This window comes from Phyllobates terribilis, unplaced genomic scaffold, assembly GCF_046119375.1.
Source record: "Phyllobates terribilis strain yellow unplaced genomic scaffold, ASM4611937v1 Scaffold_8__6_contigs__length_399053987, whole genome shotgun sequence".
Lineage (NCBI taxonomy): Eukaryota > Metazoa > Chordata > Amphibia > Anura > Dendrobatidae > Phyllobates > Phyllobates terribilis.
The window spans coordinates 175,702,035-175,810,864 of record NW_027362768.1 but is presented as its reverse complement, the minus strand read 5'-3'; the positions used below and the strand labels follow the sequence as shown (position 1 = coordinate 175,810,864).

At 45.8% G+C, this 108,830-nt stretch overlaps 2 protein-coding genes across 2 annotated transcripts; one reads left to right on the top strand and one right to left on the bottom strand.

Moving 5' to 3' along the window:
• Positions 1-20,441: 20,441 nt before the first annotated feature.
• On the bottom strand, positions 20,442-67,178 carry EFCAB7 (EF-hand calcium binding domain 7). Its single transcript, XM_073643812.1, has 14 exons — positions 67,029-67,178; positions 64,029-64,192; positions 59,257-59,468; positions 58,852-58,938; positions 57,863-58,040; positions 51,863-51,978; positions 40,633-40,771; positions 39,300-39,409; positions 38,684-38,841; positions 33,325-33,458; positions 27,674-27,822; positions 27,259-27,468; positions 25,819-25,926; positions 20,442-21,762 (listed from the first exon to the last, which is right to left on the bottom strand). Exons 2-14 carry the CDS (start codon positions 64,189-64,191, stop codon positions 21,688-21,690), a joined length of 1,839 nt encoding a protein of 612 aa, XP_073499913.1. The 5' UTR covers position 64,192; positions 67,029-67,178; the 3' UTR covers positions 20,442-21,687.
• A 107-nt stretch (positions 67,179-67,285) lies between these two features.
• On the top strand, positions 67,286-88,075 carry ITGB3BP (integrin subunit beta 3 binding protein). Its single transcript, XM_073643815.1, has 8 exons — positions 67,286-67,383; positions 72,429-72,471; positions 75,287-75,419; positions 77,174-77,246; positions 80,580-80,658; positions 81,981-82,074; positions 85,971-86,016; positions 86,734-88,075. Exons 1-7 carry the CDS (start codon positions 67,379-67,381, stop codon positions 86,012-86,014), a joined length of 471 nt encoding a protein of 156 aa, XP_073499916.1. The 5' UTR covers positions 67,286-67,378; the 3' UTR covers positions 86,015-86,016; positions 86,734-88,075.
• Positions 88,076-108,830: the final 20,755 nt, after the last annotated feature.

Here is a 108,830-nt window from a genome sequence, read left to right as displayed (position 1 = left end):
GGCTTTGAGGAGAGATATGCTGCAGGATAGGCGGTACACAAGGACTGAGAGGAGAGATATACTACAGGATGAAGCTGTATGCAGGGGTCTAAGAAGGGAGATATACTGCAGGATGGGGTTGTGTACAGGGGGCTGAGAGTAGAGATATGCTGCAGGATGGGGCATTGTAAAGGAGCATGAGAGCTGTACTACAGGTTAGAGCTTTAACCAGGGGCCTGAAAGGAAAGATATACTGCAGGATGGGGTTGTATACAGGGGGCTGAGGGAAGATATATACTGCAGGATAGGCTGTATACAGGGGGCTGATAGGACAGATACACTGCAGGATGAGGCTGTATACAGGGGGCTGAGGAAAGTTGTACTGCAGGATGAGGCATGATAAAGGTGACTGAGAGGAGAAATCTACTGCAGGATGGGGCTGTATACAGGGGGCTGAGAGGAGAGATATACTGCAAGATGGGACTGTATACAGGGGACTGAGAGGAAAGATATATTGCAGGATAGGCTGTATACAGGGGGCTGAGAGGAGAGATATACTGCAGAATGGGGCTGTATACAGGGGGCTGAGAGCAGAGATATACTTGAAGGATGGGCATTATAAAGGAGCCTGGGAGGAGAGATATACTGCAGGATGGGGCTGTATACAGGGGGCTGAAAGGAGAGATATACTGCCGGATGGGGCTGTATATAGGGGGCCAAGAGGATAGATACACTGCAGGATGAGCTGTATATAGGTGTCTGAGAGGAGAGATATACTCCAGGATGGGGCTGTATACAGGGAGCTGAGGGGAGAGATACCGCAGGATGGGGCTGTATGCAGGGGGCTGAGAGGAGAGATATACTACAGGATGGTGCATTATAAAGGAGACTGAAAGGAGTAATATACTGCAGGATGGGACTGTATACAGAGGGCTGAGAGGAGAGATATTTAGTTTAGGATAGGCTGTATACAGGGGGCTGAGGGGAGAGATATACTGCAGGATGGGGCTGTACACAGGGGGCTGAGTGCAGAGATATACTGCAGGATGGGCATTATAAAGGAGCCTGAGAGGAGAGATATACTGCAGTATGGGGATGTATACAGGGGGCTGAGTGGAGAGATATACTACAGAATGGTGCATTATAAAGGAGACTGAGAGGAGTAATATACTACAGGATGGGACTGTATACAGGGGGCTGAGGTGAGAGATATACTGCAGGATGGAGATGTATACAGGTGGCTGAGGGGAGAGTTATACTGCAGGATGGGCCTGTATACAGAGGGCTGAGAGGAGAGATATTCTACAGGATGGGGCTGTATACAGGGGGCTGAGAGGAGTGATATACTGCAGGATGGGACTGTATACAGGGTGCTGAGATGAGACATATACCACAGGATGGGGTTTTATATAGAGGGACTGTGAGGAGAGACGTACTGCAGGATGGTGCTGTATACAGGAGACTGAGAGGAGACATAAACTGCAGGATGGGGTTGTTTATAGAGGCACTGAGAAGAGAGATGTACTGCAGGATTGTCAGTATACAGTTGGCTAAGAGGAGTGACATAGTGCTGGATAGGGCTTTATACAAAGAGCTGAGAGGACAGATATACTGCAAGATAGGGCTTTATAGAGTAGCCTGAGAGGAGAGATGTACTGCAGGATAGCCTATATACAGGGGTCTGAGGAGATATACAGCAGGATGGGGCTGTATACAGGGGTTGAGATTAGAGATAAACTGCATGATGGGGCAGTATATAGGGCACTGAGAGATATACTGCAGGATAGGGCTTTATACAGTAGCCTGAGAGGAGAGATGTACTACAGGATAGCCTATATACAGGGGGTTGAGAGGAGAGATATACTGCAGGATGGGATTGTATATAGAGGGGCAGAGAGAAGAGATGTACTGCAGGAGGCACTATGCAAAGAGCTGTGAGGAGAGAAATACTTCAGGATGGGATGTATACAGGGTGCTGAGGGGACAGAAATACTGCAGTATGGGCTATAGACAGTGGACTCAGAGGATACATAAACTGTAGGATGGGGTTGTATATAGAGGTGCTGAGAAGATAGGTATACAGCAGGATTGGCAGTATACAGGGGGATCAGAGGAGTGATATATTGCAGGATGATGCTTTATAAAGGGAGCTGAGAGGACAAGTATGCTGAAGGATGGTTTATATACAGGGCCTGAGGAGATATACTTCAAAATGGTCTGTATACAGGGGTCTGAGAAGATATACTGCAGAATGGGGATATATGCAGGAGTTAAGAGGATAAATATACCGCAGGATGGGGCTGTATGCCGGCGGCTGAGAGGAGTGACATACTGCAGGATGGGGCTGTATATGGGGGCTGAGTGGAGACAGATATACAGTAGTATACAGTAGGATGGGGTTGAATATAGAGGAGCTGAGTAGAGAGATATATTGCTGAATAGTGCTGTATACAGAGGGCTAAGAGGAGAGATAAACTGCAGGATGGGGTTGTTTATAGAGGCGCTGAGAAGAGAGATGTACTGCAGGATCAGCAGTATACAAGGAGCTAAGAGGAGTGATATATTGCAGGATGGGACTTTATACGAAGAGTTGAGAGGACAGATATACTGCAAGATTATATGTATACAGAGGCCTGAGGAGATATATTGCAGGATGGACTCTATACATGGGTCTGAGGAGATATACTGCAGGATAGGCTATATACAGGGGACTAAGAGGATTGATATATTGCAGGATGGGGCTGATAAAAACAATATACTGCAACATGTGGCCGTATACAGGTGGCTGAGAGAAGAGCTATACTGCAAGATGGGGTTGTATATAGAGGAGACATATACTACAGGATGGGCTGTAAATACTGGGGACATTCAGGTATGAGAAGCTATATGCACAGAGGGGCAGAAAGAGTTAAAATAACCACAAAGGTACAAGAAATAATATTATGTTGGTCTTAGTCTGTTTATTAAAAATAAGCATGAATTTATTGTGAATTAGGAAAAATAATGCAGTTGTGGAAATAACCCTATAACACATCTATTAATAATTACATTCTAGTTGTAATTTCAGTCACATTTTCCCAGTGTATAACATCCAGCCCCTCGTCCCCAGTGTATAGCATCCAGCCCCTCGTCTCCAGTGTATAACATCCAGCCCCTCGTCTCCAGTGTATAACATCCAGCCCCTCGTCCCCGGTGTATAACATCCAGCCCCTCGTCCCCGGTGTATAGCATCCAGCCCCTCGTCCCCGGTGTATAACATCCAGCCCCTCGTCCCCGGTGTATAGCATCCAGACCCTCGTCCCCAGTGTATAACATCCAGCCCCTCGTCTCCAGTGTATAACATCCAGCCCCTCGTCTCCAGTGTATAGCATCCAACCCCTCGTCCCCAGTGTATAACATCCAGCCCCTCGTCTCCAGTGTATAACATCCAGCCCCTCGTCCCCAGTGTATAACATCCAGCCCCTCGTCTCCAATGTATAACATCCAGCCCCTCGTCTCCAGTGTATAACATCCAGCCCCTCGTCTCCAGTGTATAGCATCCAGCCCCTCGTCTCCAGTATATAACATCCATCCCCTCGTCTCCAGTGTATAACATCCAGCCCCTCGTCTCCAGTGTATAACATCCAGCCCCTCGTCTCCAGTGTATAACATCCAGCCCCTCGTCTCCAGTGTATAACATCCAGCCCCTCATCCCCAGTGTATAACATCCAGCCCCTCGTCTCCAGTGTATAACATCCAGCCCCTCGTCTCCAGTGTATAGCATCCAGCCCCTCGTCTCCAGTGTATAGCATCCAGCCCCTCGTCTCCAGTGTATAGCATCCAGCCCCTCGTCCCCAGTGTATAACATCCAGCCCCTCGTCTCCAGTGTATAGCATCCAGCCCCTCGTCTCCAGTGTATAACATCCAGCCCCTCGTCTCCAGTGTATAACATCCAGCCCCTCGTCTCCAGTGTATAACATCCAGCCCCTCATCCCCAGTGTATAACATCCAGCTCCTCGCCCCCAGTGTATAACATCCAGCCCCTCATCCCCAGTGTATAGCATCCATCCCCTCGTCTCCAGTGTAAAACATCCATCCCCTCGTCCCCAGTGTATAACATCCAGCCCCTCGTCTCCAGTGTATAGCATCCAGCCCCTCGTCTCCAGTGTATAACATCCATCCCCTCGTCTCCAGTGTATAACATCCAGCCCCTCGTCTCCAGTGTATAACATCCAGCCCCTCGTCTCCAGTGTATAACATCCAGCCCCTCATCCCCAGTGTATAACATCCAGCCCCTCGTCTCCAGTGTATAACATCCAGCCCCTCGTCTCCAGTGTATAACATCCAGCCCCTCGTCTCCAGTGTATAGCATCCAGCCCCTCGTCCCCAGTGTATAACATCCAGCCCCTCGTCTCCAGTGTATAGCATCCAGCCCCTCGTCTCCAGTGTATAACATCCAGCCCCTCGTCTCCAGTGTATAACATCCAGCCCCTCATCCCCAGTGTATAACATCCAGCTCCTCGCCCCCAGTGTATTACATCCAGCCCCTCATCCCCAGTGTATAGCATCCATCCCCTCGTCTCCAGTGTATAACATCCATCCCCTCGTCCCCAGTGTATAACATCCAGCCCCTCGTCTCCAGTGTATAGCATCCATCCCCTCGTCTCCAGTGTATAACATCCATCCCCTCATCCCCAGTGTATAGCATCCATCCCCTCGTCTCCAGTGTATAGCATCCATCCCCTCGTCTCCAGTGTATAACATCCATCCCCTCGTCTCCAGTGTATAACATCCATCCCCTCGTCTCCAGTGTATAACATCCAGCCCCTCGTCTCCAGTGTATAGCATCCAGCCCCTCGTCTCCAGTGTATAGCATCCAGCCCCTCGTCTCCAGTGTATAGCATCCAGCCCCTCGTCTCCAGTGTATAACATCCATCCCCTCGTCTCCAGTGTATAACATCCAGCCCCTCGTCTCCAGTGTATAGCATCCAGCCCCTCGTCTCCAGTGTATAGCATCCAGCCCCTCGTCTCCAGTGTATAGCATCCAGCCCCTCGTCTCCAGTGTATAGCATCCAGCCCCTCGTCTCCAGTGTATAGCATCCAGCCCCTCGTCCCCAGTGTATAGCATCCAGCCCCTCGTCTCCAGTGTATAACATCCAGCCCCTCGTCTCCAGTGTATAGCATCCAGCCCCTCGTCTCCAGTGTATAACATCCAGCCCCTCGTCTCCAGTGTATAACATCCAGCCCCTGTTCTCCAGTGTATAACATCCAGCCCCTGTTCTCCAGTGTATAACATCCAGCCCCTCGTCTCCAGTGTATAACATCCAGCCCCTCGTCTCCAGTGTATAACATCCAGCCCCTCGTCTCCAGTGTATAACATCCAGCCCCTCGTCTCCAGTGTATAACATCCAGCCCCTCGTCTCCAGTGTATAACATCCAGCCCCTCGTCTCCAGTGTATAACATCCAGCCCCTCGTCTCCAGTGTATAACATGCAGCCCCTCGTCTCCAGTGTATAACATCCAGCCCCTCATCTCCAGTGTATAACATCCAGCCCCTCGTCTCCAGTGTATAACATCCAGCCCCTCGTCTCCAGTGTATAACATCCAGCCCCTCATCTCCAGTGTATAACATGCAGCCCCTCGTCCCCAGAGTATAACATCCAGCCCCTCGTCTCCAGTGTATAACATCCGGCCCCTCGTCTCCAGTGTATAACATCCGGCCCCTCGTCTCCAGTGTATAACATCCGGCCCCTCGTCTCCAGTGTATAACATCCGGCCCCTCGTCTCCAGTGTATAACATGCAGCCCCTCGTCCCCAGAGTATAACATCCAGCCCCTCGTCTCCAGTGTATAACATCCAGCCCCTCGTCCCCAGTGTATAGCATCCAGCCCCTCGTCTCCAGTGTATAACATCCAGCCCCTCGTCCCCAGTGTATAACATCCAGCCCCTCGTCTCCAGTGTATAACATCCGGCCCCTCGTCCCCAGTGTATAACATCCTGCCCCTCGTCTCCAGTGTATAACATCCAGCCCCTCATCCCCAGTGTATAGCATCCAGCCCCTCGTCTACAGTGTATAGCATCCATCCCCTCATCCCCAGTGTATAACATCCAGCCCCTCGTCTCCAGTGTATAACATCCAGCCCCTCGTCTCCAGTGTATAACATCCAGCCCCTCGTCTCCAGTGTATAACATCCATCCCCTCATCCCCAGTGTATAACATCCATCCCCTCGTCCCCAGTGTATAACATCCGGCCCCTCGTGTCCAGTGTATAACATCCGGCCCCTCGTCCCCAGTGTATAACATCCAGCCCCTCGTGTCCAGTGTATAACATCCAGCCCCTCGTCCCCAGTGTATAACATCCAGCCCCTCGTCCCCAGTGTATAACATCCAGCCCCTCGTCTCCAGTGTATAACATCCATCCCCTCGTCCCCAGTGTATAGCATCCAGCCCCTCGTCTCCAGTGTATAACATCCAGCCCCTCGTCCCCAGTGTATAACATCCAGCCCCTCGTCCCCAGTGTATAACATCCAGCCCCTCGTCTCCAGTGTATAACATCCAGCCCCTCGTCCCCAGTGTATAACATCCAGCCCCTCGTCTCCAGTGTATAACATCCAGCCCCTCGTCCCCAGTGTATAACATCCAGCCCCTCGTCTCCAGTGTATAACATCCAGCCCCTCGTCTCCAGTGTATAACATCCAGCCCCTCGTCCCCAGTGTATAACATCCAGCCCCTCGTCTCCAGTGTATAACATCCATCCCCTCGTCCCCAGTGTATAGCATCCAGTCCCTCGTCTCCAGTGTATAACATCCAGCCCCTCGTCCCCAGTGTATAACATCCAGCCCCTCGTCCCCAGTGTATAACATCCAGCCCCTCGTCTCCAGTGTATAACATCCAGCCCCTCGTCCCCAGTGTATAACATCCAGCCCCTCGTCCCCAGTGTATAGCATCCAGCCCCTCGTCCCCAGTGTATAACATCCAGCCCCTCGTCTCCAGTGTATAACATCCAGCCCCTCATCCCCAGTGTATAGCATCCAGCCCCTCGTCTCCAGTGTATAACATCCAGCCCCTCGTCCCCAGTGTATAACATCCAGCCCCTCGTCTCCAGTGTATAACATCCATCCCCTCGTCCCCAGTGTATAGCATCCATCCCCTCATCCCCAGTGTATAACATCCAGCCCCTCGTGTCCAGTGTATAACATCCGGCCCCTCGTGTCCAGTGTATAACATCCGGCCCCTCGTCTCCAGTGTATAACATCCAGCCCCTCGTCTCCAGTGTATAACATCCAGCCCCTCGTCTCCAGTGTATAACATCCATCCCCTCGTCCCCAGTGTATAGCATCCATCCCCTCGTCTCCAGTGTATAGCATCCATCCCCTCGTCTCCAGTGTATAACATCCGGCCCCTCGTCTCCAGTGTATAACATCCAGCCCCTCGTCTCCAGTGTATAACATCCAGCCCCTCGTCTCCAGTGTATAGCATCCATCCCCTCATCCCCAGTGTATAGCATCCATCCCCTCGTCTCCAGTGTATAGCATCCATCCCCTCGTCTCCAGTGTATAGCATCCATCCCCTCGTCTCCAGTGTATAGCATTCATCCCCTCGTCACCAGTGTATAACATCCGGCCCCTCGTCTCCAGTGTATAACATCCGGCCCCTCGTCTCCAGTGTATAACATCCAGCCCCTCGTCTCCAGTGTATAACATCCAGCCCCTCGTCCCCAGTGTATAACATCCAGCCCCTCGTCTCCAGTGTATAACATCCAGCCCCTCGTCTCCAGTGTATAACATCCAGCCCCTCGTCTCCAGTGTATAACATCCATCCCCTCATCCCCAGTGTATAACATCCATCCCCTCGTCCCCAGTGTATAACATCCAGCCCCTCGTGTCCAGTGTATAACATCCGGCCCCTCGTCCCCAGTGTATAACATCCAGCCCCTCGTGTCCAGTGTATAACATCCAGCCCCTCGTCCCCAGTGTATAACATCCAGCCCCTCGTCCCCAGTGTATAACATCCAGCCCCTCGTCCCCAGTGTATAACATCCAGCCCCTCGTCCCCAGTGTATAACATCCAGCCCCTCGTCTCCAGTGTATAACATCCAGCCCCTCGTCCCCAGTGTATAACATCCAGCCCCTCGTCTCCAGTGTATAACATCCAGCCCCTCGTCCCCAGTGTATAACATCCAGCCCCTCGTCTCCAGTGTATAACATCCAGCCCCTCGTCTCCAGTGTATAACATCCAGCCCCTCGTCCCCAGTGTATAACATCCAGCCCCTCGTCTCCAGTGTATAACATCCATCCCCTCGTCCCCAGTGTATAGCATCCAGTCCCTCGTCTCCAGTGTATAACATCCAGCCCCTCGTCCCCAGTGTATAACATCCAGCCCCTCGTCCCCAGTGTATAACATCCAGCCCCTCGTCTCCAGTGTATAACATCCAGCCCCTCGTCCCCAGTGTATAGCATCCAGCCCCTCGTCCCCAGTGTATAACATCCAGCCCCTCGTCTCCAGTGTATAACATCCAGCCCCTCATCCCCAGTGTATAGCATCCAGCCCCTCGTCTCCAGTGTATAACATCCAGCCCCTCGTCCCCAGTGTATAACATCCAGCCCCTCGTCTCCAGTGTATAACATCCATCCCCTCGTCCCCAGTGTATAGCATCCATCCCCTCATCCCCAGTGTATAACATCCAGCCCCTCGTGTCCAGTGTATAACATCCGGCCCCTCGTGTCCAGTGTATAACATCCGGCCCCTCGTCTCCAGTGTATAACATCCAGCCCCTCGTCTCCAGTGTATAACATCCAGCCCCTCGTCTCCAGTGTATAACATCCAGCCCCTCGTCCCCAGTGTATAGCATCCATCCCCTCGTCTCCAGTGTATAGCATCCATCCCCTCGTCTCCAGTGTATAACATCCGGCCCCTCGTCTCCAGTGTATAACATCCAGCCCCTCGTCTCCAGTGTATAACATCCAGCCCCTCGTCTCCAGTGTATAGCATCCATCCCCTCATCCCCAGTGTATAGCATCCATCCCCTCGTCTCCAGTGTATAGCATCCATCCCCTCGTCTCCAGTGTATAGCATCCATCCCCTCGTCTCCAGTGTATAGCATTCATCCCCTCGTCACCAGTGTATAACATCCGGCCCCTCGTCTCCAGTGTATAACATCCGGCCCCTCGTCTCCAGTGTATAACATCCAGCCCCTCGTCTCCAGTGTATAACATCCAGCCCCTCGTCTCCAGTGTATAACATCCATCCCCTCGTCTCCAGTGTATAACATCCGGCCCCTCGTCTCCAGTGTATAACATCCAGCCCCTCGTCTCCAGTGTATAACATCCAGCCCCTCGTCTCCAGTGTATAACATCCAGCCCCTCGTCTCCAGTGTATAACATCCAGCCCCTCGTCTCCAGTGTATAGCATCCGGCCCCTCGTCTCCAGTGTATAGCATCCAGCCCCTCGTCCCCAGTGTATAACATCCAGCCCCTCGTCTCCAGTGTATAACATCCAGCCCCTCGTCTCCAGTGTATAACATCCGGCCCCTCGTCTCCAGTGTATAACATCCATCCCCTCGTCTCCAGTGTATAACATCCAGCCCCTCGTCTCCAGTGTATAGCATCCATCCCCTCGTCTCCAGTGTATAACATCCGGCCCCTCGTCTCCAGTGTATAACATCCAGCCCCTCGTCTCCAGTGTATAACATCCAGCCCCTCGTCTCCAGTGTATAGCATCCATCCCCTCGTCTCCAGTGTATAACATCCATCCCCTCGTCCCCAGTGTATAACATCCAGCCCCTCGTCTCCAGTGTATAACATCCAGCCCCTCGTCTCCAGTGTATAACATCCAGCCCCTCGTCTCCAGTGTATAACATCCGGCCCCTCGTCTCCAGTGTATAGCATCCAGCCCCTCGTCCCCAGTGTATAACATCCAGCCCCTCGTCTCCAGTGTATAACATCCAGCCCCTCGTCTCCAGTGTATAACATCCGGCCCCTCGTCTCCAGTGTATAACATCCATCCCCTCATCCCCAGTGTATAACATCCAGCCCCTCGTCTCCAGTGTATAGCATCCAGCCCCTCGTCTCCAGTGTATAACATCCAGCCCCTCGTCTCCAGTGTATAACATCCAGCCCCTCGTATCCAGTGTATAACATCCAGCCCCTCGTCTCCAGTGTATAACATCCAGCCCCTCGTCTCCAGTGTATAACATCCAGCCCCTCGTCTCCAGTATATAACATCCAGCCCCTCGTCTCCAGTGTATAGCATCCAGCCCCTCGTCCCCAGTGTATAACATCCAGCCCCTCGTCTCCAGTGTATAACATCCAGCCCCTCGTCTCCAGTGTATAGCATCCAGACCCTCGTCTCCAGTGTATAACATCCGGCCCCTCGTCTCCAGTGTATAACATCCAGCCCCTCGTCTCCAGTGTATAACATCCAGCCCCTCGTCTCCAGTGTATAGCATCCAGCCCCTCGTCTCCAGTGTATAACATCCAGCCCCTCGTCTCCAGTGTATAGCATCCATCCCCTCGTCCCCAGTGTATAACATGCAGCCCCTCGTCTCCAGTGTATAACATCCATCCCCTCGTCTCCAGTGTATAGCATCCAGCCCCTCGTCTCCAGTGTATAACATCCAGCCCCTCGTCTCCAGTGTATAACATCCGGCCCCTCGTCTCCAGTGTATAACATCCATCCCCTCGTCTCCAGTGTATAACATCCAGCCCCTCGTCTCCAGTGTATAGCATCCATCCCCTCGTCTCCAGTGTATAACATCCGGCCCCTCGTCTCCAGTGTATAACATCCAGCCCCTCGTCTCCAGTGTATAACATCCAGCCCCTCGTCTCCAGTGTATAGCATCCATCCCCTCGTCTCCAGTGTATAACATCCATCCCCTCGTCCCCAGTGTATAACATCCAGCCCCTCGTCTCCAGTGTATAACATCCAGCCCCTCGTCTCCAGTGTATAACATCCAGCCCCTCGTCTCCAGTGTATAACATCCGGCCCCTCGTCTCCAGTGTATAGCATCCAGCCCCTCGTCCCCAGTGTATAACATCCAGCCCCTCGTCTCCAGTGTATAACATCCAGCCCCTCGTCTCCAGTGTATAACATCCGGCCCCTCGTCTCCAGTGTATAACATCCATCCCCTCATCCCCAGTGTATAACATCCAGCCCCTCGTCTCCAGTGTATAGCATCCATCCCCTCGTCTCCAGTGTATAACATCCAGCCCCTCGTCTCCAGTGTATAACATCCAGCCCCTCGTCTCCAGTGTATAGCATCCATCCCCTCATCCCCAGTGTATAACATCCAGCCCCTCGTCTCCAGTGTATAACATCCATCCCCTCGTCTCCAGTGTATAACATCCAGCCCCTCGTCTCCAGTGTATAACATCCAGCCCCTCGTCTCCAGTGTATAACATCCAGCCCCTCGTCTCCAGTGTATAGCATCCATCCCCTCATCCCCAGTGTATAACATCCAGCCCCTCGTCTCCAGTGTATAACATCCAGCCCCTCGTCTCCAGTGTATAACATCCAGCCCCTCGTCTCCAGTGTATAACATCCAGCCCCTCGTATCCAGTGTATAACATCCAGCCCCTCGTCTCCAGTGTATAACATCCAGCCCCTCGTCTCCAGTGTATAACATCCAGCCCCTCGTCTCCAGTATATAACATCCAGCCCCTCGTCTCCAGTGTATAGCATCCAGCCCCTCGTCCCCAGTGTATAACATCCAGCCCCTCGTCTCCAGTGTATAACATCCAGCCCCTCGTCTCCAGTGTATAGCATCCAGACCCTCGTCTCCAGTGTATAACATCCGGCCCCTCGTCTCCAGTGTATAACATCCAGCCCCTCGTCTCCAGTGTATAACATCCAGCCCCTCGTCTCCAGTGTATAGCATCCAGCCCCTCGTCTCCAGTGTATAACATCCAGCCCCTCGTCTCCAGTGTATAGCATCCATCCCCTCGTCCCCAGTGTATAACATGCAGCCCCTCGTCTCCAGTGTATAACATCCATCCCCTCGTCTCCAGTGTATAGCATCCAGCCCCTCGTCTCCAGTGTATAACATCCAGCCCCTCGTCTCCAGTGTATAACATCCAGCCCCTCATCCCCAGTGTATAACATCCAGCCCCTCGTCTCCAGTGTATAACATCCAGCCCCTCGTCTCCAGTGTATAGCATCCAGCCCCTCGTCTCCAGTGTATAACATCCAGCCCCTCGTCTCCAGTGTATAACATCCAGCCCCTCATCCCCAGTGTATAACATCCAGCCCCTCGTCTCCAGTGTATAACATCCAGCCCCTCGTCCCCAGTGTATAACATCCAGCCCCTCGTCTCCAGTGTATAACATCCAGCCCCTCGTCCCCAGTGTATAACATCCAGCCCCTCGTCTCCAGTGTATAACATCCATCCCCTCGTCTCCAGTGTATAACATCCAACCCCTCGTCCCCAGTGTATAGCATCCATCCCCTCGTCTCCAGTGTATAGCATCCATCCCCTCGTCTCCAGTGTATAACATCCGGCCCCTCGTCTCCAGTGTATAACATCCAGCCCCTCGTCTCCAGTGTATAACATCCAGCCCCTCGTCTCCAGTGTATAGCATCCATCCCCTCGTCTCCAGTGTATAGCATCCATCCCGTCGTCTCCAGTGTATAGCATTCATCCCCTCGTCACCAGTGTATAACATCCGGCCCCTCGTCTCCAGTGTATAACATCCGGCCCCTCGTCTCCAGTGTATAACATCCAGCCCCTCGTTTCCAGTGTATAACATCCAGCCCCTCGTCTCCAGTGTATAACATCCATCCCCTCGTCTCCAATGTATAACATCCGGCCCCTCGTCTCCAGTGTATAACATCCAGCCCCTCGTCTCCAGTGTATAACATCCAGCCCCTCGTCTCCAGTGTATAGCATCCGGCCCCTCGTCTCCAGTGTATAACATCCAGCCCCTCGTCTCCAGTGTATAACATCCAGCCCCTCGTCTCCAGTGTATAGCATCCGGCCCCTCGTCTCCAGTGTATAACATCCAGCCCCTCGTCTCCAGTGTATAGCATCCAGCCCCTCGTCTCCAGTGTATAGCATCCAGCCCCTCGTCCCCAGTGTATAACATCCGGCCCTTCGTCCCCAGTGTATAACATCCAGCCCCTCGTCTCCAGTGTATAACATCCGGCCCCTCGTCTCCAGTGTATAACATCCGGCCCCTCGTCTCCAGTGTATAACATCCATCCCCTCGTCTCCAGTGTATAGCATCCATCCCCTCGTCCCCAGTGTATAACATCCAGCCCCTCGTCTCCAGTGTATAACATCCAGCCCCTCGTCTCCAGTGTATAACATCCGGCCCCTCGTCTCCAGTGTATAACATCCGGCCCCTCGTCTCCAGTGTATAACATCCGGCCCCTCGTCTCCAGTGTATAACATCCAGCCCCTCGTCTCCAGTGTATAACATCCAGCCCCTCGTCTCCAGTGTATAGCATCCATCCCCTCATCCCCAGTGTATAACATCCAGCCCCTCGTCTCCAGTGTATAACATCCAGCCCCTCGTCTCCAGTGTATAACATCCAGCCCCTCGTCTCCAGTGTATAACATCCATCCCCTCGTCTCCAGTGTATAGCATCCATCCCCTCATCCCCAGTGTATAACATCCGGCCCCTCGTCTCCAGTGTATAACATCCGGCCCCTCGTCTCCAGTGTATAACATCCAGCCCCTCGTCTCCAGTGTATAACATCCAGCCCCTCGTCTCCAGTGTATAGCATCCATCCCCTCATCCCCAGTGTATAACATCCAGCCCCTCGTCTCCAGTGTATAACATCCAGCCCCTCGTCTCCAGTGTATAACATCCAGCCCCTCGTCTCCAGTGTATAACATCCAGCCCCTCGTATCCAGTGTATAACATCCAGCCCCTCGTCTCCAGTGTATAACATCCAGCCCCTCGTCTCCAGTGTATAACATCCAGCCCCTCGTCTCCAGTATATAACATCCAGCCCCTCGTCTCCAGTGTATAGCATCCAGCCCCTCGTCCCCAGTGTATAACATCCAGCCCCTCGTCTCCAGTGTATAACATCCAGCCCCTCGTCTCCAGTGTATAACATCCAGCCCCTCGTCTCCAGTGTATAACATCCAGCCCCTCGTCTCCAGTGTATAACATCCAGCCCCTCGTCTCCAGTGTATAGCATCCAGCCCCTCGTCCCCAGTGTATAACATCCAGCCCCTCGTCTCCAGTGTATAACATCCAGCCCCTCGTCTCCAGTGTATAACATCCAGCCCCTCGTCTCCAGAGTATAACATCCAGCCCCTCGTCTCCAGTGTATAACATCCAGCCCCTCGTCTCCAGTGTATAGCATCCAGACCCTCGTCTCCAGTGTATAACATCCGGCCCCTCGTCTCCAGTGTATAACATCCAGCCCCTCGTCTCCAGTGTATAACATCCAGCCCCTCGTCTCCAGTGTATAACATCCAGCCCCATCACCCCCAGTGTATAACATCCAGCCCCTCGTCCCCAGTGTATAACATCCAGCCCCTCGTCTCCAGTGTATAACATCCAGCCCCTCGTCTCCAGTGTATAACATCCAGCCCCTCGTCTCCAGTGTATAACATCCAGCCCCTCGTCTCCAGTGTATAACATCCAGCCCCTCGTCTCCAGTGTATAACATCCAGCCCCTCGTCTCCAGTGTATAGCATCCAGACCCTCGTCTCCAGTGTATAACATCCGGCCCCTCGTCTCCAGTGTATAACATCCAGCCCCTCGTCTCCAGTGTATAACATCCAGCCCCTCGTCTCCAGTGTATAGCATCCAGCCCCTCGTCTCCAGTGTATAACATCCAGCCCCTCGTCTCCAGTGTATAGCATCCAGCCCCTCGTCCCCAGTGTATAACATGCAGCCCCTCGTCTCCAGTGTATAGCATCCAGCCCCTCGTCTCCAGTGTATAACATCCAGCCCCTCGTCTCCAGTGTATAACATCCAGCCCCTCGTCTCCAGTGTATAGCATCCAGCCCCTCGTCTCCAGTGTATAACATCCAGCCCCTCGTCTCCAGTGTATAACATCCAGCCCCTCATCCCCAGTGTATAACATCCAGCCCCTCGTCCCCAGTGTATAGCATCCAGCCCCTCGTCCCCAGTGTATAACATCCAGCCCCTCGTCCCCAGTGTATAGCATCCAGCCCCTCGTCTCCAGTGTATAGCATCCAGCCCCTCGTCTCCAGTGTATAGCATCCAGCCCCTTGCCCCCAGTGTATAACATCCAGCTCCTCGCCCCCAATGTATAGCATCCAGCCCCTCGTCTCCAGTGTATAACATCCAGCCCCTCGTCTCCAGTGTATAACATCCAGCCCCTCGTCTCCAGTGTATAACATCCATCCCCTCATCCCCAGTGTATAACATCCAGCCCCTCGTCCCCAGTGTATAACATCCAGCCCCTCGTCTCCAGTGTATAACATCCAGCCCCATCACCCCCAGTGTATAACATCCAGCCCCTCGTCTCCAGTGTATAACATCCAGCCCCTCGTCTCCAGTGTATAACATCCAGCCCCTCGTCTCCAGTGTATAGCATCCAGCCCCTCGTCTCCAGTGTATAACATCCAGCCCCTCGTCTCCAGTGTATAACATCCAGCCCCTCATCCCCAGTGTATAACATCCAGCCCCTCATCCCCAGTGTATAACATCCAGCCCCTCGTCCCCAGTGTATAGCATCCAGCCCCTCGTCCCCAGTGTATAACATCCAGCCCCTCGTCCCCAGTGTATAGCATCCAGCCCCTCGTCTCCAGTGTATAGCATCCAGCCCCTCGTCTCCAGTGTATAGCATCCAGCCCCTTGCCCCCAGTGTATAACATCCAGCTCCTCGCCCCCAATGTATAGCATCCAGCCCCTCGTCTCCAGTGTATAACATCCAGCCCCTCGTCTCCAGTGTATAATATCCAGCCCCTCGTCTCCAGTGTATAACATCCAGCCCCTCGTCTCCAGTGTATAACATCCAGCCCCTCGTCTCCAGTGTATAACATCCAGCCCCTCGCTCCCCAGTGTATAACATCCAGCCCCTCGCTCCCCAGTGTATAACATCCAGCCCCTCGTCTCCAGTGTATAACATCCAGCCCCTCGTCCCCGGTGTATAGCATCCAGCCCCTCGTCTCCAGTGTATAACATCCGGCCCCTCATCCCCAGTGTATAACATCCAGCCCCTCGTCCCCGGTGTATAGCATCCAGCCCCTCGTCTCCAGTGTATAGCATCCGGCCCCTCGTCTCCAGTGTATAACATCCAGCCCCTCGTCTCCAGTGTATAACATCCAGCCCCTCGTCCCCGGTGTATAGCATCCAGCCCCTCATCTCCAGTGTATAACATCCAGCCCCTCATCCCCAGTGTATAACATCCAGCCCCTCGTCTCCAGTGTATAACATCCAGCCCCTCGTCTCCAGTGTATAACATCCAGCCCCTCGTCTCCAGTGTATAACATCCAGCCCCTCGTCTCCAGTGTATAACATCCAGCCCCTCGTCTCCAGTGTATAACATCCAGCCCCTCGTCTCCAGTGTATAACATCCAGCCCCTCGTCTCCAGTGTATAGCATCCAGCCCCTCGTCTCCAGTGTATAACATCCGGCCCCTCATCCCCAGTGTATAACATCCAGCCCCTCGTCCCCGGTGTATAGCATCCAGCCCCTCGTCTCCAGTGTATAGCATCCGGCCCCTCGTCTCCAGTGTATAACATCCAGCCCCTCGTCTCCAGTGTATAACATCCAGCCCCTCGTCTCCAGTGTATAACATCCAGCCCCTCGTCTCCAGTGTATAACATCCAGCCCCTCGTCTCCAGTGTATAACATCCAGCCCCTCGTCTCCAGTGTATAACATCCAGCCCCTCGTCTCCAGTGTATAACATCCAGCCCCTCGTCTCCAGTGTATAACATCCAGCCCCTCGTCTCCAGTGTATAACATCCAGCCCCTCGTCTCCAGTGTATAACATCCAGCCCCTCGTCTCCAGTGTATAACATCCAGCCCCTCGTCTCCAGTGTATAACATCCAGCCCCTCGTCTCCAGTGTATAACCTCCGGCTCCCGCCGTGCTATCTTCCTTTACTAACATGTGACAGAGCGGCCGGTGGTGCAGAGCTCACTGACACCAGCTCGGTCCGGGGTAACAAGTCCGTCCATGACATTTCTTCCTCCTGAATCTTCCCCCATCACCTGTGAGTGATATTACTGAGAAGTAGAAGGAACTGCAGGAACTCGGCCACTAAGTGGAGACCTCGTAACATTACAGAGCGGAGGGCTGAATGCTGAGGACAGAAAAGTCCCCACCGCTATGCTGACCCCATAACTGCAGAGTCCAGACCTCCTCTGGTATCAGCACAAACACTGCGCCCCCCGCCGGGAGCTTCATGGCCGAGCAGCTGCATGCAGCCGTACATCACCAAGCACAATGCTGAGTGTCGGATGGAGTGGTGTAAAGCCGCCACCTCTGGAGTCTGGAGGAGACGTGTTCTGTGCAGTGACGGATCGCACTTCTCTATCTGCGTCTGATGGAGGAGTCTGGTGATTCCAGTAGGACGTTACCCCCTGACTGCATTGTGCCCCCTGTACAGATGGTGGAGGAGGATAATGCTATGGGCTGTTTTCAGGCGGCGGCCGCGGACCCTCAGCTCCAGTGATGGGAAATCTTAATCCTCAACACAAGACATTGTGGATAATTGTAGCTTCAGCTTTGTGGGAACAGCTTGGGGTCCGCCCTTATCTGTCCCCCATGACTGCGCCCAGTGCACAAGGTACATACAGACATGGAGGAGAACATGAGGGGCCGCACAGAGCCCGGACCTCCGCCCCATCCTATCATGGAGGTTGTGAGCCCGGACCCCTCAACATCAGGGTCTGACCTCCCGGAGTACGGTCACTGCACGGTGTAGGAGCCATAAACAGCTGATCAGAGCGGAGCCCGGTCCCAACCGATCTGATATTGATGACCTAGTGTAACCCTTTATAGACATCTATAATTTACCCCTCTTTCTCACTCCTCAGATGCCGGCACACATGGGGCCATATATATGAATGCAGCGGTCACTTTCCCAGAACACCTGCATTATGCGGCCCGATGCTACATTTATGATGCTCGCCACCAAATATTCCGTAGGTGTGATGGTTGATACTTTCACAAATAATTGAAATGTGCTGTGTGATACAATATGTCTGATTTATAGAGGCCTCCATGGGCTGTAGAAACGCGTGAGCCTGGTCCGGGCCGATCCTCCCGCACAGCTGACATTTATCGGAGAGGATTCAGTTACACACGGAGAGCAGAGGTCACCGCCGGCAAAAATAGCAGCGGCCCTGCCGGCGGTGACCTTATAGAAGGTTACACAAATAATATGGGTTTAACCAAAAGTTCTCCACCTGTGAATCCCAATGAGCGAGCCCCAAATTACAGCAGGGATCAGAGGCACGGGACCACCTCGTTACAACTGCAGGGACATATAGAAGCCCGGACAGGTCCCCAGACTCAAAATTGTGGATTTGTCCATAATTCATCCCATCCGCACCTGGATTTCCGCTCTTATCTCAGACTGATGGACTCCTTCTGCCGGTGTGATGTGACTCCTGAGTGGGTATATGTCCAAGTGCTCCCTCTGGTGGACAAGGCACGGACTTACAGGGAGGGGGGTATTTCCTCCGTCAGGTTGCATCAGGCATCTGAAGAATGGGTCAGGAAGACCCTAAAAAGTTTCTCAAACTTATTCCCTTAATGTTTGGCCTCAGGTTTTCTGCTCATCTAAACATGTCCTATAGGAGCCCAACTTTTACTGCTTTATTAACCCCTTAAAGACCAAGCAGTTTTTTTATTTTTACACTTTTGTTTTTCCTTCCGCTTCTTCCAAGAGCCATAACTTTTTATTTTTTTTGTCCCCATAGTTGTATGACAGCTTGTTTTTTAGCAGAATAAACAAAAAAATATATACTTATCAGTTCTCCCAAGGTTAGATATGTCTCCTGGATGCAGACAATTGGAAAGGGATGCACGGATGATAAATCCCAGCTCCCAGAACCTATCTCCTACCTGTTGTCTCTGTACTCCAGTTTGTGAGTTTTGTGTCCACTCGTACTTCATAGCAAGTATCTTGCTCTGCTTGTCCCGTTTCCCTGCCCCCATATCTACCTTCTGTATTCGAACTACCTTCTTGCGCTTTCCTGACCCTGTCTGTTCCATGTGAACAGAGCCCTGTCCCACATGGCCGCTCCTGCGGCTCTGCTCTGCTTCCCGTCTGTACCTGCAGCTCCGCTTTGCTTCCCGTCTGCACCTGCGGCTCCACTTCCTGTCCGCACCTGCGGCTTTGCTCTGCTTCCTGTTCACCCCTGCGGCTCTGCTCGGCCCTGCTTCCCGCCCGCACCTGCGGCTCTGCTCTGCTTTCCGTCCGTACCTGCAGCTCCGCCTTGCTTCCCGTCTGCACCTGCGGCTCTGCTTCCTGTCCGCACCTGCGGCTTTGCTCTGCTTCCTGTTCACCCCTGCGGCTCTGCTCGGCCCTGCTTCCCGTCCGCGGCTCTGCTCTGCTTTCCGTCCGTGCCTGCGGCTCTGCTCCTGTATTCCAGTCTGTACTGGTCCCTATCCAGCCTGTCTACCCGCCGGTCTGTATACCTGCCGTACCCGCCAGTACCTGCCCGCCTGATTATCAGCCGTACCCACTAGTACCTGCCTGCCTATTTACACACCAGCTGAACCTACCCGTTCCTGCATACCCCGGTGTTGTGTGAACAGCTGTGTGCCCTGGAGTAGCACCTGGGTCACCTCCCTCGTTCCTCCTCGGACCATGGAGTCGATTAAGCCCGCCGTGCGTCCGTGGTCGGATCTGCTGAGGCCCCTAGTCATGCCCCTCCAGGTACTCCTCGGTTCGTGGGACCACTAACCACGCTCACACCAAACAGCCCGGGCGTGAGCGTAACAATTTAGAAGCTTGTAAAAAATGTTTGCATTTTTTTTTAGGAGGAATGGTGATGCAATTTTGCTGTTTTTTTTTCTTTTCTCATTACGGCTTTTTTCAGTCGTGTTAATTTGTAATTTTGATAGAATGGATTTTACAGACGCAGTGATATCAAGTACGTTTATTTTATTTTTTGTCCTTTCTTCATTTTTAACAGGGGAAAGCGATCCCTTTAAAATAGTATGAGGCTCTGGGAGTGTGTCATCAGAAACTCATCGCTTTTTTTTTTTTTATATTAAAAATAATTTAAGAATTTTTGGACATTTTTTGTTTTTTTACCTTTTCTCGACTATATTAACTCCCCCCTGAAATCTTGCAATCTTTATGGCTAAAGCTCACCTTCTCCCCCTTCCTGCACAGATCACAGAATGTGCTCATTATGTTCTCCCGTAGAAGTCGATGACTGTTGCTTCCTATGGTCTGTGCGTCGGCTGTAAAGCAAGTCTAGGATTGCTGTAAACTGACGCTCAGGCAAGATGGCCGATCCCAGTATCATGGGCAAAAAATATAATAAAAAAATATATATAAAATAATCAGAAAATCAAAACAGTAAAAAAAGAAAATTTGCATTAGTATATAATTTTAATAAAATAGATAATATCTGTATCATGTACAAATGGTCTGAATTGACACCTGAGGCTTGTCTTGACTTTATTGTATTTCCCCGATGTAAGATCTGACCAGATGTGAGCAAGACGTGATGGCGAGAGATAAAACATGTTCCCCCAGGTGTATATATGTATATGAGGGGACTTCTTACTCTCCCTGGACATACGAGGATCTGGAGCTTTCAATTTCAGCACCCGACCTGGCAGCAGCTTTCTCTTCTCTCCCTGTTAAAAACGCAAATGTTTGGCTGACAGTGATCTGATATGTATGACCAGATTTAAGGGGTTCTCTCAGAATGTAATAAAGTTGCCCCCTTCACATAATTCAAACAGAAACTCATGCTAGTCACTTGTCATGTTCGGCTGCAGTCTGAAGAAACACAGCTCCCGAGACCTGTGTCTCAACTGACAGAGGAGTTGCATCGTAAGCACAAGTGCCTCCATGAGCCGAGGACAAAGGGCTGTGACAGGACAGGAAACCAATCTTCTCGGCTGACTGCACACAAAGGAGATTAGTGGAGAAGATTTATTTCTCCTCCTGTCACAGCAGTTCCCCTCGGCTTTTCGGTATGTGTGCTTACGATACAGCTCCTCTGTCAGTTGAGACGCACGTATCAGAAGCAGTGTTTCTTCAGACTGCAGCCTGCCCTAACAAATGACTGCCGTTTAAATTATGTGATGGGGGGCCATTTTAATACATTTTTGGAGAAGCCCTTTAAGTAAGAGCTGAGATGTATGGCAGATAGAGTATATATCTTCTGCCATGGGGAAACTCTTTGAGCTTTTTAACATGCAAAGCATTTTAGTTCTCCGTGCTGCTTGTGACATGCTGCGTGCCGCTGTGCAGCCTTTCCTGTGCCTCTGTAGCTTCCTTCTCTCAATTTGGAATGAAAGGGGTTATTCCGGTACTGATCACCAGAAAGGGGGAACTTTTGACCCCCAGACATCTCCACTGTGGACACGGTTATAATTTGGTTAGGGTTCCTCTTTAATGTAAGTTCTGGTCACTTTTCCTCTTGTTCGACACCCGGCGGTACATTTATAAGTGGCGGTTTTGAGTCTGACATAATAAATGCGTGATAACATAAATATTAGAAAAACTTGGCACTTTCTTATTGATTGAAAATCTTTGGCACTAGAAATATTATTTGTAATATCTTCTGATAAAAGCGGACTGGTGACCTCGGCCTGCGGTTCGGCTTCACGACAGGACGTTGTGCACACAGTTATATAGCCACTCCTGCTTCTCGTTCGCAGCCATGACATGCTGAGATACCTGCGGACAGAAAGGCGGCACGTTAGTACACCCGGATCCCCATAGGCCCGTGTGATGTCATAGTGATGTCACAGGAGAGCAGCAACATGCATTTCTAAATTAAAGGGGGTTGTCCATCATTGGGGACAATTTTTTATTAATTTTCATACTTAAATCCATGTATTTGGGGCTAAAAATAATTTTTTCATTTGGGTTTCATTAAGAATCTTGCACCGCTTGCCTTCTATAGCCTCCGTGTTGCAGAAGGAGTTCACAGAGAATTAATCAGTGAGCTCGTTCTGATAGTCTGTATGTCTTTTTATCTGCCTTTTTCTGAGCTCCTCTCAGCTGATTAATAACCACAGACCACATCAAAGTTCAATTTGCAGAGAAACGACGAGTCTGTAAAAGTTGGTGCAAAAGTTTTAATAAAGCCCAATTGCAAAAATGATTTTTAATTCCAAACACACGCATTTAAGAAAAAAAAATTATACACTGCTCAAAAAAACAAAGGGAACACTGAAATACCACATCCTAGATCTGAATGAATGAAATCTTCTCATTGAATACTTTTTTCTGTATAAAGTTGAATGTGCTGACAACAAAATCACACAAAAATCATCAATGGAAATCACATTTATTAATCAATGGAGGCCTGGATTTGGAGTCACCCCCAAAATTAAAGTGGAGAAACACACTACAGGCTGATCCAACTTTGATGTAATGTCCTTAAAACAAGGCAAAATGAGGCTCGGTATTGTGTGTGGCCTCCACGTGCCTGTATGACCTCCCTACAACGCCTGGGCATGCTCCTGATGAGGCTGAGTATTGTGTGTGGCCTCCACGTGCCTGTATGACCTCCCTACAACGCCTGGACATGCTCCTGATGAGGCTGAGTATTGTGTGTGGCCTCCACGTGCCTGTATGACCTCCCTACAACGCCTGGGCATGCTCCTGATGAGGCTGAGTATTGTGTGTGGCCTCCACGTGCCTGTATGACCTCCCTACAACGCCTGGGCATGCTCCTGATGAGGCCGAGTATTGTGTGTGGCCTCCACGTGCCTGTATGACCTCCCTACAACGCCTGGGCATGCTCCTGATGAGGCTGAGTATTATGTGTGGCCTCCACGTGCCTGTATGACCTCCCTACAACGCCTGGGCATGCTCCTGATGAGGTTGCGGATGGTCTCCTGCGGGATCTCCTCCCAGACCTCGACTAAAGCATCCGCCAACTCCTGGACAGTCTGTGGTGCAACGTGAAGTTGGTGGATGGAGCGAGACATGATGTCCCAGATGTGGTCAATCGGATTCAGGTCTGGGGAACGGGCGGGCCAGTCCATAGCTTCAATGCCTTCATCTTGCAGGAACTGCTGACACACTCCAGCCACATGAGGTCTGGCATTGTCCTGCATTAGGAGGAACCCAGGGCCAACCGCACCAGCATATGGTCTCACAAGGGGTCTGAGGATCTCATCTCGGTACCTAATGGCAGTCAGGCTACCTCTGGCGAGCACATGGAGGGCTGTGCGGCCCTCCAAAGAAATGCCACCCCACACCATTACTGACCCACGGCCAAACCGGTCATGCTGAAGGATGCTGCAGGCAGCAGATCGCTCTCCACGGCGTCTCCAGACTCTGTCACGTCTGTCACATGTGCTCAGTGTGAACCTGCTTTCATCTGTGAAGAGCACAGGGCGCCAGTGGCGACTTTGCCAATCCTGGTGTTCTGTGGCAAATGCCAAGCATCCTGCACGGTGTTGGGCAGTGAGCACAACCACCATCTGTGGACGTCAGGTCCTCATACCACCCTCATGGAGTCGGTTTCTAACCGTTTGTGCAGACACATGCACATTTGTGGCCTGCTGGAGGTCATTTTGCAGGGCTCTGGCAGTGCTCCTCCTGTTCCTCCTTGCACAAAGGCGGAGGTAGCGGTCCTGCTGCTGGGTTGTTGCCCTCCTACAGCCCCCTCCACGTCTCCTGGTGTACTGGCCTGTCTCATGGTAGCGCCTCCAGCCTCTGGACACTACGCTGACAGACACAGCAAACCTTCTTGCCACAGCTCGCATTGATGTGCCATCCTGGATGAGCTGCACTACCTGAACAACTTCTGTGGGTTGTACAGTCCGTCTCATGCTACCACGAGTGTGAAAGCACAACCAACATTCAAAAGTGACCAAAACATCAGCCAGAAAGCATTGGTACTGAGATGTGGTCTGTGGTCCTCACCTGCAGAACCACTCCTTTATTGAGGGTGTCTTGATAATTGCCAGTAATTTCCATCTATTGTCTATTCCATTTGCACAACAGCATGTGAATTTGATTGTCAATCAGTGTTGCTTCCTAAGTGGACAGTTTGATTTCACAGAAGTTTCATTTACTTGGAGTTATATTCTGTTGTTTAAGTGTTCCCTTTATTTTTTTGAGCAGTGTAATTACTGAGCACCTGCACAATTTTTTGTGTGGACACTAATTTGCAGAGCTGTGTTTGTAAAGTGATGTAAAACAAGTCCCATAAAAACGTTATATGCGGTTAAATGACGGCACCAGGTTTTTCCCAATATATACTGGGTCTGTCACCTTTTACCCCTCAGTAATGACAATTCTACAACCCCTTGATACCAGCACAGCTGCCTGCGTACCTACGAAAAAAACATTTATAATGGTCCCGTGCTATATGTGATGGAGAATCAATGGGCATCTCTGTGTTTGCAATCACCGCCTCTCCAGTAGGGGACGTCATCCACGTCAATCGGCGGCCATTGCATACACAGAGAGCACGGTCCAGATGCCTATCGAAAAGGCAGAGGGGCTCATATCCAGGGGATGCAGGAGTGCTATTAAAGAGGGTTAAAATGTGCTTTCTAGGTTTCTGATGCCTATGTGCTCTGCAGTGGTACAGACGCTCCCCCTGTCCAGCAGCCTACGGCCCGGCTGTTTACACTGCAGCTTATGTATGCAGAATGCCCATAGACTGCAGTATGGAGGAGTGAGGAGTGTACAATACACGGTCACTCTATACAGCTGCATTCTACATGACGCTGCCTTGTCATGGTGGAAATTGCCAAGCAAGGTTTATATTATATGAAAACAATTTTTCTGTAATTTTGTAAATGCAATCGCATTGCAATAATATGTGCAGCAGTTGCAAAAGCATCTCTATGCCTCGGGAGCAAAGGGACGATGGAGAAAAAACCTGTTCTGTATTCAAGATTTTGCAAAGAAATGTGATTCTCTGCAAAATTAAAATGTCTACAAATTTTTCTGTATAAATTTCTTGTGGATTTTCAGAGATTTAAGCCTGTTGTTCTAATCGTAGAGTGAACTCCTGAGCCGAGGTTTCTGCACCACGAATCTACAGCGGATTTCACTACAACACACAAGGAAACCCCAGCATCCATAGGTAGCAAAAAAAGTAAAAATATGCATTCTGTGTATTTCTAACCCCTATGATGTAGAGGGGAAAGCCGCAGCACGTGACGTGCAGATTCTGCTGCGGAATTCATGCAGGTATGTTGCAATTTTGCAACCTCCTCCATCTTTGACGGGTTTTTTTGTAATGTGCTGTTCACTCGTGTGTCCGACACATGATCAGGACAGATTTCCATCCTCTAAACAAACACAATGAAGGTTCCTATTAGGCGACAGCAAGCAGAGATCTTGGCAACCGCAAAGAACTGATGCAGAAAGTATATTGGAAAACTGTAAAAAATTGTCGTTATTGCAGCTGAGCAAAAAGATTTGCTCTGTCCTGCAGCAGAGTGGAGGATGTTCCTCTGTAGCAGCGTTCACTTCTGCGCTGACAATCCTCTGCCCGATGCCTAGTAAGCACAGGAGGCGCCCTGAGCGCCGGGCAGAGGATAGCTGGCGCAGAAGTGAACGCTGCCACGGACGATCAGTGCAGAACAAATCTTTTGAAACTTGAATACTCCTATACAACAAACCTGCACAAAAGACTAAGAGCACAAACCAGCTCTGTGCAATGCACAATTCAGCAGGTCCTGCCCTTAGTAAGCAGGGACTGCCCGTGCATGCACGCAGAGTCGGCGCCAGCATTGTACAAGGACTGTCGCTCCTCACCGTGGTTGACTTTCCTGGCACTTCTACAGCAAACACGCTCATTCCTCGGCTGCTGATACCGTTCTTGCTCTGATCGTTATTTACCTGCACCACAATCTTCTTATCGGACTGGGAACAGAAAAGCAGAGTCACCGTGTGTAAGACGGATCTGAGGACTATGTACATGCACCATTCATAGTAATAACCCCAACAGTATCACCTGGACGTTATATATTTTTACCCTTTGACCCCTCAGGACCCCATTTCTCCATTTCAGAAATAGTAACTTTTCTATTCTTGCATCACAGATCTTGTTTTTTGCAAGTTATGGTCACGTACAGTATATCCCAGGGTATGTGCGCCTTAATTATTTGCAGCAGAAATTTCTGCATCTCTTTGCGTAAAATAAGTGCATTTTGTACATGCCTTTTTTATTGCAGATTTTACCCCAATCATTAGACGGGGTGAAATCTGCAGCAAAAACGCTGTAAGAATTGACATCCTGCAGATATAAATCTGCAAGGAAAAAATAAGCTACGTGTGCAGGAGGCATCACCAATCGCATTCACTTTGCTTGTACTAGGAAATCCCTCAGATTCTGAGACAAATCTGTGCAGAAAAAAATGCAACAAAACTGCAATCTGTGCACAGACCCTTGGCCTATGTACATACGTTGCTTTTTTACTGCTTTTTTTTGCAGCCAAAACCTGATCTCTTGGCTGTAAAGAATCTGCTTACAAAAAGCGGGTTTTTGCTGCGTTTTTTCGGCGCAGATTACGTGTTGTCTACGGTACATGTTTAATAAAGTCCGTTTTATTCACCATAAACGCAACAAAAACACTTAATTGTGTTTTTTCGCAGTGTGTTTGCACTTTCTCATTGCTTTCTAGGGTGAAAAAAAACGCTGGAAAATAGCCCAAAGGATCGACATGCTGCAGATTTAAAAAAAAGCATCAGTTTTCCAATTGAGTCACGAAAAAATAAGATTGTGAATACCCTTTCAATCCGATTTGGGGGAACCGTGGGACAAATAAAAGTCTTCTGTTTGCTTTTTTTTTAATATTACTCATCTCTGACTTTCAAAATGTTTATACGGTATATATCAAATATGTGGGCGTTATGTTAGCAAATGGGTGGCTTTTATAATAAAATATATTTTATGTAAAATAAAAAAATGTGTTTGATGTAATTTTTTATTTTTAATACTAAATAATAATTTTCATTTCTTTATGTTACTTTTTATTACAATATACTGCAGTTTTGCCAGACTTTTGAGCTTGGGCAGAGAAATAGGCGAGGCACTGGTTACGGAGTGCCAACTTTAGGCTGTTACTATATAGAATGAAAGTGATGACGTGTCGCTAGGATATTCTGTGCCTTTCTGATCAGTGGAGGTCGACGTGACCCCGGGGATGAATCAGTGGCGGCCGTTTCTATGGTGACCACTCGGCTGTTACGCACCTTATTCTCGATGACAGAAGTGATGCGCGTGTCGTTCTTGTAGGTGTAGACCACGACGTGTTCACATCCGTCCATCTGCTTTGCATCGCCTTTAAGAAGGACAGATCTGCAGAGCACCTTCTGCAGCAGGCGGCTGCCGGACTCCAGACTGGCGGCTTTCAGCTTGGGCTTAGTCTTCTCAGCATAGACATCAATGAGGAAAGGGCAGGCCTGCGGAATAAATAACACCGCCATATACATAGCACATATCATAGCAAAGCAGCCAGCTTCCCCGGGACAACGAGGCTCACACCCAGAGTCTGCTGCACTTATCCAATAGACTTCTCTACCAGGCTCAGAGGAGAGATCGCTGCGTGCACTGCATTGCGGATTATAGGATGTCGGATTATAGGACTGGTCACGTGCAAATAATTACCTCTGTCATTTCCAGTGCTTTGTTATAGCCCATGGACTGAAGCGTCACCCACAAGTCACTGGGGTCTCCTTCTCTGTCATTGGCCTCCATCAGATTGAGATCCAAGAAGCCTTTTCTTGTTAACTCATTCTTCTTGGTTTCAAAGTTCTCTGTTAATAATACAAACATAGAAGTGACACACATACTCCAGAGCTGCACTCACTATTCTGCTGGTGCAGTCACGGTGTACAGGAGAATAGTGAGTGCAGCTCTGGAGTACAATACAGGATGTAACTCAGGATCAGTAATGTAATGTATGTACACAGTGACTGCACCAGCAGAATAGTGAGTGCAGCTCTGGAGTATAATACAGGATGTAACTCAGGATCAATAATGTAATGTATGTACACAGTGACTGCACCAGCAGAATAGTGAGTGCAGCTCTGGAGTATAATACAGGATGTAACTCAGGATCAGTAATGTAATGTATGTACACAGTGACTGCACCAGCAGAATAGTGAGTGCAGCTCTGGAGTATAATACAGGATGTAACTCAGGATCAGTAATGTAATGTATGTACACAGTGACTGCACCAGCAGAATAGTGAGTACAGCTCTGGAGTATAATACAGGAGGTAACTCAGGATCAGTAATATAATGTATGTACACAGTGACTGCACCAGCAGAATAGTGAGTGCAGCTATGGAGTATAATACAGGATGTAACTCAGGATCAGTACAGAATAAGTAATGTAATGTATGTACACAGTGACTGCACCAGCAGAATAGAGAATGCAGCTCTGCAGGGTAATACAGGATGTAACTCAGGATCAGTACAGGATAAGTAATGTAATGTATGTACACAGTGACTGCACCAGCAGAATAGTGAGTGCAGCTCTGGAGTATAATACAGGATGTAACTCAGGATCAGTACAGAATAAGTAATGTAATGTATGTACAAAGTGACTGCACCAGCAGAATAGTGAGTGCAGCTCTGGAGTATAATACAGGATGTAACTAAGGATCAGTAATGTAATATATGTACACAGTGACTGCACCAGCAGAATAGTGAGTGCAGCTCTGGAGTATAATACAGGATGTAACTCAGGGTCAGTACAGGGTCAGTTATGTAATGTATGTACACAGTGACTGCACCAGCAGAATAGTGAGTGCAGCTCTGGAGTATAATACAGGATGTAACTCAGGGTCAGTACAGAATAAGTAATGTAATGTATGTACACAGTGACTGCACCAGCAGAATAGCGAGTGCAGCTCTGGAGCATAATACAGGATGTAACTAAGGATCAGTAATGTAATATATGTACACAGTGACTGCACGAGCAGAATAGTGAGTGCAGCTCTGAAGTATAATACAGGATATAACTCAGGATCACTACAGGATCAGTAATGTAATGTATGTACACAGTGATTGCACCAGCAGAATAGTGAGTGCAGCTCTGGAGTATAATACAGGATGTAACTCAGGATCAGTAATGTAATGTATGTACACAGTGACTGCACCAGCAGAATAGTGAGTGCAGCTCTGGAGTATAATACAGGATGTAACTAAGGATCAGTAATGTAATGTATGTACACAGTGACTGCAACAGCAGAATAGTGAGTGCAGCTCTGGAGTATAATACAGGATGTAACTAAGGATCAGTAATGTAATGTATGTACACAGTGACTGCACCAGCAGAATAGTGAGTGCAGCTGTGGAGTATAATACAGGATGTAACTCAGGATCAGTACAGGATCAGTAATGTAATGTATGTACACAGTGACTGCACCAGCAGAATAGTGAGTGCAGCTCTGGAGTATAATACAGGATGTAACTCAGGATCAGTACAGGATCAGTAATGTAATGTATGTACACAGTGACTGCACCAGCAGAATAGTGAGTGCAGCTCTGGAGTATAATACACGATGTAACTCAGGATCAGTACAGGATAAGTAATGTAATGTATGTACACGGTGACTGCACCAGCAGAATGGTGAGTGCAGCTCTGGAGTATAATACACGATGTAACTCAGGATCAGTACAGGATCAGTAATGTAATGTATGTACACAGTGACTGCACCAGCAGAATAGTGAGTGCAGCTCTGGAGTATAATACACGATGTAACTCAGGATCAGTACAGGATCAGTAATGTAATGTATGTACACAGTGACTGCACCAGCAGAATACTGAGTGCAGCTCTGGAGTATAATACAGGATGTAACTCAGGATCAGTAATGTAATGTATGTACACAGTGATTGCACCAGCAGAATAGTGAGTGCAGCTCTGGAGTATAATACAGGATGTAACTCAGGATCAGTAATATAATGTATGTACACGGTGACTGCACCAGCAGAATAGTGAGTGCAGCTCTGGAGTATAATACAGGATGTAACTCAGGATCAGTAATGTAATGTATGTACACAGTGACTGCACCAGCAGAATAGTGAGTGCAGCTGTGGAGTATAATACAGGATGTAACTCAGGATCAGTACAGGATCAGTAATGTAATGTATGTACACAGTGACTGCACCAGCAGAATAGTGAGTGCAGCTGTGGAGTATAATACAGGATGTAACTCAGGATCAGTACAGGATCAGTAATATAATGTATGTACACAGTGACTACACCGGCAGAATAGTGAGTGCAGCTCTGGGGTATAATATAGGAGATAACTCAGGATCAGTAATGTAATGTATGTACACAGTGACTGCACCAGCAGAATAGTGAGTGCAGCTCTGGAGTATAATACAGGATGTAACTCAGGATCAGTAATGTAATGTATGTACACAGTGACTACACCAGCAGAATAGAGAATGCAGCTCTGCAGGGTAATACAGGATGTAACTCAGGATCAGTACAGGATAAGTAATGTAATGTATGTACACAGTGACTGCACCAGCAGAATAGTGAGTGCAGCTCTGGAGTATAATACAGGATGTAACTAAGGATCAGTAATGTAATGTATGTACACAGTGACTGCACCAGCAGAATAGTGAGTGCAGCTCTGGAGTATAATACAGGATGTAACTCAGGGTCAGTACAGAATAAGTAATGTAATGTATGTACACAGTGACTGCACCAGCAGAATAGCGAGTGCAGCTCTGGAGCATAATACAGGATGTAACTAAGGATCAGTAATGTAATGTATGTACACAGTGACTGCACCAGCAGAATAGTGAGTGCAGCTCTGGAGTATAATACAGGATGTAACTCAGGGTCAGTACAGAATAAGTAATGTAATGTATGTACACAGTGACTGCACCAGCAGAATAGCGAGTGCAGCTCTGGAGCATAATACAGGATGTAACTAAGGATCAGTAATGTAATATATGTACACAGTGACTGCACGAGCAGAATAGTGAGTGCAGCTCTGGAGTATAATATAGGATATAACTCAGGATCACTACAGGATCAGTAATGTAATGTATGTACACAGTGACTGCAACAGCAGAATAGTGAGTGCAGCTCTGGAGTATAATACAGGATGTAACTAAGGATCAGTAATGTAATGTATGTACACAGTGACTGCACCAGCAGAATAGTGAGTGCAGCTGTGGAGTATAATACAGGATGTAACTCAGGATCAGTACAGGATCAGTAATGTAATGTATGTACACAGTGACTGCACCAGCAGAATAGTGAGTGCAGCTCTGGAGTATAATACAGGATGTAACTAAGGATCAGTAATGTAATGTATGTACACAGTGACTGCACCAGCAGAATAGTGAGTGCAGCTCTGGAGTATAATACACGATGTAACTCAGGATCAGTACAGGATCAGTAATGTAATGTATGTACACAGTGACTGCACCAGCAGAATAGTGAGTGCAGCTCTGGAGTATAATACAGGATGTAACTCAGGATCAGTACAGGATCAGTAATGTAATGTATGTACACGGTGACTGCACCAGCAGAATGGTGAGTGCAGCTCTGGAGTATAATACACGATGTAACTCAGGATCAGTACAGGATCAGTAATGTAATGTATGTACACAGTGATTGCACCAGCAGAATAGTGAGTGCAGCTCTGGAGTATAATACAGGATGTAACTCAGGATCAGTAATGTAATGTATGTACACGGTGACTGCACCAGCAGAATAGTGAGTGCAGCTCTGGAGTATAATACAGGATGTAACTCAGGATCAGTAATGTAATGTATGTACACAGTGACTGCACCAGCAGAATAGTGAGTGCAGCTGTGGAGTATAATACAGGATGTAACTCAGGATCAGTACAGGATCAGTAATGTAATGTATGTACACAGTGACTGCACCAGCAGAATAGTGAGTGCAGCTCTGGAGTATAATACATGATGTAACTCAGGATCAGTACAGGATAAGTAATGTAATGTATGTACACGGTGACTGCACCAGCAGAATGGTGAGTGCAGCTCTGGAGTATGACACAGGATCAGTAATGAAATGTACACAGTGACTGCACCAGCAGAATAGTGAGTGCAGCTCTGGAGTATAATATGGGATGTAACTGAGGATCAGTGCAGGATCAGTAATGTAATGTATGCACACAGTGACTGCACCAGCAGAATAGTGAGTGCAGCTCTGGAGTATAATATAGGATGTAACTCAGGATCAGTAATGTAATGTAATGTATGTACACAGTGACTGCACCAGCAGAATAGTGAGTGCAGCTCTGGAGTATAATACAGGATGTAACTCAGGATCAGAGCAGGATTAGTAATGTAATGTATATACACAGTTACTGAACCAGCAGAATAGTGAGTGCAGCTCTGGAGTATAATACAGGATGTAACTCAGGATCAGTAATGTAATGTATATACACAGTGACTGCACCAGCAGAATAGTGAGTGCAGCTCTGGGGTATAATACAGGATGTAACTCAGGATCAGTACAGGATCAGTAATATAATGTATGTACACAGTGACTACACCGGCAGAATAGTGAGTGCAGCTCTGGGGTATAATATAGGAGATAACTCAGGATCAGTAATGTATGTACACAGTGACTGCACCAGCAGAATAGTGAGTGCAGCTCTGGAGTATAATACAGGATCAGTAATGTAATGTTGTGTCTTTTTTTGTATTTATGAAGTGATTCAACCTTTTGTAGAAATTAATGATATTTTCCCTTTTCGTTGAATGCACTATATAAAGCCCGTTGTGAGTGGTGCGGCGCCCCCCTCTGGTGTCCTGCACATCTCCACTGTGGCGCTTTCCCCTCCTTTTATCTGCATGTTCCCGATGAACGGCAGAATTAATAACAAGTAAATGATGTTAGGTTTTTCCTCGTCCAGGGAAGGAGCCGGCTGTTAGCGGGTGATATTAAGGTCATATGATAATAAATGTTACCCGCGCGTGGCCTTTTACGCCAGAGGCTTTTTTTTTTTTTTTACCATCTTGCTGAAAGGTTAAAAGAAAAGTAATTCAGTTCTAATGCATTCTTAATAGAAACCATAAAAATGCAAATGTTTTGCTGAGAATTAGTGGACTTTTTACAGCCGGTAATATGGCCGGTGTTATCGGCCCGGGATGGTGCGACACATTGAAATCTCCTCCAAATTATCTCCCAATAACACACTTTTTCCTGTTAAACAACTGCATTAAGCGACTTCATTAATATAAAAGGAGAGGAGTGCTGACGAGATGTGTGGACGAGGCGCACAAAATGCAAAAAAAAATAAACCAGCGCGCACCTTTACAAACCTCCCAGGCGTCGTCGTCGCACTTCTCGCCGCTGCTCCGCAACTCGAAGAAGTTGTATTCCTCCAAACTCAGGAAGCCGCTGCCGTCCAAATCGATGATGTCGAACACGTCCGACAGCGCGGATCTGAAATGTGGAAGACGAGAGGCCGTTATTACACACCGGAGCGCACAACGCTGGAAAAGGGCGACTTCCAGAAATTTCTGCTTCCGCTGAAGCCGACAGGGCAGCGGCTTCTCTTCCGCTCTGTTCTATTGATGGAGAGTCACTGCTGACATCATGCTGATGGACAGCCGGCTCCCTGCTGTCTAACTGCGGGAAGCCAGTGGTCAATCAGCATGACGTCGGCAGTCCCGTCCCGTTGACCGAGCAGCCAGAAGAAGAAGAGCTGCTCTGTTGACGTGGAACAGCTGCTCAGGTAAAACGGCAGGTAGTGAGCAACTACCTGGCTGTTACTTTTTTTTCCACTATGGGCCTAAAAACTGCTGGACAGCGCCTTTTAAATGCCATTGTGAACACTGACAGCAGCATTTAAAGGGGTATTCCTGTCTCCAAGATCCTATCCCAATATGTAGTAGGTGTAATAATAATAATATTATCAAATACCTCCAATTAGAAATGTAGTATAGTTCTTCTGATTCACTATGTCACTTACCCCATGTGCAGGTCATTGCAGTAGCTTAGGCATCTATGGTTATGACCACTCATATAGTGACAGTTAGTTGTTAGTGATTGCAACCATAGATACCCAAGCTACTGCAATGCCCTGCACATGGGGTAAGTGACATAGTGAATCAGAAGAACTATACAACATTTCTAATTGGAGGTATTTGCTAATATTATTATTGTACCTAATACATTTTGGGATAGGATCTTAGAGATGCTGCTGTTAGTATTGACAATGGCATTTAAAGGGGTTGTCCAGTACTTAGTTTTTAGGCACATAGAAAAAAAAAGCCAGGTAGTAGTTCACTACCTGCCCATTCTACCCGGCGCCGGCTCAAAACGATCACTGACTGCTCCTGACGGCGATGCAACTGCTCCACGTCAACAGAGCAGCTCTTCTTCTTCCGCTCTGCTCTGTTGATGAGGCAAGACTGCCGATATCATGCTGATTGACAGCTGGCTTCCCGCAGTTAGGCAGCAGGGAGCCGGCTGTCAATCAGTATGACGTCGGCAGTCAGCCCGCATCAACAGAGCAGAGCGGAAGAGAAGCCAATGCCCTGTCGACGTGACGTCAGCGGACGGGAATACTCCTTTAAGTGGAGCAATGAGGAGAACCTATGGGCCTAAATCCCGGCCGAATTATACCGAAATATTGCAGTACATAGTACAAGCCGTCAAACGATCGGAGGTTCAAGTCTCCTAAGAGGATCCAAAAAAATAAAAGTTAAAAAGGAAGATAAAAATGTAAAAAAAAAAACTAATAAAAATAAATAAAATGTAAAAGGAATCTCTTGTCTCTTAATTAAAAAAAAGAAATATAAAAAATAAAATAAAAAATAATTGATATCACCACACCCGTAAAAGTCAATTGATTAACCATTAAGGGGAAAAAAACTCTATAAAAACCCCCCACAAATGCCCAATTTTGATGTTTATCGATCGCCGCACCTCCCTAAGGAGCAAATTCAAACGTGGCACGTATGGTCTCAAGAAAAACGACAGCAGAAAAACGAGCTCAAAAAGTTGCGGGTCTCAGAAAAAGTTTTTGTGGCCGTAATCGCGCCGACCGGCAGAATCACGGTGCAGGAGTGTTTTTGCTGCATAATAAACGTTAAAAAAATTAAAACCAAAAAACAACGGGGCTTTGTTTTTTCTTTCTTGGGGGGCTTTTTTTTTAAGTTTATCAGTACACAGTGTCGTAACGTAGAAAGTAAAGAAATAAGTCCACTTACGGCGATGTTGAGAGAAAACTGTTATGACTCTTTGGAAGAAGGGGAGGAAAAAAAAAGAAAAAGGAAAAATCTACCCTGGTCGTTGTAGCATCTGAGGGGATCAGTGATCTGTGACCCCGGCCGTCAGCACACACCGTGTCCATGTTCATGTCCCGCACTTAGCATCAACAGAGCGTTGGGGTCAGCCGTGTGGGGCATTGCTGCACAAGATTAAGGCTCTGTTCACACAGGCGCAGTGGCTTTTATTTACAATGAAGTATAATATACAGTGATGGATGCAGTGGTGCACCGCTAATAATGGCAGACCATGCGGCTGCTCTGGGGACCGAGAGTTGGGGGGGAAACATAGTGCCAAAAGGGGTCTTGATTTCAACTGTATCAGCGTTCTCAGGGTGGAGATACAGTAGGACACAATGGTGCCGCCATCGCTCCCCTGCTCTTCCACCATTCAGTCTGAGCGTCTGAGTCTCAGTACAGCAGGTTGTCATGTCACGGCACAGACCGGGGCAGAGCATCAGGGGCACAGACCAGGGCAGAGCATAGGGGGCACAGACCGGGGCAGAGCATCAGGGGCACAGACCAGGGCAAAGCATAGGGGGCACAGACCGGGGCAGAGCATCGGGGGAACAGACTGGGGCAGAGCATCGGGGGCACAGACCGGGGCAGAGCATCGGGGGCACAGACCTGGGCAGAGCATCGGGGGCCCAGACAGGGGAAGAGCATCGGGGGCACAGACCGGGGCAGAGCATCGGGGGCACAGACCGGGGCAGAGCATCGGGGGCACAGACCGGGGCAGAGCATCGGGGGCCCAGACCCGGGAAGAGCATCGAGGGCGCAGAATGGGGCAGAGCATCGAGGGCGCAGACCAGGGAAGAGCATCGAGGGCGCAGACCGGGGAAGAGCATCGAGGGCGCAGACCGGGGAAGAGCATCGAGGGCGCAGACCGGGGAAGAGCATCGAGGGCGCAGACCGGGGCAGAGCATCAAGGGCACAGACCGGGGCAGAGCATCAAGGGCAGAGCTTCAGGGGGCACAGACCGGGGCAGAGCATCGAGGGCACAGACCGGAGCAGAGCATCAAGGGCCCAGACCGGGGCAGAGCATCGGAGCCACAGAACAGAGCAGAGCATCAGCGGCACAGACCGGGGCAGAGTATCGAGGGCAGAGCTTCAGGGGGCACAGACCGGAGCAGAGTGGGGAACTGTGCAGGCATCATACTAAGTTGGGGGGCACCGTGTGGAAATTCCCTGTGGGAGCTTCATACTTTATGAGGTGTAAGAAAGATGTATGATAGTGGGTGAAAACACTAAGGGGCGTCAGTGAAGGTGCTAGTTCTGTGGCACTACATGTCCCTCTCCCAGTTTTTAAAAGTTGGGAGATTAACCCCTCTGTGACTGCGACTCTGTCCCATGACCCCAAATAGCTAAACCAAATATTTTTTAACAATTTTGTTTATGTAGAGGTGGAGGGGAAAGGGGGTCAACTTAAGACTTCTGCTATGGGGCCCCATGATTTCTATATCCAGATGTCTACACAATATTCCAATGGAGTTATATATATAGTACAGACCAAAAGTTTGGACACACTTTCTCATTTAAAGATTTTTCTATATTTTCATGACTATGAAAACTGTACATTCACACTGAAGGCATCAAAACTATGAATTAACACATGTGGAATTATATACTTACCAAAAAAGTGTGAAACAACTGAAAATATGTCTTATATTCTAGGTTCTTCAAAGTAGCCACCTTTTGCTTTGATGACTGCTTTGCACACTCTTGGCATTCTCTTGATGAGCTTCAAGAGGTAGTCACCGGAAATGGTTTTCACTTCACAGGTGTGCCCTGTCAGGTTTAGTAAGTGGGATTTCTTGCCTTATAAATGGGGTTGGGACCATCAGTTGTGTTGTGCATTTCTGGTGGATACACAGCTAATAGTCCTACTGAATAGACTGTTAGAATTTGTATTATGGCAAGAAAAAAGCAGCTAAGTAAAGAAAAAAGAGTGGCCATCATTACTTTAAGAAATGAAGGTCAGTCAGTCTGAAAAATTGGGCAAACTTTGAAAGTGTCCCCAAGTGCAGTTGTAAAAACCATCAAGCGCTACAAAGAAACTGGCTCACATGAGGACCACCCCAGGAAAGGAAGACCAAGAGTCACCTCTGCTTCTGAGGATAAGTTTATCCGAGTCACCAGCCTCAGAAATCGCAGGTTAACAGCAGCTCAGATTAGAGACCAGGTCAATGCCACACAGAGTTCTAGCAGCAGACACATCTCTACAACAACTGTTAAGAGGAGACTTTGTGCACCAGGCCTTCATGGTAAAATAGCTGCTAGGAAACCACTGCTAAGGACAGGCAACAAGCAGAAGAGACTTGTTTGGGCTAAAGAACACAAGGAATGGACATTAGACCAGTGGAAATCTGTGCTTTGGTCTGATGAGTCCAAATTTGAGATCTTTGGTTCCAACCACCGTGTCTTTGTGCGACGCAGAAAAGGTGAACGGATGGACTCTACATGCCTGGTTCCCACCGTGAAGCATGGAGGAGGAGGTGTGATGGTGTGGGGGTGCTTTACTGGTGACACTGTTGGGGATTTATTCAAAATTGAAGGCATACTGAACCAGCATGGCTACCACAGCATCTTGCAGCGGCATGCTATTCCATCCGGTTTGCGTTTAGTTGGACCATCATTAATTTTTCAACAGGACAATGACCCCAAACACACCTCCAGGCTGTGTAAGGGCTAAGGAGGAGAGTGATGGGGTGCTCCGCCAGATGACCTGGCCTCCACAGTCACCAGACCTGAACCCAATCGAGATGGTTTGGGGTGAGCTGGACCGCAGAGTGAAGGCAAAAGGGCCAACAAGTGCTAAGCATCTCTGGGAACTCCTTCAAGATTGTTGGAAGATCATTTCCGGTGACTACCTCTTGAAGCTCATCAAGAGAATGCCAAGAGTGTGCAAAGCAGTCATCAAAGCAAAAGGTGGCTACTTTGAAGAACCTAGAATATAAGACATATTTTCAGTTGTTTCACACTTTTTTGTTAAGTATATAATTCCACATGTGGTAATTCATAGTTTTGATGCCTTCAGTGTGAATGTACAATTTTCATAGTCAAGAAAATACAGAAAAATCTTTAAATGAGAAGGTGTGTCCAAACTTTTGGTCTGTACTGTATATATATATATATATATATATGTGTATGTATGTATGTATGTGTGTCACAAAGTCAGCTGTACTGCAAGCATAAATACCGCACTGCCATCACTCCTGATACACGACCGCCATCGTGTTCTGAGCCGGCATTTATTTTCTTAGTTGCACGCGGCTGACATCACTAGCGACGTTCTCTCTCCTCCACCGTCATAAGGCAAAAAAAGCCAAGGAGGGAAGGACAAACTCCTGACCCGATGGATCACTTCACAAGGATTCGTCCAGCCTCCGGACTCACCTGAACTCGGGGGTCAGCTGTAAATCCTCGCTGCCGTCCCTGTGCACCAGCCGCGCCTCCTTGGTGACCGGCTTCTTATTCTTCCTCAGTCGGCAGCCTGTGCTGAATGGTAGGAGGGTGTAGGAGCCAGGGCCGAGTTCTCCTTTCCAGACGTAGGACTGTGGATGTGACATTAATTGTGAATCTATAGATCATGGGATCACACGGACATAGGGCACACATCATTAGGATATGGATCCGCTTGCTGTTTGATGGAGATTCCACTAATCGGTAGAATAAAGGGGCTGTGGCGCTCTGGGGTGTTTTGGGATTTTACTAAACAGGGCTCCATCCGGACCATGTCCAGTGTTACAGCACAATTCACATGAATGGGGATGTGCTGCAGTTTCAGGCTCAGCCCCTTTATTCTAGTCCTAGACCCCAGGGCCCGGCCCCGATCAGTTATTGTCCTCCATCATGCCAGTAAAGTGTTTTTTTCTATAAGAACCAGCACAGAAGCCCACACGATACCCAGTATACAGCGTGACCAGGGGATATGTCAGGTACGTGTCAGGAGACCTCCCGAAGTTTACCGCCAACCAAAGGCTCCGAATAAGAGTGACATTAATAGCCGGACCTCTTTGTGGCGCAGTTCTGTGAAGGATACGAGCTGGGGGTCTCCTCGTCCATCGCTTTCCTTCAGGATAAACAAAGCCGTGTCCACAGTCATCCAGGGGGAAGACTTCCCTACAGAAGAGGAAAAGTTTTTGTTATCGGTATCATTTTGGGGCAAATGTGATTTTTTTTTTATGGTCTTTTATTCTATTTGTGAGATGTGAATGAAAAAAACAACGATTTTCAACATTGTTTATTTTTATATTATTGGTTACGGAGTTCATTGTACAGGTTATATAGTGAGACTAGTGTATGACTCCGATCATTACGGACAAGCTGATACCAATTATGAAACTTTTTTTTTTCTTCATTTTTTATATAATAAAAATTTAAAATAAGGGAATTATTTTTTTATTTTATTATATTTGTTGTTCATTTTTTAAACTTTTTTTTATATAATAAAACTATTTAGATAAGGGAATTTTTTTAAATTCTTTTATTATATTTTATTTTTTTACATAACAAAAAAACAATTTAAATAAGAAAAATGTTTTTTTTTTAATTCTTTTATTATCTTTTATTATTTTTTTTATTTAATAAAATAATAGGTATAGGGGAAATTTGTTTGCTTTTGGGGGTAGGGGAGGATTTTTATTCTTTTCTTACCTTTTTAAACATTTTTAAAACTTATTTTTATTGGTCCCATTTTGAGATTTCAATAGATAGGAGCCTGATTGCTCATATTATACACTGCAATACTTCTGTACTGGTTGAGTCAGTCGTTGTAAATCTGACCGATGGTGTATTCAGCTCTGTCTCACACCGGGTCTAATAGGCATTCAGCTACAGGGGGACATTTTTAGGCCCCCAGCTGCTCAAGAAAACTGTCGGCAATTCATCGCTATTTACAGTGATATTTAAGGGGTTAAATGGAAGAAGAGAAGGGATAAGCGTTACACTGCTGCCGCTGATCTTTCAAGTGCACTGACAGCACCTGCGAGATCAGCGTGATGAAAATGTAAGTCGGGGGGGGGGGCGAAAACTGATACCTGAGCATTATGTATATTCATCATGGGTCGTTCAGAGTTATACTGGAAAATACTTTTAGATACATAATAAAGCTCCTTATCACTTAGAGAAAATACAGATGTATGGCAAAATGAGTGTTTTATATGAGCAAGGTAGCAGAGATAGGGAGTGGTGACCGGGTTATATTCTGTTTTTCCACTCAAACATCTCTATACACTTTGCAAAACTTTTCTAAAACTTTTGTCATATTGTCTGCTCAGTTCCCCAGATGAACACTAGAGGGCAGCACATCCACATATTCCCACAGTGGGCACAATGGCACGTACCTTCAGCTCTGCTCAGATTGAGCGGCTTGATCGTCAGATAAACTGTGGATTTTAGGGTCAGCTGCAGCCGGTAGTGATGGCTCGTTATACTGTTCTCTTCCAGGAAGAAGCATCCTCTGGACCGAGCGCACGACCAGTCCTAATAATGACGAGCACAAACGGTTAATGACACAAGAAAAGATCTAAGGAGTGAATGATAAAGTACAAAAAAAAGGCCTCCCCAACCCGCGCCTCATTGGCTGCAGAACAACTGCAGAAGGTCAAGGCATGATGGGAGTTGTAGTTTTGCAGTGGGGGGGGGGCAGATTTCAAAATAGGGAGCCGATTTTTCAGTTTTAGGATAAAAAGTTCTACAACTGTGTAATGCACTTTATTATTTCCATTTCTCTGCATTTTTGAGATCTCTGCTTGCTGTCAATGAATGTGGAGGATCTTGTTTATGCCAAAAGGCTAAAAACAAACATAGGCTTAATCATTCTCGCAGCTGAGGGTTTGCTACAATTGTATCCAGTCTAGACAATCCTATGTGATTGGACCCCAGACAGAAGATCAGCTGCACTGATGGGTCCTGCTGTGTCTGACGCGTTCAGTCTCTGAATGTAAACAGGAATGAGCCCATTCACTGACAGCAAGCAGCGTTACTCCAATGCCGAGGTATCCAAACACAACTATTAAAAAGTTGTTAAACTTTTTATTTTTTTTTGATACGTCATGGGGACCTCTGAAACTAAGAATAAAGGGGCCCCAACAGTGATCTTCCCTGCAGAGCTGCGCTCCCATCCGCCCACAGTGCAGGGAGCCGCAGCACAGCCCCATCCAGGGTCCCAAATGTCAGACCCACTGATCGTAAAGTGATGGCACATCCTGGTGGTCACTTTTTAGCCCTTTCCGACAATGGACATAATAGTACGTCCTACGTCAGGTGTGGATGTACGGAGATCAGGAACCGATCCCACTCAATACACAGTGAGCGTCCCCTCTAACCTGCCGCCTGCCTCTATCGGCAGCGACCGGAGCTGCTCTGTCTCTGACAGAGGCCACTGAATAGTTGTGATCGCTGCCCCATGCCTCCAGGGGGGATTGTTAGGGTCGGAAAGAGTTTTTGGAGGTGAACAGAAATAATGTATTATCTAATGGAAACGCTCCTTCTTCTGGGAGCATCTAATTTCTTGAAGTAGTTTTCGAAATTTAACAAGAAATAAAAATAATAATAATAATAGAAAAAAATGTGTATATATATATATATATATATATATATATATATATATATATATACAGTACAGACCAAAAGTTTAGACACACCTTCTCATTTAAAGATTTTTCTGTATTTTCATGACTATGACAATTGTACATTCACACTGAAGGCATCAAAACTATGAATTAACACATGTGGAATTATATACTTAACAAAAAAGTGTGAAACAACTGAAAATACATCTTATATTCTAGGTTCTTCAAAGTAGCCACCTTTTGCTTTGATGACTGCTTTGCACACTCTTGGCATTCTCTTGATGAGCTTCAAGAGGTAGTCACCGGAAATGGTTTTCACTTCACAGGTGTGCCCTGTCAGGTTTAATAAGTGGGATTTCTTGCCTTATAAATGGGGTTGGGACCATCAGTTGTGTTGTGCAGAAGTCTGGTGGATACACAGCTGATAGTCCTACTGAATAGACTGTTAGCTCCTTTTTTCTTGCCATAATACAAATGCTAAGTAAAGAAAAACGAGTGGCCATCATTACTTTAAGAAATTAAGGTCAGTCAGTCCGAAAAATTGGGAAAACTTTGAAAGTGTCCCCAAGTGCAGTTGCAAAAACCATCAAGCGCTACAAAGAAACTGGCTCACATGAGGACCGCCCCAGGAAAGGAAGACCAAGAGTCACCTCTGCTTCTGAGGATAAGTTTATCCGAGTCACCAGCCTCAGAAATCGCAGGTTAACAGCAGCTCAGATTAGAGACCAGGTCAATGGCACACAGAGTTCTAGCAGCAGACACATCTCTACAACAACTGTTAAGAGGAGACTTTGTGCAGCAGGCCTTCATGGTAAAATAGCTGCTAGGAAACCACTGCTAAGGACAGGCAACAAGCAGAAGAGACTTGTTTGGGCTAAAGAACACAAGGAATGGACATTAGACCAGTGGAAATCTGTGCTTTGGTCTGATGAGTCCAAATTTGAGATCTTTGCTTCCAACCACCGTGTCTTTGTGCGACGCAGAAAAGGTGAACGGATGGACTCTACATGCCTGGTTCCCACCGTGAAGCATGGAGGAGGAGGTGTGATGGTGTGGGGGGGCTTTACTGGTGACACTGTTGGGGATTTATTCAAAATTGAAGGCATACTGAACCAGCATGGCTACCACAGCATCTTGCAGCAGCATGCTATTCCATCGGGTTTGCGTTTAGTTGGACCATCATTTATTTTTCAACAGGACAATGACCCCAAACATACCTCCAGGCTGTGTAAGGGCTATTTGACCAAGAAGGAGAGTGATGGGGTGCTACGCCAGATGACCTGGCCTCCACAGTCACCAGACCTGAACCCAATCGAGATGGTTTGGGGTGAGCTGGACCGCAGAGTGAAGGCAAAAGGGCCAACAAGTGCTAAGCATCTCTGGGAACTCCTTCAAGATTGTTGGACGACCATTTCCGGTGACTACCTCTTGAAGCTCATCAAGAGAATGCCAAGAGTGTGCAAAGCAGTCATCAAAGCAAAAGGTGGCTACTTTGAAGAACCTAGAATATAAGACATATTTTCAGTTGTTTCACACTTTTTTGTTAAGTATATAATTCCACATGTGTTAATTCATAGTTTTGATGCCTTCAGTGTGAATGTACAATTTTCATAGTCATGAAAATACAGAAAAATCTTTAAATGAGAAGGTGTGTCCAAACTTTTGGTCTGTACTGTATATATATAAATATATATATATATATATATATATATATATATATATACAGGTGCTTCTTACTAAATTAGAATATCATCAAAAAGTTAATTTATTTCAGTTCTTCAATACAAAAAGTGAAACTCCTATATTATATAGAGTCATTACAGAGTGATCTATTTCATGTGTTTATTTCTGTTAATGTTGATGATTATGGCTTACAGCCAATGAAAACACAAAAGTCATTATCTCAGTAAATTAGAATACTTTATAACAACAGCTTGAAAAATGTTTTTAAAATCCGAAATGTTATCCTACTGAAATGTCTGTTGAGTGTCTGCCCTCAATACTTGGTCGGGCTCCTTTTGCATCAATTACTGCATCAATGCGGCAATGTGGCATGGAGGCGATCAGCCTGTGGCCCTGCTGAGGGGTTATGGAGCCCAGGTTTCTTTGATAGCAGCCTTCAGCTCATCTGCATTGTTGGGTCTGGTGTCCCTCATCTTCCTCTTGACAATACCCCATAGATTCTCTATAATAGATTCTCTATGGGGTTAAGGTCAGGCGAGTTTGCTGCCAATCAAGCACAGTGATACTGTTGTGTGTAAACCAGATATTGGTACTTTTGGCAGTGTGGACAGGGGCCAAGTCCTGCTGGAGAATGACATTTCCCTCTCCAAAAAGCTTGTCGGCAGAGGGAAGCATGAAGTGCTGTAAAATGTCCTGGTAGACGGCTGTGCTGACTTTGGTCTTGATAAAACACAGTGGACCTCCACCAGCAGATGACATGGCCCCCAAACCATCACTGATTGTGGAAACTTCACACTAGACCTCCAGCAGCTTGGATTGTGGCCTCTCCACTCTTCCTCCAGACTCTGGGACCTTGTGGAGTGTGTCAATGACTCCCTTCTGGACATCTGTCTAGTCAGCAGTCTTCCCCATGATTGTGGAGCCTACTGAAACAGACTAAGGGACCTTTTTAAACTCTTAGGAAGCCTTTGCAGGTGTTTTTTGTTAATTATTCTAATTTACTGAGATAATGACTTTTGTGTTTTCATTGGCTGTAAGCCATAATCATCAACATTAACAGAAATAAACACGTGAAATAGATCACTCTGATTGTAATGACTCTATATAATACATGATTTTCAATTTTTGTACTGAAGAACTGAAATATATTAACTTTTTGATGATATTCTAATGTTGTGAGACACACCTGTGTGTGTGTGTGTGTGTATATATATATATATATATATATATATATATATACACACACACACACATGGATGGAAAAATGAAAAAGTTACAGTTTGTAGAAAGAGGAGACGCAATCCAATTTTTTTTCTGAAATTTTAAGCCCCTTCCTGTTCAGGCGCTTTTCTGTTTTTGCGCTTTTATTTATTTTGTTATCTTTCCGTACAGCCGTACGAGGGCTTGGACGAATTGTGCTTTTGAATGAAACCATCCATTTTATCTTGTGATCTACTGGAAAGTGGGAAAAAAAAATTCAAGTGCAGCAAAATTGTGAGGGAAAACAAACAAGCGCAATTCCGCAATTGTTGTTTTTACGCCATTGATTTTGCGCCGAGGATTCTCCAGGACAGTTTAATTTCGGCGATACCAAACAGTTTTTTTTCTTTTCAATTTATGAAGGGGAGAAAAAAATAAAAGCGCAGAGAGGAAAACTGTCCGAGGCGGAAAAGGGGATAAAAATGGAAATATTTCTATAAACATAAGGCCTTACTGATTCCAATGGCCACTGTGAGGCTTTTCTCAAAGATTCCAAGTGGCTACAGAGGAGATAATTGCAAATTGTGAATACGGGGGGCTGCTAGAGACCCCTCTGATGAGCTGTTCATTCGTGGAGGTGTCTTATATTGGGCAGTATATTTTATCCTCGTGTACTCGGTGAATAAATGGCGCATTATTACGTCTGTAATGGCAGAAATAAGACGTTTAGCGGGCGCTCCTTCCTTTCGGTGAGTGGCGTCTACCTGGACTCATCGCTCAGCCGGCCAGGAAATAGCCGCCCATTGAAACGTAATGTAAGTGTCAGGCCGGATACGATTTACAGGTGGTCGGGGGAGAAAACAGCACCAGGAGTTGTTATTGGAAATGAGAACACGCCCCGGGAGAGCCGTGACTGCCGCATTTTCGGCCTGCGTCCTACAATCATTTTATGTGCGCTGGACGCCTCCCTGGGGGCCCGTAAAGTGCGGCCGGGGCAATTTTCCCTTTATGGCTTCTAGATTTTTCTTTTTTTGCAGGAAAAATAAAAAAAATAAAATAAAATAGAGACTCTAGTAAAGTCTGAAAGAAGTAAAGGAGCGCTGATCAATAATAACGCTCTGCAAATATTGACTCTGGGAAGGGAGTTTGATGTGTCCCCCACAGGAGAGGCCGAGCCCATGATTTATCAATGTGACGAAAAGTGGCCTCCTAAATGAAAATCAATGAAGGTTTAGAGGCAGGGTGCCTCGCACCTCTACGTGGCCTCTCTGAACGTGTCAATTAACCCTTTCACTTGTGCCAAGGGAGCTGCCTGCACCGCCCACTTATTTCACAGGTGCACACAAGGAGGGTGCGCTGCCATCTCTGCTCCGGTCTCGTACTGCCTGTGGCATGGTGACATCTCAGGGATTGGGTCTTAAAAGGCTCCATACACTTTTACAAAGAATTTTTTATTATTGTTCAATTGATTCCTATATTACTAGCAGAGATACACAGAGCTCCCATACAGTCTATATCACTGGGAGAAATAAACAGACCTCACATCCAGCCTATATTACTGAGACAGACTCACAGACCTCACATCCAGCCTATATTACTGGGAGAGACACACAGACCTCACATCCAGCCTATATTACTGGGAGAGACTCACAGACCTCACATCCAGCCTATATTACTGGGAGAGACACACAGACCTGACATCCAGCCTATATTACTGGGAGAGAGACATAGACCTCACATACAGCTTATATTACTGGGAGAGAGACATAGACCTCAAATCCAGCCTATATTACTGGGAGAGACACACAGACCTCACATCCAGCCTATATTACTGGGAGAGACACACAGACCTCACATCCAGCCTATATTACTGGAAGAGACAAACAGACCTCACATCCAGCCTATATTACTGGGGGAGACACACAAACCTCACACCCAGCCTATATTACCGGGAGAGACACACAGACCTCACATCCAACCTATATTACTGGGGGAGACACACAGACCTCACACCCAGCCTATATTACTGGCAGAGATACACAGAGCTCACATCCAGCCTATATTACTGGGAGAGACACACAGAGCTCACATCCAGCCTATATTACTGGGAAAGACACACAGACCTCACATCCAGCCTATATTACTGACAAAGATACACAGAGCTCACATCCAGCCTATATTACTGGGAGAAATACATAGACCTCACATCCAGCCTATATTAATGGGAGAGACACACAGCGCTCACATCCAGCCTATATTACTGGGAGAGACACACAGACCTCACATCCAGCCAATATTGCTGGGAGAGACACACATAGCTCACATCCAGCCTATATTGCTGGGAGAGACACACAGACCTCACATCCAGCCTATATTACTGGGAGAGACACACAGACCTCACATCCAGCCTATATTACTGGCAGAGATACACAGAGCTTACATCCAGCCTATATTACTGGGAGAGACACACAGACCTCACACGCAGCCTATATTACTGTGAGAAAAACACAGCGCTCCCATCCAGCCTATATTACTGCAAGAGACACATAGACATCACATCCAGCCTATATTACTGGGGGATACACACAAACCTCACACCCAGTCTATATTACTGGGGGAGACACACAGACCTCACACCCAGCCTATATTACTGGGAGAGACACACAGAGCTCACATTCAGCCTATATTACTGGGAGAGACACACAGAGCTCACATTCAGCCAATATTACTGGGGTAGACACACAAACCTCACATCCAGCCTATATTACTGGGGGAGACACACAAACCTCACATCCAGCCTATATTACTGGCAGAGATACACAGAGCTCACATCCAGTCTATATTACTGGGAGAGACACACAGAGCTCACATCCAGCCTATATTACTGGGAGAGACACACAGACCTCACATCCGGCCTATATTACTGGGAGAGACACACAGAGCTCACATCCAGTCTATATTACTGGGAAAGAAACACAGAGCTCACATCCAGCCTATATTACTGGGAGAGATACACAGACCTGACATCCAACCTATATTACTGGGAGAGATACACAGACCTCACATCCAGCCTATATTACTGGGAGAGAAAAAAAGACCTCACATCTAGCCTATATTACTGGGAGAGATACACAGACCTCACATCCAGCCTATATTACTGGGAGAGATACACAGACCTCACATCCAGCCTATATTACTGGGAGAGATGCACAGACCTCACATCCAGCCTATATTACTGGGAGAAATACACAGACCTCACATCCAGCCTATATTACTGGGAGAGAGACACAGAGCTCACATCTAGCCTATATTACTGGGAGAAATACACAGACCTCACATCCAGCCTATATTACTTGGAGAGACACACAGACCTCACATCCAGCCTATATTACCGGGAGAGACACACAGACCTCACATCCAGCCTATATTACTGGAAGAGACACACAGAGCGCACATCCAGCCTATATTACTGGGAGAGGCACACAGCTCACATCCAGCCTATATTACTTGGTGAGACACACAGAGCTCACATCCAGCCTATATTACTGGGGGGAGACACACAAACCTCTCACCCAGCCTATATTACTGGGAGAGATACACAAACCTCACATCCAGTCTATATTACTGGGAGTGGCACAGACCTCACATCCAGCTTATATTACTGGGAGAAATACACAGACCTCACATCCAGCCTATATTACTGGGAGAGACACACAGACCTCACATCCAGCCTATATTACCGGGAGAGGCACGCAGATTTCACATCCAGCCTATATTACTGGGAGAGACACACAGACCTCACATCCAGCCAATATTACTGGGAGAGACACACAGAGAGCACATCCAGCCTATATTACTTGGAGAGACACACAGAGCTCACATCCAGCCTATATTACTGGGGGAGACACACATACCTCACACCCAGCCTATATTACTCGGAGAGATACACAGACCTCACATCCAGTCTATATTACTGGGAGTGGCACAGACCTCACATCCAGCCTATATTACTGGGAGAGACACACAGACCTCACATCTAGCCTATATTACTGGGAGAGGCACACAGACCTCACATCCAGTCTATATTACTGGGAGAAATACACAGAGCTCACATCCAGTCTATATTACTGGGGAGAGACACACAGACCTCACATCCAGCCTATATTACTAGGAGAGGCACACAGACCTTACATCAATCCTATATAACTAGGAGAGGCACACAGACCTCACATCCAGCCTATATTACTGGGAGAGGCATACAGATCTTACATCAATCCTATATAACTAGGAGAGGCACACAGACCTCACATCCAGTCAGTGTCTGTAATACTGAGCAGCATGTGAAATAAGTTGCGGATGGATTTTTGTAGCAGACTTCACACTTGGTAATACATGGGGTAAATATGCAGCAAAATCTGAATAATAATATCTAACACATGCTGATTCCAGGTGAAATCCTAAAGGGATTTAAAGCCATGTTCAGATGTGAAGCTGTAGAATTGCAGTGCAAGATCTGCATCAAATGAAGGGACGCTATATGTGGATTGGGGGGGTAAAAAAAAGCATCCTGAGAAAATCTTCAACATGTCTATTATGTTTTAAATGTCATAAATTTGCAAAATGGAGTTTACCCCTTCAATATAACATCCTTTGTAAACCCGCAGCATAACCCGTACGCACCACGCAGAATTGAGGATTTGCAGCTATGGCTGTGTCAAAATATCCTGCCATGTGCGGACTTACCCCTAGGGGACCATGATTTAAAGAGACCCCCAAACCCTCAGCCATCTAGACCCAGCTATCAGCTGTACTGTGACCATATAAACAGGCTTCTAGTAATGCACACATTGGCCCCGGGGCTCGATATGGCGGTATTACACTCCATGTTTTAAAGATTAGCTTGTTGTGGGATTTAAAGGAAAGGCAGCAACCGGGAAGTCATGTCATACACAATAATTACATCCCTCGTTATTGCCCCCTGTTAATCCTCTGATCTTACAGCAAGCTACCGTGATAATGTGTGATACAGTGGGTACGGAAAGTATTCAGACCCCTTTACATTTTTCACTCTTTGTTTCATTGCAGCCATTTGGTAAATTCTAAAAATTTCATTTTTTTTCTCATTAAAGTACACTCTGCACCCCATCTTGACTGAAAAAAACAGAAATGTAGAAATTTTAGCAAATTTATTAAAAAAGAAAAACTGAAATATCACATGGTCATAAGTATTCAGACCCTTTGCTCAGACACTCATATTTAAGTCACATGCTGTCCATTTCCTTGTGATCCTCCTTGAGATGGTTCTACTCCTTCATTGGAGTTCAGCTGTGTTTAATTAAACTGATAGGACTTGATTTGGAAAGGCACACACCTGTCTATATCAGCGCTCACAGCTAACAGTGCATGTCAGACCAAATGAGAATCATGAGCTCAAAGGAACTGCCCAAGGAGCTCAGAGACAGAATTGTGGCAAGGCACAGATCTGGCCAAGGTTATAAAATAATTTCTGCATTACTCAAGGTTCCTAAGAGCACAGTGGCCTCCATAATCCTTAAATGGAAGAAGTTTGGGACCACCAGAAGTCTTTCTAGACCTGGCCATCCAGCCAAACTGAGCAATCGTGGGAGAAGAGCCTTGGTGAGAGAGGTAAAGAAGAGCCCCAAGATCACTGCGGCTGAGCTCCAGAGATGCAGTAGGAAGATGGGAGAAAGTTCCACAAAGTCAACTATCACTGCAGCCCTCCACCAGTCGGGCCTTTATGGCAGAGTGGCCCGACGGAAGCCTCTCCTCAGTGCAAGACATATGAAAGCCCACCTAGAGTTTGCTCAAAAACACATGAAGGACTCCCAGACTATGAGAAATAAGATTCTCTGGTCTGATGAGACGAAGATAGAACTTTTTGGTGATAATTCTAATCGGTATGTGTGGAGAAAACCAGGCACTGCTCATCACCTGCCCAATACAATCCCAACAGTGAAACATGGTGGTGGCAGCATCATGCTATGGGGGTGTTTTTCAGCTGCAGGGACAGGACGACTGGTTGTAATTGAAGGAAAAATGAATGCGGCCAAGTACAGAGATATCCTGGATGAAAACCTCTTCCAGAGTGCTCTGGACCCCAGACTTGGCTGAAGGTTCACCTTCCAACAAGACAATGACCCTAAGCACACCGCTAAAATAACAAAGGAGAGGCTTCAGAACAACTCTGTGACCATTCTTGACTGGTCCAGCCAGAGCCCTGACCTAAACCCAATTGAGCATCTCTGGAGAGACCTGAAAATGGCTGTCCACCAACGTTCACCATCCAACCTGACGGAACTGGAGAGGATCTGCAAGGAAGAATGACAGAGGATCCCCAAATCCAGGTGTGAAAAACTTGTTGCATCATTCCCAAGAAGACTCATGGCTGTACTAGCTCAAAAGGGGCTTCTACTCTATACTGAGGAAAGGGTCTGAATACTTATGACCATGTGATAGTTCAGTTTTTCTTTTTTAATAAATTTGCAAAAATTTCTACATTTCTGTTTTTTTCAGTGAAGATGGGGTGCAGAGTGTACTTTAATGAGAAAAACAATGAACTTTATAGAATTTACCAAATGGCTGCAATGAAACAAAGAGTGAAAAATATAAATGGGTCTGAATACTTTCCCTACCCACTGTATGTCAGCGGGTAACTAATAGGAGGGGGTTCAGATGCAATCCTCCGAAATGGAAAACCTCTTTCAGCCATTGCACTGTATGTCCGTTAGAAAATGGGAGCAGAGCATTTTGCACGTAGTGGTGCCATACACAGGCGAGTGCGGTGCAGGGCTTTCTTCAGCAGAATAAATGGTCGCTGCTCTGTTCCCATCGTGCAATTCAGAGCCGCATTCTCAGGATCTGTGGGGTCCCATAGTTTGGATCCCAGTGATGCACAAGTTATCACCTATTGATAACCCGAGATCCTCCATTCTGGCTACTAGTGTATACGGACAGGACTTACCTTCATGGACAACACCTTTAAGAGAAAGAAACATGGCAGCTTAGCGCCCCCTAGTAGCCATATGATATAGTATATTGCAGGTGATGTTCGGCGATTGCAGCCTAATATCGCGGTCCCTAGTGGTGCATTCATTACCTGCAGATCACTGGGCTCCGCTTGTCTGGAAACCCTGAGAGGTCCCATAGTGATCACAGTGGACGCGGTCCCTTTGAAGTTTCGGGCTGATGAAGGGCGAGACGATTTATTTTCCACTGAAATAATATAAATTATTTATTTTATTATTACTACAGACGATAAATTGAACACTATTATTTACAGTGCTGCTCACCATTATTGGCAGCCCTTCATTGTTTTCATACATTGTACAATATTTTCAGAAATAAATGGAAATGTACCAAAGTTATATCCCCAGGATTTTTTAATTAATGGTCCAAAGTAATACAACAATAAAACATTGTTTTTCAACTTCCATGTTGCAATTTCAAAGAAGAAACAGAATAACCATCATGTGCAGCAATAAAGCCACCCCTAATTAATACTTGGTTGCCCCCCTAATTAATACTTGGTTGCCCACCCTATGGCATTGCTGACATCCTCCACACGTTTCTTGGAGCCATCTATAAGCTTCTTGCTCTTCTCAGCTGGATTTTTCTCCCACTCTTCCTTTGCAGTTTGTTCGAGCTCTTGAATGTTTCCAGGTTCTTTTTCCCAATGGCAGATTTCAGCTCACCCCAAAGATTTTCATTGGGATTGAGGTCAGGACTCATTGATGGCCATTTTAAAACCGTCCATGTTTTCTTTTTCAACCATTCCGGTGTACTTTTGGATGTGTGCTTTGGGTCATTGTCCTGCTGGAGGACCCATGATCTTCCACTCAATCCAAGTTTTCTTACACTGGGTAGGACATCTCGCCCTAAAATCTCTTGATAATTCTCTGATTTCATGATTCCTGTGATACGTTCAAGGCCTCCAGTACCAAAAGCAGCAAAGCAACCCCACAGCATTATGGATCCTCCACCATGCTTAACCCCTTTACCCCCCGAGGGTGGTTTGCACGTTAATGACCAGGCCATGTTTTACAATTCTGACCACTGTCACTGAAACGCTTCAACGGATCCCACTGATTCTCAGACTGTTTTTTCGTGACATATTGTACTTCATGATTGTGGTAAAATTTCTTCGATACAACTTACGTTTATTTGTGAAAAAAATCGAAAATTTGGTGAAAATTTCACAATTTTCAAACTTTGAATTTTCATGGCCTTAAATCAGAGAGATGTGTCACACAAAAGAGTTAATAAATAACATTTCCCACATGTCTTCTTTACATCAGCACAATTTTGGAACCAACATTTTTTTTTGTTATGGAGCTATAAGGGTTAAAAGTTGACCAGCGATTTCTAATTTTTCCACCAAAATTTACAAAACTATTTTTTTAGGGACCACATCACATTTCAAGTGACTTTGAGGGGCCTTTATGACAGAAAATACCCAAAAGTGACACCATTCTAAAAACTGCACCCCTCAAGGTGCTCAAAACTACATTCAAGAAGTTTATTAACCCTTCAGGTGCTTCACAGGAATTTTTGGAATGTGGAAGAAAAAAAATTAACATTTAACTTTTTTCACAAAAATGTTACTTTAGACCCCATTTTTTTTTTTATTTTTGCAGGGGTAACAGGACAAAATGCCCAAAAAATTTGTTGTGCAATTCCTCCTGAGCACACCGATACTACATATGTGGGAGAAAACTACTGTTTGGGTGCACAGCAGGGCTCGGAAGGGAAGGAGCGCCATTTGACTTTTTGTATGTAAAATTTGTCTGAATAATTAGCAGACGCCATGTTGCGTTTGGGGAGCCCCTGATGTGCCTAAACAGTGGAAACCCCCCACAAGTTACACCATTTTGGAAACTAGACCCCCCAATGAACTTATCTAGATGTGTGGTGAGCACCCTGAACCCCCAGGTGCTTCACAGAAGTTTATAACATTGAGCCGTAAAAATAAAATTTTCACATTTTTCCCACAAAAATGTTTTTCAGCCCCCAATTTTGCATTTTCATAAGGGTAACAGAAGAAATTACCTCATACCATTTGTTGTGCAATTTCTCCTGAGTAAGCAGATTCCCCATATGTGAGGGAAAACCACTGTTTGGGCGCACGTCAGGGTTCGGAAGGGATGGAGAACCATTGGACTTTTTGAATGTAAAATTTGCCTGAATAATTAGCGGACGCCATGCTGCGTTTGAAGAGACCCTGATGCACCTAAACAGTGAAAACCCCCCACAAGTGACACCATTTTGGAAACTAGACCCCTCAGGGAACTTATCTAGATGTGTAGTGAGCACTTTGAACCCCAAGGTGCTTCACAGAAGTTTGTAACAAGGAGCCGTAAAAATAAAAAAATCCAACTTTTTCCACAAAAATGATGTTTTAGTCCCAAATTTTTTATTTTCACAAGGGTAAGAGGAGAAAATGGACCCCAAAACTTTTGTGCAATTCCTCCTGAGTACGCCGATACCCCATATGTGGGGAAAATACACTATTTGGGCACACGGCAGGGTTCCGAAGGGAAGGAGAACTGTGTGACTTTTTGAATGCAAAATTGGCTGGAATTGAGAGCGGACGCCATGTTGCGTTTGGAGAGCCCCTGATGTGCTTAAATAGTGGAAACCCTCCCACAAGTGACCCCATTTTGGAAACTAGACTCCTCAAGGATTTTATCAAGGGGTATAGTGAACATTTTGAACCCAGAGGTACGACACAGAATCTGATAACATTAGGTCATCATATTGAATAAGTTGTCATTGGTCTTGAGCGCAAGTGCTCACTACATGAGTTTGCATCGGGTACTCAAGTATGCACCATGTACTGCGTGTGCTCGAGTGACATGCTCGAGTCCCCGCCCGCATGTTTCACGGTTGTTAGGCACCCAAAAAAAACATTCGGGGATCGCACGTGCATGGCAGGCAATCTCCGCAAGGTTTTTTTGGCCGCAAAGCATATGGGGCGGAGACTCGAGCACCCGCAATACTCAGTGCATACCCAAGCACCCGATGCAAACTCAAGTAGCGAGCAATTGCGCTCAACACTAGTCGCCATATCGTCATAATTTTTTTTCTTTGCTTTTGAAAAGATCCCAACCCTAACCCTAGGACAACCCTATCCCTAACCCTAGCACAACCCTAACCCTAGCACAACCCTAACCCTAGCACAACCCTAACCTTAGCACAACCCTAACCCTAGCACAACCCTAACCTTAGCACAACCCTATCCGTAACCCTAGCACAACCCTATCCCTAACCCTAGTACAACCCTAAACGTAGCACAACCCTATCCCTAACCTTAGCACAACCCTAACCCTAGCACAACCCTATCCCTAACCCTAGTACAACCCTAACCTTAGAGTTTATTTTTTATGCCTTTCCTCGTGCGGTATAAGTGATTAGATGACTTTATTCTTCAGGTCGGTGCGATTACAGCGATGCCAGATTGATATTGGGTTTTCATGACTGACAGCTGTCACACACTAAAAGACGCTTTTTTTGCAAAGACTAGTTTTTGCATCGTCATATTTTGAGAGCTATAATTTTTCCATATTTCGGCCGACAGAGTCATGTGACGGCTTGTTGTTTTGCGAGACGAGTTGACTTTCTTTTGGTGCCATTTTCAGGCTCGTGACATTTTTTGATCGATTTCTATTCCGATTTTTGGGAAGCAGAATAAACAAAAACCAACAATTCAGGAGTTGCTATTTTGCTTTTTTTTATGCTGTTCCGCGTGTGTTAAGATTGATAAGACAGCTTCGGGTCAGTATATTTACAGCGGTACCACATTTATATCGTTTTTCTATATTTTGCCGCTTTTACACAATAAAAGCTATTTTATAGAAAACTATTTTTTTTTGCATCGCTTTATTCTAAGAGCTATAGCTTTTTTATTTTTTGGCTGAAGGAGCTGTATGGCGGCTTGTTTTTTGCGGGACAAGATAACATTTTCAGCGGTACCATTTTTATTTACATTCGTCTTTTTGATCGCGTTTTATTCCATTTTTTGTTTGGCGGTATGATGATAAAGCATCGTTTTTTGCTTTGTTTTTTTTTTTACCGTGTTCACTAAAGGGGTTAACTAGTGGGACAGTTCTATAGGTCAGGTCGTTCTGGACACGGCGATACCAAATATGTGTACTTTTATTGTTTTGTTTTTTTCAGAATAATATTAATTTATGGGTACAGTATATTTTTTTTGGGGGGGGGGATTATTTTTTTCATTTTTTTTTTAAATATTTTTACAAAAAAATGTTTTCACTTTCTGACACTTTTTTAACTTTTACACTTTGTCCCACTTTGGGACTTTCATTTTTTTTAACCCAGATCGCCTGTATAGCATAGTAATGCTGCAGCAGCATCTCTATGCTATGCAGGCTGCAGCCCTGCGCACACAAGTTAGTTAGACCGCGCACTGAGCACGATCTACCTAACTTCCTGCTGTCTGGTGACCCGGATGTCGTCATGACGACATCAGGTCACTATGACAACCACCGGGACCTGGCAGAGACAGCGCAGGACCCCAGAGAGGTGGTAAGTATCGGCGCTTACCTCCCCTTTCTCCCGTAATGCTGCGATTGACTTAGATCGCAGCATTTTGGGGGTTAATGTGCTGGCAGCGGTGCGGGATCACATTCTGTGTAATAGCACGTCCCTGGTCCAATAGGTCCAGGGCACAAGGACGTACTATTACCACATATGTCAGAAAGGGGTTAACTGTTGGGAAGGTGTTATTTTCCTTATAAGCTTCATTGCGCCGTCTGTAAACTGTTGCTTTGCAGCCAAAAAGCTCTATTTTTGTTTCATCTGTCCACAGAACATTTTCCCAGGATTGTGGTTTGTCAAGGTAGTCTTTGGCAAAGATCAGTCGTTCCTTTTTAAGTCTTTTCTTCATCAATGGTTTCTTCCTTGGCCTTCGCCCATAAAGCTCTGCTTGGTTTAGTGTGCGGCGTATGGTACTTGTTGAAACCATGACCCCAGACTGTTCCAAGTTTGCCGTCAGGTCTTTGGATGTTTGATGTGGTGTTTTCTCCATCATTCTCACCAACCTTCGAAGATATCTCTTGGTAATTTTCCTCTTCCCCCCACGTCCAGGGAGGTTCTTGACAGGTCCATGCTTGGCAAACTTCTTAATATAATTGCGCACTGTTGAAACTGGGATAAAAAGGTCTTTGGAGACGGCCTTATACCCTTTGGAAGTCTTGTGTTTGCTAATAATAGCAGTTCTGGTGTCATCGGGCAGCTCCTTTGTCTTCGCCATTGTGACAAAGGAACAGGGCCTACCATGTGGCTTTTTAAAACACTGAAATCATCTTTCATTGGCTAATTCATGTCACATGGACACCGACAATTAATCACAGGAGAATCTCTTTTGTGATTTACCACAGACGAGTCAAAATGTGTTTCCATACTAAATTAATGTAAAGGTGCCAATACCAGTGACACAGCAGCTTTAGGTTTTTCTATTTTTCCCTCCATTGATTTTGGTTTTAAATTATTATTTATCATTTGCTCTTTTATATTTAACACAAGTCTCTATACAAAAATACTGTTTCACTTGATTCATTTTTTTTAGGAGATATTCCACATTATGTACTTAAACTTTATGGGTGCCAATAACGATGAGCAGAACTGTATAGGCAGAGCCATAGCCAACACTCAGACTGCTACTGTTTCACCCCCATGCTTTACACTACAGCTCCACTTATTTAGAACAGCTGCACCTGGTGGTCTCCAAAGAAATGTAGAAAGGACAATCAATGTCCAATACGCTTCAGTAAAGGCTCCTATGCACATTAGATGAAAGTCAGCCGCCCGTCTGATGTGTGGGGGGCTCCCGACTCTATACGACAGATAATGGACAGCTGGAGATAAGACCCTGCCGGAGGAGTCAATCACATGAACGCTCGGCCGATGTACGGCGGAGTCAGGAGAGTGGATGTCCAGCTTATGGGAGGACCCCAAATATCGGCTCTAAAGCTTCCCACCTAAAGTAAGACCACCAGTAAGTATCCGCGGTGTGACCTCCGAGCGGAGTACCAGGCAGGCGTGTATATAATGCGCGTTGCTTATATAATTCTGCCCTCACCTTTCCGTGGAGTTGTGTCGCCGTCACTAAATCTCTGGTTACGAGGAGACGCAGATCTTTCAGGAGACGTTTCGATTTGGCTCCCAAATTGCTGCCGCTTGGCCCGGCTGTTCGCTTCCATTTTCTCGACTGACACTTTGGCACATTGGTCACAGGTGCTGAAGAACTTGTTACAGAACTGCGGGAGAAAAGCGGAAATGTCGCTATAAAACGTGAAGATACATGACGCTCCAAAAAATGACTGCCCTTATTGATCGAGCCACCGTCTATAGTCAGCTGAGCCCTGATCGGAGGGACCCGGCGGATAATAGCCCAATGTGGACACAACTGAAATCATCATCTTTCCTCCATCTCACCTAACTCCATGCTCTCTGCAACACCGGAAGTCCGCTGCCTCGGCGTGACCCTCGACTCTGCCCTGTCCACCGCACATCCAAGGGCAGAGCGATCGTATCAACCGCTGCTCTGTCCCCAAACAGTCTGTATCAGTCTCGTGTGAAAGGGTTGTGAATGACCTCTGATCGACTTGTATATGGCTGATCGGCGCTCACATATAAGAAATCTGAGCGTCTACGTGCGCCGTAAGCCAAGGAAGGGAGGACGAGTAAGAAAAAATGTCCGACACGTCCAGCAGGATGCGCCAAACTTATCAAATAGCGTCCATCTGATAAAACTGGCCCCATAGTCTTAAAACGTATCAGATTTGGGTAGTGTTGTCCTCTCCATCTATGCACATAACTAAGGACCGGTCAATCAAGAAGATTAGTCAGAAACCCTCACTGGACACTTTTCCTGAGCTACTTTATCTCCACAGCTTTATAAAGCACTGAAGCACTTTTGTGGAGCAGTCAGGAAGCCCGCGCCGCCATCTTTTACTGCCCGTGATTATGGCAGCATGAACTGGCTGACAGGTTCCCATTACTTAGGTAATTAGCTACATAATCTGATATGCTGTGATATGAAACGGCTCCTGTGTCTCTATGACTTACCTTGTTATAGTCCAATCGCCCGCCGCTGTTTACATCTGCCAAACGGAGAACGGAGCTCACCTCCTCCGGAGACATCTTCTCTCCCCTCTGGGGGCAAGAATAAGGGTTTTACATCTTACCAAATAAGATAGATGGATGGATAGATAATAGATAGATAGATAGATAATATAGATAGATAATATAGATAGATAGATAATATAGATAGATAGAGAGATAGATAGATAGATAGAGAGATAGATAGAGAGATAATATAGATAGATAGATAGATAGATAGATAGATAGATAGATAGAGAGATAGATAGAGAGATAATATAGACAGATAATAGATATAGATAGATGATAGATAGATAATAGAGAGATATAGATAAAAATAGATAATAGTTAGTTCTGGATTTGGTGCCGTACTGTGGTGAAGATCTTGGTGAAATCATCATGTAGGATGTACCCCTTGTTGGCGGGGTCCAGCTTTCGGAAAGCTTTCAGGAGTTCGGCTTTTGCAGCAGGTTTCTCTCTTTTCGCGATGGCACAGAAGTCGTCATAGTTCATCTCCTTGGTCTTGGCGCTCCAGTATCGGCCGAGGCTTCTGCTAGACGGGTTTCGTCCGGCCCGCTGGAGAACTACAAAGAGGGAGAAAAACCTGCGATTCTGTCACCTGAAAGGACCGGGCCGGCGCACGACACGTAGGTATCAATTATGAATCAGCGTTCGTTTTTTGGAAATCTGATGAGTAATAACCAACATGCTGTAGATTTCACAGTCGGTGACTCATTCGCTATTCGGGCGCCGGTCACTGCGATTCCTCACGGCTGCGATCTTCCGAACACCGAAAGTTTGGATGCAGCACAATCTCCCAGGGGAATTCATGGAAATGACATGTTACAAAATGTGATCATCTATTCCTAGGAGTCGTGGGGGGAAATTTTGCTTTCCGAGGGTCCAATCCCTGTGGACCTTCCCTGGTAAAATCTGCAGCAAGAATAGTGATTTTAAGCAGCAGATTTTACCCTCCGCAATGCAAAGGGCAGGTCGATTTACACTGCGGATTTTACAAACCTGCAGAGGAGGTGAGTGGTGCGGATGACGCCGTGTCTGCTCACACCTGCTGATCGTGCACGCGTCCTTGCAGGTGAGTGCAGCTGCAGTGTCATCAGCACCGCTCACTTCTCAATGCGACACAAGACAACCCCTTTAAGGGTCCGTTTCATGCAACAGAATTTCCGGACAGAAAATCCAGAGTCTCAGTGTTTTCCAAATTTGGCGTCAGCGCCCCCTAGCTGCTAACATCAGATGGTTTTTGGCGCAGCGGCAGCTCTCACACTTGGGAATACCCATGTTAAGGTCACGGCTCCTTGAGATGAATCCGATCACGTGTCGTCCCCCCCCCCCCAATCACCCACCCTCCGGCGCGCGGTAACATTATAGCCTGTGAATTAGACGGCAGGAAAATTATTTTCATTCCTGCTCATTTATCTCCTGGGAACATGTTCCCCCGATCCTGGGACAGTTAACCCCTTAAAGCCCCAAATCTGGGCACGTTGTGTTCCTTGCCCTCCTCCCTCCGGGGAAAGTGGGGGGGGGGGGGGTTTAATCATCATTTAATGACGGGAAATATTTGGTATTCTGCCGGCCTGTTCCCTGCGACCTTGACACCGCCGCTCATATAATAATAATTGGTCAATTGCTTAAGTGGCTCGTGGAAAGAGATGAAAGACATAACAAGCCGAAAGGAGCTAACATTTGTTCTCGCCGCTACTATTTTTGACGCTGGATTATGAGAAACCTGCCATTAGCTGCGAGGGGGAAAAAAAAATCTTTTGCCATAATGTTGAAAGCCTTCATTAGGCTAAGCACATCTGCTGAATGTGACCGCCTGTTAAACTAGCCGTGGCGTAATTAGGATATCACGACTGAAGAGATCCGAGGTGTCATCAGGATTTATCTCTCTATCAGCGCCGCAGAACGCCCGAGATTAACCCCCGCACCGCCGACTCCTGTTTGCTGCTGCGCGCTCCTGCAGGCGCCACGGAGAAAACAAGTCGCATTTCCCATGAAAAAGCCGCCATTGTGGCTGCTGGGTCCGTTTTTTTTATTTTTTATTATTATTTTATGCATTTTTTTTTCCAGCTGAAATCAAGAATCCGGTCATATTTCTAATCAGCATGAAACTTTTTTTTTTTTTTACGTACAAATCTTCACCTTTCGTCCACCTTCACACTGTACAAAAACTACAACGCAGATTCCTATCTAAAAGAATAGGGGCGGTTCTCAAACATTTTTTTGATACGTTTTGGAAGCAAAAACGCGTCGAAGTTTGATTGAAAATCGAGCTTTGTTGTGCAACGTTAAGCCTCATTCACACGTTTTTCTCGGAGAGGATTCGCTCCTATAATAGTGCCGCTCACGTGTCCGTGATTTTTCGCACGGACTTGTCCAATTTTGATCAAAATGGTCAATGCAAGTCTATGGGTCCTGGAAAGAACTGCACTCGGATGTCATCTGTGCGCCATCCGTTTTTCATGAACTGATAGGAAAAGATAGAGAAACTTTTTTTTTTATTATTTGTTTTTCATCCGAGAAAAACTGATGAAACTTTGACCAAACTCTGATAAAGAAAGAAAAGACACTGATGAAACTCAGAAAGATTTTTTTCGTATGAGAAAATCATTGACATTTAATGTGCATTAAAAAAATGCAGTTAGAAACGTCAGAGTTTTTGGAACATAACATACATTTCTCACATCTATATATATATTTTAAAAAAAAAAACCTCCTCCCATCAAAGTTTTTATCCCCTTAATATACTGCAATTATCATATTATACAGCACTGTGTACTTACAATTGATCATTTTGCCCTTCTACCCGCTAATTCTTCTCTTTTCTCTGCTCTATGTAGAAACAGGAAGTCTCTTGTCCCTGCAGAAATCATTCCCCTCTTCAACTCCTGACCCAGCTGCTCCCTCTTTCCCTTTACCATTGACTTTGGCAGTGACTTATGACTCATACAGGGAAAATTGACCTCCTGTTTCTACATAGAGCTTTGAAGGATTCAGCTAGGCAGTTTCTAATCATGTGATGTCATAGACCTAATGGAAAAGAGAAGAATTATCTGGGTAGAAAGGCAAAATGATCAATTGTAAGTACACAGAGATGTATAATATGATGACTGCAATATATTAAGAGGATAAAAACTTTCAAGGGAGAAGCAGGAGGAGGAGAAGGAGGAGTGCTTCTTTAATTTGCTTTTTTCCTCTATGTTTCCTGGCGTTTTACAAGCCTATGAGAAAAAAGCCTGGAGCAAAATGAAAGAAAAAAAATCACCTACATACCATCAACCACAATGGTTTCCATCTAAAGCATTATGTATTTCATTATTGATTTTAAAACTGCACAAGAAAAAGCAAAAAAAAAAAAATTAAAAAAACCATTTACATAAATAAAAAAAAAAAGAGTCAAAAACACCAATGAAGACGCCATGAGACGGAGGCTGCGTGTGTAAGGGAGGTTGGGAGAGATAAGCAGTCAACTGGCCGCTAAGACCTCATTCACACGTCTGATTTTTCCACGTACAACAAAAAAAGGACTGATTTTGATCAGAGTGTGGTCTGAGTGTCTTCCGATTTTCTTGTACGTGGAGAAATGTAAAAATTCTGTCAGTCTGTGAAAATCAGACTGCACTCGGATGGCATCAGAGAGCAGTCCAATGTTTTTCACGGACCCGTTGCATTGCATTGCTGACCCTCGGATCAAAACCGGACATGTCTCCGTGACTCCTCTCTGTCCGCGAAAAATCACAAATGTGTGAATGGCCCCATAGACTATCACAGGTAAAAGTGAAATCCGGTGATCACTTGTACGTGAAAATCGGATGTGTGACTGAGGCTCTAGGCGCACGATGGCGCTGATGACTTTTAATAAGCACCTGAGTGACATCGTTTGCAGCCGTCCATCAGCCCTGCGCTGTCAGCTCAGAATAAGCCTGGAAAAAGCGCATAAAAAGGCATGTTGGGAGCTTTTTTAACCCCTTACAGCTGCAGACAATTTTCACTTTTGCGAGGTATAAATGACCTGGGAACAGGATTCTCCCAATCAGGACAATTCCAAAGATAATAAACTTTTGCAGTTTTTTTTTTTTATATTTTAGTGGTGAAAAACTGATTTGGAAACTTTGAAAAAAATAAGAAAATAATCTCTGTGTCGCCATCTTCTAAGACCTGTAACTTTTTACCTTTCTGTCAGTGGAGCCGTGCGGGGGATTGTTTTTATTTGTGTCATTTTGATCTTGTATAGTATTATTTTAGGAGAGGGTGGCAAATGAAAAACAGCATATCTGGCGTTTCTTTTTTATATTTTTTTATGGTATTTACCCCACAGATTAATTATTTTATATTTTCACAATTTGGACTTTGGGTGATACAAAATCTGCTTCATTTTTTAATTCTTTTCTTTATTTTTGATTGGGGAAAACAGGAGCCGGGGCGATTCAAACTTTTTTTTTTTTTTCATTTTTCAACATTTTTTATAACTTTTCTGGGTTTTTACTTTTCTTTTTAGTCCTCCCTAGGAGACCTGAATTTGTGAGCCTTTCATCACTTATACTATATACTGCAATACTTTAATATCATAGTATACAGTGAAATGACCTTCTATGAAGACTACAAAGATGGCGGCGGGCTGATCGTGTCCTACATGCAGGATGGGGCGATGAGGACATGATTGTACACCCGCACCAGATCGCTTACTGAAATGGCACTGTTAAAAACTGGTGGCGGCATTTATGTGGTTAAAAAGGAGCGACTGCTGCTGTTAGTATAAAACAGCTCCATACACTTGCCGAACATGTAGAGATGTCAGGAAGGGGTTAAACAGTTTTTCCTATCCCAGAGAGTTAACCCCTAGGATACTAGACAACTAGCTGATGGTCATAACAATCCTCAATGAAGTGGTTGGGTTCATTGTCTATGGGACTGCTGGAGATAGCTGAGCGCTGCTCTTGGGTATCTTTGTTAGTCCCATAGACAATGAATGGAGCGGCAGCGAGCATGCGAGCCCTTGCTCTATTTAAATAGGGCACTTCAGAGCTTTGCTCTCGGGGTCGTGGGGGTCTCATTCATCGACGGCCATTGCTCCGTTCAAACAAACACTTCAGAGCCCCACTCTCAAACCCATGGATGATTACCTAGACACAGCTGCTGCCGGTCGGTGATGTTCTCCAGGCTGCTCCTGAACACAGTCAGGTAAGCGGCGCGGCAGGACGTGTAGAACGCCTCCTGGTCATCGGACTTCAGCGCCTCTGAACGCTTACTGGAAAGTGACGAGCTGCTTCCATACAGACCCGACATCCTGCAAATCATCAACACGGTGTTACCATAGAGATAGAACACAGCACAAAGCATCAGACTCGTCCTCCAGTCACAACAAGAGCAGCACGTACATCAGCTTTCCTCACATCGTCTATATCCGTACAGAGCACATAAGGTTCTGCGGGGAACGTGGCACATACCGGAGAGCAGATCACACAACAACACAGTTACAATGTCAGTAATGGTGAAAAACAGACACAAGTCCATCAAATTCAACTATGAGTGCAGCTCTGGATGTAACTGGAGAATAAAAGCTGCAAAGAACATGTTTTATATCTGAAATATCCTGCACAGATATAAGACAGGAGGGAAAGCAAATAATCAGCTCACAGCATCACAAGACCCCGGAGAGAGGATGAGGCAGGACAAAGAGTGACTGCACCAGCAGAATAGTGAGTGCAGCTCTGGAGTATAATACAGGATGTAACTCAGGATCAGTACAGGATAAGTAATGTAATGTATGTACACAGTGACTGCACCAGCAGAATAGTGAGTGCAGCTCTGGAGTATAATACAGGATGTAACTCAGGATCAGTAATGTAATGTATGTACACAGTGACTGCACCAGCAGAATAGTGAGTGCTGCTCTGGAGTATAATACAGGATGTAACTCAGGATCAGTACAGGATAAGTAATGTATGTACACAGTGACTGCACCAGCAGAATAGTGAGTGCAGCTCTGGAGTATAATACAGGATGTAACTCAGGATCAGTACAGGATCAGTAATGTAATGTATGTCCACAGTGACTGCACCAGCAGAATAGTGAGTGCAGCTCTGGAGTATAATACAGGATGTAACTCAGGATCAGTACAGGATCAGTAATGTAATGTATGTACACAGTGACTGCACCAGCAGAATAGTGAGTGCAGCTCTGGAGTATAATACAGGATGTAACTCAGGATCAGTACAGGATAAGTAATGTAATGTATGTACACAGTGACTGTACCAGCAGAATAGTGAGTGCAGCTCTGGAGTATAATACAGGATGTAACTCAGGATCAGTAATGTAATGTATGTACACAGTGACTGCACCAGCAGAATAGTGAGTGCAGCTCTGGAGTATAATACAGGATGTAACTCAGGATCAGTAATGTATGTACACAGTGACTGCACCAGCAGAATAGTGAGTGCAGCTCTGGAGGATAATACAGGATGTAACTCAGGATCAGTAATGTAATGTATGTACACAGTGACTGCACCAGCAGAATAGTGAGTGCAGCTCTGGAGGATAATACAGGATGTAACTCAGGATCAGTGCAGGATCAGTAATGTAATGTATGTACACAGTGACTGCACCAGCAGAATAGTGAGTGCAGCTCTGGAGTATAATACAGGATGTAACTCAGGATCAGTACAGGATCAGTAATGTAATGTATGTACACAGTGACTGCACCAGCAGAATAGTGAGTGCAGCTCTGGAGTATAATACAGGATGTAACTCAGGATCAGTACAGGATCAGTAATGTAATGTATGTACACAGTGACTGCACCAGCAGAATAGTGAGTGCAGCTCTGGAGTATAATACAGGATGTAACTCAGGATCAGTACAGGATAAGTAATGTAATGTATGTACACAGTGACTGTACCAGCAGAATAGTGAGTGCAGCTCTGGAGTATAATACAGGATGTAACTCAGGATCAGTAATGTAATGTATGTACACAGTGACTGCACCAGCAGAATAGTGAGTGCAGCTCTCGAGTATAATACAGGATGTAACTCAGGATCAGTAATGTATGTACACAGTGACTGCACCAGCAGAATAGTGAGTGCAGCTCTGGAGGATAATACAGGATGTAACTCAGGATCAGTAATGTAATGTATGTACACAGTGACTGCACCAGCAGAATAGTGAGTGCAGCTCTGGAGGATAATACAGGATGTAACTCAGGATCAGTGCAGGATCAGTAATGTAATGTATGTACACAGTGACTGCACCAGCAGAATAGTGAGTGCAGCTCTGGAGTATAATACAGGACGTAACTCAGGATCAGTAATGTAATGTATGTACACAGTGACTGCACCAGCAGAATAGTGAGTGCAGCTCTGGAGGATAATACAGGATGTAACTCAGGATCAGTGCAGGATCAGTAATGTAATGTATGTACACAGTGACTGCACCAGCAGAATAGTGAGTGCAGCTCTGGAGTATAATACAGGACGTAACTCAGGATCAGTAATGTAATGTATGTACACAGTGACTGCACCAGCAGAACAGTGAGTGCAGCTCTGGAGTATAATACAGGATGTAACTCAGGATTAGTACAGGATCAGTAATGTAATGTATGTACACAGTGACTGCACCAGCAGAATAGTGAGTGCAGCTCTGGAGTATAATACAGGATGTAACTCAGGATCAGTACAGGATCAGTAATGTAATGTATGTACACAGTGACTGCACCAGCAGAATAGTGAGTGCAGCTCTGGAGTATAATACAGGATGTAACTCAGGATCAGTACAGGATCAGTAATGTAATGTATGTACACAGTGACTGCACCAGCAGAATAGTGAGTGCAGCTCTGGAGTATAATACAGGATGTAACTCAGGATCAGTACAGGATCAGTAATGTAATGTATGTACACAGTGACTGCACCAGCAGAATAGTGAGTGCAGATCTGGAGTATAATACAAGGATGTAACTCAGGATCAGTAATGTAATGTATGTACACAGTGACTGCACCAGCGGAATAGTGAGTGCAGCTCTGGAGTATAATACAGGATGTAGCTCGTTGATGGTTATATGGACACAGGCAGCTCCCGAAGAGAATGTTGTCCTGTCCCTTCCGATATCATATCGGGTCTCCACTACTCACTTTATATCTCTCCGTCTTCTCCGTGGTCCGTTTTCTTCTGCTGCTCCGTTACCAGGGGAACGCGGAGCCGGAAGTGACGTCACCCTCCAATAACAAATATGGCCGTCATGGCTTCACCGTCTGAAGTACAAATATAAAGTATTCTTTTCCCGCCTTATTCTGTTCTGGTACAGTGACACGAGGGCTTAGCTGTGTGCAGCTGTTAGTTATCAGTATATATGGAAGAATATGAATAGCTGAAGGTGGGTAGGAACCCTGTAGCCTGACATGGGTTCCGGGGGGAAGGGTTTAGAGACGCACACGGCGCCAGTGTCAGACTTGGACGGACGGTTTGCTGGAGCAGTGACAGGATGCCGTGAGTACTGGGGGTTGGTGTCAGCTGTCCGGGCTCCGCTGGCAGCGGGAGGAGCCGCCTCCTGCTCTCGGGGCTTTCACCCTAATTACTGCCATGACTACAACTCCCAGCATCGGAGCAGCTTCTAAGGAGTCACCTGCACTTTTTCTTTTTCCTTCACCAGGTGTTTTTCATTATCTGAAGACAGAAAAAAGCTAAAAAATAAAATAAAAAAACTTCTATGTGAGCAGCAAACGATTTTCCTGTAGAAATGAATAGAAATTTTTCCAACTGTTTTTGGAGATGATTTTGGGGCTGATCTGATCCAGAAGATGCCTGAAAAAAATCCCTCAAACTCTTCTCATGTTAATAAACTTTGCTGTTCACATGTTTGGTTTTTTTTTTTTTCTGGAAGAGATTTTGCCAAAACACCGAGTGTGACAAAATAAAGTCACTGATGGAAAGCGTTCCAGACGAGGCGCCGGCCGATCAAAGGGCAAAATAAAACTTCAGGAAATGGAAAAACTCTTCCAAAAACTCCCTAAGACTGTTCACACGTTGCGTTTTTATGCATTTTTCTCCGCAGGCAAAACCTGCTCTCTTGACCGTAAAGAAGCCACGTCAAAAAAGCAGGTTTTTGCCTCTCGTTTTTTTGCAGTGTTTTTGTCATGGTACATTTGTCTCTTGAACACGCTGATAAAGTTTAGTACATAAAAAAGAATAACCTGATTCAACTTCATCAGGTTTTGGCACCAAGAACACAGCAAAAACCTGATACCTGTGTTTTTTGCTGCGTTTTTCTATTATGCATTGCTTTCTATGGGTGAGAAATGCTGCAATAACACTCAAAGTGACATGATGCATTTTGCAAAAACGCAGCTCTTTGACAAAACAGTCAGGAAAGAAACAACAAGATGTGTGCATGAGATTTCTGACATCTCAAGACTTTGCTGGTACTGTAAAACGCAGCTGAAAATTTGCATTAAACAAAACCACTGCATTAACATAATGTGTGAACATAGTCTAAAAGAGCCTTTCCTGACGCGGTTTCCACTAGAAAATATATCAGCCTCTGATCCCGCTCTATATCTGCCCTCCTGTGCAGGGCTGAGTGCGCACCAGACCTCTACACAATACCTGCAAAATATACGGCACATGGAAAGTTTCACCTGTTACCTCTAGTTCTACTCTCATAGGATTCCTGGCATACATTGGCAAGTACCCCCAAACCGTGCTCACGTAGGTCCATAGTTATTAATGTATTCATGTCATCTTTGATGATCGACTAATTCATAACCGGACTTGTACCAGACTTTTTTTTTTTTATTCTTTCTGTTTTTTACTCTTTGGACATAAGTACACAGTTTTCAAAAGGGGCTGAAGTGCACAGATATGTTATTAGGATGTGATATTATTTTGGCGACTGAGTGTAAATTAAAGTGGCCAAGAGCTGGAATAAGGGAAAGAAAGTGTCTGAGGTTCAGTTTCCATTTATATCCCCCAAGAAACAAGTTTGAGATTGAAGCTCCGGTGGTTGTCACTTTGTACTCTGCCTGGCCTCTGTTACAGATTTTTATTTATTTTATTTTTTTTAATATTTTTTAACCAAATCTTCTACACTTTTGAGATCGCCTTCAAAAGATGGAAACTGCCAGAAGAGAGGCCAGATGGGAGTCCAAAGTGATTCTTTCACTAACGTGTAACAAGATTTATTTTACTTAGTTATTTAGCTCCAACACATTCCACAGCGCTGTATGGACATAATCATCACTGTCCCCATTGGGGCTCACAATCTAGATTCCTATCAGGATGTCTTTGCAGTGTGGGAGGAAACCAAAGAACATGGGGAGAACATACAAACTCCTTGCAGATGTTGTCGTTGGTGGGATTTGGACCCAGGACTCCAGATCTGCAAAGTAACAGTGCTAACCACTGAGCCACGGTGTACGGGAGCTGAATAACCAGATGATCTTCATAAATTTCTCTTAGGATGAAAAGCTAAACAGGCAACAGATTTAGTACGAGGCTTCCAGTGTATTTTCATTAAAGTGTACTTGTCATTTCTGGTGACTTCAGAATAAGGCATCCTGTGTCTGCACATGAGGAATAACATTTTTTCTGCCCATTATATGACTTGTGTTCTGCATTTTCCCTTCTACAGACTCCATCTCGAATTCCCAGTTTTCTTTGAGCTACTGAGTGGGGCCCAGCTGCTATTATGTCTCCAATACACAACACACAGGCATGAGGGATTCCTGTCTGTGTAGCACATTTTCAGAACCAGCAGCACAGTGAATATTATACAGCAGCACTGAGCAGTGTAGCTGTGATTCCAGCTCTGCACGGAAATAAATTTCCTAGAAAAATTACTTTTTCCATACATGTTTTTGGAGCGTCAGTGCTGTGATCGTACTGATCTGGCAGGATTGCTCATGTAGCTGGTGTGTGTGTTTTTTTTTTTTTTTATGGGGGGGTCGGGTGTTCTGGCTGTAGTTTTGTGGTCATAGATGGAGCCAACAGCAATTTATATTAATGCATGATTGATCCACTGGCCCTTAGCTTTAAGGTGTTCAGATCATGTAGAAGGTTTTTATTTGTGATGGCGCCTTCAATGTGCGGTAGATCAGTTGGGGTCTGAGTCCTCAGAACCGCACAGTCTGTACAGAAGAGCGCAGCTCCTGCACAAGTGAGCGCACTGATCGGTGTGCGGACCCACAAGCTATTTATTGATCCCATTCACTGTTCTGAGCTGATCACTTCTGTTGTCTTTTGAGCGATCCGTGAGGCTGCGGGACCATCAGCATATAGAAAAAAAAAAAACGTTGAGCGATAGGTGCACTTTAAAGAGGTTCTGCCGTGACAATTTTGGTCTATTCTCTGGCCACTGAAGTTCTTATCGCATACTCTAGGGGGCTCTTTCATACAGTAGGGTCATACGGTAGTAGTAATAATCTGGTCACATCAGTCCGAGCCGATCTCCCTTCGTCTCGGCACGGCCATGTCATTTCCTTCCAGCGCTGCAGTGGATCTCGCTGTCGGTATTCGGGCCCCCGTGTAATAAAATGCTAATGTCTGCTCTTTAGGTGACAGCTGTGAGATTGAAGGCATTATAAATATTCCGCTCTCCGTTCCGAGCTCGGCTATTAACAGCTGGGCATCCAGCTCGGGAACAAATTTTGGCAAGTGCGAGGGGGCGCTTGGCATGTCTTCCCCGGTGGATGGTGGAGCGTGGTTACTTTAAGGGTCACTGACGCAGAGATAACTTTGTCTTCAGTCTTTTTTGAAAGCTTTTTGCAAGATGAGCGTTTACCTGACCGATCGTCGGCCGCCTGGTCGCTCTCTGCAGCGGTGTCCATCGTGTTTTGGAAAGTTCTGCAACTTTCCAAATATTCTTTCAGTTTTGCAATATTTCTAAGACTCTAATTGTTGTCAGTGACTGGGAACACTGTCATTTACTTCTCACCTTTCTGGACCATCCAGACCTGCACTGATACGTTGTAGAAACTATGAGAACAGGCGAGAGCTTGGTGCTAATAATGTACCGTATCTTGCTACAAGTTGTATCCAATCTTCTGTGAGTAAGTCCTTTAGATTAGATCTGACAGTTTTCCGCCTCTAGGTGTAAGTCACTATTGTTTCCATTCAGAGACAGCAAGCGGTGATCTTCAGAATGGTGAGAGAGAACACTTTACCCTTTCAATTTAATTTAAAGGGGATGTCTAGGACTTGGGTCATAAATACCAGATTGGTTGAGGTCCAACACCCCCATCTATCGGCAGTGGCCAGATGTACCCACACGGGTACTGTCTGTTCTTGGCCCGTCGCACCTCAGTTCCCATCTAAATGAATGGCAGCTGCAAACAGTTTATTGGCAGGCGACCAGACAACATTCCCCCCCCCCCCCCCCACCACCAATCTGATACTGATTTCCCCCCCCCCCATCCTCAGGATGGGTCATCAATATCTGTCTGTGACAAGCTGATCAACAAGTATCAGGTGTGATCTGTAGGGAAACCCGGCAATACGTGTTCAATTTCCCTGCAGTGCCCCCACAGGAGAAAGGAAGTATTACACATGGTCCTTTTTTTACCAATAGGATTGGATGGATCCTCAAAGCAAGAAATCCATTGACTGTGATGGGGTCTGACTAATGGATACACCATCAAAAAATAAGGAAATAAATGTTTAGCGATCTTTCTCTACTTTACACTTGTGTTCCAGCCAAAATGGCGCTGTACGTGCCTTCATATGGAATAAGACCCCTTGGAGATGTTGGTAAACCTAATCCAATAGAGACCCTCACCACTCGTTGTCCCCTCACATGATATTTCTCTGAGAAGCCGCCGCCCTTTTCCCACCAGGACCCCTTTTTTTTCTCCCCTTTTTTTTTTTTTTTTTTTTTTTTTTACTCTTTTTGCTTTTTCACACTAGATGGTTTGGGTTTTTTTTATTTTATTGACTTTCTGAGAAAGTAGAACTGCAGACGCCTGGAAAATGTCATCCATTCAGTGCAAGGTTTTCTATCTTCTGATACCCGACGCACGCCATAAAAGAAAAATCTGATATTCCACCTTTTGGTTGCACCGACATGAATTTCAGGCCACATAGAAAAACTCCCGATATTACGGTTCGACCCTTCTCACTCTGCAAAAGTGATATTGAATAAAAAGACACGTGACATGAGGTGGGGGGGGAGGCTTGCTTCCCGGGGGCTGGTGCCATTGTAGAGGTGAGGGGGGCCTTCCTTCCCGGGGGCTGACGTTGTTGGGGAGGGGGGCTTTCCTTCCCAGGTGCTGGCGCCGTAGAAGGGGGGGGGGGCCTTGCTTCCCTGGGGATGGCGCCGTTGATGAGGGGGGTCTTGCTTCCCTGGGGCTGGCGCTGTTGTGCAGTGGTGGCGAGGCTAGCCCTGGTAACCAGTAAACATCAGGAGGGGGTGTCTTTTTATTTTTTCGACTTTTGCTATTTCTCATTATTGCTCATGTTGGATATGTAGCAGATTTCTCCGGCCCTGCGTCAGTCTTTCCTGATCCCATTTTCACCTTATTTATTTATTTATTTTTTTCCAGCGCCAAACGATCCCTACGTCTGGAAGCGTCAGAGACCATTAAGGTGCGTCCATAACTGTGCAGGGTACATTTAAGGGTTAATGCTATATCTGCCTCCTCCATTATCGGTGTAGATTATATTAGTGGCTTGACATGGCAAACATGCCCTCATCGCAGGGGATGACGGGCCGAGTGTGAGGGCTGTTGACGGGACGCCCCCCGTAATAATGCAGCAGACGGGGGGGGGGGGGGGTATTCTCGTGCGGCCCCCATAGTCCTTTTCCAGGGAGAATGCCTTAGAAGTTGGAGGGGAGTCATCCGTCAGCCCTGAGCGGTGTAATTACAGCCGCAGCCGTCTTGTCATCGACCACCACTCCAAACAATATGGAATTATGATAATGTTACATCCAGCATATTAGGAGCGGGCGAGCGGGAGATGGAAACCAGACAGACATTCTTCTGCGGAGAACATAATTGTTTACCTCGGCTAATCTGCTATAATTAAGCCATAAAAATACCACTGCTCCTATAAATGATGCCGCCATTACTATCGTATAAAATACAGCTCAACTATAACTGTTATGTTTGCGGATCCCCGTCACAAGCGGCGACGTCGTGCCAAATGTATCGGCCGCAATGCCAAATGTATCATGATATACTAGATGATGGCCCTCTCATGCCAGCGCCGGGTGTTAGCCTGGATAATAATGGTGGCACGTGAGGTCTATAACCGGGCAACGCTGTCCGCCGGCGCCAACACGCTCCATCTTATTGAGACTTGTAATGTATATAGTTCCTTAAAGGGCACCTGTCACTAGGACTGAACTCCACAGATCTCGCACCTCCTGCCAGTAGGAATATACGTGACGGTGACGGCGTCGTCCTACAGACTAATCCTCCACCCAACTGGAGAAATGCAAATATACCCCTCCCCTCTCCGAGCCAATCTGGCCAATGAGCAGAGCCAAGAAAAGTCATGTGACTGTTACCTCCCCCTGGACTCTTAAGAGAAGTCACTTGGAAACTGCTATTTTCGGTGGGCGGTACCAAAATTCTAAAAATAAATAAATCTAAAAAAGAAGTGTAAAACTGAAATTTCACCGCTTTTTTTATTTTGCGGGAAAAGTGACTTGTAACTACGGGTCAATCCATTTAGAGTGAGACCAACTTTGTACTGCTGGATTTTTTTTTGGTTTCATCACTTAAAGGGGGTTGTACCAAGTTTAGAAATTATTCCCATATCCATGGGACAGGGGATATGTTCCTGATCTCTGGGGGTCTGACCGCTGGAACACTCACCAATCAAGAGAACCATGGAGCGGTGTCCAATCAAGCATACCACCTCTCCATTCATTCTCTATGGGGCTGCTGTTGATGGCTCAGCGTAGCGTCCGGCTGGTCTTCAGCACTCCCATAAGGAATGAATGGAGAAGACCAGCCGGATCCTGCGCTCGGCCATCTCTGGCGTCCCCATAGAGAATGAATGGAGAAGACCAGCCGGATCCTGCGCTCGGCCATCTCTGGCGTCCCCATAGAGAATGAATGGAGAAGACCAGCCGGATCCTACGCTCGGCCATCTCTGGCGTCCCCATGGAGAAGACCAGCCGGATCCTGCGCTCGGCCATCTCTGGCGTCCCCATAGAGAATGAATGGAGAAGACCAGCCGGATCCTACGCTCGGCCATCTCTGGCGTCCCCATAGAGAATGAATGGAGAAGACCAGCCGGATCCTGCGCTCGGCCATCTCTGGCGTCCCCATAGAGAATGAATGGAGAAGACCAGCCGGATCCTGCGCTCGGCCATCTCTGGCGTCCCCATAGAGAATGAATGGAGAAGACCAGCCGGATCCTACGCTCGGCCATCTCCGGCGACCCCATAGAGAATGAATGGAGAAGACCAGCTGGACTCTGTGCTCAGCCATCTTCAGCGGCCCCATAGAGAATGAATGGAGAAGACCAGCCGGATCCTGCGCTCAGCCATCTTTGGCCGCCCCATAGAGAATGAATGGAGAAGACCAGCTCGACTCTGTGCTCAGCCATCTTTGGCCGCCCCATAGAGAATGAATGGAGAAGACCAGCCGGATCCTGCGCTCAGCCATCTTTGGCCGCCCCATAGAGAATGAATGGAGAAGACCTGCTGGACTCTGTGCTCAGCCATCTCTGGCGTCCCCATAGAGAATGAATGGAGAAGACCAGCCGGATCCTATGCTCAGCCATCTCCGGCGACCCCATGGAGAATGAATGGAGCGGGAGTTGCACTTAATTGGTGAGGGTCCCAGCGGTCAGACCCCCAGTGATCAGGAAGTCATCCCCTATCCCATGGCTAGGCAATAATTACTGAATTTGGTATAACCGCTTTACAAAAAATAAAATTTTGCTCCGAAAAAAACTCTGCTTCAGTCGTCATTGATAATTTTGCATCAGTGTTTGCTTTTTGCCGGACGAGCTGTAGTTCTTGATAATATTTCGGTGTCCCTGCAAGTTTCTATCTTTTCATTCCATTTTTTTGGGGGGATGTGAAATAACAAAAATAAAAAGTGATTTGCCCTTTAATTCTTTTTTCTTTTCAGTGTTCATCGTATGAGATAAATATTTTAACACTTTACTAGTTAAGAAAATTACAGCGATGTCAAATATTTAACTTTTTTTTTTTTTTGGGGGGGGGGGGGGCGGAGGTAGAGGGTGATATGAACTTTATAATTATTATTATAACTTTCTTATATGATTGACTGAAATACTGTAACATTGCAGCGCATCCGCTCCATACAATATGTGCACAGATCAGCCCCGTACATGTATGGCCGATGTCGCCAAGTGGTTAAACTAAGGGGGGGAGGAATCGAGGTGATCGACTTGTCCTTCACATCTCTCTTACCTGCAGAATAACACGTCAAGGGTTAATGCAGATCATGACCCCAGCCATTACTCTCCACTTACTGGGACCCGTCAAATGAGCCCCTCATCCGCCTCCAAACAACGAGCAGCGGCAGAAGCTGGGGAGCGAAAAATACAAAGTAAGTCAAGGTCACTCCTACAGTGACTGCACCAGCAGAATAGTGAGTGCAGCTCTGGAGTATAATACAGGATGTAACTCAGGATCAGTAATGTAATGTATGTACACAGTGACTGCACCAGCAGAATAGTGAGTGCAGCTCTGGAGTATAATACAGGATGTAACTCGGGATCAGTAATGTAATGTATGTACACAGTGACTGCACCAGCAGAATAGTGAGTGCAGCTCTGGAGTATAATACAGGATGTAACTCAGGATCAGTAATGTAATGTATGTACACAGTGACTGCACCAGCAGAATAGTGAGTGCAGCTCTGGAGTATAATACAAGATGTAACTCAGGATCAGTAATGTAATGTATGTACACAGTGACTGCACCAGCAGAATAGTGAGTGCAGCTCTGGAGTATAATACAAGATGTAACTCAGGATCAGTAATGTAATGTATGTACACAGTGACTGCACCAGCAGAATAGTGAGTGCAGCTCTGGAGTATAATACAGGATGTAACTCAGTATCAGTACAGGATCAGTAATGTAATGTATGTACACAGTGACTGCACCAGCAGAATAGTGAGTGCAGCTCTGGAGTATAATACAGGATGTAACTCGGGATCAGTAATGTAATGTATGTACACAGTGACTGCACCAGCAGAATAGTGAGTGCAGCTCTGGAGTATAATACAGGATGTAACTCAGGATCAGTAATGTAATGTATGTACACAGTGACTGCACCAGCAGAATAGTGAGTGCAGCTCTGGAGTATAATACAAGATGTAACTCAGGATCAGTAATGTAATGTATGTACACAGTGACTGCACCAGCAGAATAGTGAGTGCAGCTCTGGAGTATAATACAAGATGTAACTCAGGATCAGTAATGTAATGTATGTACACAGTGACTGCACCAGCAGAATAGTGAGTGCAGCTCTGGAGTATAATACAGGATGTAACTCAGTATCAGTACAGGATCAGTAATGTAATGTATGTACACAGTGACTGCACCAGCAGAATAGTGAGTGCAGCTCCGGAGTATAATTAATATTTTGGCAGTAGCACGGTTAGCTCGTGTTCCTCTTTGGCTGTTTATTGCTATATACTTGTATATATCTCACTTTAGAGAGACTCGTTTTGAAAGTCAGACATTGGCGCACAATCAGTATTCGGGCAGCATGTGGTGAGCGGGGGCGCCGGTAATGTAAAGTGTAAATGATATTGGTTTTAATAAACTTTGTTCAGGCTGCGTGTTTAACTGTTCTTCTCCGTCTGAGCTTATCAGTCTGTAAGTCATGCCTCAGAGACGTCTGATTACTTTTCTTAAGTGCACCCATGGATTTCGCCCGAATCTCATTTTCTGGATGCAGACGGTCGTTAGTGCTGCAAAGCATGGACGGTGCGGAGGAGAGCAGCGGCGGCACGATTCCCTGTAATGATCGCAGCCGCCCCTGCCTCCTGTCTGTACATTTAGGCACCATGTCATCCCTCTGAACTCTGTTAGTGGTTCCCAGGACATGCTGGGACTAGTAGTACTAGACATTCATGAGCATCAGGTGTCTATGGAGAGCGGGTATGTATGTGTAATGTGTGTATGGCTCCTTTTTCCTATTCGGAGGCCTATGGAAACGGTAAGGTATATAAGGTAAAGCCTCCGGTGTATATCTGTCAGCTGAGGGCACCGATGCCGTGTAATGCCTCGCAGGTAATGATAAAGGAAAAAAAAAATGCTGCACGTGATTTAGTCTCCAATTCCTTTTTGCAGATGACGCCAATCCTGGGGCCGCAGAGCCAAAAACGTCCAGCAGAGGGCAGAGCTCTCCAGAAGAAAGCACTCAGTAAGTTGATAAATGGCAGGTTTTCAGGTTACAAGACCCGATTACTCCTCTACTGGGGGATCTTCAGATGATGCTCTGACATTTTGGAAACTCCTTCTTTTTTTCTTTTCTTTTTTTTCTTTTCTTTTTTTTCTTTTGGACAAGCTGCTTACTGGAGTCACACAGCCCGGACCCCCTTCCATTATATAAGCTAGTGCAATGGCCGACTTGTAACTCTCTATCTCTGACCATATGGTATGTTCAGAGATTGCTGTTATTGCATTGTGCGCCCCCCTTCCCCTGAGGAAATCAGCAATAACCTGCACTCCTTGTTTTCTACCTGCTCCCTATATTCCTGTATATACCATGGGAGGGGGGGGTCTCCACTGTGGAAAGTTTGGTAACTCGAGCTCTGGGGTAACGGGATGTTATATTCTATTCTCCATATCTGAGTTGATGCTTTATAATTTTGGGCCAAATCCAGTCTACTCAGACTGAATTATAGCAAAGGGGGGACTTTATCGACCGCTCTGTAACACAAGTCACGTATAAATTATGGCGGAAATCTACCTTCTATCATGGCTGACGTAGATCTGTTGGTGGTGCACACACTGTCGTCCCCAAAAAAACCAACAAACTTATTAATGTGCCTAAACAGCTGTTTTGGTGACTCTTAGATATCTTTATTTTTTTAGGGTTTTTTCATAGACCATTTTAATAGGACTTAGGGTAAAAATGGCTAACGCTAAAATATATATATATTATATTATAATTTATTTATTTTTTGCATGTGCATGCAGGTATCCTGCACTTGTCTCAATGGCTGCCAGATTAAGGCCTGGGCTATAGAGTAAGTTTGGCCACGACTCAAGTCGTGCAGCTGCAACACTGCGGGGAATGGAGCTGCATTGCAACCTGCAAGTCACACAGTCATAACCAGTGCCTCCCTCATTGAGAGGTGAGAGGTGCTGATGACTTTGCACTGACAGAGCCAAAATGCAAAAAAAAAAAAAAAAAATATCTGGTTGGATTGGGAGTCCACTTAGGGGGTCTTTATAATAAATCTTGTCCAAACTGGACGTCCCCCTTTTAAAAGGAAGCATGGGGTGCTGTACATACGTCCTGCATCGTACAGACACACGGAGTGAATGATGGAGTCAGCGACAACTCGCGGCATCTATTTCCCGGAGGCCATCAACATACACGGGCGAGGAGAGGAGGGACAAGTATTTAAACATCACTTGGAATGAGCCACCATTGAGGCGTATAGCATTCTGCAGCGTAAGATAACACAAATTCAGCTATTCCCTGTGAACTTTCCAGCCCCGAGGCAATTTACATCTTGTATAATACGGCGACGCTGACATTTCCTCTCTTGGCAGACATCTGTTGCAGCCACGGGAATGCAGTAAACAGCAACTTAAGTGCCTGGTAAATGCCACTTGTAATCAGCCCTTCTGTGGGATCCGAATGGGAGGATCCGCCGGCAGCCGGCTTCAGTTTCCAGCCTTCAAGATCCATTTACAACTTAATACTGTTATTCTTATTGTAAGAGACGGAGGGAGGGATCCTGGGGACGGCCGATTGAAGGGGCACAGGCGCTCGACAAAATCCCAGTACGGCCAGACGCTGTGACCACCTCCCGCCGTCAGGACGCCCCGATCCGCTCATCGCTTCTCAGATCAATCTCCGCTCAGCAACCAATCAGACATCTGTGGCTGCAGCTGATCTCCTGGAGAACAAAAGGAGTAGTTGCTGAAATTCATCCGAATTGTGGGAAGGTTCAGTCCTAGGACCTCTGCTCTTCTCCATCTACACCTTTTGGCCTGGGACAGCTCATAGTCTCCCGGCTTTCAGTATCACCTCTATGCTGACGACACACAGATCTACCTCTCTGGACCCGATATCTCCTCCCTACTAACCAAAATCCCACAATGTCTGTCTGCTATTTCATCCTTCTTCTCTGCTAGATTTCTAAAACTTAATATGGATAAAACTGAATTCATCATCTTTCCGCCATCTCACTCAACGCCCTCATCTGACCTATCTATCAATGTCAATGGCTGTCTACTCTCCCCAGTCCCTCAGGCTCGCTGCCTTGGGGTAACCCTGGACTCTGATCTCTCCTTCAAACTACATATCCAAGCCCTTTCCACTTCCTGCCGACTCCAACTCAAAAATATCTCCCGGATCCGCACATTCCTCAACCATGAATCTGCAAAAACACTAGTGCACGCCCTCATCATCTCCCGCCTCGACTACTGCAACCTCCTGCTCTGTGGCCTCCCTTCCAACACTCTCGCACCCCTCGTATCCATCATAAACTGTGCTGCTCGACTAATCAACCTGTCCCCCCGCTATTCCCCGGCCTCGCCTCTGTCAATCCCTTCACTGGCTCCCCATTGCCCAGAGACTCCAGTTCAAAACCCTAACCATGGCATACAAAGCCATCCACAACCTGTCTCCCCCATATATCTGTGACCTAGTCTCCCGGTACATACCCGCATGCAACCTCCGATCCTCACAGGATCTCCTTCTCTACTCCCCTCTTATCTCCTCCTCCCACAATCGCATACAAGATTTCTCCCGCGCATACCCCCCTACTCTGGAACTCTCTACCCCAACACATCAGACTCTCGCCGAACGTGGAAACCATCAAAAGGAACCTGAAGACCCACCACTTCCAACAAGCCTGCAACCTGCAGTAACCACCGCTCCACCATACTGCTGCATGACCAGCTCTACCCTCACCTACTGTATCCTCACCCATGTCTTGTAGACTGTGAGCCCTCGTGGGCAGGGTCCTCGCTCCTCCTGTACCAGTCGCCGACTTGTGTTGTCTAAGATTATTGTACTTGTTTTTTATTATTATACCCCTATCATGTGTAAAGTGCCATGGAATAAATGACGCTATAATAATTTTTAACTTTCTTATTTAAAAAGTTGTTCCCTATGTTTAGGCTGGGGGATAACTTGCTGGCCAGTGCTTGGGACCCTCAGAGATCCCGAGATCAGGGGTCTGCAGCTCCATCTTGAACTCAGTGGAGGTGCATTCGTCTAGTGCTGCACTCGACTGTCCTATAGACGATGAATGGAGCAGGGGTCTCTCATGCAGACCTCCACCGCGGTCCTGACGGGGCTGCGATCTTGTGATCCCTGAAGCTCCCAGCAGTCAGACCACCTGCAATCACAAAGTTCTCCTCAATCCAATGGACAAGGAGATTGCTTGTTGTTTTGTGATTATCCCTTTAAAATGCTTTGAAGCAACTTTAAAAGGAAAAAATGTAGACACGGATTTAAATGGACTTTTTTTTCTGATATTATATCATTTTATTTTTTTTTTCTTTATTTCAGAATTTTGCATCTGTTTTCAGAAGTTGAAGACTCGCTGAATGAGTTTTTGGAAATGAGGCAACACCTATCAGACTTACAGGTTGGCACACTGCGACCTCGTGTCGTCTATGAGAATGCATCGGTCGCTTGGTTGGGTGAATTTAAGAAAATAACAGTTTAGTTGATCTGCAAATTCCCACATTTGTCACTACAGGACACTCGGGTTACACACAAAATATGGAAAACGTATTTCATACTAATTGTGAAGGAGGGCGGCCGCTTGTCCCTGGGCAGGAGGGGCGGCCGCTTGTCCCTGGGCAGGAGGGGCGGCCGCTTGTCCCTGGGCCGGCAAGTAAAGGCCATAGACAGGTTACAGGGAGATCAGTATTTATTTCAGCTTGTTCCTTGCAGCTTTGGATGTGAGTGGAGAACAGGACATGATGTAACTGACAGTACATGGAAGCATTTGCTGAGTTGCTCGTCGCCGTGATGACGTTCCCGGGCCCCTCGGACCAGCCTGAGACGTCGGCAGCTCGGTGACTTTGTGCTCCGGACATATGTCCTTCTGTTTACCCAATTTAGGAGGAAGCTGTTTTAATACGTCTTAGCTGTGAGCGACACATGCTGTGACATTTACAGCAGCAGCCGCCAGCGCGCGTGTATGAATTTCACGTGTGACACTTGCACCGCTCGCTGGGTGGTTTGTACATTTTTACGTCTGGGGCCGGGGGAAAATATTTACGCAGTGTGAAATCTGTTCTGTTCCCTGAAGATTAGCACTTGTTACAGAGTGGATGAACTCGAGGACTTGCAGAGAAAGCCCCAGATCACCGGGGCGGGGGGCAACGCACTGGACGTAGGAAAAAAAACTCCCAAAGGGAAGGGGGACAACAGCCCCGGAGGGGAGAATATTTTCCAACATCTTAAATTTTTATTTATTTATTTTTTTATTCTAGCTCTGCAGCTCCTTTATGACCCGGCGCTGGCATTTATGTATAATTATACACTATTATTTCATTTTTAACCCCTTGAAGATGCAGCCATTTTTTATTTAATTTTGCAATACAAATTCTGTTCTACGGGTCTCTACAGTAATTAACCAATTTATTTTTGTTTTTACTATTTAAATGAAATAAAGCGCCATCATCTCCCCAGCACTGTACAGACATCATTATCACTGTCCCCATTGGGGCTCATAGTCTATATTCCCCATCAGTATGTCTTTGGCGTGTGGCAGGAATCCGGGAAAACCTACACGGACAAGGGCAGAACATACATATAACTATTTTTTTTCTTCATGTATTTGGGTGTTTTATTTCCTCCCCTAACGCCAGTCTTTTGGCTTGGAATGCCATTGCTCTCATTGCCGTTGTCTCTCTGCTGGTCCAGTAATGTGACTGTTGTGTGTTTTTCCTCTTCTAGGCTGCAGAGGGCAGCAGAGAGCTGGGAAACCTCTTTGGATTGGATTCCGGAACGTTGGATCTTAAATCGGAGATGAAGAAAACGAAAGTTCTGAGTAAGAGCTGAAAAGAAAAGCTTTCGCCACAATTCACGAGACCTCTGTCCTTCTCTGTATGGGCTAGAAAAACATTTTAAAGGTCAAGGGAGAAAAAAAAAGCAGTCCGGGGTTAGCAAGCCGCCATGGCTGTTATGGGGAAGGCGACTTTAGCAGCTTCCTCAATAAAATATAGACTTTCAGTAATGAAGGCCTAAGGGGCGTTACTGTATGGCTCCAAAGCTGGGGAAAAACTGTCCTGGGGACATTTCGATGGCTGCCTGGATTGGGGGTCAGCTGCTGTTCCTTCAGTCGTCTTTCTATCTCTTGTGTTCAAAAACTGCTGCTACTTAAGACCCGAATTGTGACCTTGAACAGCCACCGTTTAATGTCCCAACCCAAACTGTATGGGCAGAACAATTGTTCACACGATCGTTCTGTACCCATAAAACTTGCATCTTGTCAGCCACACATTCCCTGGTTATACAGAGCGATGTACTGGTGAAAATATCCAGCATGAACAAACCAATTAGTTGACAAAACTGGAGCGTTTTACTTGTTAATTGGCAGATCAGTAGCATCTTTACACGGGGTGATGATCTAAGGCTAGAATTGTGTCACTGGGTCCCTCGAGGTCAGCGGCTTTCCGTCACTGGGGCCCTCAAGGTCGGCTGATCTGTATATATTTTACTATTGTAGAAAAAGATGTCCAACTAGTTCACATGAAAATAGCACCAAAGTCATGATGCAAGACAACCTGAGTGACAACTTTACAAGGGAATGTACTTCCAGCATTATTGTTTGTTTAGCTGTTTTTTTTAACCAGGGCCATTTTAGAGTTATAGTAAAGCCCTTAAAGGGGTTTTCCACTACTTCAATAAGATTATTATTTGGGGGAGAGTTGTACTTTGGACTGACTCGTTCTGTGTGTAAGCAGTCATAGACACAAAGTTTCCCATCAGAATTGAAATCAGTCTTGTTGGTCTCCGTGTTTTTGCGTTACTCACATACACAAAGGAGCTTTCTCATCACTCGGTCATGTGAGGCCCCAGAGGAAGATTCAGGAAAGATTTACATTTCTCTGTGTCCAATTTACTGTGGAAAAGTTCATGTGTCCTTCATTCCTGGATGTCATACGGGGCAGCGAGTTTTCATGGACATCAGCACGTTTCCTATTTGTAGGATCCGCATAGAATTCATTACAAATTATGACCTCGTTGTGCGAGTTTCTGCTGATTTTGCTCCAGTCTAAAAAAAAAAAAAAAAAATTTTCTCTACATTTTTGGATTATGTGGAAAATATAACTTTATTGCCCATACAGCCAAGACTTTCTAATATTGAAAGACATTTTCCCCTTAAAAAAACAAACAGGAAATGATATATAGAGATGTGGCAGAGTTTGTAGTTAAAATGCTTCTTCTGTGTTCATGTAAATAAGCTAAAAACTCTGTATTTAGTTATATATATATATATATATATATATATATATATATATATATATATATATATATATATATATATATATATATATATATATATATACAGTACAGACCAAAAGTTTGGACACACCTTCTCATTTAAAGATTTTCCTGTATTTTCTTGACTATGAAAATTGTACATTCACACTGAAGGCATCAAAACTATGAATTAACACATGTGGAATTATATACTTAACAAAAAAGTGTGAAACAACTGAAAATATGTCTTATATTCTAGGTTCTTCAAAGTAGCCACCTTTTGCTTTGATGACTGCTTTGCACACTCTTGGCATTCTCTTGATGAGCTTCAAGAGGTAGTCACCGGAAATGGTCTTCCAACAATCTTGAAGGAGTTCCCAGAGATGCTTAGCATTTGTTGGCCCTTTTGCCTTCACTCTGCGGTCCAGCTCACCCCAAACCATCTCGGTTGGGTTCAGGTCTGGTGACTGTGGAGGCCAGGTCATCTGGCGTAGCCCCCCATCACTCTCCTTCTTGGTCAAATAGCCCTTACACAGCCTGGAGGTGTTTGGGGTCATTGTCCTGTTGAAAAATAAATGATGGTCCAACTAAACGCAAACCGGATGGAATAGCATGCCGCTGCAAGATGCTGTGGTAGCCATGCTGGTTCAGTATGCCTTCAATTTTGAATAAATCCCCAGCAGTGTCACCAGCAAAGCACCCCCACACCATCACACCTCCTCCTCCATGCTTCACGGTGGGAACCAGGCATGTAGAGTCCATCCGTTCACCTTTTCTGCGTCGCACAAAGACATGGTGGTTGGAACCAAAGATCTCAAATTTGGACTCATCAGACCGAAGTACAGTTTTCCACTGGTCTAATGTCCATTCCTTGTGTTCTTTAGCCCAAACAAGTCTCTTCTGCTTGTTGCCTGTCCTTAGCAGTGGTTTCCTAGCAGCTATTTTACCATGAAGGCCTGCTGCACAAAGTCTCCTCTTAACAGTTGTTGAAGAGATGTGTCTGCTGCTAGAACTCTGTGTGGCATTGACCTGGTCTCTAATCTGAGCTGCTGTTAACCTGCGATTTCTGAGGCTGGTGACTCGGATAAACTTATCCTCAGAAGCAGAGGTGACTCTTGGTCTTCCTTTCCTGGGGCGGTCCTCATGTGAGCCAGTTTCTTTGTAGCGCTTGATGGTTTTTGCAACTGCACTTGGGGACACTTTCAAAGTTTTCCCAATTTTTCGGACTGACTGACCTTCATTTCTTAAAGTAATGATGGCCACTCGTTTTTCTTTACTTAGCTGCTTTTTTCTTGCCATAATACAAATTCTAACAGTCTATTCAGTAGGACTATCAGCTGTGTATCCACCAGACTTCTGCACAACACAACTGATGGTCCCAACCCCATTTATAAGGCAAGAAATCCCACTTATTAAACCTGACAGGGCACACCTGTGAAGTGAAAACCATTTCCGGTGACTACCTCTTGAAGCTCATCAAGAGAATGCCAAGAGTGTGCAAAGCAGTCATCAAAGCAAAAGGTGGCTACTTTGAAGAACCTAGAATATAAGACATATTTTCAGTTGTTTCACACTTTTTTGTTAAGTATATAATTCCACATGTGTTAGTTCATAGTTTTGATGCCTTCAGTGTGAATGTACAATTTGCATAGTCATGAAAATACAGAAAAATCTTTAAATGAGAAGGTGTGTCCAAACTTTTGGTCTGTAATATATATATATATATATATATATATATTCCAGATACAAGTTTCAAACTCTCCGCATGTAGAGATTCATAAAATTCTGTCTGCAGCCACCACTAGGGGGAGCTCCCTGTATACAGGGATACAGGATAAGATCCTGTCTGCAGCCACCACTAGGGGGAGCTCCCTGTATACAGAGATACAGGATAAGATTCTGTCTGCAGCCACCACTAGGGGGAGCTCCCTGTATACAGAGATACAGGATGAGATTCTGTCTGCAGCCACCACTAGGGGGAGCTCCCTGTATACAGAGATACAGGATGAGATTCTGTCTGCAGCCACCACTAGGGGGAGCTCCCTGTATACAGAGATACAGGATGAGATTCTGTCTGCAGCCACCACTAGGGGGAGCTCCCTGTATACAGAGATACAGGATAAGATTCTGTCTGCAGCCACCACTAGGGGGAGCTCCCTGTATACAGAGATACAGGATGAGATTCTGTCTGCAGCCACCACTAGGGGGAGCTCCCTGTATACAGAGATACAGGATGAGATTCTGTCTGCAGCCACCACTAGGGGGAGCTCCCTGTATACAGAGATACAGGATGAGATCCTGTCTGCAGCCACCACTAGGGGGAGCTCCCTGTATACAGAGATACAGGATGAGATCCTGTCTGCAGCCACCACTAGGGGGAGCTCCCTGTATACAGAGATACATCAGATGCAGTTTGCCCAGAGGATGAGACGTTGTGTAATTATTTCTATTTTCTCTTAGTTTGCGAAGTGAGAAAAAGAAAGAAGCGGCAGCGCATCGGCTGAAAGTGAGTGCACTGAATGTAATTGCACCCTGCCCCCACCCTGGAGCTTACCAGAGTTTTATAGAGGGCTAAGAAATGATTCTGGGCTTCTTTATAGTAAAACCTTTTAAAGGGGTTTTAATATTGATGCGCTATCCACAGGATATAGGTCAGCAATTATCGGATCTGTGGTGGCCAAACTCCCGGCACTCCCACCGATCGGCTGTTAAAGCTCCTGCGCTGGTCGGTTGTTCACAGTGTATGAGGCGGGATAGCACTGTGTAGTGGCCAGTCTCAGGTACTGCAGCTCAGCTCCCATTCAATTCTGTAGGAACTGAGCTGCAGTACCAGGGAACGGCCACTACATTCTGTACGGCGCTGTCCTGCCTGTGTTCACAGGATGCATCTGGCTGTTGGAGCTGCAGTTGATCGCTGGGGGTGCAGGATGTCGCTCCCCTTCCTATATTAGTTGGGCGACCCAGGACTTAGAATGGGTCATCAATATATGTCATATATTGAAATAACCATCCCACCATGGTAAAAAAAAAATAAATTTTTTTTTTTGTTGTTGGAGGAAAAAAAAAAAAAAACTAAAAAAAAGTGGCTATTAAAGGGCTAGTTCCAGTGTACTTCTGCAGCCTGTGCTGAATATTACCATTTTGTAAAGTGATGCCTCATCTGTAGCTCGCTGTCATTTATCCTCATATCAGTCACACATTTTTGTTTTTTCCCCTTGTCCAGGTGGCGATTTGTTCCTTTTTACCACCGGTGGATTATACTTCTCTCTCGCAGAACATTTAGCCCCAGGACGGCGGCGTGCAGACGTTCCCGGTACATCACATAAAGCGATTTCTTAATGCAGAACATTCAGGTGTCAGGAAAAACAATGTACCATAATCACTGAATATTTCTATAACTCCGATTTCTGTGCGACCATTTTCAAGATCTCTGCTGTCCGTGAGTGTGAAAACGGAGACCTCACCCTGCTGACAGCGGAGCGTTGTATCCAGTCTAAAAAATCATCTGCGCCCTAAACAGTGTTTGATACATTTATCCTGCACTGACACATTGTAACAGATTTGTGCTTCTTTTTTTATTATTCTGATTTGTAGAATTTTGGTGATATTTGGGATGGCCATCTTTCCTGAACTTCTGATAACAGCAGTTAGAGATTTGCTTTACGGCACATGCATCAGTCCATTATCCGGCTGCGGGACCCTCACCCTACGTGGGCGACTAGCGGCGGAGCTTTTACCCATTTAGCCTCATCGCTCTGAACTTTGCTTTACTTTTCAGAGCTTTGGCCTTAAAGGGACATTTCCGTTTCTGTACTCTGAAAATACTTTCCCCTGCTGAATGCAAGAAATGTCCCGCTGCTCTCACCTGCTTGTCATCTGAAAATACAAGCCCCCTGCCCTGCTCCGCGGGACCACCTGTCGCCAGCGCACAGTCAGCACAGCCATTTTTTTGGAGGCCGGGGGGGGTGTTTTTGAAAATGCAACTTACAGATTGAATTCAGACTAATGAGGCGTGAGTGGTTTCTATTCATTGACAGCATGCACAGATCTTATAAATGTAGAAACGCCATTCAGTCCTGACCTTATATCTCACAGCTGAGAGGTCGCTACATTTGCATCCAGTCCAGACAATCCTCTGGGAGCCAAATCTCTCTATTGTCCCTATGGCTTGTTGGTGTTTTGTCTGCAATGATACATTGTAACAAACTCTCATCTGTGAGAAGTATTATGTCAGGATGGACTTGCAGTTTCAGAGCGTATCTATTCAATGACGACATGCAGAGGCAAGGAACTGAAAGCACAAATGGCGCACATGTAGTAATGGGTTAAAAAAAAGTCGTAATTTTGCCAAAAGCCGACAGTGGGTCTGGGAACCGGGTCGTGCATAATATTTTACATATGAAAATGCTGCAAATATATGGCTGCTGGAGCAGGTTTTATTTTCTCATGAGTCAAATTTAAGGCATGTGTTACACCTTAGCACAGTTTTTTTTCCTTTACTTCCTGAATATAAAGTTAAGCAACTTTGTAAATAGTTTTCATTAAAAGTGTTCCATTATTCCACAGCTGCCGAGAGTCTGTAAGTCCTTTAAAGTTAGCTGAGTGAGACAGAAAAAATGTTATAAATCAATCAAAGCTCCAACTGCTGGTCCTGATGCTCGAACTGCTCTCCTCTTCCCTTCTCTCAGAGGTAGAGAGCGCAGGGAGGCAAAGGATTTGTACACAGACTTAAAAATGTGGAGAGGAGAAAAAGCATGTACAGTCTTTGAGGAAAGAGAAAACAAGCTGTAAGGAGGAAAGAAGATGAAATGAGTGCAGGATAAAAGCTGTGCTGATACATTATCTCATTATGACTGCAGCACTCTGGATACACACCAAGCTCACATCCAGCCTATATTACTGGGAGAGATGCACAGACAATCCTCATATCCAGCCTATAGTACTGGGAGTGACACACAGACCTCACATCCAGCCTATATTACTGGGAGAGATGCACAGACCTCACATCCAGCTTATATTACTGGGAAAGACGCACAGACCTCACATCCAGCCTATATTACTGGGATTGAGACACACAGAGCTCATATCCAGCCTATATTACTGGGAGAGACGCACAGACCTAACAGCCAGCCTATATTACTGGGAGAGACGCACAGACCTCACATCCAGCTTATATTACTGGGAGAGACACACAGACCTCACATCCAGCCTATATTACTGGGTAGAGGCACGCTGACCTCACATCCAGCCTATATTACTGGCAGAGACACGCAGACCTCACATCCAGCCTATATTACCAAGAGTGACAAGCCCACAAGATCTAAATCTTAGATCATGCTGTAAGCTGCATATCATATGATTGATGGAAAACTGTGCTGCTAAACTTGCCTAATAAATTACAGCGCCCACAAAGTCCCCAGAGACCCCCAAAGTGAGGTCAGAGTTACAGAAGTTGTCAGGCTTGTTTACAGTCACTGTTCATGCGTTATACCTGCATTGACCTCTAGGGGTGCTGGACTTCATCATTGTATTTAATCCTTAATCCCCAGGATCCCTCCTCAGATCATTAGGTGCAAAGTAAAACCTCTTCCTGAGATTTCCATTCGGACGTCCCCATTCACACCAGTTACACAAACCCATCACATTGCTGCTAATTTGTTTTTTTGTTATTTATAAACAAAACAACCCAAAAAAAAGACAGTCTCCTTCACCTGCCGGGCAGAAGGAAAGGGGCCGCTCTCCCCCCTGCTGGGGTCGGCTGGTATTGTCATGCAGGGCAGAGATACTTCCTACCTGACCTCCCTGTTAGTGGGGGGGGACACTGTGACTATGCGCATCACGGGGGCGACAGGGGCTACGTGATTTACCAGCTGTAACGATGGAGTTATAACCCGCCCGGACGACAGGCGCTGACCGTTCATCACGACCCTGCAGCGTGGCGTAACCTTGCCCGGGAGCGGCCGGCACATGCAGTATTTAGAGGCTCGGCCCCTTGTCAGCTGCAGCCTTGTTGCAGAAAACTTATGGAAAAAGAATTTGGAAAGAGCCGGGAAGTTTTGTCGATTCCAGCACTTTAACACAAAATTCAATATTTATTTCCCTTCGCTTCCTTTTCAAGAACTGGTCCAGAATTTACAACTTTTGGACGACAAAAAAAAAGCCCTGGAGCCAATTCTGTCTTGTAATTTAACACTTTGGAGACCTCTGGGAACAGAAAGGACTGTTGTCTGCAGGGACCTTCGCTCCGGGGACTGTGCGGAGATCTTCTACAGTTATGGTCTTCATCGCCTATCATCGAATGTGATTCAGAACTTACTGACCGCCCCTTTAATTTAACTTTAGCCATTTACATTTCCCCCGTTGAGTAACACTTTGTTTTATTACGGCGAGCCGCCATCTTTCCAAATGTGACAACAGGAAGTGCCGCCATATTGGTTGTCACATTTTGAATATGTTTCTGACATCTAAAAGCTGCTGAGCTGCCATCACAGTGAAACCATAACTGTGCCTCAAACTAGTCTCTGTTAAAGCCAAGAGCTGCATTCACAATCTGCTGGATTCAGAGCTGAAATCCCACAGTATACACTGCTTTTTTCAGTGCTGTTCTGGTGATCTGCATTCTGGGAAAAGTCATCTTTATATCAGGAATTGTACCATCATCTGATGCAGAAAAACCAACTACTGAGCTTCTAAGTCTTTGTGACTATTCACATTGCTAAACCGCAGAATAGTGAGTGCAGCTCTGGAGTATAATACAGATGTAACTCAGGATCAGTAATGCATGTATACAGTGACTGCACCAGCAGAATAGTGAGTGCAGCTCTGGAGTATAATACAGGATGTAACTCAGGATCAGTACTGGATCAGGAATGTAATGTATGTACACAGTGACTGCACCAGCAGAATAGTGAGTGCAGCTCTGGGGTATAATACAGGATGTAACTCAGGATTAGTAATGTAATGTATGTACACAGTGACTGCACCAGCAGAATAGTGAGTGCAGCTCTGGGGTATAATACAGGATGTAACTCAGGATCAGTAATGTAATGTATGAACACAGTGACTGCACCAGCAGAATAGAGAGTGCAGCTCTGGAGTATAATACAGGATGTAACTCAAGATCAGTAATGTAATGTCTGTACACAGTGACTGCACCAGCAGAATGAGTGCAGCTCTGGGGTATAATACAGGATGTAACTCAGGATCAGTAATGTATGTACACTGACTGCACCAGCAGAATAGTGAGTGCAGCTCTGGAGTATAATACAGGAGCTAACTCAGGATCAGTAATGTATGTACACAGTGACTGCACCAGCAGAATAATGACTGCAGCTCTGGAGTATAATACAGGATGTAACTCAGGATCAGGACAGGATCAGTAATGTAATGTATGTACACAGTGACTGCACCAGCAGAATAGTGAGTGCAGCTCTGGAGTATAATACAGGATGTAACTCAGGATCTGTACTGGATCAGTAATGTATGTACACAGTGACTGCACCAGCAGAATAGTGAGTGCAGCTCTGGAGTATAATACAGGATGTAACTCAGGATCTGTACTGGATCAGTAATGTATGTACACAGTGACTGCACCAGCAGAATAGTGAGTGCAGCTCTGGAGTATAATACAGGATGTAACTCAGGATCAGTAATGTAATGTATGTACAAAGTGACTGCACCAGCAGAATAGTGAGTGCAGCTCTGGAGTATAATACAGGAGGTAACTCAGGATCAGTACAGGATCAGTAATGTAATGTATGTACACAGTGACTGCACCAGCTGAATAGTGAGTGCAGCTCTGGAGTATAATACAGGATGTAACTCAAGATCAGTAATGTAATGTATGAACACAGTGACTGCACCAGCAGAATAGTGAGTGCAGCTCTGGAGTATAATACAGGATGTAACTCAAGATCAGTAATGTAATGTCTGTACACAGTGACTGCACCAGCAGAATGAGTGCAGCTCTGGGGTATAATACAGGATGTAACTCAGGATCAGTAATGTATGTACACTGACTGCACCAGCAGAATAGTGAGTGCAGCTCTGGAGTATAATACAGGAGCTAACTCAGGATCAGTAATGTATGTACACAGTGACTGCACCAGCAGAATAATGACTGCAGCTCTGGAGTATAATACAGGATGTAACTCAGGATCAGGACAGGATCAGTAATGTAATGTATGTACACAGTGACTGCACCAGCAGAATAGTGAGTGCAGCTCTGGAGTATAATACAGGATGTAACTCAGGATCTGTACTGGATCAGTAATGTATGTACACAGTGACTGCACCAGCAGAATAGTGAGTGCAGCTCTGGAGTATAATACAGGATGTAACTCAGGATCTGTACTGGATCAGTAATGTATGTACACAGTGACTGCACCAGCAGAATAGTGAGTGCAGCTCTGGAGTATAATACAGGATGTAACTCAGGATCAGTAATGTAATGTATGTACAAAGTGACTGCACCAGCAGAATAGTGAGTGCAGCTCTGGAGTATAATACAGGAGGTAACTCAGGATCAGTACAGGATCAGTAATGTAATGTATGTACACAGTGACTGCACCAGCTGAATAGTGAGTGCAGCTCTGGAGTATAATACAGGATGTAACTCAGGATCAGGACAGGATCAGTAATGTAATGTATGTACACAGTGACTCCACCAGCAGAATAGTGAGTGCAGCTCTGGAGTATAATACAGGAGGTAACTCAGGATCAGTAATATAATGTATGTACACAGTGACTGCAGCAGAATAGTGAGTGCAGCTCTGGAGAGTAATACAGGATGTAACTCCGGATCAGTAATGTAAGTACACAGTGACTGCAGCAGAATAGTGAGTGCAGCTCTGGAGAATAATACAGGATGTAACTTGGGGTCAGTATTGGATAAGGGAGTGATGTTCAAACCAAAACCTATTTCTCGCTTTCCTTTTTGGGATGTGGATCTTCATTATACTATTGGACAGATACGGAGATAATTCTTTAATAATCCAGTGAGAATCTGATCGAGTTTGAATAAGGTGATGGGAAAGTGGAGCGCGAGCCGCTGCTGTCCTTCCTCCTCCTCTCCTTTTTGGATGTGGCTTTTTTCGTGATTACTTTTGATTAGTTCTGCTCAGAAAACTTTAAACCTGTGACGGTTCTGCGGTTTCCAGCCAAGATGTCACATTATCGTCACATGGAGAAGCATGAAATTTATTTACTTTACTTGAACAAGATTTCCTTAAAACAACCTAATGGAGAACATCAGCGCATGAATGGCGGCCATTATGTGCGGCCCCTCTATCATTATCTTGTACAAGCGGTAAAAACAGAGCCATTGTTCGCCCGTGACCGACATTTACTGTAAACAAAATATTTTCTAACAGCATGTAAGCAAACCGAGCTCCCAGGGGCCAAGACACGAAATCTATGTCAGGAGCATCGCGCTCGGCTCGTAATATCCTGCCCGGTCCCTCCGCTTCACGAGTCTCCTATCACAAGAATGCAAATGTTGGAGACGGCACCTACAAAGTAAGACGTGGGTCACCGGGACTCGTTACAGCAAGTCCTCCAACATTAAAATATGAAAACTGCTCGTTAATATCTGATTTCTATCCTGAGATATGAGCGTTTTAGGTTACAGGCCTAAAATCCAAGGCTGCACTACTGACAGCATGGCCCCAGTCTGTATTTCTGTGAGGGGCATTTAGCTATAAATTTGCTATTATTTAACTCAATTTGGAGGTGACGTAGAATTACATTTATGGCATTACCGCACTTTTAAAAAAAAATCAGATGGGATTCATATAAGTCTACTTCTTTCAGTAGTGCAGCCTCAGGCTTCCGAACTGTAACTTCAAAGGCTTGTATCTTGGAAATGTGATGGTAAAAAACGGTTTTCAAATGTACAGTAATATTTTCCTGGAGCTTTTGATTTGGACTCAATGAATAAGACGGATTTTAGGGCCCCAGTTACATCTTACACATTCCCAGTGTGGCCCCTAAAGAGGTTTCCAGCGCGCTGATGGAAAATGCAAAAGGTGGAGAATCGGCAAAGTACGAGGACCCCCGAGTAGGAATCAGCACAGGAGAGAACATATTATGACTCTGCTCATTAGAAGACACTCACAAGGAAATCTTCATAAATAAAGAAGTTACACAAAAAGTAAATAATTATTTAATTAATATAGAAACATTAGAAATACCCTAAATTTTCTAATTGATTTTCTCCGTTACTATTCTTGTTCTAGTCTTGTGGCATCTAAGAAACAAGGTCCCTGAATAATCAGACTTTCTATATTACTATAATCTAGACATTTCACCGGCGTATATTATTACATCAGATGGAATTTATTTATTGTTATATCAGTTTATCGATGATTTCTAAGATCTCGGATGCAGAATGTGACGCTCCGAAGCCCCAATACAAAGTTAGTTTTCGGGCTCTTCACCTACGTCTCTGTTCACATGTGCAAAGTGGCTAAAATGCTGCGATGAATCTATTGTCAAATCTATGCGCTATAATCTTCGTATCCATTTATGTCTTTCTACCAGTGTATCAAGTTAAATCGTATCTACACTACATGGAGAGAAGCGATCGGCCACACGTCTTCATCATTGAAGTGCAGGTTCCTCATTCAGCCCCATTACCACCCCCCAGTGTATAACCTTCTGCCCCATTGCCCCCCGGTATATAACTTCCTGCACCATTTCCCCAGTGTATAACATTCAGCCCCCGCCATGCTTTCGCCTTTACTAACATGTGACAGAACGGCCGATGGTGCGGAGATCACTGACACCAGCGCGGTCCTGTAATAGAAGTCCGTCCATGACATTTCTTCCTCCTGAATCTTCCCCCATCACCTCGGAGTGATATTATAGAGAAGTGGGAGGAACCGCAACAGCTTAGCCACAAAGTAGAGACCCTGTAACGTTACAGAGCGGGGGGCCGGGTGCTGAGGAGCAGAGGGCAGAAAAGTCATCAATGCTCTGCTGACCCCAGAACTGCAGAGTCCGGACGTCCTCTGATATCAGCACAAACACTGCGCCCCCCGCCGGGAGCTTCATGGCCGAGCAGCTGCCCACAGCCGTACATCACCAAGCACAATGCTGAGTGTCGGATGGAGTGGTGTAAAGCCGCCACCACTGGAGTCTGGAGGAGACGTGTTCTGTGCAGTGACGGATCGCACTGCTCTATCTGCGTCTGGTGGAGGAGTCAGGGTTTGGTGTTTCCACGAGGACGTTACCCCCTGACTGCATTGTGCAGCTGTACAGATGGTGGAGGAGGATAACGCTACATGCTGTTATCAGGGGGTGGCCACGGCCCCTCAGCTCCAGTGATGGGAAATCTTAATCCTCAACACAAGACATTGTGGTGAGTTGTAGCTTCAGCTTTGTGGGAACAGTTTGGGGTTTGCCCTTATCTGTCCCCCAGGACTGGGCCCAGTGCACAAGCTCCATACTGACATGGAGAACATGAGGGGCCGCACAGAGCCCGGACCTCCGCTCCATCCTATCATGGAGATTGTGAGCCTGGACCCCCCAACATCAGGGCCTGACCTCACAAATGCTCTTCTGGATGAAGGGACAAAAATTCCCACAGACGCCTCCAAAATCTTATACACTGTGTGCAGAATTATTAGGCAAGTTGTATTTTAGAGGATTATTTTTATTATTGATCAACAACTATGTTCTCAATCAACTCAAAAGACTCATAAATATCCAAGCTTAATATTTTTGGAAGTTGGAGTGGGGTTTTTTAGATTTGGCTATCTTAGGAGGATATCTGTTTGTGCAGGTAACTATTACTGTGCAGAATTATTAGGCAACTTAATAGAAACCAAATATAATCCCATCTCACTTGTCTATTTTCACCAGGAAATCCAATATCAGTGCACAAAATTTAGAAATAAACATTTCTGACATGCAAAAACAAAAACCAAAATAATTAGTGATGAATATAGCAACCTTTCTTTATGATGACACTCGGCAGCCTCCATCCATAGATTCTGTCAGTTGGTTGATCTGTTTTCGATCAGCATTGCGTGCAGCAGCCACCACAGCCTCCCAGACACTGCTCCGAGAGGTGTACTGTTTTCCCTCCCTGTAGATCTCACATTTTATGATGGACCACAGGTTCTCTATGGGATTCAGATCAGGTGAACAAGGGGGTCATGTCATTATTTTTTCTTCTTTTAGACCTTTACTGGCCAGCCACGCTGTGGAGTAGTTGGATGCATGTGATGGAGCATTGTCCTGCATGAAAATCATGTTTTTCTTGAACGATACCGACTTCTTCCTGTACCACTGCTAGAAGAAGTTGTCTTCCAGAAACTGGCAGTAGGTCTGAGTTGAGCTTCACTCCATCCTCAACCCGAAAAGGTCCCACAAGTTCATCTTTGATGATACCAGCCCATACCAGTACCCCACCTCCACCTTGCTGGCGTCTGAGTCGGAGTGGAGCTCTCTGCCCTTTTACTGATCCAGCCTCTGGCCCATCAAGAGTCACCCTCATTTCATCAGTCCATAAAACCTTTGAGAAATCAGTCTTAAGATATTTCTTGGCCCATTCTTGACGTTTTATCTTATGTTTCTTGTTCATAGGTGGTGGTTTTTCAGCCTTCCTTACCTTGGCCATGTCCCTGAGTATCGCACACCTTGTGCTTTTTGATACTCCAGTAACGTTGCAGCTCTGAAATATGGCAAAATTGGTGGCGAATGGCATCTTGGCAGCTTCACGCTTGATTTTCCTCAATTCATGGGCAGTTATTTTGCACCTTTTTTGGCCAACACGCTTCTTGCGACCCTGTTGGCTATTTGCCATGAAACACTTGATTGTTCGGTGATCACGCTTCAAAAGTTTGGAAATTTCAAGACTGCTGCTTCCCTCTGCAAGACATCTCACAATTCTGGACTTTTCAGAGCCCGTCAAATCTCTCTTCTGACCCATTTTGCCAAAGGAAAGGAAGTTGCCTAATAATTAAGCACACCTTATATAGGGTGATGATGTAATTAGTCAACACCCCTCCTCATTACAGAGATGCACATCACCAGATTTACTTCATTGGTAGTTGGCTCTCAAGACTATGCCGCTTGGAGTTGGACAACATGTATAAAAAGTATCATGTGAGCAAAATACTCATTTGCCTAATAATTCTGAACACAGTGTAGAAATCTTATAGAAACCCTTCCCAGAAGAGCGAGAGCCGTTATATCTGCAGAGGGGCGACTCCATATTATGTCTATGGATGTAGGATGGGAGGTCAGAAAAGCTCCTGGAGGCGAATGTGAAGGGGGCACATACTTTTTGTCATCTATTCTCATAATTTCTGACTATCTTGTGTCTGATATGTTTCTACTTATGGATGAATTCTATCCGGCATTTATCTATACGTCATCATCTCTGGTTCTGGATACATTTACATTACAGGGAATAGATACAATATTTCTCCGCCACCTTTATATAATCACTTCTCTCTCCCGAAGAACTCACAATCTAATGTACCCGGACTGTAAAAGTAAAGAACCAACTCCGCTTCCCATTAATTTACAATTAAACACATTTGTATCAAGCGCTAACGAGTCTCGGAGAAGGAATCAATCTGGGTCCGGCCGCCCCAACATTGCACAAACCTCCAATTTTGAAGACAGATCCATTTCTGCCTCCTCCGTTATTGCAGATATCCAGGTGCCGGCGATGTGCTGATGACAACAGAATTGAAAAGAAAGACGGTAATAATTCTGAGCGCTTTTCACTGCTGGAGATATTGATTATTTGTGTGTGGTGAGAGATTTGGAAAATTCAATTAAAGAAGTTGTACAAAGGTTTCATAAATTTTCTGGGGGGAGCGTGTACACAGACATTGATGCGTATTAAATCAATGCCGCACTTCACAATATATTTCCTATGAAGCAGAAAAATAAATAATATTTAAACAGTTCTGCTTACTACGGAAACAAATTTTATTTTCTCCGAAGCATTTAGTCATAGGACATCAGCGAGTCGTGCGCGCCCGGCAGCCGCAACAAATTTTATAGACCTTCTCCCCGGGAGACACATCTCGGGTACTATGAATTTCTAAATGAGCAAATGGTAAAGATGGGATGTCAGCAGTATAAAAATTGATCAGCGAAGAGATAGAGGCGTAAGGAAAGAGATTTGTATGGAAGCTCTAATAGGTTTTATTAAATAAAAATACTATAAAAGACAGTAATGAATAGACTGGAGGATTGTGAGCGAGGCTGAAGTGGAGAAAAATTATTCCGACCCAGATTGGATTTATATTACCATAGACTTTTTATTGACGCCTTATTTTTATTTTTTTTATACAGTGTCGGGGGTTGGCGCGGCTCCGAGCATGAGAATATTGGCTTGTTACAGCTGCCTAGGTGGCATCTGTTACATAGCCGGAGCTGCATTCATAACTCTAGTGGCTTCAGAGCAGCACTCCCTGTTTGATCCATGTCAATTCAGAGCTTCAGCGGTGAAAGGATAGACATGAGACAGAATACAGGAGGATTCAGGCAATCTTGGTATCTTTCGCATGTTGGATGCCACAAAGCGTCTCCGCTTTAGTTATAAATGGAAGTCACAGCACAGACAGAAGCAAATTTTCTCCGCTTTTTTCACCAGATCCCACTGCTAACCACCCGCAGTAGGTGGTCCCGGCCCCTCGCATGTGTATGACTTGTATATGTTTCTATTAGATGTGTGTCCCCCCCACCCCCCCCGTGGGTTCTGTGTCTATCTCAGTGACAGGAGCGGTGGACGCAGGTGCATATTCTCCATTCACTTCTATGGAAGTTCAGAACATAGATGACGACACTTACTCGACTGTTTTTGGAACACCGTAGAAGAGAACGTAGAGGGCTGCGCGTGTGCTGTCACCTCTCTGCTGAGAAAAGTGCAGGTTCTGGAGTTTGGACACTTATATGCAATAGATGTGCCACAAATGTGTCTGATGAGAATACCCCTCTAAGTTTTAGTATTGATACTTTTTATGTGATGTGTGAGGCCTATGATTGCTGTACTGCAATATCACAGCACCTCCCTGTACAGCTTATTACCACCCATTGAAGACTGAACTAGATTGAGCCCTCTGTCTCCAGGAGCCCTTAAGCAGCTGCACACGTTGCCTGCATGGCACATATGCTCTTACTTGAAAGTGTCCTTTGACATAATGAAAACTTAATTATAGAAACTCAGCTAATCTGTTAATGATTAGTCCGTGGAAAGGTAACATGTGTTGACATGTATTTGCTACGGTCTGTGTGTCTCTCCCAGTAATATAGGCTGGATGTCAGGTCTGTGTGTCTCTCCCAGTAATATAGGCTGGATGTGAGATCTGTGTGTCTCTCCCAGTAATATAGGCTGGATGTGAGATCTGTGTGTCTCTCCCAGTAATATAGGCTGGATGTGAGATCTGTGTGTCTCTCCCAGTAATATAGGCTGGATGTGAGGTCTGTGTGTCTCCACCAGTAATATAGGCTGGATGTGAGATCTGTCTGTCTCTCCCAGTAATATAGGCTGGATGTGAGCTGTGTGTCTCCCTCTCAGAAATATAGGCTGGATGTGAGGTCTGTGCATTTCTCCCAGTAATTTAGGCTGGATGTGAGGTCTGTGTGTTTCTCCTGGAAATATAGACTGGATGTAAGCTCTGCAATAAAGTGTTTCTGGCTTCATTAGCTTATATATCAGCTCAGTTTCTATCCTGCACTTATTTATTTTTCATATAGTTTCCTCCTCGTCTACAACCTGTATTCTTTGCCCTTCCTGAGACTGTAAATACTTTCTCCCCTCTCTACACCGTGGAGATGTGTTTACAACCTTCTCCCCTTCATGCTGCTATTTCTAACACTGAGAGAAAAGTGGGGGAGAGCACAGAGCCGTCAGTAGCCAAAACTCTGAGGGATTTGTATTAGTTTCCAAAATCACTCTGCTTGATAAAGAACTAACAAACGCTCTGCAGCTGTAAAATTGTGGAGCGTTTTAGTTAAAACTATTTAAAAAGTTGCTTAACTTTGCATTTAGGAAGCAAATGAATAATGAAAAAAAAATAGTGCAAAAGTGTAAATAGCCTCAGCTAAATATTATCATTGGGTATCTCCATCTACATCAATATCTACATCCTTCCTGGCAGTTGAGTGTATATATACAGTACAGACCAAAAGTTTGGACACACCTTCTCATTTAAAGATTTTTCTGTATTTTCATGACTATGAAAATTGTACATTCACACTGAAGGCATCAAAACTATGAATTAACATGTGGAATTATATACTTAACAAAAAAGTGTGAAACAACTGAAAATATGTCTTATATTCTAGGTTCTTCAAAGTAGCCACCTTTTGCTTTGATGACTGCTTTGCACACTCTTGGCATTCTCTTGATGAGCTTCAAGAGGTAGTCACCGGAAATGGTCTTCCAACAATCTTGAAGGAGTTCCCAGAGATGCTTAGCACTTGTTGGCCCTTTTGCCTTCACTCTGCGGTCCAGCTCACCCCAAACCATCTCGATTGGGTTCAGGTCTGGTGACTGTGGAGGCCAGGTCATCTGGCATAGCACCCCATCACTCTCCTTCTTGGTCTAATAGCCCTTACACAGCCTGGAGGTGTGTTTGGGGTCATTGTCCTGTTGAAAAATAAATGATGGTCCAACTAAACGCAAACCGGATGGAATAGCATGCCGCTGCAAGATGCTGTGGTAGCCATGCTGGTTCAGTATGCCTTCAATTTTTAATAAATCCCCAACAGTGTCACCAGCAAAGCCCCCCCACACCATCACACCTCCTCCTCCATGCTTCACGGTGGGAACCAGGCATGTAGAGTCCATCCGTTCACCTTTTCTGCGTCGCACAAAGACACAGTGGTTGTAACCAAAGATCTCAAATTTGGACTCATCAGACCTAAGCACAGATTTCCACTGGTCTAATGTCAATTCCTTGTGTTCTTTAGCCCAAACAAGTCTCTTCTGCTTGTTGCCTGTCCTTAGCAGTGGTTTCCTAGCAGCTATTTTACCATGAAGGCGGCTGCACAAAGTCTCCTCTTAACAGTTGTTGAAGAGATGTGTCTGATGCTAGAACTCTGTGTGGCATTGACCTGGTCTCTAATCTGAGCTGCTGTTAACCTGCGATTTCTGAGGCTGGTGACTCGGATAAACTTATCCTCAGAAGCAGAGGTGACTCTTGGTCTTCCTTTCCTGGGGCGGTCCTCATGTGAGCCAGTTTCTTTGTAGCGCTTGATGGTTTTTGCAACTGCACTTGGGGTCACTTTCAAAGTTTGCCCAATCCCACTTATTAAACCTGACAGGGCACACCTGTGAAGTGAAAACCATTTCCGGTGACTACCTCTTGAAGCTCATCAAGAGAATGCCAAGAGTGTGCAAAGCAGTCATCAAAGCTGGACATTGATGTATGCAGTTTCATTTGCAAAAATCTAAATTTTCAGGGTTTTTTTCAAACTTTTTTTTTCTTTTCTATCCTGTTATCTGGAATATCTAATAATCCAGTACCTGTCAATCACATTTATGCAGAATTTAAAGGAACAGCGTTGTTTATAAAGTATATAAAATTTTATCTTTTTTTTTAACTATTTGAAGCGTACGGCCGCCATTTTTTTTTTTTTCATTTCCAAGTGCGATGATCTACAACGATCTTTTGCTGACGTGGAACTATTTCCACCCGGATGCCCTGACTCCCATGCTGGGACTTGTAGTTCCACAACCCATGGTAGCGGAACCCGGCCGTTTGCTGCATTTTAACGACCATCTTGTCTCGTCGCCTCCACGTCGTTGATGATGATGAATCTCCTCCATATTGTGTTTTATAATGTCACATCCCGCTGAACGCCCTTTAAGTAAGATAACATGAAGCACGGTTATTTGCTGTATCGGCTTGTGTGAGTAAACACAGTAATTCTGATTTATTTAGCTGGAAGCTTTGCGAGCGCTTTCATGGAGGTGTCTCATGATCGAGTGTTACAGACTCGTCACAGATAACGCTGAGCTAATAGACAATTCCGCCTTGTGTTCCTGTAGCTCCAGGGTTCCCGTGTATTTCACAGGGACGTAGCGGCTAATATTATCCTGGATTTTTTTTTTTTGTTCTTTCCTCGTACGTGTGGTCTCTTTTATTGAGTCGGGTCACTTTCAGCTGTCGCCGAGCAGGTTCAACAACATAAACTTTTCTCATAGTTACGTTATAAACTTGCAAAAAATGGCTCGTGGTAAAACAACTGTGATCCTATCAGCGGTAAAGAAGCTTCTCAAGTTGTGGGGCGTTTAGAGGACATTTGTCTCCAGCACCTTTAAGATGCCCCCATTGGAGATGAATTAGGGGACACTGAATTTTGCATCCTAGAAGCAATTCTTAAAGTAGGCAGAAGAATGGCTGCCTCGGTCCTCGTGGTGTCGGGGCATATGGACAACCTGGAAATAACGAGGATCGTCCCTACACCAATGATTCCTCTTAAGGCCTCATTAAACAACTTTTACAACATTGATGTTGGTGGTATTGGGACATTTTAAAGGGGGATTTCTCATCGTCGTAAAATTGCAAAGCAAATATGCAATTTACCTCTTACTGCAAAATCATCTCCATATTCAAGAATAGAGGGATTCTTAATTCTATAGTTTATTAAATGTTGCCTAAGTCACCGCTGGTGGCCAGCCTCCTAGGCGCTTACAAGCTGTTTGCTGTAGAGCTTGAAAGGGCTCAGATCATTGGGATCTGGACAGCTTCAGTGTTTCTTTGCTCCTCCAAAGCCGCAGAGGAAAAGCTGCCTCTTCTTTCAACATTGCAGAGTGCAAAGTTCAGTGCCACCGGTCCGAACTGTCATTCATCAGGAGTACACCGCTCCAACAAGAAGCCAGGAGGCAGAAGAGAGGATCCCTCCTTCAGATAGCTTCATCAGAACAGCCCTTTCCATCAAGGAACATCTAGAAAGCCACCCGAAAATACCTACCGGACAGTCAACTTTTAGGCAACATTTTCAGAAACCCTGCCCCTTTTTAAGCACAGGAGAGCCTCAGATTCGCTTGATTCTGTCAAAAAAAATCTGGACGGTTTTGCAAATTCGGGAGTATTGAGAACTGTGCCACTTATTGATTTGGTCGAGCTTTCCAATATCCGTGGAATTGGACAAAAATCTGATGTGCACGGTGTCTTCTTGACCTTACGGGACCTTACATGGGCACGCAACCTAGCCAAGCCAAGCGTGCATGAGAGATTGCTGTTGGCCGATTTGGCCAACAGCTATCTAGAAGTCATATACATTAGACAAAAGTTGGCCAAAACCACCGACTTTTTCAGAAAACCTCAACCATGTATGGAGGCTTCCGATAGATGATGTTGGAGAGAAGGATTTGGCCTGTTGGATTTTGGCGGCCGATCCTTTTGTTCGCCCTGGAAAGAAGTTGTTGCCAGAGGAGTTTGGGAGAGACTCTCATGGAGGACACAAGAGCCGAGCGTTCCTGTAAAGGGGAGAGCCCGGAGAGGTAGTAGTCGGCCGAACGACCGTTCAGCCAACCGCTGTCTAATGAGTATGGGGCTCAAGCTTTATGGCCACATTTAAGAAGGTCGTACACATTAGACTAAAGTTGTTAAAAATGGACGATTTCAACGAAACGTTCTTCTGGTGGAAATGTAGCAACCAACGAACCTTTTATCCAGGCAATGACACGCCGCCATCATCTGGAACGAAGGGGACCTTGCTTGATTTTTTCACCAGATTCACAAATGATCGTTCCATGAAAAATCCTTCATCCTCCCGTAATAAACATGGCTTCCAGAAATACATTCGCCATTCTGTGCGAGGTTCAGGGGATCATGTACGGCCTCTTCCACTATGAACGAAAATGTGTCCGCAGAACAATCGCCCACCAGACAATCGGTTGTTTAACTGACCTAATGTGAACGGTCACCATAACTATGGTCATGTACATTGTGTTTTTTAACCAAAATGATCCTTCATAAGGGTGATGGGTAACAAAAAACGATAATTTTAACATCATCGTCTGGGGAAGAAAAATCATCTGCAAGAGAATTCTCCATGAAAAACCATTCCCAAAAGGGTCGTTTGTTCTTCACCCGATGCCATTAAACATATATGGGATTGAACAATGAAAAGGTCAATATGAACTAAAATATGTACCGCCGCGTTGGTGTAACGATCGTTTACGCAGATGATCATGGGCTCAACGTATATTCAATCATTGGCCAACGTCTGTCTAAAGCGTATGGTCACCTATATCGCCTTGTGGGGTGGAGAAGCACCTTGACCCAGGGCAATCATTGGATTGCTTAAAGGCATTATCCAATATTAGAAAGATGGCTGCTTTCTTCAAGAAGCAGTAGTTCTTGTCTATGGGTTGTGTCTGGTATTGCTGCCCAGTACTACTGCCGATCTCCGATACCACATTAAGGCTCAGAATTCAAATCTGCAGGGTGGGGAGGTACCAGCATTGGAGCCCTGTTTAATGACCAAGAAGTCTTGGGTGCTATATGCCCATTACGGTTTTCATGACTGCACTTGAGGATACCTTCAAGGTTCTAGCAAATTTACAGATTGTTTATTGCCACATTCTGGTTTAAAACAGTTGTGAAAAAGGGTTCTATGGACTGTATGAAACACACTGCTTCTTTGTGTAGCATCATGGGAAAGTCTAAGATATCACAAAGAGAATTGTGGACTTGCACAAGTCTGGCTCATCCTTGGGTACAATTTCAGCATACCTGAAGGTGCCTCGTTCATCTGTTCAAACAATTACCGTATTTTTCGGACTATAAGACGCATCGGACCATAAGATGCACCCCAAATTTTGGAGTGGAAAATAGGAAAAAAAATATTTTTTATAAGATGGGGTCCGTCTTATAGTCTGATTAGGTATCTTACCTGAGGGGTGGTGGAGCAGGAGGCAGGGTCCTTCAGGAAACCGGCCCGACGGAAGTGGAGGAATGCTGCGGACCCTGGATACATGAAGGCAGTGCTCCAGCAGCTGTGAGTTGCGGTAATGGTGGAGCAGGATCGCAGGTCCCTCCGTTCACTGCCTCAGGAACCCGGCGGCAGCAGAAGAGGTGAGATGCCGGTGTCTGGTTGGGGCCTGTGGACTGGCCTGGGACCTGTGGACTGACCTGGGGTCTGGGGCCTGTGGACTGACCTGGGGTCTGCGGCCTGTGGACTGACCTGGGACCTGTGGACTGACCTGGGGCCTGTGGACTGACCTGGGGTCTGGGGCCTGTGGACTGACCTGGGGTCTGGGGCCTGTGGACTGACCTGGGGTCTGGGGCCTGTGGACTGACCTGGGGTCTGGGGCCTGTGGACTGACCTGGGGTCTGCGGCCTGTGGACTGACCTGGGGCCTGTGGACTGACCTGGGGCCTGTGGACTGACCTGGGGTCTGGGGCCTGTGGACTGACCTGGGGTCTGGGGCCTGTGGACTGGCCTGGGGTCTGTGGACTGGCCTGTGAACTGCTCTGGGGCCTGTGGACTTGCCTGGGGCCTGGACCTGTGAGCGGCGTCCGGCAGTGAAGCAGGGGAGCCAGAGCCAGGGCCTGTGCCGGGCTGTGAGTGGCGTCCGGCAGGGAGGAAGAGGAGCCGGGGCCTCTGCCGGGCTGTGAGTGGTTTCCAGCGATGCGACAGAGCAGCGTGTGCAGCTTCCGGTGGCTGCGGCCATCTTCCTGAGGCTGTGATTTACAGGAAAATGGCCACCGGAGCTCCTTCAGTGTGAATGTACAATTTTCATAGTCATGAAAATACAGAAAAATCTTTAAATGAGAAGGTGTGTCCAAACTTTTGGTCTGTACTGTATATGTATGTATGTATGTGTATATATATATATATATATATATATATATATATATATATATATATATATATATATATATATATATATATATATATATATATATATAGTACAGACCAAAAGTTTGGACACACCTTATCATTTAAAGATTTTTCTGTATTTTCATGACAATGAAAATTGTACATTCACACTGAAGGCATCAAAACTATGAATTAACACATGTGGAATTATATACTTAACAAAAACATGTGAAACAACTGAAAATATGTCTTATATTCTAGGTTCTTCAAAGTAGCCACCTTTTGCTTTGATGACTGCTTTGCACACTCTTGGCATTCTCTTGATGAGCTTCAAGAGGTAGTCACCGGAAATGGTTTTCACTTCACAGGTGTGCCCTGTCAGGTTTAATAAGTGGGATTTCTTGCCTTATAAATGGAGTTGGGACCATCAGTTGTGTTGTGCAGAAGTCAGGTGGATACACAGCTGATAGTCCTACTGAATAGACTGTTAGAATTTGTATTATGGCAAGAAAAAGGCAGCTAAGTAAAGAAAAACGAGTGGCCATCATTACTTTAAGAAATGAAGGTCAGTCAGTCCGAAAAATTTGTAAAACTTTGAAAGTGTCCCCAAGTGCAGTTGCAAAAACCATCAAGCGCTACAAAGAAACTGGCTCGCATGAGGACCGCCCCAGGAAAGGAAGACCAAGAGTCACCTCTGCTTCTGAGGATAAGTTTATCCAAGTCACCAGCCTCAGAAATCGCAGCAGCTCAGATTAGAGACCAGGTCAATGCCACACAGAGTTCTAGCAGCAGACACATCTCTTCAACAACTGTTAAGAGGAGACTTTGTGCAGCAGGCCTTCATGGTAAAATAGCTGCTAGGAAACCACTGCTAAGGACAGGCAACAAGCAGAAGAGACTTGTTTTGGCTAAAGAACACAAAGAATGGACATTAGACCAGTGGAAATCTGTGCTTTGGTCTGATGAGTCCAAATTTGAGATCTTTGGTTCCAACCACCGTGTCTTTGTGTGACGCAGAAAAGGTGAACGGATGGACTCTACATGCCTGGTTCCCACCGTGAAGCATGGAGGAGGAGGTGTGATGGTGTGGGGGGGCTTTGCTGGTGATACTGTTGGGGACTAATTCAAAATTGAAGGCATACTGAACCAGCATGGCTACCACAGCATCTTGCAGCGGCATGCTATTCCATCCGGTTTGCGTTTAGTTGGACCATCATTTATTTTTCAACAGGACAATGACCCTAAACACACCTCCAGGCTGTGTAAGGGCTATTTGACCAAGAAGGCGAGTGATGGGGTGCTATGCCAGATGACCTGGCCTCCACAGTCACCAGACCTGAACCCAATCGAGATGGTTTGGGGTGAGCTGGACCACAGAGTGAAGGCAAAAGGGCCAACAAGTGCTAAGCATCTCTGGGAACTCCTTCAAGATTGTTGGAAGACCATTTCCGGTGACTACCTCTTGAAGCTCATCAAGAAAATGCCAAGAGTGTGCAAAGCAGTCATCAAAGCAAAAGGTGGCTACTTTGAAGAACCTAGAATATAAGACATATTTTCAGTTGTTTCACACTTTTTTGTTAAGTATATAATTCCACATGTGGTAATTCATAGTTTTGATGCCTTCAGTGTGAATGTACAATTTTCATAGTCATGAAAATACAGAAAAATCCTTAAATGAGAAGGTGTGTCCAAACTTTTGGTCTGTACTGTATATATATATATATATATATATATATATATATATATATATATATATATATATATATATATATATATATATATATATATATATATATATATATATATATATATATATATATACACTGCTCCCAAAAATAAAGGGAACGCTTAAACAACAGAATATAACTCCAAGTAAGTCAAACTTCTGTGAAATAAAACTGTCCACTTAGGAAGCAACACTGATTGACAATCAATTTCACATGCTGTTGTGCAAATGGAATAGACAATAGATGGAAATGATTGGCAATTATCAAGACACCCTCAATAAAGGAGTGGTGCTGCAGGTGGGGACCACAGACCACATCTCAGTACCAATGCTTTCTGGCTGATGTTTTGGTCACTTTTGAATGTTGGTTGTGCTTTCACACTCGTGGTAGCATGAGACAGACTCTACAACCACAGAAGTTGCTCAGGTAGTGCAGCTCATCCAGGATGGCACATCAATGCGAGCTGTGGCAAGAAGGTTTGCTGTGTCTGTCAGCGTAGTGTCCAGAGGCTGGAGGCGCTACCAGGAGACAGGCCAGTACACCAGGAGACGTGGAGGGGGCCGTAGGAGGGCAACAACCCAGCAGCAGGACCGCTACCTCCGCCTTTGTGCAAGGAGGAACAGGAGGAGCACTGCCAGAGCCCTGCAAAATGACCTCCAGCAGGCCACAAATGTGCACATGTCTGCACAAATGGTTAGAAACCGACTCCGTGAGGGTGGTATGAGGGCCCGACGTCCACAGATGGGGGTTGTGCTCACCGCCCAACACCGTGCTGGACGCTTGGCATTTGCCACAAAACACCAGGATTGGCAAAGTCACCACTGGCGCCCTGTGCTCTTCACAGATGAAAGCAGGTTCACACTGAGCACATGTGACAGACGTGACAGAGTCTGGAGACGCCGTGGAGAGCGATCTGCAGCCTGCAACATCCTTCAGCATCACCGGTTTGGCAGTGGGTCAGTAATGGTGTGGGGTGGCATTTATTTGGAGGGCCGCACAGCCCTCCATATGCTCGTCAGAGGTAGCCTGACTGCCATTAAGTACCGAGATGAGATCCTCAGACCCCTTGTGAGACCATATGCTGGTGCGGTTGGCCCTGGGTTTCTCCTAATGGAGGACAATGCCAGACCTCATGTGGCTGGAGTGTGTCAGCAGTTCCTGCAAGATGAAGGCATTGAAGCTATGGACAGGCCCGCCCGTTTCCCAGAGATCCCACAGGAGCCTCATTTTGACTTGTTTTAAGGACATTACATCAAAGTTGGATCAGCCTGTAGTGTGTTTTTACACTTTAATTTTGGGGGTGACTCCAAATCCAGGCCTCCATTGGTTAATAAATTTGATTTCCATTGATGATTTTTGTGTGGTTTTGTTGTCAGCACATTCAACTTTGTACAGAACAAAGTATTCAATGAGAAGATTTCATTCATTCGGATCTAGGATGTGGTATTTCAGTGTTCCCTTTATTTTTTTGAGCAGTATGTGTGTATATATATATATATATGCAGCATAGATGGAGATCCACGTCTGAATGAGCAGCTCCCATTCTGGTGGTCTTCAGCCATACTTGTATCACATGGGTGACCATTCATCTGAATGACCGTCGTGCAGTCCTACATTCCCAATGCCTGATTGTCCGCTGCCTTCCCAAGAAAAATCAGCTGTTTGCCTAAAAGGACCGGAAGAAGTCCGAAAAACGTTTCTAGGGTTTAAAATTTGGATTCAAGTTACTTTGTATCCACCGCTGTTCTTTATCCCATCATCTACAATGAGAAGTGCAGGGGTGACAATGA

Excerpts from the sequence above, each read along its gene's own strand:
- ITGB3BP (XM_073643815.1), top strand. Across the intron at positions 72,472-75,286 it reads AAGCGTCAGAGACCATTAAG|AATAACACGTCAAGGGTTAA; the intron begins GTGCGTCCATAA and ends TCTTACCTGCAG. Across the intron at positions 75,420-77,173 it reads TGGGGAGCGAAAAATACAAA|ATGACGCCAATCCTGGGGCC; the intron begins GTAAGTCAAGGT and ends TCCTTTTTGCAG.
- EFCAB7 (XM_073643812.1), bottom strand. The coding sequence starts at position 64,191 with ATGTCGGGTCTGTATGGAAGCAGCTCGTCACTTTCCAGTAAGCGTTCA. Across the intron at positions 58,939-59,256 it reads TCACCAAGATCTTCACCACA|AGGGGAGAGAAGATGTCTCC; the intron begins GTACGGCACCAA and ends TCTTGCCCCCAG. Across the intron at positions 39,410-40,632 it reads CAATCTGAGCAGAGCTGAAG|GGAAGTCTTCCCCCTGGATG; the intron begins GTACGTGCCATT and ends CCTCTTCTGTAG.